Source organism: Ursus arctos, chromosome X (assembly GCF_023065955.2).
Source record: "Ursus arctos isolate Adak ecotype North America chromosome X, UrsArc2.0, whole genome shotgun sequence".
NCBI classification, from domain to species: domain Eukaryota; kingdom Metazoa; phylum Chordata; class Mammalia; order Carnivora; family Ursidae; genus Ursus; species Ursus arctos.
The window spans coordinates 60,801,354-60,945,532 of record NC_079873.1 but is presented as its reverse complement, the minus strand read 5'-3'; the positions used below and the strand labels follow the sequence as shown (position 1 = coordinate 60,945,532).

The following is a 144,179-nucleotide window of genomic DNA, read 5'->3' as shown; positions in this document are numbered from 1 at the left end:
ATAATAGCTCATTGAGCTCTTAATACTGCCTTATAACAATGGTTCTCAAAGTGCGGTCCCCAGATAAGCAGCATCAGCATCCCCTGGGAACTTGTTGGAAATGCAATTTCTCAGGCTCACACTAGACTTACTGAATCAATAACTCTGGGGATGGTGCCCAGAAATCTGCATTTATTAAACATTTATTAAAGTCCTTCACATGATTCTGATGTATACACAGATTCAGGAATCATGGGCTTAGTGGAGGATTAAACCCAATAATAATGCCCTTATACCAACTCAAAACCTGTTATAGAAATAGCTCAAAAGAGTCAGAGGACCTATACTCAAATCCAGTTTCTTCCTATTAGCTGAGAAACTCTGGACCATCCTTTTACATTTTTGGGTCTCCATTTCTTCTTCTATTAAAAGGGACTAATGGAACTACCTACCGTAAAGGGTTATTGTGATGATTAGATGAGACAATGTATGTGAATGTTCTTTGTCGATTACATAGTAGACTGTACAAATACTTTATATTTACTTTTCTCAGCTCTAGGCCTAGTACCTCTATGAAGTTAATCCCAACCCAGAGTGACCTTGCCCTTATAGAATAAGAGTGCCTCATACCACATCTTAGAGTCTTCAACACCTTTTCAGAAATCTGAAAGAAATCTAGCTGCTCTGGAAGCAGAAGAAAAAGAAAGACTGGTGTGGGTTGAAAGCAATGTTTCATTCTTTGAAATATCTGTGGTGGTAGTCATCTTGAGCCTAAACCATTATTCATGCAAGGCTGGTTTTCACTGTCGGGCCAGGCCTTCAGGGAATTTGTTTTATTTTGCTGTTGAGGGAAGAATGAGGAGACAGCTTTATGCTGACACATAGGATTGGGAAGAAAACCAGATAGCTCCATGGAATCTAATATACAGGTAGAAGGGTAAGATTAATTATGGGAGTCTGAGAGGCACTGGATCATAAAGTACAGGTGTTTCAGAGATGAAATAATATGTGGCAATAAGTACAGTTGTTTTCCCTATAACTGTGTGTAATAAAATGTGATTTTGGTGCCCTGAGAATTCTAGAGAATCCAGAAATGCTTTGGAAAAAAAGAAAGTTTACAGCTTTGGAACACCTGCAAACAACTTCAACTCACAGTGGGCCCTGGACCAGTGACAGTGGGCAGGTGCTGCTTGCAAATACCTTTAAGAGCAGTGGGCATTGTTTGTGGGTAGGGACATTTACAAATCTTTATAGGCCCTAGGGTTTGATGTTTCCACCCATCATCATATCAAACGTAATAAAATGCACTCATAATACACATGAAATAACTTTTTCGTAATAAAAAATTAGAAAATATTTTTTTAAATGTTGCTTTTGAAATTATTTGGCTACAACAAACTCCTTTAATTTACAATTGGCTATGATTTCTAAGTAATCATCATGTATACTTGGGAATTCTTGTGAAGTGAGAAAATATAACCCACAAATTGTTTTCAAATGTAGTGCAACTTTTTATGAATATTAAAAGTAATGGTGATTGAAGTTTGCATATACATTAAGCATTTATTTCCACATTGCAGTTTTTTTCATATTTCAGAGCCAGCAAGGATAAAATGACTCTAATTACGGAATTGGATACCTAAAATGTGTGAGCACTGGTGGTGAACACATGTGAGAGATCCCCAAGGACTTCCAGAAATACGTGGGAGAAGTTTTCAAGGGCCTGAAGTCTTGCATTATGCAGGTATGAGCCGGAGCTGATGAAATGTGGGTTATTACTGTCAGGTGACCCCTATTATTACCTGTAAGCAGGTGAGATTTAGAGAAAAGTTATAGAACTAAAAATTGTGACAATGGTTTGGTCTAGGTGTAGGCAGTTACTAATCTTCTCAAAAGGAATCTGGATAGTGAATAAAATACAAAATAAAACAATTGGGATAGGCTGGTGATGGGTATTAAGGAGGGCACATATTGCATGGTGCACTGGGTGTTATATGTAAGTAATGAATCATGGAACATTGCATCAAAAACTGGGGATGTGCTGTATGGTGACTAATATAATGTAATAAAAAATTATTAAAAAAATAAAAATAAATAAAACTGAGCCTTAAAAAATACAAAATAAAACAAATAAAAAAAGATTGTAGCCTCTTATTGAGGACTATGGTAAATTCTTGCTCTTTCTCTTGGTCAGATTGGCTGTCTCAAGGGGAAATCTGTGTTAAAGTTTCTCAAACCAGAAACCTGGGAGTCATCCTTGACTCCTTCTCCCCTTAATCCCTATGTCTGATCCCTCATTTAAATTTTCTGGATTTTACCTCTGAAATATGCTGAATCCATTACCTTTTTCCTACCGCCAATACTCTGGTCTAAGATACCATCATTTCTCTCCTGGACTATTGCAACAGCTTCCTAAACTGTATCCCTGCTTCCACACTTACTTATCTACTTATATTTGCATACAGAAATCCATATACATTGTACCTACTGCCCAGCTTCCACATTTATCATTTAAAAATGTAAGCCAGGTCATGTTTTTTTTTTTTTTTGTCTTAAAACCTCCCAGTGGCTTTCCATCTCAATTGGAATAAAGTCCAAAAACCCCCCATGTAATCTGGCCCTTGCCTATCTCATTAGCTTTATGCTCCATCACTCTCCTTGGGACCCACTATGCTCCAGCCACACTAGTCTTATCTCAAACCATCAAGCTACTTCCTACCACAGGGCCTTTGCTCATGAGTTTCTCTCTGCCTGAACTAGTCAACCTCCCATTTTACCCATGCCTGAGTCTTTCTTATACTTTGGGTCATAGTACAACTGTCACCTCCTTCAGAGTCCTTTAATGTAGCTCCCATATTATTCTCTTAGTACCTTATTTACCTCGTAGAATATATAATTTACAAATATTTTATTCATATGTTGGTTTTCTTTCTTTTTTTTAGTTAGTCACTGAAGTAAACTCCATAACAGGGACTATGATTTTTTTGTTCACTCTTGATCATATACTAGGTGCTCAATAAATTCTTGTTGAATGAATTAATACAACATATTATATTGAGCTTATTTACTAATTATTTTCATATATATGTCTTAGCTCCATCCCAATATTTCCAAAGGTGTCCTGTTACAAGGAGAACAGATTATTATTGAACTTATACAAATAATTATAATTGCCATGAAAGAAAGAATACTCAATGAGAGTTTCTGAGTTCTGGAGAGTTCAGGTAGGGAGAAAAGATAAATACTTCAATGTAATCATTAGAGAGATTTTTTTAGAGAGATATTTTATCAAGAGAAAAAGTTTCCTTAAATATAGAAGAGCAAACATTAGAGAACCAGAGATATTTCAAACAAGAGTCATAAAAAAACTATTCTACTGGGTATTTACCCCAAAGATACTAATGTAATGATCCGAAGGGGCACCTGCACCCCAATGTTTATAGTAGTAATTTCCACAATAGCCAAACTATGGAAAAAGCCCAGATGTCCATCAACAGATGAATAGATAAAGAAGATGTGGTGTGTATACACACCCAGACACACATACACACTAGAGTATTACACAGCCATCAAAAATGAAATCTTGCCATTTGCAAAGACGTGGATGGAACTAGAGTGTATTGTGCTAAGCGAAATAAGTCAATCAGAGAAAGACAATTATTGTATGATCTCACCAATATATGGAATTTCAAAAACAAGCCAGAGGATCATAGGGGAAGAGAGGAAAAAATGAAGGTGAAACCAGAGAGGGAGACAAACCATAAGAGACTCTTAATCATAGGAAACAAACTGAGGGTTGCTGGAGGGGAGGGGAGTGGAGGGATGGGGTAACTGAGTGATGGACACTGGGGAGGGTATGTGTTGTAACGAATACTGGGTATTATATAAGACTGACGAATCACAGACCTGTACCCCTGAAACCAATAATACATTATGTTAATTTTAAAAAGAGAAATAAAGAGGAAGAAAACAAAAACAAAACAAGAACAACAAAAAAACTATAGTCATCTTTCTTAATTCATTTAGAATTCATTAATCCCATGTTATTAATTCATGCTATATTTGAAGGCAGCTTTTCCATTAGCTCTGAAAATTCTGTTTAGTTTTATGATCTTAAGGATATCAGGAGAGCGTATTTGTCAAAATACACTTCATAAAACTTCTTGAAGCTGAAACATATTTTGCAAGAGCATCAGAACAATAACTCTAAATGACAAAAGACTCAAAAGTGGATATGTTAAACATCTGATGAGAGTTCATTATAATGCAGTTGACAAAATTTGGTTATTTTTATGACACATAACATTTTAATAATAAGAGTTTTTAAATGATGACATTATACCAGGATATATTAACACTTTAGGAATTTTGTATAATTTCTGGAACAGTTACAGCATTTACCACATAATATAACCTGAAAAGGTTTATCATTATTTGTTTGACATGCTTTCCATGTAATTTAATGTACCAAATTAATAAGCCTAATTAGTCAAAAATACTTCATTCTGAATTTTTCTGGAAGTCTGTTTTCCGGAAAGTCTTAAAAAATATCAGAAAGTTTCAAGGCACATGCCTAAATAGGATCACAGACCATTGCAAAACTTAACTTGGTGGCCATAAGAGATTCTACAGAAGGATATATAGTTTGTTAGCAAACCTTAGCTCCTTTAATATTGAATATTTAGTTTTTTTAAGTAATTAAAGACCTGATGAAGACAAAACATTGAAACTTTGTTTTTCCTGGATAAGAAAAGAAAAAAACTTTATTTACAATTTCTAATCAAGAGCAGACCAACTATCCAAGAAAACATTGTATTCTTTTTTATTTTTTTAAAGTTTTTCTTTTGATTCCAGTTAACACTAATCGTTATATTAGTTTTAGGTGCACAATATAGTGATGCAACAATTTCACACATCACCCAGTGCTCATCATGACAACTGGCCTCCCCAATCCCTATCACCTATTTTACCCATCCCCCCACCCCCATCCCATCTGGCAACCATCAGATAGTTCTCTATATCTAGGATCTGTTTCTTGGTTTTTCTCTCTCTTTTTTTCCCTTTGCCATTTGTCTTGTTTCTAAAATTCCACATAGAGTGAAATCATATGGTATTTATCTTTCCCTGACTGACTTATTCTGCTTAGCATTATACTTTCTAGCTCCATCCATGTTATTGCAAATGGCAAGATTACATTCTTTTTGATGGCTGAATAACATTCCACTGTATGTATGTATACACACACACACACACACACACACACACACACACACACACAAACCATCTCTTCTTTGTTCATCATTTGAGGGACACTTGGGCTCTTTCCATACTTTGTCTATTGCTGACAATGCTGCTATAAACATCAAGGTTCATGTGTCCCTTAGAATCTATATTTCTGTATCCTAGGGCAAATACCTAGTAATGCAATTGGTTGATAATTGGGTAGTTTGATTTTTCACTTTTTGAGGAACCTCCATACTGTTCTCAGTGGCTGCACTAGTTTGCATTCCCATCAACAGTGCAGGAGTGTTCCCTTTACTCTGCAGCTCCATCAATATCTGTTGTTTCCTGTGTTGTTTGTTTTAGCCATTCTGAGAGGTGTGAGGAGATATCTCATCATGGTTTTGATTTGTATTTCCCCAATGATGAGTGATGTTGAGCATCTTTTCATGTGTCTGTTAGCCATCTGGATTGGATTGGATTGGATTGGATTGGATTGGATTGGATTGGATTGGAAAAATGTCTATTCATGTCTTCTGCCCATTTCTTGACTGGTTTATTTGATTTTGAGTGTTGAATTTGATAAGTACTTTATAGATTTTGGGTACTAACCCTTCATCAATATGTCATTTGCAAATATCTTCTCCTATTCTGTAGGCTGACTTTTAGTTTTGTTTTTTGTTTCCTTTGCTGTGCAAAGCTTTTTATCTTGATGAAGTCCTAATAGTTTATTTTTGCTTTTGTTTCCATTGTTTCTGGTGAAGAATCTAATAAGAAGTTGCTATGGCTGACGTCAAAGAGGTTGCTGCCTGTGTTCTCTAGGATTTTGATGGTTTCCTTTCTCACATTTAAGTCTTCCACCCATTCTGATTTTATTTTTATGTATAGTGGAAGAAAGCGGTCCAGTTCCTTCCTTCCTTCCTTCCTTCCTTCCTTCCTTCCTTCCTTCCTTCCTTCCTTCCTTCCTTCCTTCCTTCCCTCCTTCTTTCCTTCCTTCCTTCCTTCAAGATACGTTAGTCACCATACAGTACATCATTAGTTTTTGATGTAGTGTTCCATGATTCACTGTTTGCATATAACACCCAGTGCTCCATGCAATATGTGCCCTCCTTAATACCCTTCACCAGGCTAACCCATTCCCCTCCCCTCCCCACTAAAACCCTCAATTTGTTTCCTGGAGTCCATAGTCTGTCATGGTTCATTTCCCCCTCTGTTCATCCCCCTATTTTTCCCTTCCTTTTCCTACTGATCTCCGTGCTATTCCTTATGTTCCACAAATGAGTGAAACCATATGGTAATTGTCTTTCTCTGTTTGACTTATTTCACTTAGCATAATCTCCTCCAGTCCCGTCCATGTTGCTGCAAATGTTGGGTAATCGTTCTTTCTGATGGCTGAGTAATACTCCATTGTATATATGGACGAAATCTTCTTAATCCAGTCATCTGTTGAAGGGCATCTCAGTTCCTTCCACAGTTTGGCTGTTGTGGACAATGCTGCTATGAACATTGAGGTGCATATGGCCCTTCTCTTCACTACGTCTGTATCTTTGAGGTAAATACCCAGTAGTGCAATTGCTGGATTATAGGGTAGCTCTATTTTTAACTTGTTGAGGAGCCTCCACACTGTTTTCCAAAGTGGCTGTACCAACTTGCATTCCCACCAAGAGTGTAAGAGGGTTCCCCTTTCTCCACATCCTCTCCAACATTTGTTGTTTCTTGCCTTGTCAATTTTTGCCATTCTAACTGGTGTAAGGTGGTATCTCAATGTGGTTTTGATTTGAATTTCCCTGATGGCTAATGATTTTGAACATTTTTTCATGTGTCTCTTAGCCATTTGTATGTCATCATTGGAAAAGTGTCTGTTCATATCTTCTGCCCATTTTTTGATTTGATTATTTGTTTTTTGGGTATTGAGTTTGAGAAGTTCTTTATAGATCTTGGATACTAGTCTTTAATCTGTAGCATCATTTGCAAATATCTTCTCTCATTCTGAAGGTTGCTGCTTTAGTTTTGTTGACTGTTTCCTTTGCTGTGCAGAAGCTTTTTAACTTGATGAAGTCCCAAAAGTTCATTTTTTCTTCTGTTTCCCTTGCCTTTGGAGACGTGTCATGAAAGAAGTTGCTCTGACCGATGTCAAAGAGGTTACAGCCTATGTTCTCCTCTATGATTTTGATGGATTCCTGTCTCACATCGAGGTCTTTCATCCATTTGGAGTTTATTGTTGTGTATGGTGTGAGAGAGTGGTCAAGTTTCATTCTTTTGCATGTAGCTGTCCAATTTTCCCACCACCATTTATTGAAGAGACTGTCTTTTTTCAATTGGCTGTTTTTTCCTTCTTTGTCAAAGACTAGTTGTCCATAGAGCCGAGGGTCCATTTCTGAGTTCTCTATTCTGTTCCATTGGTCTATGTGTCTGTTTTTGTGCCAGTATCATGCTGTCTTTCTGATCACAGCTTTGTAGTATAGCTTGAAATCTGGCAATGTGATGCCCCCAGCTTTGTTTTTCCTTTTCAACATTTCCTTGGCCATTCGGGGCCTTGTCTGGTTCCACACAAATTTAAGAGCTGTTTGTTCCAGTTCTTTGAAAAATGTCATTGGTATTTTGATCAGGTTGGCATTGAAAGTGTAGATTGCTCTGGGTAGCATAGACATTTTAACTAGGTTTATTCTTCCAATCCATGAGCATGGAATGTTTTTCCATCTTTTTGTGTCTCCTTCAATGTTTTCCATCAGTGTTCTGTGGTTTCTAGAGTATAGATCATTAACCTCTCTGGTTAAGTTTATTCCAAGATATCTTATGGTTTTTGATTCTATTGTAAATGGAATCGATGCCCTAATTTCTCTTTCTTTAGTCTCATTGTTCGTGTATAGAAATGCAACTGATTTTTTTTATTGACATTGAGGTTTTTATTTTTTTATTTTAATGTTTCTTTTATTATGTTAGTCACCATACAGTACATCCCTGGTTTCTGATGTAAAGTTCGATGATGCATTAGTTGCGTTTATCACCCAGGGCACCATGCAATACGTGCCCTCCTTACTACCCATCACCAGCCTATCCCATTCCCCCCCCTCCCCTCTGAAGCCCTTAGTTTGTTTCTCAGAGTCCATAGTCTCTCATGCTTCATTCCCCTTCTGATTACCCCCCTTTCTTTATCCCTTTCTTCCCCTACAGATCTTCCTAGTTCTTATGTTCCATAGATGAGAGAAATCATATGATAATTGTCTTTCTCTGCTTGACTTATTTCACTTAGCATTATCTACTCCAGTGCCATCCATGTTGCAGCAAATGTTGAGAACTCGTTCCTTCTGATAGCTGAGTAATATTCCATTGTATATATGGACCACAACTTCTTAATCCATTCATCTGTTGAAGGGCATCTCAGCTCCTTCCACAATTTGGCTATTGTGGATAAAGCTGCTATGAACATTGGGGTGCATATGGCCCTTCTCTTCACTACGACTGTATCTCTGGGGTAAATACCCAGTAGTGCAATGGCTGGGTCATAGGGTAACTCAAATTTTAACTCTTTAAGGGACCTTCACACTGTTTTCCAGAGTGGCTGTACCAACTTGCATTCCCACCAACAATGTAGGAGGGATCCCCTTTTTCCACATCTTCTCCAGTAATTGTTGTTTATTGCCTTGTCAATTTTTGCCATTCTAACTGGTGTAAGGTGGTATCTCACTATGGTTTTGATTTGAATTTCCCTGATGGCTAATGATTTTGAACATTTTTTCATGTGTCTGTTAGCCATTTGTATGTCATCATTGGAAAAGTGTCTATTCATATCTTCTGCCCATTTTACGATTTGTTTATTTGTTTCTTTTGTATTGAGTTTGAGGAGTTCTTTGTAGATCTTGGATACCAGTCTTTTATCTGTAGCATCATTTGCATATATATTCTCCCATTCCGTGGGCTGTCTCTTAGTTTTTTTTTTTTTACTGTTTCCCTGGCTGTGCAGAAGCTTTTTATCTTGATGAAGTCCCACAAGTTCACTTTTTCTTTTGTTTCTCTTGCCTTTGGAGATGTGTCATGAAAAAGTTGCTTTGGCCGATGTCGTAGAGGTTGCTGCCTATGTTCTCCTCTAGGATTTTAATGGATTCCTGTCTCACATCGAGGTCTTTCATCCATTTGGAGTTTATGTTTGTGTATGGTGTGAGAGAGTGGTCAAGTTTCATTCTTTTGCATGTAGCTGTCCAATTTTCCCAGCACATTTATTGAAGAGACTATCTTTTTTCCACTGGATGTGTTTTCCTGCTTTATCAAAGATTAGTTGCCCAAAGAGCCGAGCGTCCATTTCTGGGTTCTCTATTCTGTTCCATTGGTCTATGTGTCTGTTTTTGTGCCAGTACCATGCTGTCTTTGTGATCACAGCTTTGTAGTACAGCTCAAAATCCGGCATTGTGATGCCCCCAGCATTGTTTTCCCTTTCAACAGTTCCTTGGCGATTCGGGGCCTTTTCTGGTTCCATACAAATTTAAGGACTATTTGTTCCAGTTCTTTGAAAAATGTCATTGGTATTTTGATCGGGATAGCACCGAAAGTGTAGATTGCTCTGGGTAGCATGGACATTTTAACCATGTTATTTCTTCCAATCCATGAGCATGGAATATTTCTCCATCTTTTTGTGTCTTCCTCAATGTCTTTCAAGAGTGATTTATAGTTTCTAGGATATAGATCCTTTACATCTCCGGTTAAGTTAATTCCAAGGTAACGTATGGTTTTTGGTGCTATTGTAAATGGGATGGATTCCCTAATTTCTCTTTCTTCAGTCTCATTATTCGTGTATAGAAATGCAACTGATTTCTGAGCATTGATTGTATCCTGCCACATTACTGAATTGTTGTATGAGTTCTAGCAATTTGAGGGTGGAATCTTTTGGGGTTTCCACATAAAGTATCATGTCATCTCCTAGAAAGAGAGTTTGACTTCTTCTTTGCCAATTTGAATACCTTTTATTCCTTTTTGTTGTCTGATTGCTGTTGGTTGCTTATATTTGAACACATTCTGAAAACATTGTTTACTGTTTCCCCCACATTTTATGTATATATTGTCATATTTACATCCTTTTATCTTGTGAATCCTTTTACTGATTATTATAGCTATAATAGCTTTACTACTTTGTGCTTTAACCTCTGTATTGGTTTCATAAGTAATTAGTCTACTACTTTTATTATGTTTCTATTTAACTGAAATTTTTTCCTTTCCTTAATTTTCTTACTTCTTATTTTGGCCTTTTTATCCACTCAAGGAATTTCCTTTAACATTTCTTGTCAGGGTGATTTCGTGCTGATGAACTCCTGTAACTTTTGTTTGGGGAACTCTTTACATCTCCTTCTATTCTGAATGATAGTCTTGCTGGATAGGGTATTCTTGGTTGCTGTTTCTTTCCTCTCAGCACTTTGAATTTATCATGCCCGTCCTGTATGGCAAAGTTTCTGCTAAAAAGAAAAAATCAGCTTATTGCCTTATGTGGTTTCCCTTGTATGTAACTGTTTTCTTTTCTCTTCCTGCTTTAAATTTAAATTCTCTATCACTACATTTTTTGCCATTTTATTTGTATGTCTTGGTGTGGACCTGTTTGGGTTGATCTTGTTGTGGATTCTCTCTGCCTTCTGTATCTGGATGTCTGTTCCCTTTCCCAGATTAGGGACGTTTTTAACTATTATTTCTTCAAATAAATTTACTCCACCTTCTCTCTCTTCTTTTTCTGAGATCCCTGTAATGGGAAGGTTATTATGTTCTATGATGTTTCTGATTTCCCTTAACCTGTTGTTATTTTTTATTATTCTTTTTTCTTTTTTTGGTTCAGCTTGGTTACTTTCCAGCACTGTTTTCCAGCTCACTGTTTCATTCTTGTACTTCCTTTAATCTACTACTGATTCCCTCCAGAATATTTTTAATTTCATCTATTGAGTTCATCATCTCTGATTGATTGTTTTTTATATTTTCTGTCTCTTTTTTGAAGTTCTCACTGAGATTTTACACTCTTTTTTCAAGTCCAGTAAGTATATTATGACGAGTAGTTTGAATTCTCTATTGGTCATAATGCTTATCTCTGTTTCATTTAGCTATTTTGCTATGATTTTGTTCTGTTCCCTCATTTAAGACATAGTCCTCTGTGTCCCCATTTTGTCTGACTCTCTGTGTTTGTTTATATATATTAAGAAATTGAGCTACAACTCCTGCTTTTGAAAGTGGTTGCCTTCTTGTGATGAGCACTAGCACTGGGTGTTACATGGAAGCGATGAATTACTAAATTTTACATCTGGAACCAATTTTACTAGAATTAACTAGAATTTAAATAAAAACTTGAAGTCAAAAGAAAATCTTTGACTTATAATTCCAAAAATAATAAATAATAAATAATAAAAAATAAAAAAGAAAGTGATTACCTTATGAAGAAAAGATCCTGAAATGCCCTGTAGCATAATGTCCCCTGTTTTCCAAAACCAGGTGCTGCAGGGGTGCCCTGTATATGGGTTGTGAGCATTCTACTGTTGTTGCTGAACCATGTTTCCTTTCAGTCCAGTCAGCTGCAGTGGCCCACTTTGCCTGTTGTTGGCAGGGTTTGATCTGTTAAGGCACCAGTCTGGGGCCACCTTGGGCTTGTACTTGGGTCAGACCAGATGCCCACCCTCAGCTCATTTGCTGGGGCTGTGGTGACACCAAACTGCAGAGTGCTCTCCCTGCATTGCTCCTCAGGGCTTTTGTTGGTGAGCATGGCCTGCAGTCAGAGCAGAGGTCTGTCCCCTACCCCATTTGTCTGTTGGAGTTGCAGTGACCCTAACTATAGGTCTCTCTCTTTGTGCTTCCTCTGGTGGGGTTTTTGTTGTTGGGTGGGGCTAGCAGTCAGATCAAATGTTTGCCCCTAACACAATGCTGGGGCTGCAGTTGACTTTGTGTATATGTTTTTATCCTCTTCCCTGGGCAGGAGTCACTTTGGAGTGGCAATGATCATTCTTGTGGCTATTTGAAGAATGAGACATGTCAAGAATCACTTTGGATGGACTACTACTAAGAGGGTGGGGTGGATTGGTAGAATCCATAGGAAAATGCAGTGTCTGGGGTGTGTGTTGTCAGCAAGTTAGGTGGAAAATGTTCATGCTAGTTCCCACAGGTGTCTGGGCATCTAGGCTGGAAGGGAAATGGTCCCTCCTAGCTCGTTTTTTTTTTTGGAAAAGTCTCCTAAAGATCCCTCCCCCTCTGGCACACCCTCTGAGATGAGTACATAAATCTCATATACCCCAGGTGCTTTCCAAACTACTGATTTTATGCTGTATTTTGAGAGGTTGTTTATTATACTGTCTCTTTAAAGGCATGTACTCAGTTTCCTATTGCCCTCTGGCTTTCCCAGAACTAAGCCTTCTGGTTTTTAAAATACCCAGAGTGAAGCCCTGTTGGTTGCACAAACTTGTAAAGTTAAGCCCCACTGGTTTTCAAAGCCAAATGTTATGGGGGTTCACCTTCCCATTGCAGGTCCCCCATGTCTGGGGTTCCTGATGTGGGGTCTGTTCCTTTCCCTTCTCAAAGCTTCTGGTGTCCCTCCTGTTTGTGTTTAGTCTCACCAGGAGTTTGGTTCCCAACCATGTCTCCACCTCTCCTACCCTTTTTGATGTGGCCCTTCTACAATTAACTGTGGAGAGTCTGTTCTGCCACTTTTGGGGTCATTTTCTGGGTTAGTTACCCTGATGTGGCTCTTATCTAGGTGTATCCATGGGACAAAGTGAGTTAGGGTCCTCCTACTATGCCACCTTCCCAGGCTCCTCAGCTTTACATCCAGATTCTTCTGTCTTGGTTTCCTCTCTTATTTTAGTGGAGTTCATCTGTTAGTAGCTTCCTGAGAAAGGGTACATGGAAAATGTTTATGTAATTATTTTCATTCATTAGTGTCTGAAAAATTTTAAATTCTGCATTTATACTTAATTAGGCCTTTATCTGGAGGTAGAGTTTCAAGTTGGATATAATTGTCCCTCAGAATTTTTAAGGCATTGCTCAACTGTTTTTCAGCCTTTGGTGTTATTATTGATGAGTTCAATACCATACTGATTCTAGATAAAGTTTTTTTCCCCTTTGTAGAAGTCTGTGGTCTATTTGTACCCAGTATTATCGAATTTCATGATGATATTCCTATGTGGGTTTATTTTTACCCATTGTACCAGGACTTTGTGGGCCTCTAATCTAGTAACTCACGTTCTTTAGTTCTGAAAAATTTTAAAAATTTCACCAATTATTTAATCCCCATTTTTTCTCTTATTTTTCTGTAAGTCATACTATGTGGATATTGGACTTTCACAAGTCCTCTAATTTTTTTATCTTTTCTGTCCTATTTTCCTTTTCTTCCTTTCTCTAGCATCTGGAAAATTTCCTTCATTTTGTCATCCAACGATTTTTGTTGAACTTTAAATTCCTGTTTTCTTAGTTTTAGTTACCAAGGGTCTTTTTTAATTTTCTTTTTTTTTATAGCAGCTTGTTATTGTTTGATGGATTCAAAATCTTATCATTTCTTTGAGAACATTTATTGTAGTTTTTAATTGATGCTTTAGTCTCCCTGCATTATTTCTGTTTTTTTACAAGTTGATTTTCCTGTTTATTTTATTCTTTGCTTATTTATTAGAAGCTTTTCTTTTTTTTATTATTTTTTATGTTATGTTGGTCACCATACAGTACACCATTAGTTTTTGATGTAGTGTTCCATGATTCATTGTTTACATATAAAACCCAGTACTCCATGCAATATGTGCCCTCCTTAATACCCATCACTGGGCTTACCCATCCTCCCACCCCCCTCCCCTCTGAAACCCTCAGTTTGTTTCCCAGGGTCCATAATCTCTCATGGTTCATCTCCCCCACTGATTCCCCTCTTCGTTTTTCCCTTCCTTCTCCTAATGTCCTCCATTCTATTCCTTATGTTCCACGTATAAGTGAAACCATATGATAATTGTCTTTCTCTGCTTGACTTATTTCACTTAGTATAATCCCCTCCAGTTCCATCCATGTTGATGTAAATGGTGAGTATTCATCCTTTCTGATGGCTGAATAATATTCCACTGTATATATGGACCACATCTTTATCCATTTGTTTGTCAAAGGGCATCTCAGCTCTTTCCACAGTTTGGTCATTATGGACATTGCTGCTATGAACACTGGGGTGCATGTGCCCCTTCTTTTCATTACCTCTGTATCGTTGGGGTAAATACCCAGTAGTACAATTGCTGGGTCATAGGGTAGCTCAATTTTTAACTTTTTAAGGGACCTCCACGCTGTTTTCCAGAGTGGCTGTACCAACTTGCATTCCCACCAACAGTGTAAGAGGGATCCCCTTTCTTCACATCCTCTCCAACATTTGTTGTTTCCTGCGTTGTCAATTTTTGCCATTCTAACTGGTGTAAGGTGGTATCTCAATGTGGTTTTGATTTGAATTTCCCTGATGGCTAATGATTTGGAACATTTTTTCATGTGTCTGTTAGCCATTCATATGTCTTCTTTGGAGAAGTGTCTGTTCGTGTCTTCTGCCCATTTTTTTTTTTGACTTGATTATTTGTTTTTTTGGGTGTTGAGTTTGAAAAGTTCTTTATAGATCTTGGATAACAGCCCTTTATCTGTAGTGTTATTTGCAAATATCTTCTCCCATTCCATAGGTTGCCTCTTTGTTTTGTTGACTGTTTCCTTTGTTGTGCAGAAGCTTTTTATCCTGATGAAGTCCCAAAAGTTCATTTTTGCTTTTGTTTCTCTTGTCTTTGGAGCCAAGCAGAAGAAGAAAAATAATTAAGATTGGAGCAGAGATCAATGAATTAGAAACCAGAAATACGGTAGAGCAGATCAATGAAACTAGAAGCTGGTTCTTTGAAAGAATTAATAAGATTGATAAACCACTGACCCGACTTACCCAAAAGAAAAGAGAAAGGACCTAAATTAATAAAATTATGAATGAAAGGGGAGAGATCATGACTAGCACCAAGGAAATAGAAGTATTAGAAATGACTATCAACAACTATATGCCAATAAATAAAGCAACCTGGAAGAAATGGATGCCTTCTTGGAAACCTATAAACTACCAAGACTGAAACAGGAAGAAATTGACAATCTGAATAAACCAATAACCAGTAACAAAATTGAAGCAGTGATCAAAAACCTCCCAAAAAACAAAAATCCAGGTCTTGATGGATTTCCAGGGGGAATTCTACCGGACATTAAAAGAAGAAATAATACCTATTCTTCTGAAGCTGTTTTAAAAAAATAGAAATAGAAGGAAAACTTCCAAACTCATTCTATGAGGCCAGCTTCATTACCTTGCTCCCAAAACCAGGCAAAGACCCCATCAAAAGGAGAATTACAGACCAATATCCCTGATGAATATGGACGCCAAAATTCTCAACAAGATCCTAGCCAATAGGATCCAACAGTACATCAAAAGTTTTATCCATCATGACCAGGTGGGATTTATTCCTGGGATGCAAGGGTGGTTCAACATTTGCAAATCGATCAGTGTGACAGAACACATTAATAAGAGAAGAGACAAGAACCATATGGTCCTCTCAATTGATGCAGAAAAGCATTTGACAAAATACAGCACCCTTTCTTGATTAAAACTCTTCAGAGTGCAGGGATAGAGGGAACATTTCTCAATTTCATAAAAACCATCTATGAAAAGCCCACAGCAAGTATCATTCCCAATGGGGAAGAGCTGAGAGCTTTTCCCTTAAGGTCAGGAACATGACAGGGATGCCCACTCTCACCACTATTGTTCAACATAGTACTAGAAGTCCTAGCATCAGCAATCAGACAACACAAAGAAATAAAAGGCATTCAAACTGGCAGAGAAGAAGTCAAACTCTCTCTCTCTTCGCAGATGACATGATACTTTATGTGGAAAACCCAAAAGACTCCACCCCCAAATAACTAGAGCTCATACAGCAATTCAGTAATATGGCAGGATAACAAAATATCAGTGCACAGAAATCAGTTGCTTTCTTATTAGAGGCCTTTCTTAAATATCTGGCAATCTACGGATTTCTGCACATTTTTAAGAGTGAGACATTAAAAATTTTATTAGATGTTTTGTGCAGGAGGTTATGGCTTGAAATCTGTGGGCTTCATCACAGAATAATCTAACTTGAGGTGTTTAGTTGGGAAATTCCCAATGTCAATATCTGAGGTCGTTCTTTATGGATGAATCAGATTCTCCAGGTAAATCTCTTATAGTCTTTTGCCCTATAAAAAATATCCCATACTATTGTTTAAGTGGGTTTTTGAAAAGAGGAAAAGGTAAATGCATGTGTTTAATCCTCCATTTTTACTCAGAAATGGGAGAAGGCAGGGCATATCATTGGCATATTCATAAGGGTGATTATGGCAATGTATCATCCTCCTTAGCATCACACACATTCTGAAAATATCAACACTTCTAGGGACAAGATATACTGATTCTTCTGTAATGGTCGGTGATCATGTTCAGGGGTGAGGTTAGGAAATTTGGTGTACCTCAGGTGGTAATAAATGAATGTGAAAGCTAGTTAGTAATAGAGTTTAAACATGGGAGTTATCCTTATTGAGATGGTCTGTAAGAGTTGTACAGGTGGGTAACATTTTTTAGGGAGAAAGTGTGGATGGAAAAGAGAGCTGTTATTAGAGAGAAACTAAAACGTGTGTCTCTAAACAGGAGACTGATTATGAAAGCAAGGAATGAGTGAAGTCTACAGGATTACTTTCTCTTTGCATCTTATGAATATTTTCAAGGCTCACACTTTGTGCAGTGTTGAGCCTAAGACAGACAGTTGGTCTAAATTAAAATTTGGCTAACCTAACTTAGACTGGGATTACTTCTGAAAATATTTATTGCATTCCTACTATTTATTTCTTTACTCAACAAATATTACACATCAGGCACTCTTCTAAGCCATGAAGATATAGTAATAAACATACCAAAATTCCACCTTCATGGACCTTATTAAGTGCTAGATACTGTTCTAGTGGTAGAGAAGACAGTGTTGAACATGATTAGCAGAGTCCTTATTCTTGTATAGCTTATATTATGGTTTGATATGGGAGTAGACAGGTAGTAAACAAGGAAGATAAAGTTAGATAATGATTAGTGTTAAGGTAAAAGAAAACAAGGTGATATGATATAGAGTAGGTGATGGTAAGCTGAAATTTGAATGATAAGAAGAAAGCATATGAAATCTGAGAGGAAAACCTTTATAGACAGAGGAACAACTAGGAATGTTAAATGTCAGTGGGACAGAAAGGCTAGTATAACTGAGGCATAGTGATAAAGAGCTAGTTGTATGACATGAAATGAGTAGAGACAAATAAAATAGCATCTAGTTGTTTGTATTAAAATATTTTGATTTTTTATGATAGCAATAGAGAGCTATTGGAGGTCTTTACATAGGGTAACTAAATGATCGAACTTATGCTTGAAAAGGATAACCCTGACTGCTCTTGAAGAATAGACTATACTGGGACAAGAATATAAGTAGGCAGACCTGTTAGGCGGCTGTTGTGGCAATCTAGGCAAGAGAAATGATTGGACTAAACCATGGATATGGAGGGAGGTGGATAGATTTGGGGTATTCTTTCAAGGAAAAATTTGTAGGAAAGTCTAGTAGATTCAGTGTAAGGCTATAGGAAAAGAAGACAATCAAGGATTATTCTCTTTTTTGTTTGAGTGACAGGATGGAGAGTGGTACCATTTCCTGAGATGGGAAAAGCTGGAGGAGGATCAAGTTTTGTGTGTTTGTGAGATCAAGATTTCGGTTTAGGTACAGTAAGTTTGAGATGTCGATTGAACATACAAATGATGAGCTAAATTAAGTAGTTGGATATACAAGTCTGGAGTTCAGGAATATAACTAAAAGATGGGACATATAAAACATCATTGGTTTGGGATGCCTGGGTGGCTCAGTCGTTAAGCGTCTGCCTTTGGCTCAGAGCATGATCCCAGAGTCCTGGGATTGAGCCCTGCATCAGGATCCTCCGCTGGGAGCCTCCTTCTTCCTCTCCCACTCCCCCTGTTTGTGTTCCCTCTCTCACTGGCTGTCTCTCTCTCTCTCTGTCAAATAAATAAATAAATAAATAAATAAATAAATAAATAAATAATAAATAAATAAAATCTTTAAAAAATCATTGGTTTGTGTAAAGTTGTGCAGCTGGATAAATTTTTCTCAGGAGAAGTGTGGATTAGAGAGGTTTCAAGCACTGAGACATGCCAACATTTAGAGATGGAACAGAGGAAGAAAAAACAGTAAGGGAAAATGAAAAGGAGAGGCCAGTGAAGTAAGAGGAGAACCAGGTAAATATGGTGTTAAGAAGATAAAAGAAAAAAGTATTTCAAGAACAGGAGAGAGTGATTGCTTCCTAGTGCTTGAATAAGATGAGGACAAAGAGGTTTCTCTCCATTAGTAATGTAGATGCCATCTGGCGACCTTGGAAAGAATAATTTCAGTGGAATTTTAATTTTTAATTCCAATTGGAGTTTAGAAACAAAGATAAGGTAGTGGATACAATGACTCTAGATGATAGTTTAAACAAGTCTCTCTGTAGTAAAGAGCAGAGAATTTGGGCAGTAACAGAAAGGGAGTGTTGGGGTCATAAGAGGGTTGGTTTTTTTCCTCATTTTTATGCTGATAGGAATGATCACTAGAACAGGATAAGTTGGTAATGTCGAAGAGAGTGAGTCCAGATTTCAGAAAATCCTGAACTAGAAAAAACTTAAGGACTTAAGAGAAACCATGGACATATGAAAAACCCACAGCTAACATTCTACTCAATGGTGAAAACCTGAGAGCTTTTCCTCTAATATCAGGAACAAGAAAAAGATGTCTATTCCAGCAGGTTTTATTCAACATAGTACTGAAAGTCCTAGCCACAGCAATCATACAAGAAAAAAGAAATAAGAGTCACCCATATTGTTAAAGAAGTTAAACTGTCACTATTTGCAGATGACAGTACATTATACATAGAAAATCCTGGAATCCACCAAAAAATTACTAGAAGTAATAAATGAATTCAGTAAAGTTGCATGATACAAAATGAATACCCAGAAATCCACTGTTTCTATACACTAATAATGAAGTAGCAGAAAGAAAAATTAAGAAAACAACTTTATTTGTACTTTTCCCCCAAAGAATAAAATACCTAGAAATAAACAACCAAAAATGTGAAAGTCCTGTACTCTGAAATCTATAAAACACTGATGAAAGAAATTAAAGATGACACAAATAAATGGAAAGATATTCCATGTTTATGGATTAGAGGAATTAATATCATTAAAATGTCCACACTACCCAAAACAATCTACACATTCAATGAAATCCTTATTGTTTCTCTCTCTTTCTGCTGCCATCTTGGTTCTGCCTTTCCTTCACAAAATGCATGGTGAAGCCACAGAAACCATCCCTACTACAGAGTAGGAGTTGCCACAGTTCCAGGCTGAGACAGGATTTGGACCAGAATATGACAGTGATGAATCATACCAGAGCTCAAGGAACAGGATTCCACACAGGCAACCACACAACAAGCCCAGCTGGCAGCAGCAGTGAAATCGATGAAGAACCAGTCAGAAAAGCAAAAACAGAGCTGGAATGAAAAGAAGGCATGGAAGGTATGTTCAAACTGGGTCCTCAACAGGTTATGAGAGTCACTATGTAGAAATTAAAGAATATCCTCTTTGTCATCACAAAACCAGATGTCTACAAGATCCCAGTTTCTGATACCCACATAGTTTTGGGGGAACCCAAGATGGAGGATTTATCTCAGCAGGCACAACTAGCAGCTGCTGAGAAATTTGAAGTTAAAGGTGAAGCTGTCTCAAATATTCAAGAAAACACACAGACTCTCTTCAGTCATATTATTAGCTATAGAAATGCAACTGATTTCTATGCATTGATTTTGTATCCTGCCATGTTGCTGAATTGCTGTATGAGTTCTAGCAGTTTTGGGGGGGAGTCTTTTGGGTTTTCCACATAAGGTATCATGTCATCTGCAAAAACTGAGAGTTTGACTTCTTTGCCAATTTGAATGCCTTCTACTTCTTTTCTATACACTAACAATGTCACTGAAGAAAGAGAAATTAAGGAATTGATCCCATTTACAATTGCACCCCAAGCCATAAGATACCAGGAATAAACCTAACCCAAGAGTTAAAGGACTCGTACTCTGAAAATTATAGAACACTTATGAAAGAAATTGAGGAAGACACAAAGAGATGGAAAAATATTCTATGCTTATGGATTGTAAGAATAAACATTGTTAAAATGTCTATGTTACCCAGAGCAATCTACACATTCAATGCAATCCTTATCAAAATACCATCAGCATTTTTCACAGAGCTGGAACAAACAACGCTACAATTTGTATGGAACAAGAAAAGACCCCAAATTGCCAGGGGAATGTTGAAAAAGAACACCAAAGCTGGGGACATCACAATGCCTGACTTCACACTATACTACAAAGCTGTGATCATCAAGACGGCATGGTATTGGCACAAAAACAGACACATAGATCACTGGAACAGAATAGAGACCCCAGGAATGGACCCTCCATTCTATGGTCGACTAATCTTTGACAAAGGAGGAAAGAATATCCAATGGAAAAAAGACAGTCTCTTCAACAAACAGTGCTGGGAAAATTGGACAGCCACATGCAGAAGAATGAAACTGGACCATTCTCTTACACCATACATAAAGATAAACTCAAAATGGATGAAAGACCTAAATGTGAGACAGGAATCCATCAAAATCCTAGAGGAGAACTCAGGAAGTAATCTTTTTGACATTGGCCACAGCAACTTGTTTCAAAGACACATCTCTAAAGGCAAGGGAACCAAAACCAAAATGAACTATTGGGACTTCATCAAGATAAAAAGTTTTTGCACAACAAAGGAAATAGTCAACAAAACTAAAAGGCAACCTATAGAATGGGAGAAGATATTTACAAATGATATTACAGAGAAAGGGCTGGTATCCAAGATCTGTAAAGAACTTCTCAAACTCAACACCCAAACAACAAATAATCCTGTCAAGAAATGGGCAGAAGACGTGAACAGACACTTCTCCAAAGAAGACATACAACAGACACATGAAAAAATGTTCCACATCACTTGGCATCAGGGAAATTCAAATCAAAACCACCTTACACCAGTCAGAATGGCAAAAATTGTCAAGGCAGGAAACAACAAATGTTGGTGAAGATGTGGAGAAAGAGGAACCCTCTTACACTGTTGGTGGGAATGGAAGCTGGTACAGCCACTCATGAAAACAGTATGGAGGTTCCTCAAGAAATTAAAAATAGAGCTACCCTACAGCCCATCAATTGCACTACTGGATATTTACCCCAAAGATACAGATGTAGTGAAAAGAAGGGGCATCTTCTTCCCAGTGTTCATAACAGCGATGTCCACAATAGCCAAACTGTGGAAGGAGCTGAGATGTCCTTCAAGGGATGAATGGATAAAGAAGATGTGGTTCATATATACAATGGAATATAACTCAGCCATCAGAAAGGATGAATACCCACCATGTGCATCAACATGGATGGAACTGTAGGGTATTATGCTAAGGGAAATAAGTCAATCAGAAAAAGACAATTATCATATGGTTTCATTCATATGTGGAATATAAGAAATAGTGCAGAGGGTCATAGAGGAAGGGATGGAATACTGAATGGGAAGAAATCAGAGAGACAAATCATTAGAGACTCTTGACTCTGGGAAACAAACTGAGGGTCACAGAAGGGGAAGTGGGTGGGGGGATGAGGTAACTGGGTGATGGGCATTAAGGAGGGCACATGTTGTTATGAGCACTGGGTGGTATATGCAACTGATGAATCATTGAACACTACATCTAAAACTAGTGATGTACTATGTGTTGGGTAATTGGATTTATTTGTGTGTGTGTGTGTGTGTACTATGATTGATTTTATTTTATTATTTTATTACTTTATTTTTTCAAAATAATTTTTAATTATGTTATGTTAGTCACCATACAGTATATCCTTAGTTTTTATGTAATGTTCCATGATTCATTATTTATGTATAACACTCAGTGCACCATGCAATATGTGCCCTCCTTAATACCCATCACCGGCCTATCCCAGTCCCCACCCCCTTCTCTTCTGAAGCCCTCAGTTTGTTTCCCAGAGTCCGGGGCGGGGGGGTAAACAGAAGGGGGAATGAACCATGAGAGAATCTGGACTCTGGGTAATTGGATTTAAATTAAAATAAGAAAAGACACATTGTACAAGAGGAGTGTTAAGAGGAAGAGGTTGATGAAACAGGTGTAGAAATTAAGGACATAGAATTGATCATGTCACAAACAAATATGTCAAGAGCAAAAGCATTCCAACCCCTGAAGAACCACAGTAATTATATTGTAAATGCTATTATGGAACTAACAATGTAACCATCTGAAAACGAGGCCTGTCTTTTGGTGTTTCAAAAGAATAACTGCAGCTAGGTTTGAAATTTATACTATTTCTGTCATTAATAAATTTATGGCTTCCTGTTGGATGAAAAAAAAGGAATCCCAATCAAAATGCCAACAGCATTTTTCACAAAACTAGAACAAATATTAAAATTTGGTGGAACCACAAAAGACCTCAAATAGCCAAATCAACCTTGAGAAAGAAAAACAAAGCTGGAGGTATCACAATCCTAGATTTTTTTAATGATTTTTTATTATATTATGTTAGTTACCATACAGTACATCCCCGGTTTCTGATGTAAAGATCGATGATTCATTAGTTGCGTATAACACCCAGTGCACCATGCAATATGTGCCCTCCTTACTACCCATCACCGGCCTATCCCATTCCCCCACCCCCCTCCCCTCTGTAGCCCTCAGTTTGTTTCTCATAGTCCATAGTCTCTCATGTTTCATTCCCCCTTCTGATTACCCCCCCTTTCTTTATCCCTTTCTTCCCCTACTGATCATCCTAGTTCTTATGTTCCATAGATGAGAGAAATCATATGATAATTGTCTTTCTCTGCTTGACTTATTTCACAATCCTAGATTTTAAGGTATACTACAAATCTGTAGCAATCAAAAAAGTATGGTACCGGCACAAAAATAGACACATAAATCAGTGGGACAGAGCAGAAAGCCTAGAAATAAACCCACAATTATATGGTTAATTAATCTTCAAAAAATGAGGCAAGCTTATGCAATGGGAAAAAGACAGTCTCTTCAACAAATGGTGTTGGGAAAACTAGTCAGCAAAACGATGAAACTGGACCACTTTCTTTTTTGGGGGGGACCACTTTCTAACACCATATACAAACATAAACTCAAAATGGATTAAAGACCTAAATGTGAGACCTGAAAACATAAAAGTCCTAGAAGAGAATACAAGCAGTGATTTCTCTGACACCAGCAGTAGCAAAATTTTTCTAGATATGTCTTCTCTGGCAAGGGAAATAAAAACAGAAATAAATTACTGGGAATACATCAACCAACAGAAAAAGCTTCTGCGCAGCAAAGGAAACCACCAACAAACCAAAAAGGAAACCTACCAAATGCATGAAGATATTTGCAAATGATATATCTAATAAGGAGTTAATATCCAAAATATAAAACGAACTTATACAACTAACAAAACAAAACAATTTGATTAAAAAATGGGCAAAGTACCTGAATAGACATTTTCCCCAAGAAGATATACAGATGGCCAGCAGACACATGAAAAGATGTTTAAGATCACTAATCATCAGCGAAATGCAAATCAAAACCATAGGAGATATTACCTTACACCTGTAAGAATGGCTAAAATAAAAGAGAAGAAATAACAAGTGTTGTCAGGAAGTGGAGAAAAAGGAACCCTCATATACAAAACAGTATGGTACTGTTGGTGGAAACGTCAATTGGTACAACCACTATGGAAAACAATATGGAGGTTCCTCAAAAAATTTAAATAGAAATACTGTATGATCTACTAATCCCACTGTTGTTTTTATCAAAGTAAAACCCAAAGTAAACAAAAGCACTCATTAAAAAAAGATATATGCACCACAATGTTTATTGCAGCATTATTTACAATAACCAAGATAAGAAAGCAACTAAGTGTCCATCAATAGATGGATGGAGGGGAGCCTGGGTGGCTCAGTTGGTTAAGCAGGATAATAGATGAATGGCTAAGGCTGATTTTATATATATATACACACACACAGGCACACACACATACATATACACACACATATACACACACACACATATATATACATATATACACACACATATATATACATAGGTATAAATATGTGCACTTGATTTATATATATATATAAAATATATTTTTTTCTATATATATTTTATATATATATAGAGAGAGAGAGAGAACAGGTTGAGATCATGCTATTTGACACACATGGATGGATCTAGAGAGTATTATGTTAAGTGAAATAAGTCAGACTGAGAAAGACAAATGCAATATGATTTTACTCTTAAGTGGAATTAAAAAAAAACACAAACAAATGAATAAACAAGAAGCAGAATCAGATCTATGAATATAGAGAACAAACTGATGGTTGCCAGAGGGGAGGGTGGTAGGGGCCTAGTGAAAATAAGTGGGGGATACCAGCTTTCAGTTATTGAATGAGTAAGTCACAGGAATAAAAGGCACAACATAGGGTGGAAAAAAAGAGACCATGGCCAAGTTGTTGGCACTTCCTTGCATTTAACCTTTGCTAAGATTCCTTTTATTCTTCTACTTCCCTTACTTAGGCAACTGCAATTTTCGTCATAAAGACTAGGGAAGTCCTGCTCTGTAATGACTACTAGATGTGCAGTGTAATCTGTGTCTTTGACTTGCTTGACCCACTTTTTACTACTTCTAGTTTTAGAAACCTGGTTCTTTTGGGGCTAACGGTGTTGTTTGTGGACTTGTAAGATAACATGCTAAATCAGATACAGGCATTGTGGACATAGATTCATGACATCTGGTATCTATAATGTTCTACTTGTGTGTCTGTGACTTAAACTTTATGTATCTTGTGACCTAATAAAGAGATAATCATCTAGATGATCATTATAGTTACCATTTACTGGTTGCTTACTATGTGCCAAGCGCTGCATGAAGTGGGGTGTGTGTGTGTGTGTATTTTTATTAATCCTTACAACAAATTTATTAAGTTGGTACTACCATTATTTCCATAATACACATTAGGAAGCTGGGGTATAGAGAGATTAAGCACCTTACACTGTGTCATACATTGAAGAAGTTTATGCCCAGGTTTGAGAATATGAAATTCATGCACTTAATCCCTGATATACGTTGCTTGATTTATTCAAAGAGACTAAGCCCAGAACACTCATGACAATTCCAACACTTAACTAAATCTGTAAAATGCAATTTGGATCAGGCCATATTTGAAGTTCTTGTACCTGCTATTTCCCCATGGATTATTTTGATGTGCTCCGGACAGTCAATACATGTTAGAGCAGGTATGCTAGCAAGGCCCAAGGACTTCCAACATTTGTTTGGATTCTCATATAATTTTGGAAGGATCACCTTATACTTCTATAACATGGATAACATCTTCATCAACATTCTGTAAAAAAATATATGGTCTTTTAGGTTGTCTCTTGAATCCCAGGATTGTGAAGAACTGGCCCCAGCTTAATTTCACCTGTTTTTGGTTTTGAATCCATCACTGATGTAGACACTTAGCTGGCATTTCTTGGCTCTCTGACTCCTGATTGCAGGTGCATGTGTCCTTAAGTAAAAATTCACTCCAGTCTTATACCACAGAGACTTCTATTTTGGCATCTGTGTTGCCACCCCTTGGAATGAGGAAGATCTCTCTCAGCTAGGTAACTAGTTGAACATAACCAGTAGCTGGAGGGCAAAATCATTTTAGCAGCATAGAAGGCTATTCACATAAGGTGTGGATGAGTAAGTAGCCCATTCTATTCTAGGTAAATTAGAAAACTCTCCTCACCTGAGTAGATAGAAACATTTTGGACTTTAGTTCTCTTTATAGCCCCAACTATAAAGCTCACACTGAAAGGCTGTTGTCCATGATACAACTAGACCTGAGCTATGTAGCTGGGTGGGATCTCCAAGGCTCTGTCATACTAGGAAGGCTGATGAGGCAAGTGGTTGGTGGAGAGGAAACAAAGAGAACAGTCCAGGTAGTGAAGGAGTAAGTCATTCATCATTTCCAGAATTTAGATGAATGCTATGGCTCAAGAAGAAAGGCAGATTAAGTAAGGAGATGAGAATGAGGGGATAGAGGTTGTGGGCAAATACTGAACAATGAATATTGCTTTTCCCTCATTGTTAGACTTTAGGGTGACCTCTGGGTAAGCCTGAACAATAATGGGCCAGTCAGAAAGCTGGGCTTCCCTGATGTTTCTGTCCTCCTTCTTTTGCCTTGGTTGATTCTGTTCTCAGCCACCATGGGCTGGATGACCTCCAGTCCTCTGCCCTCAGGCTTAAGAGTCTCTGGGCAGACCAAATGGAACATTCATGTGCAAAGTTGGTGAAATAAATCAAGTAGGGAAAAAATCCATTTTGGTGTGGTCATTGTGTCAACTTCTATTATTTCAGTTCAGCATGGCTGCATATATAAATCTCCTGTAAGGAACCAGAAAAGGGATACGTGAAATAACATTTCTAAGAGGCATGGTCACTTGCTTCTAATAATAATTACTACTTGCAAAGCCTGGAAGTGCTTAAGATGTTCATATTTTTTGAACAATTGACTGGTTCCCTTATTTATACATATAAGAAAAAAAGCAAGTAGGGAGAGGAAATTGTCTGTTGCTGCAGAAACGTGAAAGTCACATTTTTGGCACTGTTCCCTGGTTGATGTCATTCTAGGGAATGTGCTAAAGGCCATGATTTTCCAGAGGGAAAAGTTTTTTTTCCAGAGCAGGCTGTTTGTGGGCACTTATTGCCCCCTCTGAAGTCAGGCCAAAACCAAATGAGGCCTTTTCTTGCATTGTTTGGCAGTACCAGGTCAAGCCCACCTGAAACAGGAGTCCAAAATTTTTGCTGGTCACTGTGCCCAGCCATTCCCTGAACCCTTTTATACTTTCTTATTCTTCTCTTTAGGGACTTCTCAGATGCTTGACCTTTGCACAGGCTGCTGGGAAGGTTGGTTTTCCCCTGCTGTGTGGAAGCTCTAAGGGTTGCCAGGGGTGTGTGTGTGTAAGGGCCATCCCTGAGCTGACTCCTGAGGTAGACCACAGTACATGTGGGTTGAGGCTTGGACTCAACTCTTCTCATTCCTTCTTACCTCCTAAATGGTCCCAAAGCAAAATGGGATATAGACCCTACTGCCATCTGATTGTACTCCTATCCCTACTCCTGATTCTCTTGCCCAGCCTGATCTTCATGCTCTTATATGAAGCTGCTTTGAGACCCTTTAAAAATCACTTGTCATGGTTTAGAAGACTTCACTTGGTTTCACTCATTTATGGAACATAAGAAGTAGGAAAATTGGTAGGAAAAGAAAGGGAAGAAGGAAGGGGGGGTAAAAAGAAGGGGGAATGAACCATGAGAGACTATGGACTCTGAGAAACAAACTGAGGGCTTTAGAGGGGAGGGGGTGGGGGATCAGGATAGGCTGGTGGTGGGTATAAAGGAGGGCACGTATTACATGGTGCACTGGCTGTTATATGCAAGTAATGAATCATGGAACTTTACATCAAAAACTTGGGATGTACCATATGGTAATTAACATAACATAATAAAAAATTTTATATAAAAAATAAATGGATATATTTAATGTAAAAAAAAAAGAAGACTTTACTTGGGTCCATCTAGCATAAAAGACAGAGATCTTTGTATCATGAAATTGGCCAGTAGTTTGGTGTGGGCCACAAAAAGTCAGGTCTGCGTTCTCACTATTTCCCCCACTCCCTCAGCACACAGGCAGACACTTGAACTTCAGGATCATTCCCACCTCCACACATTTATTCTCACCTTAATGAATACCTATTTCACCACATGCCTTGCACAAAACTAGTCTCATCACTGGCTCACCATTTTACCCTCATTTGGTTCAGGCCTCTGCTAGCCTTTAAATCCTCTAACTCTTAACTCCAGCTTTGATCTCCTATTCCCCAACTTTCATTCTTTACCATATTTATAGTCATTTCATTAATTTCATAAATGAAAGGCTAAGTCAGAAAGATTAGTGCTCTAATGGAGGCATTTATACAAAGCATAGTAATAGCCCCAAAGAAGCTGTGATTAATTCTACTTTGGGGACTCCTGGAAGGCCTTGCAGATAAAACAATATTTAAAGCTGGGTCTTTAAGGTTCAGAATGAGTCCACGAGGAAAATATGTGAGAAGGAAAAGATGATGCCTAGAGACACCTTCAGGTGTCTATAAGGCCTTATCATCTTCGTATCCTGCTGTAAATTTCCTTGGGAACAACCACATCAGGAGCTCAAGCTTAGAGAAAGGAGCTCAGCTCAGAATCATATCTAACAGAGTATCAACAGTAGGGAATAGATTCTTAGATATTGACTACCTCAATTCATTTATCTTACTGATAAGGAATCTGAAATCCTAAAAGGTGAAGGGACCTACCCAAGGCCACACAGCTAGTTAGTGGCAGAGGTAGAAGTAGAAGGATTCCTGCATTCATTTTTCCTGGGCTAATTCTGGGTTGCTTTATGGCCTTACCATGTCCCAGTTGCCCCTTTGATCTTTTCCTGTGAGAGCTCCCATCAACCACCCTTCACTTACAGATGGTTCCCTTTCATGTCTGGGAAGCAATGTTGGTTGCCACTAGCTCCCTATGTGACTTTAGAAAAATCACATTTCTTCTCTGGGCCTTAGTTTCTTGTTTCCCATCTAAAAATGGGTGAAGGTTAACTAATAAGTTTCTATATCTAAACCTTAGGGACAGGGGTACACAGCTAGTAGTTTGTACACGAGTTTCACTCTTTTGTATATTTGCTGGAGTGTAGTACAGAGATATGAATGGGTTGACTGAAAGTAGTAAAAAATTGTAGTGGGGACTGAGACCTTGAAGACTACTTACAGGTTTGGAAGAAGATATATTACTTCAAGTGTAGTCCTCTTATTTTTATTGATATAACTGAGACCCAGGTTTGGGGTTGGGTAAGTTCTCATAGATGGTTAGTGAGGATCTGGGCCTCAAACCCTGGCCTTCTTTTTTCTTTTATGTTTTTTTATTATATTATGTTAGTCACCATACAGTACATCCCTGGTTTCTGATGTAAAGTTCGATGATTCATTAGTTGTGTATAACACCCAGTGCACCATGCAATACATGCCCTCCTTACTACCCATCACCAGCCTATCCCATTCCCCCACACCCTCCCCTCTGAAGCCCTCAGTTTGTTTCTCAGAGTCCATAGTCTCTCATGCTTCATTCCCCCTTCTGATTATCCCCCCTTTCTTTATCCCTTTCTTCCCCTACTGATCTTCCTATTTCTTACGTTCCATAGATGAGAGAAACCATATGATAATTGTCTTTCTCTGCTTGACTTATTTCACTTAGCATTATCTCCTCCAGTGCCATCCATGTTGCAGCAAATGTTGAGAACTCGTTCTTTCTGATAGCTGAGTAATATTCCATTGTATATATGGACCACATCTTCTTAATCCAGTCATCTGTTGAAGGGCATCTCGGTTCCTTCCACGATTTAGCTATTGTGGACAATGCAGCTATGAACATTGAGGTGCATATGGCCCTTCTCTTCACTACGTCGGTATCTTTGGGGTAAATACCCAGTAGTGCAATTGCTGCATCATAGGGTAGCTCAATTTTTAACTTTTGAAGGGACCTCCACACTGTTTTCCAGAGTGGATGTACCAAGTTGCATTCCCACCAACAATGTAGGAGGGATCCCCTTTCTCCACATCCTCTCCGACAATTGTTGTTTCTTGCCTTGTCTATTTTTGCCATTCTAACTGGTGTAAGGTGGTATCTCAGTGTGGTTTTGATTTGAATTTCCCTGATGGCTAATGATTTTGAACATTTTTTCATGTGTCTGTTAGCCATTTGTATGTCATCATTGGAAAAGTGTCTGTTCATACCTTCTGCCCATTTTATGATTTGTTTATTTCTTTCTCGTGTATTGAGTTTGAGAAGTTCTTTGTAGATCTTGGATACCAGTCTTTTTTCTGTAGTGTCATTTGCAAATATATTCTCCCATTCCGTGGGCTGCCTCTTAGCTTTGTTGACTGTTTCCTTGGCTGTGCAGAAGCTTTTTACCTTGATGAAGTCGCACAAGTTCATTTTTTCTTTTGTTTCTCTTGCCTTTGGAGATGTGTCATGAAAAGCTTGCTTTGGCCGATGTCGTAGAGGTTGCTGCCTATGTTCTCCTCTAGGATTTTGATGGATTCCTGTCTCACATCGAGGTCTTTCATCCATTTGGAGTTTATGTTTGTGTATGGTGTGAGAGAGTGGTCAAGTTTCATTCTTTTGCATGTAGCTGTCCAATTTTCCCAGCACCATTTATTGAAGAGATGGTCTTTTTTTCCACTGGATGTTTTTTCCTGCTTTATCAAAGATTAGTTGCCCAAAGAGCCGAGGGTCCATATTCTGTTCCATTGGGTCTGTGTGTCTGTTTTTGTGCCAGTACCATGCTGTCTTTGTGATCACAGCTTTGTAGTACAGCTTGAAATCCGGCATTGTGATGCCCCCAGCTTTGTTTTTCCTTTTCAACAGTTCCTTGGCGATTCGGGGCCTTTTCTGGTTCCATACAAATTTAAGGACTATTTGTTTCAGTTCTTTGTAAAATATCCTCGGTATTTTGATTGGGATAGCATTGAAAGTGTAGATTGCTCTGGGTAGCATGGACATTTTAACTATGTTAATTCTTCCGATCCATGAGCATGGAATATTTTTCCATCTTTTTGTGTCTTCTTCAATATCTTTCAAGAGTGATTTATAGTTTCTAGAATATAGGTCCTTTACGTCTCTGGTTAAGTTAATTCCAAGGTAACGTATGGGTTTTGGTGCTATTGTAAATGGGATGGATTCCCTAATTTCTCTTTCTTCAGTCTCATTATTCAAACCCTGGTCTTCTGATTTGAAGTGAAGTACTTTCTAAATACCCATACTGCCTCATTGTGCTGGTTATGTCCTGTACAGGGCAATGCTAAAAAGACTAAGAGTTCAGGAGTCTGTTATAAATAGAGTTCAGTTGCATTGTGGGCCAGAGTATTTGCAGCTGGCCTTTATGAAGGGAGGGAGTTCAGAGCTCTGAGAGCAGGGAGCGGGGTACAGTTGCCTCCTCAGACCCCATTTGGAAATTTTGGAGATTTCCTTGGGGCTGAGCCTGAGCCTCAAGATGTATGGCAGTTAAGGGTTTGGTTATCCCCACTTTCCTCCCTTCTAATTGCTTCTTGTTCATACTGTCTTTCCTCTTACCTCCATATGACTAGCCCACCCTCTTAAAGTCATAAACAGAGATGATCAACCTCTGCGTTACCTTACCTCAAAGGAACAAAACATCTCACAAAACACTTTTGCATTTTCATTTGCTTTTAATTTCATGCTGTTTGAGATTGTTTTTGTGTTATCCCAGAATGCTCTGGTGGAAAATAAAAGAGATAGTCAAAGTCCAGCTTATTCCTCTTTGGAAAAGAACTTGGCTTATACCATATAGGCAGTGTCTCACTCATTATTATACTTTCTAACACTTTTTATTCTTTGGATTGGTTCAAGTGGTCTCTAAGCCATTGGTACTTCTTCCCTGTGGGTGGGGCAAGTGCTTTGTTTTGGAAGATGGGAGAGATGAGTTTAGTTCTGGACATGTTGAATTTGAGAGGTTTATTCTACATCCAAATGGAGATGTTGAATAGGCAATTGGATATCTAAGTCTGGAATCTGAGAAACACTTTTGGCTGGAGATGTAAATTTGGAGTTGTCAACAAACAGATACCATTTTAAGGCATCAGAACTGATGAGATATATTAGGGACTAAATGCGAAGAGAAAATAGGTTCTATGAAAGTTCTCAGGCCACAGTTTATTAATGAGTTGGGAAGCTGTGGAAACTCATCTCCTGGGAGGAGACAGCTTTGTTCCTTTTCCCAGATTGGTATTATAGGATTTCTAATTGTGGTGCAGTAGAAAAAGTGATGCCACTGGTTTATTGTGTTCCTTGGTTAAGTCATCCACATGTTCTGGATCTTGGTTTTCTCACCTGTGTAATGAGAGGGTTGGATGAGATGACGTGATGCTCTAGAATGGTTTATCACTTCTACTAGTGGAATCAACAAAGTCCTGCTAATGTGTTATCTGTTGGGGTGACAAATCCTATGTAAATGATAATTGCCATGATTATGGTTATGTTCTGCTTTATTTGTGGGATGTAGGTATGTAAAGATTATTGACCTGGGGAGTCAAGCACACCTAGGTTTCTCTTCTGGCTCTGGCTCTGGCTCTGAGTTGTTATGTGAATATGTCCCTTTGAATATGACCCTTTCCTTCTCTGGTTCTGTTTTCACATTGGTAAGATGAGGGGTGTTGTTTTATGCCAGCAATTTTCAGTATTTTTAAAAGCAGAGAATCTCATTTTAAAAATGAAATCAGTGTAGGGGAACATGGGTGGCTCAGTTGGTTAAGCATCCAACTCTTGATTTTGGCTCAGGTTATGATCTCTGGGTCATGGAATTGAGCCCTGACTTGGGCTCTATGCTCAGCATGGAGTCTGCTTGAGATTCTCTCTTCCTCTGCCACCCCCCCCCACTTTTTTCCTCTAAAAAAAATGAAAAATGATATCAGTGTAGCTTCTCTGGTTGAAAAAGCAGGTTAAATAGGGCCTAGAGGCTCTGGTCACCTCAGAGGCATACCTGGAGCTACTTCTAGAACCCCAGGACACCCAGGAATGCAGTCTGATCCTCAACTAACTGAGCTCACAAGGCCCTTTCAGTTCTGACATTCTGTAGCTTGAGGGTTCCCTTGGTATCCTACAAAGTTCAGAGGTCAGCAAAATTTTTCTGTAAAGGGTTAGATAGTAAGTATTTTAGGCTTTGTGTATCACTATGGTTTCTGTCTTCTCCTCTTCTTCCTCCCTCCCCCTCCTTGCCCCTCCTTCCTCTTCCTTTCTCCTCCTCCTCTTCTCCCCTCCTCCTCCTCTTCCTCCTCCTAGGACCTGTGTACAGCCTGCAATTTCCAGAATGTTCTTGGCTGGGCCTAGGGAGAGTGAGAGAAGGTACAAGTCATAGATGGAATGTAAGCCTTAGGCTCATTTGGAACCCTGCTTGAAGCAAACCAGCTCCACTCCCCCACAGTCCCCTTGGCTGAGCTGAGCCATTCCATGTGCACACAGCTTCAGAGAAGGCACAGCTAGTAATAGTGGCCCAAGGTGGCTCTGGACCAAAAAGTGGGGCTATTTGTTGCAGACACAGCTGGGAGGGGGTGGGGGCAAAGGGGATCATTCAAACATGAGTCCAGGCAGAGAGGAGGAGAAGCCTAATTGGGATCAGATGTCTCTGCAGAGTAATAACACTGCCACCTGGTTATGAGCATCTTAGCTTTGCAGAATCCAAAGGGCTTTTCCAGACAGCATTTAATTCATCTTCACTGCACCCTTGGGAAGGAGAAAAGTAGGGGAGGAGGTGTAGCTGTGGTGGTAAGGAAAGAGTTATGACTTAGGAGTCAGGAGCCACAGCTTGGTCACTGACTTGTGAGGTAACCTTGGACAAGTCTCTTCTGCTCTCATTTGTAAAGTGGTAGCATTGGATCAGATCAGTGGTTATCCCCAGACCAGCGCAGGAATATCACCTGGGAATTTTTTAGAAATTCCATTTTTAAAGCTTCATCCCAGACCTAGTGAATCAGACACTCTGGAATTGGGGCCCAGAAATGCATGTTTTAACAAGACTTCCAGGCATGGACTAGAATAATCTAAGGCCTTTCCAACTTTGATTCTCTGATTATATGAGATAATGGATGTAAAAATACATTTTAAACTGTGCCTTACACATTTCGGGGATGATGATGGTGACAATGATAATGATGATGATAATGATGATGCTCCTGTTGACTTTAAGCCATACTTCAGCAGCCAGGTTCATTCCCTAAGCCAGGAACTTGCTACCCCACCCCTATGGAGTTTCTCCCAAGGCCTGTAAGACAGAGATATGCCCTCAGAAGCTTATATACTATGAGAATAGGTAAGTTAGGTAAGGTAATCTGTTCCAGATGGTTGACAGAGAAGAAATCACAGGACAACTATTTTGAAGATCCAGAGAATAGGCATAGCCAATATTAAAGATTGGTGTGTGTGTGTGTGGGGGGATAGATCACTGTGGGCTGGTGGGTTGTGGCATTGGAAAGAACTCCTAGTATCCTAGTATTAGTGGTATTATGATCTTGAAGGATGGAGAGGATTTAAACACTTTCCAGGAAGGTGGGAGGACATTATAAGGTATGAATGTGAACAAGAGGCACAAATTAAAAATAAAAGCATATGACTTCAGCTTGTTATAGCATTAAGACTAGAAAGATTCTTATATTTATCCAGGGTTCTGGGTTATTTCCTGGGTGTTGGCTGTAACACCGGTCATTTCCTTCCCGTTCTGGAAAACATACTGGAAAAAAAAGTGGATATGGATCACAGTATATGGAAGACTTGGGCTCTGTTCTAGAATATAAAAATAAAGTCATTCACAAACATTTATATCTCAGTAACAAATTTACTTTAACACACTTTCAAGTGATCTCAATATTCCATACATTCTGGTTGAATAAATGACTTTTCCAAGGTCATCCAGAAAGTTGAAGGGACTGGAACCTGGTGCTCCTGACTTCTAGTCTGGTGTGTTTCTTTTGTAATCTGTGTTTTCTCAGAGGCTTCTGGAATGGGGAAATTTGACCAAAATAAAGTTTAAAAGGCATGTTTTTGAGGTATGGCTGGAAGGAGGCTAGGACACAACTATAGACAACTTGGAATGCCAGGCTGAAGCTTTTGAATTTTCTCCTGCAGGTAATGTGAAACTGCTAGAGGTTCTACAACTGTGGTATGGCATCATTTGCAATTTAGGAACGTTACTCAAATGGTTTAGGACAGCACTACCTGGTAGATTGGAGTGGGAAAGAACTGGGAGGGAGCAAAACAAATAAGTAGCCCCGAATGTAGGCTGGAAATGCCATAGACCTGCCCAATCTTCCATGCCATGAGTACATTTGCATTTTTAACAGAAGAAACAATATAAGTGCAAAACCATAGGTTCTTCTCCTGGGATTTCAACCACTAGTGATAGGGATATTTGGAAGCTGGAGGCTTCCTGGCCCTGGAACATAATACTGTGGAGATGTGCCTGGATTGCACTCTGACCAGCCCTTGCTAAAGCTCAGCGCTGCTCTCTGCTCTCCGGTTTCATTTTGTACTCAGATTTCTATGTATTATGAGCCAGGGGCCCAGAGTTTAGGGGGCATTTCACTGTTCCTTTCATTCCTTTCACAAAGCTCCAGGCTCAGGACTGTTACTTATACATGTTACTATGCCAGTTGCATCACCCAATCCCTTCCAGAGACCCTGGCTACAAGCTTCATAGTTTGTAGCTTCTAAAGCTCATTCATACCCATTATCTCATTTTGTTCTCATTAGAGCCTTGTGAGGTGGGCAGGCTTATTATAATTTAATGGGATGAAACTAAAGACCAGATTGAGTCTTGTCATTCAGCTAGCGTGTGGTACAGCTTACTTATTCTGACTTCTAGGCAATATTCCATGCTTTCACTTGCATTGTTGGGGTTCTGGTGGTCATTTTTATGAGTGTACTAAAAGCCCTCTCAGATCTCAGACAAGGCCCAGGCTGGGGCAGAGAAGGAAACAGAAGGCCAGGAAACCAAATTCTCTTCATTTCTAGTCCAGGGCCCCTCCCTCAATACCATTCTGCTCCCCTGAATGTACCGACAGACCTCAGTAGGAAAATCCTTGGCTCTGCCTGCTCATAGCCCTGTACCCTCTCCTTGTCTGATGCCAGTGATACTCTGCATGACAATGTATCACCTTTGCCTGAAGCCTGCCACGTTTCCTTTTTGCCATTCTCTTTCTTCACCCTGGCAGCTGGAATAAAGATGCAACCTAGGGACTCTCCTTCCCTGAGCTATCCCAAGTGGTGAGGCTCACAATTTGAGATCTTCCTTGGACAGTACAAAAAGCCAATCATTGAGAGACCAGGTCACCACTACACATAGACAGCCTTTAAAATAGAGAGGGCACAGGGTCTTTAGCTGAAGCTGCTTTGGACAGACCTTTCCAGGACTCTGACTGGGTCTTCAGTGTGAGCCAAAGGCAACACCAACCAGAGTAGCATTAGCCCAGCTTTCAGAGTTCATACAATGTCATGCTGTCTAGATTTTCATCATGAATGTTCCCGAGACTCAAACGCAAAGGGAATTGGGTTGATTTCAACTGGAAAATATTCCTGCCATCTCAATGTTCTCTGGAATAACCTGCTTGCAGCTGTCATGGGGCGGCCCCCTCCCTGTAATGCGTGGCTTTTCCAAGGCTCAAGCTCCAGGGATCTGGAGGGGAAGAGAAGGAGGGGACCAGGATTATGTACACCCCCCCCCCAAGCCTGGCCAGTGCTTGCATTTTTCAGGCCTGAAATTGGGTCTCTGGGGTTGGGGTTGGGGGCGAGGTAGAAGGGTTCATGGAACAGGTCCCTGCTGGGTGGATCCCTGCTTGCAGCGGGTTGCATTTCTTTGACTGGCTTCCAACAGGAAGAATTCATCTCCTGTTGAAGAAGCATATTTCCCTGGATAGAGAATCTAATTGGCTGGGAGGCAGGAGACCTGGGTTTATGTCTTAACTCTGTCATCAGCTTGCATTGTGGCTTTAAGCAAGTTAGTCATCATATCTCTGTCTCAACTTCTTCCATTTAAAGTGGAGCTACTAATACCTGCTGCTCACATATATAGAGTAAGAACAAGGTGTAGGAGACATTGTTGAATGTTCTAGGGGAAATGAAGGGATGGTAAGACTTTATTCTTACCTCCCTCAGACTGAGGAAACTAAACAAATTGCTCTTATTTCCTTTTCCCCTTGTCCTATGATGTTGGTAAAATGGCAGGGTATGGGAAAGTCTCCAAGGATTTAGATGGTCATGGGGCAAAAGGAAGAATGGTTGTATAAGCAGTAGCATAACCTAATATACAAGTGGGTATACCCTAACACCTTCTCAAGGAGATGTTGACAGCCAACTGGAAGCAAAGTCCTGTGATAATGGGAAATAAGATGTTGGGATCAGGGGTGACACATAAGGTGCCAGGAAGGAGGAGAGTGCCAAAGACAAATTCTATTGCCTTTTACCATTGTCTTGGACTGGTGTAATGCTATCCAGAAACTGCCTTCATTGGCTGCCTGGATTGTCAGAGCCTTGGCCTAGCTTTGGTGTCTCCAAGCCTCTTTTCCCCTTTGGACCAGGGTTGTACTTGGGCTGCATACCTGGAAGGGGGTATCACAGAATACAGAGAAGAAATAGCCTCTGCCTTGGCATCAGAGGTCACTTTGGTCTTACCTGTGCTCTGGCACTCTTATCTCTGACTCACCATCCTCTTGAGATCTAGACATGGGCTGTCCAGTATGGTAGCCACTAGCCAGATGAATAGCATTGCATTGCTCATGAGAAGGCCTGGATACCAGTATGGTTGCTCTGGCAGCAGCCCAGCAATGCTGTGAGACCTCAGGGCTCATATCCTCCTGAGAACAGAGTACGATGCTTTTTTTTCTTTTTCTTTTTTCTTTTCTTTTCTTTTTCTTTCTTCTTTCTTTCTTCTTTCCTTCTTTCTTTCTTTCTTTCTTCTTTTTTTTACAAGGGCTCTTGTATGAGGCATTTTAAATAAAAAAAAAAAAGAAAATCTGGGAAAGTAATTGGACTTGGAATTTTATTACCTGTTGATCATATACTTGCATTTTCAGTGAGTCTAAACCCATAAGTCATCCTTAGGCTTCCTGTTTCATAGCTCTTTGTAGCCTGGAAAGGGTATTCACAACCATTATTTCATTTGAATCTCCTTAATAAGGTGGAGGCAGATACACCAGGAGTTATTATATTCATCTGATACACAAAGACTCTGAGGCTCAGCAGACTGAAGTGATAGCCAAGGGCCTCTAGTTATTAAGTGATAGTGCCAAGCTGAGAATGGAAAAAACTTGGGTAGCATCCTTGACTCTTTTCTTTCTATTTCTAGTCAACTGCCAATTTTATACAACTTTCTTTACCTAGTGTTCGATCAGTCCATTTTCTCTCCATTGTCATTGTCACCACTGTAGCCCAAGCCCTCCAGTCCATTTTCCAGATAGCAGTCAGAGTGGTCTTTCTAATGTGTTAAGCTGATCATGACACTCTCTTGTATAAAACCCTTTCTAATTGCTCTTAGGAAAAGAACAAACTCCTGAATCTGGCCTACATAATGCCATATGGTCTCTATCACTTAGCTGTCCATTATCTCTCTCTCTCTTGCCATTCCTTCCTTGCGTTCTATTCTTTAATAACTTTGAAATTTTTCAGGTCTTTGAAGATTCTGTCTCCAGTCTGTGCACATGCTATTTCCTCTGCCTGCCATACTCAATTACCCCACTCCTCTTCACTTGGTAAACTCCTGCTTATTTTTCAAGCCCTAAGTTTGATATTGCTTTCTCTAGAAACCCTCCCTTCACCTCTCTCCATACTCAGGATGGGTTAAGTGCTTCTTCTCTGAACTCCCATGGGACCCTGGACTTGCTTGTTAATATAACTGTTATTATGCTATATTGTAATTGTCTGTTTACTTGTCTTTCTCTTTTGGTAGATTTTGAGTGCCACAAGATCAAGAACTATGCCAATTTTAACTCTCCACTATGTCCCTAGCATGTAGCAGATGGCATGGCACATAATGGCTGCTTACAGATATTTCTTGATTAATTGAATGCATGAAGGTAAGAATAAATGAATGATGGATCCCAGGTAATCCACCCTGCAACACAGTGTTCTTTCTACTTGAAAGCAACATATTTTAATACAAAGTTGGTCATTTAACCTTCAGACCACTATTTTCAGTGAATATTTAAGACAAGTTTACTAGTCATCAGACCTTAATATTGGAGGAAGGGGCGTGGTATATGCTGTGTACCGAACACATTGCTAAGTGATCTATATTCAGTGCATGCATCCATTCATTTATCAGTTGGAAGGAGGGATAGACAAATATGATAAGTTAGTAAAACATATAGTGTATTAGATGTTATTAGATGCCAAGGAGAAAAGTAAAACAGGGATGGGGAATAGGTTATGTGTGTGAGGATTATAATTTTAGATAGGGTTTGAGAATCAAAGTGACATGATAAAAGCAGGAAAAATTGAGTGGATAAGGGAGAGGCAGAAAAAACTCCAGGGTTTTGAGCCTGGCAATATAGTGATTCATATAGAAAGATAGAGTAACTTGCTGTCTCAGATGAGTTTTCTCAGCATGGAAACATTCCTTAAAAAGTACCTAAGTTGAAATATGATGGGAGAGTCCAATTGATGTCTTTGAATTGTGGGCACATCTAGGGCTCATAGGTGCAAACGATGATCATCTAAGAAAAGTGAATGAGCAAACCTAGATGAAACAAGGCAGCTTCATTTTAGCAGAAAGGGCCTGGGGCAAAGAGTTAGGAAACCTGGGTTTAGGTTACCGCTGCTGTGAACTCGGTTTGTGACTGGACATTTTTCGTCTCTCTGGACCCTAGTACCATCTATAATGAGGATACGTGGTTGGGTAGATGAGTGGCTTTTAAACTCTGCACTATGGTACACCATGGGTGTGGAGAGCCCTGTCAGGGCTCACTGAAGTGGAGACGGAGTGGATAAAAACAGTCAGGGCTATTGGTCATCTTTCTGCTTCAGCAGACTCAATCACTAAACTAGATGGTATCTGAGGCATCTGCTAGATCAAATACTCTGTGACTCTGCTTGCCTGGCAACATCACTGGAAACCTACGCTCACCCCAGCTTATTCAAGAATTTGTGGAAGTTTCCTGAGTAATGTGGGTATTACAGGGATGAGGGAGGAGCAAAGGGAAAGAACTGTATGTAGTATATGGCATTGACAGTTTTCTCTCAGTGATTACACAGAACAGGAAAGAGGAATCCTCAGGCTTGGGGGTTGGAGCAGCTTCTGTGGTGCTGGTTATCAAACACTAGACTTTTCCAACTGGGCCGACCTTGACTATGGATGATATTTTCCATTAGTGCAGCCTCAGCTCTCAGATTCAAATGCTGTAGAAGTGCTGGGCTTTAGTTAACAACACAGGGCTTCTCTACCAATGGGAATAGGGCAGCTCATAAAGACTGCCATATATGGACATCTTTTGACTTGATGGTCAATTTCTTAGTGGAATTTGTGTGTTCCTGGCTGCAGGAATTACACAGTTACCAGTCTCCTTTCTTTGGTTATTCATGAGAAGCAGGGGTAGTCAGGTCAAGGTGCAGGGGCACTAATTCCTTACCTCTGTAGGCTACATCTTATTTTACATACTTCTCTTCGTCAAGGCTCTCAATTGAGTTTCATATGAATTCTGTGGGGTTGATAGTGCTTAGATTCTTATTCTCATTTGATAGATTCCACCTTTTCATCTTTGAAGACCTAGCTTGAACTTTACCTCCTCTATAGTAATTCCATTCTCACACTGTCCCTCCACTGCCCATCCACCATAGTACTTAAACTCTATATTCACTTCTGTGTAGTCATTTTATTATTTTTGTTTAAGTCTTTGATTGTTTCATGTGTAGATGTTTATGTTCCTTCGACAAGCCATTATCACTTATAAGAAAGCCTTCTGACTTGTCCCTGCTTCAAATTTATTACCTTCCTTATAATCTACTCTCAATATATAAGCTAGAATGTTCCTTTTTTTTATTTTTTTTATTTTTATGATTTTTTATTATATTATGTTAGTCACCATACAGTACATCCCCGATTTCCGATGTAAGGCTCGATGATTCATTAGTTGTGTATAACACCCAGTGCACCATGCAATAAGTGCCCTCCTTACTACCCACCACCGGTCTATCCCATTCCCCCACCCCCCCCTCTGAAGTCCTCAGTTTGTTTCTCATAGTCCATAGTCTCTCATGTTTCATAGAATGTTTCTTTTAAGATACAAGTCAGATCATAACACTCCCTGTAATCAAAGCTTGGCAGTGGTTCCCAATCTCGCTCAGAGTAAAACCCAAAGTCTGAACAATGGCCCACAAGGTCCCTCCAGGCCCTTCATACTGCCTCTCACCTCTCTGACTTCCTCTCTTATTATTCTCCCTTTGTTTGCTCTGCTTCAGCCCACGTGAGCTTCCTTGCAGTTCCTTTCATGCATCCAGTACATTTTTTTTCTCAGAGAAAAATGTATTTTACTGCTTTTTATTTTCTGTTCCCTATGCCTGGAATTATCTTCCCCCAGATACATGGTTGGTTTCGTCACTTCCTTCATGTCTCTAAACGAACATTACTTTATAAAAGAGGACTTTATTATCCTGTGTGAACTATTGATACACTCTTGCACTCTCCTTCTTGCTCTGCTTTATTTTTTATTGCATTCATTGACATATTATGATTTTGCTTACTTGATAATGATCTACCTTTCCTCCCTAGGATATTAGTTGCATGAGAACAAGGATTTTTGTTCTGTCCAATGCTATATTTCTAGTCTCTAGAATGGTGTGTGGCACATAGTAGATATTTTATAAATTCTGTTGGATTTTTAAAAAGGTGTTATTTATTTATTTGAGAGGGAGAGAAAGAGAAGGAGCGGGGGGGGGGAGGCAGAGGAAGAAGGAGAAACAGACTGCCTGCTGAGCAAGGAGGCAGACGTGGAGGGCTCCATCCTGGGACTCTTGGATCATGACTGGAGCTGAAGGCAGATGCTTAACTGACTGAGCCACCCTGGCACCCCCCAAACTCTGTTGGACTAAGGAATAAATAAAACCTAAAAAGCCCAAGGGCAGATACTTTTCAATTCCCTCATTCATGTTCCTCATTGTAATCACACTTGTCTTAATAGAACAATGGAAGTTAAAGCAGAAAAGGCATTGGAGACCTGCTTGTCTATCTCCCTCATTTAATAGATGGTAAGACTGAGGGGAAAAATCTTGCACAGGACCACACAGCAACTTGTTGACAAAGTCTGAAGAAGAGTTCAAGACATCTCAGCCTATATCCACAACTTTTCCTACTATATACCATGCTAGGCACTCAAATTAGTCTTATTCTCCAACTACAGGGTAAAGGTAAGGCATTGTCAGTATGGAGAAGCAAACTCTGGGCAGGTTAATGGAGAGGTAGAAGAATTTGGCTTTTACATGAGTAGGAGTATGCCTGAACATTTTCCTCTCTGGTTTTGGAGGGCAATAACAACTGGGGCAAGTATTACACAAACACCTGACCCACTAAACCACAAATAATAGTCATTCAATAAATCAAGTAGCAAGCCTTTTTTGAACGTGTAACATGTGCCTAGACTTGTGCTAGAGATACGAAAACATTCAGCCCTGATTCTTGCTTTCTAGGAGTGAGGTAAAGGCAAGACTCACTTGTCTGAGAAAAGCAGATACCAAATTGTAAGATATGACAATAAGCACTGTAGAGAATAGCAGGAGACCACTGAGGGCTAAATTAGTCCAAGAAGGCATTATGGAGGAAAGGAGACATCTTTGAACCTATTTCATGTTGCATTCCTTTTGTTTTGTTTTTATTTTTTTATTATGTTATGTTAGTCACCATACAGCACTTCATTAGTTTTTGATGCAGTGTTCCATGATTCATTGTTTGCATATAACACCTAGTGCTCATTGCAATACATACCCTCCTTAATATCCATAGCATTCCTGTCAGTGCTTTATCTTCCTTTATTTATATATTTTTTTAATAATAATTTTTATTATGTTATGTTAGTCACCATACAGTACATCCCACGTTTTTGATGTAAAGTTCCATGATTCATTACTTGCGTATAACACCCAGTGCTCCATGCAATACATGCCCTCCTTACTACCCATCACCAGCCTATCCCATTCCTCCACCCCTCTCCCCTGTGAAGCCCCCAGTTTGTTTCTCAGAGTCCATAGTCTCTCATGCTTCATTCCCCCTTCTGTTTACCCCCCTTTCTTCTTCCCTTTCTTCTCCTACCAATCTTCCTACTTCTTATATTCCATAAATGAGTGAAACCATATGATAATTGTCTTTCTCTGCTTGACTTATTTCACTTCATTTAGAAGTGTTTACTTGCCCCCATGGACCCGACCCTATGCTTTTCAGGGAAGATGATGCATTTGATGTAGTTACCAGGTCTCTTGTTTCCTCCTCTTCTCACTCCTCCCAAATAGAATCTGCTTTAGTTCAATCCATGTTTACTGAGTACCCTGTGGGTACCAGGTACTGAGCCAGGAGCTTGGAATAAAAAAGATAAATAATCTATGGTCATTTACTTGTAGTAGGCCAAAAGTCTAATAGGTCAGATAGATATGTGCAGAGGTTTACAAAATAATTCAATATTGAAAAAATTAGTTTATTTATATTCTCCTTCATTAAAAAAAAGGAATTTGAGGTGGCAAACATGGTAAGTTCTGCTTATGAACAAATTGTAATGAAAGCCCAGATGAGAGAAGAAATGATATATAAGTGAATGAGCCAAAGCTTCCCAAACTAGGTGATATTTGAATTGAACTCAGACAATGATTAGTTTTCTAGGGAATAAGGAATGGGAGGTGTGGGTAGGGGGACACTTTCTCGACAAATGGAATATTGCACAAAGGTGGGCATTGCCTGGCTTGTGGCTCTGTGTGTCTACAGCAAGCATGACCAGTGTCTGGCATGATCATCACCACCAGCTCCTCCCATGGCCATGGCAGAAAGTTTTAATCAGACGTAATGTTCTTTCCCAGAAAACCTGGATAAGGCTTAGAATCCTTCTGAACACAGTATTCTAAATGGCCACTTGCAGTCAATTTGAATAGATTTATGAGATGAAACATATTTGCCATCCTTGGCTGACTTCAATGCCTTTAAAGTTACAGATTTTCAGGAAACACAATCTCGTTGGGAATCTAAACTTTTAACAGTCTACTCCCCCTCCCCTCCACTCTGCCATGATTCTGATGTAATGAGTTCATGGATCTGTATTTCGTAGCTATTATGTTATAATATGTTAGTAAATTTGGATTTTTCTCCTGCCATCAGAAATTTTAAATCAGAAAAATAAATTTTAAATCATAGAAGTGGTCTGTATTTCAGAAAGCTGCCTTTGGTAGTAGTGTATAGACTGAAGAAAAAACCAGTGACAAGGAGACTGCTTACCATGCAACTGTAATATTTCAGGCAAGAGATGATGAATGCAGTGTCTAGGAGGAGAGGATAAATTCAGTACTAAGCCAGACAGACAATAGGAAAGTAATAAGTGCCAGACGCCAGGTGCTTTGGGGAAATATCCAAGAGGGAGAAGCAATTTGCAGATGAAAGGAGGAGGTGGTATATGGGGAAAGATTCATAAAGATAGGATTTGAGCCAGGCCTTGAAGGATAGCACTTGACATTGAGAAAGGGGTGGAAGTAGGCCATTTCAAACCTCTGTACCACAGGAACAAAGGTGCAAAGGTAGAAAAATCACAAGGCATGTATAAGGAGCAGTATGTAGTTCAATTTGGTAGGCTTCAGTTTGGCATTCAGAGCAGACATTATCCTCATCACCATCCCTGTTCTTAGATGGCTTCTCTCACCATCCAGCCTGCAGGTGCTCAGGAAACATAAATTAGTGTTAATATTACAAACGGCTAACAGACACATGAAAAAATGTTCAAAATCATTAGCCATCAGGGAAATTCAAATCAAAACCACACTGAGATACCACCTTACGCCAGTTAGAATGGCAAAAATTGACAAGGCAAAAAACAACAATTTTTGGAGAGAATGTGGAGAAAGGGGATCCCTCCTACATTGTTGGTGGGAATGCAAGTTGGTACAGCCACTCTGGAAAACAGTGTGGAGGTCCCTTCAAAAGTTAAAAATTGAGCTACCCTATGATCCAGTCATTGCACTACTGGGGATTTACCCCAAAGATACAGACGTAGTGAAGAGAAGGGCCATTTGCACCCCAATGTTCATAGCAGCATTGTCCACAATAGCTAAATCGTGGAAGGAGCCGAGATGCCCTTCAACAGATGACTGGATTGAGAAGATGTGGTCCATATATACAATGGAATAGTACTCAGCCAACAAAAAGAACAATTTCTCAACATTTGCTGCAACATGGATGGCACTAGAGGAGATAATGCTAAGTGAAATAAGTCAAGCAGAGAAAGACAATTATCATATGGTTTCTCTCATCTATGAAACATAAGAACTAGGAAGATTGGTAGGAGAAGAAAGGGATAAAGAAAGGGGGTAATCAGAAGGAGGAATGAAGCATGAGAGACTATGGACTCTGAGAAACAAACTGAGGGCTTCAGAGGGGAGGGGAATGGGGGAGTGGGATAGGCTGATGATGGGTAGTAAGGAGGGCACGTATTGCATGGTGCACTGGGTATTATACGCAAGTAATGAATCATGGAACTTTACATCAAAAACCAGGGATGTACTGTATGGTGACTAACATAATATAATAAAAATATTATAATAATAATAAAAAAACGAAAAACAAAAAAAATATTAACTGAAGTGCGGTTGAATGCGGAAGTCCTCTCATCTGCAAGAATATCATTCTAAAGTTGATTCTAAGAGCCAGATCTGGGTTGTCCCCACTGTCATTTGCTAGCCTTGAACACCACTGAGGAAGGATGGCTGAGGAAGGATGAAAGCTGTTGATTACCTAATGGGTAGTGGGGAGAAGAGGCCTATAACCATGAAAGGCTACTCAGAACACATCCAGCACACATAGTGGAAATCTCTGAAGCTCTCTGGAGGAACCCCCATCTATCACTATGCAAAAAGAATTATGAAAAATATCCTCTTAATTAAATTACATTATATAATAACTCAACTTTTTCATAAGATATCACATTCACAAAGTGCTGCCTCAGATAGTATATTTTCTCTTTACTATAACCTTGGAAGGCATGTTTAAGATTGCCCTAATTGTGAGGGTAAAAAAAACTAAGGTTCAGAGAGGTTACAGGACTTGAACAAGGATATAGGGATATAGGATATAAGGATATAGGGCTAGTAATTGGCCACGCCAGGCTCCAATCCATGTTTTCTGTCACCATCTCCAATTCCTAAACTTTTCCACTACACGAGGAGGTATCGAGGATCAAAATGGCATTAAATCTAAGAAACAAAAAATATTGGAGAGGATGTGGAGAAAAGGGATCCCTCTTACATTGTTGGTGGGAATGCAAGTTGGTACAGCCACTTTGGAAATCAGTGTGGAGGTCCCTCAAAAAGTTAAAAATAGAGCTACCCTATGATCCAGCAATTGCACTATGAGTATTTACCCCAAAGTTACAGATGTGAAGAGAAGGGCTATATGCACCCCAATCTTCATAGCAGCATTGTCCACAATAGCTAAATTGTGGAAGGAGCCGAGATGCCCCTCAACAGATGACTGGATTAAGAAAATGTGGTCCATATATACAATGGAATATTACTCAGCCATCAGAAAGAAAGATTTCACAACATTTGCAGCAACATGGATGGGACTGGAGGAGATTATGCTAAGTGAAATAAGTTAAACAGAGAAAGACAATTGTCATATGGTTTCACTCATTTGTGGAACATAAGAAATAGCAAGAAGATCAGTAGGAGAAGGAAGGGAAGAATGAAGGGGGGTTAAACAGAAGGGGGAATGAGCCATGAGAGACTATGAACTCTGGGAAACAAACTGAGGGCTTCATAGGGGAGTGGGGGGGATTGGGATAGGCCGGTGGTGGGTATTAAGGAGGGCACATATTGCATGGTGCACTGGGTGTTATACGCAAATAATGAATCATGGAACACTACATCAAAAACTAAAGATATATTGTATGGTGACTAACATAACATAATAAAAAATTATTAAAAAAAAACAAAATAACCCCAAAAAACAAAAAAACAAAAATGGCATCAAATCTAACCCATTAATCTAACCCATTCTTTTGAGATAATAATAATAATAATAATAATTCATTTCAATCAATACTTTCTGAGCACCTACTCTGTTTTAGACACTATGCAAGGTCCACAGGATGCAGACTGAGAAAACACAGTTCTTACCCTCAAGGAGCTCACAGTCTAGTGGGAAAGACAGACACATATATAGATAATCAGAAGCTGATAAGTGAAGTGATACTGGAAGAATGTGGAAAGCACTCTGGGAGTTCAGAAAATGGTGAACTACCATACAGAGAGGAATTGGCAGTTGGAAAAAGCCAAAGCCCCCGGTCAACACGATTAACTTCCTATGTAGAATTGCAGGCTTGGAGATGGGACAGAGAGGAGAGAATTAGATGAGTGTATTTTTGAGGCCTTCCTGAAAATGTCTTTGTGCTTCCCTGTTTGAAAAGTTGGTTGCTTTTGTGGTGGCCATTATTGTTGCTGCTAATGTCTGGGCTGGGTTCAGTGGGCCCATGTCTTGTCCCAGCAACCTCTTGATTGACTTCTGCCAGGTTTGGTGCAAGGTGTTGGGTGCTGGGACATCAGACGGAATATTGCCATTTGTAGTTGTTCTGCATGTGTCCGGGACTGGAGTGGTCAGGTCCATGAATCCTCAGAGTTTACAATAAGAATAGGGCCTGTCAGGCATCATTCTGCCTACCAGAGGAAGGATAATTGAATTAACATTGATTGAATGCTTAATATTTCATTTCAGTTCAGATCAAAACATGCCTATGGAGTTATCCCTACGTGCTTGGCATTTTATAAGGCACCACAGATTCATCTCGCAATAGAAAAGACAATAGGTAAAGAAGTAACTGTAAATAAATAATCCAAGGTGATATGTTATACAGTAAAATTCTGTATAGTGAGCTATAAGTGCAAACAGGAAAGAACAATAAATTTTGTTTGGAGGTTCAGAACGAGTTTCATTGAGGAATTGACATTGGACTGAGCTCTTACGGATGAATATACTAAGCACTGTACTCAGTGCTTTGGGAGAGTAATTATTACTCAGGATGATTTTGGTTACAAAGTACAGAAAACCCAACTTAAACTGGCTGAAACAAACCAGGGACTTATTGGCTCATGTAATGAGAAAGGATAGAAGTAGGACAGGCTTTAAGCATGGTTTAGTTGCGACTTTGCTTTTTTCTTTATGATTCTCTTGACTCTGCCCTCTTCTGTATGTTGGCTTTGTCCTCAAGCTGGTTTCCCTTATGGTTACAAAAGGGAAACCAGTGGCAATGAGGGCTGATGCTTCTTTTATATCCAGTGAAGTAGTGAGCATTGTTTCTCACACTATAACAAAAAAGTGGACCTTAGTGGTTCAGGACAGGTAAAATTTAGGGTAAGATTATAGTAAGCATGGAAGATCTCCCAAAAATTAGTTAAAAGCAGTTGAACAGTTCAAACGGCTTAAGGGCAGCCCCATTTTCAGGTTGTGTTTCTTATTTGTTTAATTCTTGCTTTTTAAATGATGTCCCTTGGGGTGCCTAGGTGGCTCAGTCAGTTGTGCATCTGAGTCAATTTCGGCTCAGGTCATGATCTCAGGGTCGTGAGACTGAGCCCTGCATTGGGCTCTGCTCTGGATTTGGAACTTGCTTAAGATTCTCACTCTCCCCGCACCCCCTGCTTATGTGCACACACATGCCCATGCATGCTCTCTCTTCTTCTCTCTCAAAAAAGAAAAATCTTTAAAAAAATTTTAAAAATTATGTTAGTCACCATAGAGTACATCATTAGTCTTTGATGTTGTGTTCCATGATTCATTGTTTGCATATAACACCCAGTGCTCCATGCAATATGTGCCCTCCTTAATACCCATCACCTGGCTAACACATCCCCCCACCCCCCTCCCCTCTAAAAAAGAAAAATCTTCAAAAAATAAATAAATGACGTCCCTTTTCCTATGCCTCTTACATGTCTTGATTTACAGACTACATTCTGGACTTCAGAATAGTAATATTATTTCTGTAACACAAAGGTCACTTGTCCTATCAAGGCACTCTTCATGGCTTGCATATGCAATGAGAGTAGTGGACAAAGTTAATTATGGGAAGGAAGTGTTGCAAATGGTTTACGAACAATCTCTGATGGCTGCCACATATAGGTTCTCAACTCTGCTTTGCCATCACTTAGCTGGGTGCCTTGGACAAATTAATTCATGTCTTGGAGCCTTAATATCTTTATCTATAAAATGGGAACAATATTAAGACCTACCTCATAAGGTTTGAGAATTGCTTGAGATAATCCATGTAATGTATATAGCAGAAGTTCCTCAAGTTTCTTGGTTCACCATGCCTTTCTTGTGTCAGTAATTGTTTTCACAGCATCCTTAAGCCAAAAGAAGTATTTAACACTTCTGTTTATTAAGTAATTAAGTACAAAAACCTTAATAGTAGTAGTTCATGCTCTGCCCAACAGATGTCACTGTGTTTCCCTCAAAAAGGTAAAATATAGTACCCCTGTGAGTTGGCTATGGTACCCTGGTGTGCCTTGGTGCAGTCTGGGAATAGAACATTCCCAGGCACACAGTTGGTGCTAAGTACATGGCATTTATTATTATTATTATAAAATGTCTGTGATTATTATTAGGAAGGACCTGGGTACTAAACTAGTAGTTTGACTCAGGTGTTGAATATCCCTGAGGAAGGATGCTTCCCTTTTTGGTACTAATCTCTTCTAGTGTCAGGTTTTTTCTAAGTCAGCACCAACTCACCCTAGCTTGAGAGGGGAGAGTAATTTCTATGTGCATAGAGAAGAAAACTTCATTCTCAAAGGAAGTGCCATTTTCTAGCTTCTAGTGATACCTAGTCAAAAATCACTCTTTCAGAAGGGGCTTCTGTATGTTAGATTAAAAAAAAAATACTTTTTTCTGTTTCTGCCTGGCCTTTCCTACTCTCCTTTTCCTTTTCCTTCCTCCTTTACCTCTCTTCATATTCCTTTCAGCCAGTGCCTGAGACTTGGCCCCATCCCCATCATGATGAAGGGAGGCTGGATACTTAATTCAGGAAAAAATGATTGGTTGAACTCTGTTTTGAATCTCAGCTTGTCCTGTGAGCCACTAAGAATAGTGGGTACTGATAGTTCATTCTCGTATACCTCTTTCCTTTCCCCCAAGGGAGCATAGGAAAACAAATTAAACAGAGAGCTTCCAGAAGGTGGCCTGTGGGCTCAGATACCCTTGAAAAGCTGAGGGGGAGTAAATAAAGGTAAGGGCTGTGCTGAATTTCCAGCTCTCAGCAATTGAGGCCCATGAGGGATTTTTGACATTTTCCTAGAGGCTAGAGCTGACTTCAGTTCTATTTGGTTGTTTAGATTCACTGAAGGGAATCTAGTGTCGGAGGTATAAGAAGGAATAGAATAGCAGACCTGTCCATGCACTGTTGACTCTGGGCCTCCTTGGTGCTGGCCAGCAGAGGTCGGGAGCGGCTGGCTGGCTTTTAGCCCCGGCCAGCCGGCGGCGTTTGCTTTGGCCGTTGGGGGAAAGAGCACTTTGTGGAAAGCCAGCCTTCCCAGCCAAGGGCCTATTTTCGTCTTGAATCTGTTGAGTCCAGCCTGAAGTCTAGGTCCAGGATCAACAGAGGCCATGGAAAATGGGATGGGATGCCTGGCAGTCAGAACTGTGGGCTTTGTCTTCCTGACCAGGGCATTCTGCCCTGAGCCTATGAAGGTGGGAATGATGGGGACTGGGGGTCCTTGTGGTATCAGGGCCAGAAAGAGCTAACTGCTTTTTGCATGATCACTGAAGCCCAGGATTGGCTGAAATATATCACTAGGCTCATCTCTTCCCAGGTCATCTAGTCTAGGAAGGTGGATGTGTGGCTAGAGCTGACATAGCTCCCAAAGTGTCTTAGCTCCCCTGAATAGGGGCCTCCACACACTGAGGGACCACTACACTACTGGGTCAATATCCTCACCAACCAATCATATACCACAGGAACACAGAGACATATTAGTTAGTTCCTTTTTTTTCTGAGATCTCAAGGTCTTTCTGGGGAAACAAATCATTTTCATGAAGAGGTACCTTTAGTACAAGACATGGTAGAGTGAGGCTTATGTGAGTAGCACAAAGAAGTGCTAAAGGAGTTCGGAGGAGGACAAGAGTGCTAAGAGAGACATGGGTTTAATTGGGTCCTGAAAAGTGAGTAAGAATGAGATAAAGATGTGATGAGAGTTTTCTTATGCTCTTAAGGCAGAAATCCTTTGAAACTGACTCAAAATATATCTTTGATTTACTGTAGAATCCTGGTCTCCAGCCAGAATATATTCGGACTAGGATACCTGTATTGAGATGGTTCTGAACCTGAGTGACCAAAATGATGTGAACTTTTCAGACACTACAACTTGTCTAGAGCTGGAAGAGAATTAGAGTAATGTCCGGAGGCATGAATCATATTTCTCAAGTTCTTCCTTTACCCAGCTGTTCAACTGTATCCCAATCTGAAACCCAATACTAGCTCTTCCATTGCTTTCAGGATGGCCACGCAACTGTATTTGACATTCAAGGCCTTTCACACTCTGATCCCAACCTTCCCTTCTACCTGTTCTCTCATTCTTTTTGGAGATTCTCAGCAATTTCACATAGGCTAAATCTCCTTCTTATCTCCTGAACCCATGAGAAATAGCTTAAAGTTATTTGTGGGCTCAGAAGACTTTGGTACCAGTCCCCTTCATCTCTTTGAGAATTTGGGACTCTTTGTGAGGTCTCTTCATTCTCTTTCATATTTAACATTATCATTACATTTTTACTTAAGCAGAGTCCTATTAAGAACTGATTCTTTGTTGCTGTAGATCAGGAATCAGCACACTTATTCTGTAAAAGGCCAGATAGTAAATATTTTAGGCTCTGAGAACCATAGTGTCTTGGATGCAGCTACTCAACTCTGCCATGGTAGCAGGAAAGCAGCCATGGATAATATGTAAATAAATGAACATGGCTGTGTTCCAACAAAACTTTATGGTATGAAATTTGAGTTTCAAAAAAAAAAAAGAAATTTGAATTTCATATACTTTTTCACATGTCACAAAATAGTTTTCTTTTGATTTTTTCAATCATTTAAAAATGTAAAAACCATTCTTAGTTCACACTCTTCACAAAATAGGTGATGGTTGGATATGGCCTGCAAGCCCTAGTTTGCTAACCTCCACTCTAGAAGCCAGAACTTAGAATACTGGGTGGATATTATGGGGGAGGCAGTGAGTTTGGCTCAAAATTTTAAAAAAGGATCAGAATTATAGGAAAATGTAATAAACTCCCTAGAAAGTTAAACTTACTCATTTTCACTGACGATATTAAAGCACCACTGGTTAGGGATGTCATAGGAGGACTCAAAGATTTTGTGGGGGCTTGGAATTGATGTTTTCTAAGTCTACAGGACTGTGCTTCTGTGAGTTTTTCTTCCTCCACATAACCATCATTTCCCAACTACCTACTGTCTTCCTTTAATTTTTGAAAGTCTGTGTGGTTGTCTCCCACTTTTCCCCATCTAGCATTTGATGATACTGTTTTAATTTGCTCTCTATCTTTTTCATATGTGTGCATATTTTTTCCCTTCCAGAAACCCAGGAGTTAATGTCAAAAGGGCAGAGTTCATTAGGCAACAGCTGTACTGTTGCCTAGAAACCATCAAGGGCAGCTGCAAATTACTGCAGGGGCCTTCTGGGGACGATGGTCTGACCCAACCATCAAGGCAAAGTAAAGAGCAAAAAAGATAATACATGTAAATGCCCTTTATTTATTACAAAAACAGAGTCTGACTCTGTTTTACAGAATATCATATCCTTTTTTTTTACTCTACTAAAAGGAATCTAAATTTGCTTCAAGAAATTTCAGCTTCTTTTTTGCTCCCCTCCCTTCCACAGTGGTTTGATCCTGCTTCTTAGAATAGCATCCCCTTTCTGCCACTTCACAGTAGTCTGATCCTGTCTCACAGACTACTAGGCCCTTTATGTTCTTACTTTCCCTTCTCCTTTTTTCTATCCCTATCCCGGAGTGGTTTGATCACACCTTATAGAAAAGCATCCCTGTTTTGCTCCCTATAGATCTCAGTGGTTTGATCCTGGCTGGAGAGCATCAGCATCTTTTCCCCTTCTGTCTTACACCAATAATGCGATCCTACGTCATTGAGCATCAGTTTCTTTTAGCTCCTCCCCCGGGGTCTACAGTGGTTTGATCCTACCTCACAGACTATTAGGTCCTCTCTGATTCCCCCTCTAGCATCGCCACCACAAATGGTATGGTCCTTAGCATCAGGTCCTTTTTGTATCCCACACTGGCCTTAGAAGCAGATTGAAGCTGCTTCATCTCATTCCTGATTCAAATTGATCCCTTCAGTGGCTCGTTCTTGCATTAGCAACTTAAAACTGGCCCAAATGGGTTTACAGTGGTTAGAACTTGCTTATGACCAGTTCAAATCTTTTCTTGCAAGGAAAAATCAGTTCTGACCAGTTCAAATCTATTTTGACCAGTTTAAACTAATTCTGCAGAGCTGGAGCCTGAGGTCGGTAAACTCAGGAAGATGGCTGAAGACGATGCTGATTCGAGCCAAAGCAAGGAATCAGGTACTTACAGAAGTTGAAACTGGGCTGAAAACTAGGAAAGAAAATAGATCAAATGAGAGAGGAAAATATAGGAGCCAGGGTTGGTTGAGGAAGGCTCAAAAGAGATTAGTTGCACCCAAACCTATTTTTTTGAAAGGTAGAGGCCATTTTGAAGAGATAATGCAGGATTTTGGGCTCTGCCTTTGTATGTCTGGGAAGCAGTATGGAAGCTGATACCATCTAGCAGCCCCATCCCGCTGGAGCTGAGACTGGGTTATATGTGGCCCCAGTGATACCTGGTTCTGCTATTCTTTGTGTTTGGCCTCATCTCATGTTGCAATTATTAGAGTCCCAAACCACAAATGACAACATTCCCACCCTTTTAATTGTGGATGGTCATGATGCTTTTTAGCTGTTCAGGGATGCTATTTAGGTTAGAAGAAGGGATTGGTAAACCTTGAAGAAAAAAGCTAATTACAGTAGGTAAATCATTAAGTGAATAACTCAGTTAATTAGAATTGAGTTGAGGACTATACCTTGCAATTTTTCAGAGAGATGTTTAAGAGAAGGTGGTAGGTTGAGAACAGTATCTAATCTGTCGCCTGTGGGACTGGTTTTCTATCTCCTTATTATTGAATAAAGTAAAAATTGGCCTTCATTTTCTGGATTTCTCCCAGGTGGTTGTTTTTGCAAGGATTGTTGTAGGTATTGAAAGAAATGGAGGCTGGAAAATGGAATTTTTATAGATTGTAGCATTTCTAATTTGTGAAAATTTCTGCAGTGGGACAGTGGGCAGAGGTCAGATGCTTTGAGGATGAGTGACAGAATGCTGCAAGATTGAGGGTGGAGCTGAGGCTCTGGTTTGGTGCAGGATATCTCAACACCTTTTTTGCAGATGGATGAGGCTTTAAGGCTGCTTACCTGTACGGTTAGAAAAGAAAGGATTCTTAGAATGGCATAGTAACTTAGCTGACTGGGAAGGAAATTGATCCTTTTGTGAAAGAATTTGGTTTAGGATCCTGTAATTTGAAAGATGTCTTTCAGGAAGATGGATTCAATTACCCACTGCCTATTTTTTGACATAAAAGAAAGGCGGCCATTTTAGTCAAGGCAGTTGAATGGCACTTTCAAATGTCAAGGTAGAAAAAAAAATCAAAAGATTTGGAGTCAGATAACCCAGGCTTTGAATTCTATTTCTGCTATTTGCTATATGGGCCTTGAGCAAATTATTTAACCTCCAAAAGACTTACTTTCCTCATTTGTGAAGTAAAGTTAATATCATCTACCCTAAAAGAAAAAGAACCTTAGAGTTTAATGCCTTTTGGAGCAAAGTAGCTGCCATTCAACATTTTTGTATGATTAAGCTAAATTGTATGACAGGGGTTATTTTTGTGTATGCATGGGGAAATAATACATAATTTAGCTTGATAAAGACAGTTTTTAAAAAAATCTTTCAACAATGTTAAACCCAAATGAAGCTAAACTGCAAAGTACAACATAAATGTCAGAAATTGTTATTTTTATAATAATATGTTGATGATCATTAAAGTGACACTCAGAAAATTCACAGCATAAAATGGCTTCCAGTGTTTCAGACTCATAGATATCTCTGGACCCAGATTCAGTTCCTACTTCACCCTGGACCTGTGGCCACTAGAAACCCTGAGATGTGGTATACGCCATCATAAACTGTGGTGACACAAGGTGGAGTATAAGAGATGGAGGAATCATGTAAGAGATATAGGTGATAGGTGTGGCCTGGTGTAAACAGGGTGGGGTGTAACAAACTGTCTTTCAGCCACAAACATCCTGAAATTATTTATTGCAAGGCAAACCTGGATTACTTCACCTGGATTCTTTCACCGTCCCTGAAAACAGCAGAATCAGGTAAAGCAGCAACAGGAAGGGCAATAATGTGGAACTTCACGAATGTGGAAATCCTGATTCTGCCATTCATAGGTGATGGGGATGGGAGCCAGGTCAGGCATTAGAGCTTGAGCTGGAAAAACATTAAATTTCAGTATATTTTTGGCTATAATGGCTCCATTAGGGAGCTGTGTCCTGTATTCAGATTTATGGGCTTGGAAATGTGGCCTTTTTTGTTAAGGTCTTTTGACTAATACATGCAAGTATGTGATAGTTATATCAGTGTACCTGTATTACTGCAAGATGCATGATAAAGAATTTATTTTTATGACATCCTGGTTAACAAGGTGGAGGAAACATGAGCTGTGACATTGTTCCTTTAGTTGGAATCTGAAAGGTTTTTTTTAAGTATATTATTTACTGAGCGCTTACTATATACCAAGCATTTTGCTAAGTACTTTATGCATTAATCATTTAATCCTGACAATAGCCTTCTGATCTATGTGTAATTAGCTCCATCCATACAAATGGGAAAACCATTTACAAAGGGCACTAACAATTAATTCTGTGTTTCTCTGGAGCAGAAATTCTTGAGAAGTGTGTGTGGAGTGAAAGGGAGGATGAGGGCACATTTTTTGAGGGGTTTAGTAGAATCACCTGGATGAAAGTTTTTCCAAACCACATAGGCCTTTTCCCCATTATAGTACTTCCCTTAGAAGGCCTGCCTCTCCTTGGATATTTCAGATGTTTTTTGAGTTACTGTGATTAATGTGAATGGGCGACAGGAAGGGCCTTAAGATGTGTTGAAGGCAGGAAAAAGGTTGAGCTTCAATATTGCAAAAAGAGATCCTTGGTGGTAAGCTGTAGGGCTTTGTACCTGGTTCTGTCTTGGTTTTGGCATTTTAATTAATGATTGGATGGAGATGTAGAAAAGTATGTTCATCAAATTTTAAGAGAGAACTGGAGTGGGAGGGGAAGTGTATATACTGGATACCAGAACCAGGAGTCCAAGAAAATTTACTAGACTGTAAGGATGGTTCAAAAGCAATAAAATTAATTTGATAAGAATAAATGTAACATCTTGCATAAGTTAAATAAAATTTAAAAAATAGTAATTCTATAAGATGCATATATGTTTAATATGGCTGCCAGAAAAGTTAATGCGAACTCAGTCTACATTAATAGTAGTAGGGAGTCTACAATGAAGGAGGTAATTATTCCACTCTTTTCTAGGTTTGTATGAACTACACCTCAAGTACTGTGCTTAGTAATGGAGGCTATCTTTTAAAGAGGGACAAAGACAAAATAGAGGTTAAAAAAGAAGCTTGAAGGGTAAAGCGGGACATGATTGCTGTCTTCCAGTATGTGCAAGGCTGTAATAAGAAAGAGGATTTTATCTGTACAATGTGACTCTAAGGGACAGAATTAGGATTGTTAGGTGGAAGTTATGGCAGAGCTGACTAAAGATGAAATGGGCTGTGTTGGAAGGGAATGAGTTCCCTATCACAGGGAATGTTTAAGCAGAGACTAGCTGACTACTTGTTAGGGATTTAAGTTTTGTTGCAAAACCTCAAATGCAACCTTAATTGTTGCGGTTCAGTGGATTGAGAGAATTGCCATGAGCATTTCTTGAATGTTGTCTGGTTGATGGAGGGGGTGGTGATCAGAAAGGGGAGCTATAGGGTAACCCTGATAATAACCATTTAATCCAAAGAAACCCTGGGGTTACCTGGTGTGGCTCAGCCAGGGATGATACTGAAGGAATAAAAGCACTTACTAAGCACCCTGTACAAGGTGGTGCTTTTACACACATTATTTCTTAATTTTCACAACAATCGGATGAATTACATATAATTAGCATTTCTTTTACAGATGAGAAAAAGGAGGCTCAGAAAGGTTAAGTGACTTGCCCAAGTTCATGCAGCTAGTAAGTGACTTTAGGGGAGCATATCAGAGCATTTCTGTGCAGGGAAAGATGTGACAGAATTTCTACTTGTTACCTGATCACTTCTCCAGTTGAATAAAAAGTTGTATTGCCAGAGGCAAGTCAGAACTATGTGAACAAGTGCGTCATGCTGGGCTGGATGCCTGGAGTAGATGAGAATATCATAAAGATATATGATCAGCCTCTAGTCCAGCAGGTCCTGGAGGATGGTGTTGGAATGCAATTGAGCTATTACACAGGCTAAATGGCATGACCGTTTATTCATAATGTCTGTACCTTATACGGAACAGAATGGCACAGCTGTCAAAGGACATAAAGATCTTCAAAGTCCAGACAAGCCTATCTAGTTTGAAGAACAGAGAACTGTGGTCCTGAGAGGGGAAGGACTTTTCAAACCTATTCCACTTAATGATTTTTCTCCTGATATTGCCAAGGAACTTATTTTTAAAAATGTAGTTAAGGGGGGGTAAACAGAAGGGGGAATGAACCATGAGAGACTGTGGACTCTGGGAAACAAACTGAGGGCTTCAGAGGGGAGGGGGGTGGAGGAATGGGATAGGCTGGTGATGGGTATTAAGGAGGGCACGTATTGCATGGTGCACTGGGTGTTATACGCAAGTAATGAATCATCGAACTTTACATCAAAAACTTGGGATGTACTGTATGGTGAATAACATAATATAATAAAAATATTGTTATGAAAAAAACCCAAAAACTTGGGATGTACTGTATGGTGACTAACATAACATAATAAAAATTATTATTAAAAAATGTAGTTTAGCAAAATTAGGATTAGTGCTTCTTAAAGCAGATTTGTTTTTCAGAAAGGACCAACTCCCCTGTGAAATGTGCTACTCTGTTTCAGAGCTACAATATAGATATGTAATGTTCTGGTTTCTACAATCCCCCCCCCCCCCGGATTATAGAAATCAACATCATAGAAGTTAAAAGAGCACAAGCTTTAGAATCAGGTTGGATTTAATTCCTTTTTTGGAACCCGTGGGAAATTCTTTAGTTTGGGACTTAGATTCATTATCTATGAAAGTGGGAACAATAATAGTTTGATGTTTAACCATGTGGAGTCTGAGGTGCTTGTGAAAAATCCACGTGGAGAAATTAAGGAAAGGCTGAAGCTCAGGAGAATGACTGGATCTAATGATACAGATCTGAGAATCAACAGCCAAAGGGAAGCTACATAAAGCCACATGCATGGATGGCATTGCCCAGCAGAGGGATTGCTTCCACATGATGGCTCTTTAGCTATTTGAAGTTGATGATCATGTAATCCCAATTATTCAATTCTCTAGGCATGACATCCCTAGATCAAAGATATTTCTGAATGTCTTGAATTCCAGCCTCTTCATCAGCCAAATTCTCCTCTTGAGGACATATCATATTTTGGTTTTATCAGTCTTGAAGTTTAGTATTCTAAAACTAAACATATTACTCCTGGTATGGTGTGGAGTAAGAACAAGACCCTTAACTTCTTCATTTTATATGCTATACATTTTTGGTGACTCTGATGCAGGTTGTCCTTGACAATACCCTGAGAAATACTGTCGTATGGCAAAGAAAGTACTGCATTTGACCATTCTAGTCCTTGGCATTGACTTGGTTTCTAGCTCCCTGCCTGGTCTTGCTTCACTGCAGAATGCAGGCATGAAGTGATTGTGGGATATCACTAGCCTCCTCTTGTTTCTTGATATCCAACACTTGGTTTTAGTGGAAAAGGTAAAACTTTTTTCCCTTGCATTTTTTTTTGATGCTTCTTAGGCACTCTGGAACTTGCTTACTTGTATTTAGAAGTGCACTTCATTGGGAGCCACAATGACAGAGGGCTCAAAAGGTAAGGTTCATTGGTTGGTGATTAGTGGCTTCTTACCTCCCCTCCTCCAAATTTAATACACAATCGACCAAACTGAATTTCAGGTATATTAAACAGTTTTATGCAAAATACTAAAGACTTAAAAAATAGAATAAAATGTAGGTGAATAGGGGCGCCTGGGTGGCACAGCGGTTAAGCGTCTGCCTTCGGCTCAGGGCGTGATCCCGGCGTTATGGGATCGAGCCCCACATCAGGCTCCTCCGCTATGAGCCTGCTTCTTCCTCTCCCACTCCCCCTGCTTGTGTTCCCTCTCTCGTTGGCTGTCTCTATCTCTGTCAAATAAATAAATAAAATCTTTAAAAAAAATGTAGGTGAATAAATTAAACATGTAAATCTAAAACATGAAAGCCTTGAAATACAAATGATAAACTGGAAAACTGCAACAAATATGACAATTGCAGTTGATACTCATTTGTGGATTCAATTGATCTACTCACTAAAATTTATTTGTAATCCTGAAGTCAATACCTGCAGTGCTTTTGTGGTCATTTGTGAATATGCCTAGTGGCAACATTTGAATTGCCTGATGTGCACATTCCCAGCTGAGGTCCAACAAGGTGATTCTCTTTTTGTTTTAGCTCTCATACTGTAAATAAGTGTAATTTTCAGTCTACTTGGTGCCATGTTTTTCACATTTTTGTGCTTTTTCTTGGTGATTCTTTTTCAAAGAATTTATTTATTTATTTATTTATTTAAGAAAGAGAGAGAGAGAGAGAGAGCATGGGGTGGGGGTAGGGAGAAGCAGACCCCTCGCCAAGCAGGAAGCCAGACATGGGGCTCCATCCCAGGACCCTGGAATCATGGCCTGAGCTGAAGGCAAATGCTTAACCGACTGAACCACCCAGGCCCCCCTTTTCTTGGTGATTTTGCTGTTTAAAATGTCCCCCAACTGTGATGCTGAAGTGCTATATAGTGTTCTTGAGCACAAGAAGGCTGTGATGTGCCTTATAGAGAAAATACATATGTTAGATTAACTTAGTTCAGGCATGAGTTACAGTGCTATTGGCTGTGAGTTCAATGCTAGTGAATCAACAATGTGTGTTAAATAAAGTGTCTCTAAACAGAAGCACATATCAACAATGTATGTATTGATTTGTTGACAAAAATGTTGTGACCGAGTCTCACAGGAACCTAATTCTGTATTTCCCCAGGAACAATGGTTCAGGATTTACTATTTTAGTGTTTGTAGTGATTTTTATAAAACATAACTACTGTGAATAATGAGAAATGACTGTACATAATTATGATTACTGTACAGCATGCTAAGTATATCAAAATGAATGTAAATTGATTAAAAAAGAGCAAGATCTCAGTCCAAAAAATAGGCAAAGGAAAAATATGTAAGTAATTTGCAGAGCAGGAAAAATAAACCATGTATATTAACATTATTGAAAAAATTCTTCATTTTACTAGTAGTAACCAAGGAAATCAAATAGAAGCAATGATGGCATGTCATTTTTTTGTTGCCTATCAAACTAGAAAAAATAGGAAAGATAATACTCTATGCTGGTGAGAGTGCAGTGATATAGTCATTCTTGTATATTGCCAGGGATTAAATTGGTATGTCATTTGGGGAAGTAGTTTGATGATACATTTCAACAGATCTAAAATTCTTAATATCTTACAACTCAGAAATTAAACTTTGAAGAGTTTTCCTGAAGCAATAGAAATTCAGATAAAGATTTATGTACCTTCACTATAACATTTGTGAAAATGAGAATGGGAATGAGAATCGAAATGTCCAAGAATAGGGGAATGGTTATATTGTGGATGGAAACAGGATAGAAAACTTACAAAACTATTAAAAATATTTTTAAAGAAAAGTTAATGAAATGGGAAAATGTTCATGGTTTAATTGATATAAACATATTATGAAATATATGATAAAATTAAATTATGCTGAAATTATATATACAAAAGCCAAATCAACCTGGAAATAATTAAGTTTATTTAAGAGTAAAATAGATTTTATTGTATGTGTCTTTAATTTTTAACTACAAACTAGGGGTGGAGGGAATCACCTTACCTGCTGCCTGGTAATTAGCATTTGAACCTTATTTAGTTGGGCACATTTTAGGAGGTGGGACAATTTTTTTTTTTTTGTGAAAAAGGGAACTGGGAACCACTGGGCTGGACCAGACCAGGGAAGGACAGAAGTTGGGCACCTTCTCTCCCCCTTCCCCCATCTTCCACTCTTCTCCTTCCCTTCCCCCTCTCCCTCTTCTCTTTCTCTCTCCCTCTTTCTCTCTTTCACACCTTCTTTCCCTCCCTCCACTTTAGGTAATGCAGAGAAAAGAAAGATTAATTCAGATTTGGGTAAAGAGGTAATGTGAACATGATCTTGGAAGGCTTCAAGAAGGTGACATTTGAACTGAGTAATAAAGGATTTGCAGGATTTTTCTAGGTAGAAAATGCAGAGCAGATCTTGACCTTCTTAGCTTCTAAATGTCAACGATGCTACCATAGACTGTAAAAGCAATGCCTTTGAGAGTCACTGAGAATGATTTTCCTTTGGTATGACTGCACCCAGAATTTTCTAGTGCTTTTCCTCAGATTTCAGGTGAGTTGTCATATTCTGATGCCCTGATGTTGGGATCAATAGAGGATGGACACAGAAAAAAATCAAGAATTCTACATCATTTTGATGAATCAGGTATGTAGTATGGAGAATGGATTAAAGATGGGGAGATATTGGGGAGAAAAGGAGAAAAGAACAGATACTTGTTGAGAACAAAAATTTGTTGTAGTGTTACCATTTTTGTTTAATGTTAATGAGTGTACTTAACAACCCCATGAAGTAGGCAATTATTCCAATTTTACAAATGACAAGAATGAAGGCCTAAAGGAGGGTAAGATAGTGGAGGTGGTGAGAAATGGATGTATGCAATTTACATTTTGGAAATAAAATTGAATGTAGCAGTTGCAAGGGTAGAAGAATTATTAATCAGCTTAACTGTAATGTGCAGATAACTATTAGGGCTCTGCTTAGTTCACAGGGTTGTGCCAAAAAGTTGGATGAAATAAGGGCTGTGACAATGCTCTGTCAACTGCAGACCGTTGTACCAATGGGAGATGCTCAGAAGCTTTGAGCTTTGGCAACTTGGCAGGATGCAAAGGCTGTTAATGGAGGTGGGGACTGAAGAGGACGAGTATTTTGGAGGGAAGATGATATTCCCTAATTCTTCAACATCTCCTGTACTTGCCAGTTCACCTGTCTCATGGCAATTCCTATTGTTTTTTATCAGTGTATAGAGACTCCATCTATGTAAATATCTGTAAATGCATAGATTATCTCTGGAATGGTACACAAGAAACTTTTGACAGTGATTGCCTGCAAAGAGGGGACCTGGGCAGGAGTGGGAAAAACACCTTTCACTCTGTATCCTTTGTACCTTTTGAACTGTATACCATATACACGTGTTATCTGCTTAAAAAAGGAAAATTATGAAACAGATTAAAGATAAAACAGAAAAAATGTCATACTGCCCCAATACATTTACATCTCCTGTACATTAACCTCAGAGTTTCCCCTGTGTCCTATGGTCTTACCTGTCCATGAAGCTTTGCTCTGACAAACCCATATCCTATCCTTTCTGCCCACTTGATGTGGAAGCCAGTGGGAAAAAGGAAATTTGAGTTAGCAAGTATTGACTACTTTTGTAAAAGATTAGTGGAGAAAGGAAGGGTATTAGGTAAGGTGGGACTTTGGGGTTAAGAGACGGTTTCTAGTTTAGATATTTATTTGGGGCTAGGAGTGACTTTTGTACCTGTTTATAGGTGGAGTGGAAGAAGCTTAGAGAGAAGGGAGAAAAGTTGAAGATAAAGGAAAGGAAGGGTTTGTAAACAGGCTATTAGCTTACTCAAAATATCAGCAATATTGAGGTAGAGTTGCAAATGAATGTGTTTCTAGGGAACTGCTTAGAAATGGCTCTTAAAAAAACAAAAAGCTCTCTGTAAGGAACCAGATCCCAGACAGGCCCCTCTGTGGCCATTTACAATAGCAGCTCTTCGGTCCACTGAGATCTATCAGGAATTCCTTCAACAAATGTTAAATGATTACTATGAGTAAGGCACAGCATTCAGCAAGGGTTGTGTGACTTAATTAAATGTACTGACTTGATATTCACTAAGGGAAGAAAGTTTCTGTAAGAATAGGATGCTTGAATATAATTCTGATGCTGGATTATGAGAGTCCAAATGCTGTGGATTCTAACAGAACCGCTACAGTGCTTGGTTCCTAGTAGGTGTTCAGTAAGTGTTTGTGACATAATTCGTTTATTGAGCACCTCCTATCAATCAAGCACTGTGCTAGGCTCTGGGACCACATAGATAAGTTAGACTAGGCCTTGCTTTTTCAGGTGCTTAGGTTTAGTGGTGGTTACAATAAACTGATGAGTTTTATGACAGAGGTACAAACAAGGGTAGGAGGTGACCTACCCCAGAAACATCCAGATTACAGTGTGTTGAAGAGCGAATATGGACAGAAGAAGTGAAGACACTGAATGTAGACTGTTCTTTTGAGAAACTTGGTAAAGAAGAAAAGGAGATAATGTATGATTTTTGGTGCTATCGTAAATGGAATGGATTCCGTAATTTCTCTTTCTTCAGTCTCATTCTTCATGTATAGAAATGCAACTGATTTCTGAGCATTGATTTTGTATCCTGCCACATTACTGAATTGCTCAATAAGTTCTAGTAGTTTGGGGGTGGATTCTTTTGGGTTTTCCATATAGAGTATCATGTCATCTATGAAGGGAGATAGTTTGACTTCTTCTTTGCCGATTTGGATACCTTTTATCCCTTTTTGTAGTCTGATTGCTGTTGCAAGGACTTCTAGTACTATGTTGAATAATAGTGGTGAGAGTGGGCATCCTTGTCATGTTCCTGATCTTAAGGGAAAGGCTTCCAGCTTTTCCCCATTGAGAATAATATTTGCAGTAGGCTTTTCATAGATGGCTTTTATGAGATTGAGAAATGTACCCTCTATTCCTACACTCGGAAGGGTTTTAATCAGGAAAGGACGCTGTATTTTGTCAAATGCTTTTTTGGCATCGATTGAGAGGATCATATGGTTCCTGAGTCTTTTCTTGTTGATATGATGTATCACGCTGATCGATTTGTGAATGTTGAACCACGCTTGCATCCCAGGTATGAATCCCACTTGATCGTGATGGATAATCCTTTTAATGTACTGTTGGATTCTATTAGCAAGTATCTTGTTGAGGATTTTGGCGTCCATATTCATTAGGGAAATCGGTCTGTAATTCTCCTTTTTGAGGGGGTCTTTGCCTGGTTTGGGGATCAAGTTATATTGGCCTCATAGAATGAGTTTGGTAGCTTTCCTTCTGTTTCTATTTTTTGAAATAGCTTTAGGAGAATAGGTATTATTTCTTCTTTGAATGTTTGGTAGAATTCCCCAGGAAAACTGTCCGGGCCTGGAGTTTTGTTGTTTGGAAGGTTGTTTATCACTGACTCCATTTCTTCATAATTAATTGGCCTGTTTAAGAAATCAATTTCTTCCTGTTTCAATCTTGGTAGTTTATAGGTTTCCAGGAAGGATTCCATGTCTTCCAGATTGCTTAGTTTATTGGCATATAGCTGTTGATAAAATTTTCTAATAATTCTTCCAATTTCAATGGTGTTCGTTGTGACCTCTCCTTTTTCATTCATAATTTTAATAATCTGGGTCCTTTCTCTTTTCCTTTGGATAAGTGTTTCCAGTGGTCTGTCAATTTTATTGATTCTCTCAAAGAACCAGCTTCTAGTCCTGTTGATCTGCTCTACTATACTTCTGGTTTCTGCTTGATTGATTTCAGCTCTAATTTTGGTCAACTGTTTCCTCGTACGAGGATTAGGCCTGTCCCTCTGTTGCTGTTCCAGCTTCTTGAGGTGAGAATATAAAAACTGCATTTTAGATTTTTCTGTTCTTTTGAGTGAGGCTTGGATGGCTATGTATTTCCCCCTTAGGACTGCCTTTGCAGTATCCCATAGGTTTTGGACTGTTGTATTTTCATTCTCATTGGTCTCCATAAATTGTTTAAATTGATTTTTGATTTCCTGGTTTATCGAGTCATTCCTGAGCAGGATGGTTCTTAGTCTCCAAGTGTTTGAGTTTCTTCCAAATTTTTCCTTGTGGTTGAGTTCCAATTTCAGAGTGTTGTGGTCTGAGAATATGCAGGGGATAATTTCAATCTTTTGGTATCAGTTGAGACCTGTTTTGTGTCCCAGAACATGGTCTATTCTTGAGAATGTTCCATGGGCATTAGAATAGAATGAGTATTCTTTGGTTCTGGAGTGTAGTGTTCTATATATATCTATGAGGTCCAACTCGTCGAGTATGGCATTCAATGCCTTTGATTCTTTGCTTAGTTTTTGCCAGGGTGTTCTGTCTATTTCTGAGAGTGGAGTGTTGAGGTCCCCTACTATTAATGTATTTTTATCTATATGTCTCTTTATTCTGATTAAGAGTTGGCTTGTGTATCTTGCTGCTCCCCTGTTGGGGGCATATATATTTATAATTGTCATATCCACTTGTTGAATACTTCCTTTAAGAATAATATAGTGCCCTTCTGCGTCTCTAACTATAGTCTGTAGTTTAAAATCCAATTTATTTGATATGAGAATTGCTACCCCAGCTTTCTTTTGAGGTCCATTTGCGTGAAATGTCTGAATGCATCTTTGGGTTCGAAATGAGTCTCTTGTAGACAGCAAATGGATGGGTCATTTCTTTTTATCCAATCTGCAACCCTGTGGCTTCTTATGGGAGCGTTCAAACCATTCACATTAAGACTGAGTACTGATAGATATGATTTTAATGATGCCATGTTGCCAGTAAAGTCTTTGTTTGTATTGGCTGTGACTTTCTGTTCTGTATCACTCTTGGGGCCTTTTTACTTTTATAGACCCCCCCGTAATATCTCCTGTAGGGCTGGTTTCGTGGTTACGAAATTGGTTAATGACTGGCGATTCTGAAATGTCTTTATTTCTCCATGAATTCTGAATGACAGCCTTGCTGGATAAAGGGTCCTTGGCTGCATGTTTTTCTCTGAAAGAGCTTTAAAAATGCTCCCCCAACCCTTTCTCTCATTCCAGGTCTGTGTAGACAGGTCTGACGTAATTCTGATGCCTTTGCCTTGGTACGTGAGAAATTTCTTTGCCCTGGCCGCTTTCAGTACTGTATCCTTAGATCTAATATTTGCGAAATGCACTATGAAGTGACGTGGCGTAGGTTTGTCATGGTTGAGCTTGGGAGGGGTCCTCTCTGCCTCTTGGACATGAATGTTTGTTTCCCTCGCTAGATTAGGGAAGTTTTCAGCTACAATTTGTTCAAATATCTCTTCTAGACCTCTGTTTTTCTCCACCCCCTCGGGGATGCCGATGATTCTAACATTGGATCGTTTCATTGAGTCAGTAATCTCCCGTAAGCTACATTCGTGGGCTTGGATTTTTTAAGAGCAGCTTCTATTTTAGTTTTTTCCTCTATTAATCCATCCTCCAATTCACTAACCTGTTCCTCTGCTTCTGTGACCCTGGCCATCAGAGCCTCTAGTTTTGCCTGCATTTGGCTCATAGAATTTTTAATTTCTGTCAGATTTGCTCTCATTTCTGTCCTTAGGGATTCTATATTCTCAGTAACCTTTTCGTTAATACTTTTTTCAATTCTATTCATCATTTTGAGCATCGTAACTCTGAATTCTATTTCTGATAATTTGGTTACATAGATATCCATTATTTCTGTGGCAGAGGCCACAGACTCACTGTCTTTTCTTTGCTGGGGGGGGGCTTCTTCTTCTTGTCATTCTGATGAGGAGAGGTTGCGGGGTTGTCCAGAGCCCAAATTATTGACTGGGTCCCAGGCCGTGCCCCTTGTTTTATAGGGATCTTAAGGATGTGGGGTTCTTCTTTAAAGATTTTATTTATTTATTTATCTGAGAGAGAGAGAGACAGTCAGCAAGAACGGGAACAAAAGCAGGGGAGTGGGAGAGGAAGAAGCAGGCTCCCAGCGGAGGAGCCCTATGAGGGACTCCTTTCCGGAACGCCGGGATCACGCCCTAAGCCGGAGACAGGCGCTCAATGACTGCGCCACCCAGGTGCCCCGGGTTGTGCGCTTCTTGATTTTTCAGCCTGCCTTCTGTGTTCTGGGGGAGGGGCCTGCCACGCTGATACTCAGGCAACCCTGTTTGGTTAGAGTCTCCGTGTCCCCTGCGAGGGAGGATGGGGATGGGCACGCTGTGAGCTGGTATTTCCAGGCTTTTGTTCTCTGGCGGCTTTCCCTGGTGGTCTGTTATGCCTCTTCTGAGAGTCAGAGCAGCAGAGGCTGAATTGTCACAGAACAGAGGGATTGCGGCCCGTTCTCCACTGATGTTCTGGCCACTTTAACTCTGTTTCTGTTGGTGCTGCTCAACCCTGCAGCATCCTGGGATGTGCGCCCCACACCCCGTGTCCCTTCCCTCACTTCCAGGGCCGGCGCGTCTCTGTCCTTTGTGTTTCTAACGCCGCCAGCTGCCCCGTGCGCTCCCGGGTCTCCCGGTCTCAGTCTATGCCCGGTGAGCACACCGGGATTCCTGAGTTCCGTGAGAAGCCTGGCGGTGCGTGCACCCGGTTCAGGGTCTCAGTCTGCTGTTTCGCCGGTGCGGACCGTGAATCTGCCAGCTCTCCCGTGCAGGTGGCCCGCCAGCCGCCAGCCGCCCGGTGCGCACTCCAGGAGCTCCCGGTCTCAGTCTGGATCCCATGAGCACACCGGGATTCCGGTGTTCCGTGAGATGCCTGGTGGCGTGCGCTCCCGGCTCACCGTCTCAGTCCCTCAGTCCACTCTCTCGCGGGTGCCGTCCATGAGTCCGCCCGCTCCCCCGTGCAGGTGGCTACTGCTTCCCGGTGCCCAAACGCGGCGGCTCCCTCCCCCTTCCGTTTATCTTCCGATATCTGTGCGCGGTTTCACGGCTCCCCGCTTCGTACCTCAATACTCAGCGCTGGAGATGTTCATTTGTAGAGATCCAGATGTATCTTCCTGCGTCTCAGTCTGATTCCGTGGTTATTTAGGCTGGTCTGGTACCTATCCAGCTCGACTCAGGGGACCGGCTGAAAAAGGGGTCCCCTACTCCTCCGCCATCTTAACTCTTCTCTCCATTCATAATTTTATTAATTGGGTCCTTTCTCTCTTCTTTTGAATAACTCTTTCCAGTGGCTTATCGATCTTATTTATTCTTTCAAAGAACCAGCTTCTAGTTCTGTTGATCTGCTCTACTGTGCTCCTGGTTTCTAATTCATTGATCTCTGCTCTAATCTTGATCACCTGCTTTCTCGTGCGTGGGTTAGGCTTGTTTTTCTGTTAGCTCCAGCTTCTTGAGGTGAGAATATAAAAACTGCATTTTAGATTTTTCTATTCTTTTGAGTGAGGCTTGGATGGCTATGTATTTTCCCCTTAGGACTGCCTTTGCAGTGTCCCATAGGTTTTGGACCATTGAGTTTTCAGTCTCGTTGGTCTCCATAAATTGTTTAAATTTATTTTATAATTTCCTGGTTTATCCGATCATTCTTGAGCAGGATGGTTTTTAGGTTCCAGGTGTTTGAGTTCCTTCCAAATTTTTCCTTGTGATTGAGTTCCCATTTCAAAGCATTGTGGTCTGAGAATATGCAGGAATACTTCCAGTCTTTTAGTATCGGTTGAGACCTGTTTTGTGACCCAATATATGATCTATTCTGGAGAAGGTTCCATGTGCATTTGAAAAGAATGAGTATTCTGTTGTTCTGGGGTGTAGTGCTCTGTATATATCTATGAGGTCCATCTGGTCTAGTATGTCATTCAAAGCTCTTGTTTCTTTGTTGATTTTCTGCTTAGGTGATCTGTCTATTGCTGGGAGTGGAGTGTTGAGGTCCCCTACTAATAACGTATTTTTATCTATATGTCTTTTTATTCTGGTTAAGAGTTGGCTTGTGTATTTAGCTGCTCCACTGTTGGGGGCATAGATATTTATAATTGTCATATCCACTTGTTGGATACATCCTTTAAGAATAATATAGTGTCCTTCTGTATTTCTAACTACAGTCTTTAGTTTAAGATATAATCTGTCTGATATGAGAATTGCCACCCCAGCTTTATTACCCTAACCAGAGATGTAAAGGGTCTATATTCTAGAAACTAACAATCACTCTTGAAAGACACAAAAAGATGGAAAAACATTCCATGCTCATGGATTGGAAGAATAAACATAGTTCAAATGTCTATGCTACCCAGAGCAATCTACACTTTCAATGCCATCCCAATCAAAATACCAATGACAGTTTTCAAAGAATTGGCACAAACAGCCCTTAAATTTTTGTGGAACCAGAAAAGGCCCTGAATCACCAAGGAATTGTTGAAAAGGAAAAACAAAGCTGGGGGCATCACATTGCTGGATTTCAAGCCATACTACAAAGCTGTGATCAGAAAGCCAGCTTGGTACTGGCACAAAAACAGACACATAGACCAATGGAACAGAATAGAGAACCCAGAAATGGACCCTCGGCTCTTTGGGCAACTAATTTTGACAAAGCAAGAAAACACATCCAGTGGAAAAAAAGACAGTCTCTTCAATAAATGGTGCTGGGAAAATTGGACAGCTACATGCAAAAGAATGAAACTTTGACCACTGTCTCACACCATACACAAAGATAAACTCCAAATGGATGAAAGACCTCGATGTGAGACAGGAATCCATCAAAATCCTAGAGGAGAATATAGCTGCAACCTCTTTGACATCAGCCACAGCAACTTTTTTCATGACACATCTCCAAAGGCAAGAGAAACAAAAGAAAAAATGAACTTGTGGGACTTCATCAAGGTAAAAAGCTTCTGCACAGCCAAGGAAAGCATCAAAAAAATGAAGAGACAGCCCACAGAATGGGAGAAGATATTTGCAAATGACACTACAGATAAAAGACTGGTATCCATAATCTACAAAGAACTTCTCAAACTCAGTACACATGAAACAAATAATCAAATTTAAAAAATGGGCAGAAGATATGAGCGGACATTTTTCCAATAAAGACATACAAATGGCTAACAGACACATGAAAAAATGTTCAAAATCATTAGCCATCAGGGAAATTCAAATCAAAACCACACTGAGATACCACCTTACGCCAGTTAGAATGGCAAAAATTGACAGGGCAGGAAACAACAATTACTGGACAGCATGTGGAGAAAGGGGATCCCTCCTACATTGTTGGTGGGAATGCAAGTTGGTAGAGCCACTTTGGAGAAGAGTGTGGAAGTCCCTTAAAAAATTAAAAATTGAGCCACCCTTTGATCCAGCAATTGCACTACTGGGTATTTACACCAAAGATACAGATGTAGTGAAGAGAAGGGCCATAGGCACCCCAATGTTCATAGCTGCATTGTCCACAATAGCCAAATTGTGGAAGGAGCTGAGATGCCCTTCAACAGAAGACTGGATTAAGAAGATGTGGTCCATATATACAATGGAATATTCCTAGCCATCAAAAAGAACAATTTCACAACATTTGCAGCAACATGGACAGGACTGGAGGAGATAGCGCTAAGCGAATTAAGTCAAGCAGGGAAAGACAATTATCCTGTGGTTTCTCTCATATATGGAACATAAGAAGTAGGAAGATTGATAGGAGAAGAAAGGGAATAAGGAAGGGAGGGTAAAAAGAAGGGCGAATGAAGCATGAGAGAGTATGGACTCTGGGAAAGAAACTGAGGGCTTCAGGGGGAGGGGATGGGGCAACGGGATAGGCTGGTGATGGGTATCAAGGAGGGCACGTATTGCATGGTGCACTGTGTGTTATACACAAGTAATGAATCATGGAACTTTACATCAAAAACTTGGGATGTATTATATGGTGACTAACATAACATAATAAAAAGTTTTTATAAGAAAAAGAAGAAAAGGAGAGAGGGGGCAGCAAACAGAGAGGCAGGCTTCAGGGAGTGTTTCTTAAACAATGAGAGGTTTGAACGTATTGTTGTATAGAGAAAAAAGAAACAGCAGAGAGGGAAGGGGTAAAGATTATGAAAGAAGGAGAGTCATTGATAAAAAGAGGTCACTAAGGGTATAGAAGTTATGGGAGAGAAAGCTGACCAGGAATTCTTGGAAAAATCATTGTGTGGCACTGAGAATTTTTCTGAAGCAGGAGAATTTTTGGGTGGTACTAGGTCAAAATATGGTAAGTTAAGAGTATGGAAAATATAGTGGATAAAATAATGGCCTTTGGGCCCATGCTATTTAGGGAAGAAAAATAGGTGGCAGGGGACCGGTAAATTGAGAGGAAAGAGGAGACCAAAGAATAGAAGTAGTAGGAATAAGGAAGTAAAAAGTCCTTAATGGGAAAAATGTACCTAGAGGAATATACAAATTGAAGATTTTAAATGTGGGGCAGTTCTGAATGGTAAAAAGATCCTGGATGTGGCCATGGTTGTGGACAACTGAAGTGCAAGGAAAGGTCACTAGAATTGAGCTGAGAAAGTGGTATTCTATGGTTTATCTTCATGGATGTTAATGTTCCTCCATAATGATACAAAGACTTGCATCAGGAGCCAAACCTTCAATTTATGTTTGGAAGAAACCAGAATGTAAGCAGATGCCAGTGAGGAGGCAAACTAATAGGAGAAAGCTAGTGCTTCACTTGTCATTTACCTACACTTCCAGATAAGGAGATATGTGAGAGAAGATGTGCTAAGCATTATGAGCTTGGTTTCCCCTCCTCAAAGAGCTCCTAAGGGAATGAGATGGTAGACTCCGATGTTTGACCTGTGACTGTGGATTCCAACCCATCCCAGCAGCACCAGCTTCAAAAAGGTCTAGTCTGCAGGGTAAAACATTGTAGTGTTTGTGGCTAGCCAGTAGCATGCAAATCCTCAGAAACAGTAGAGGTGTAGGGATGAGGAGGAACTGAATCACATAAAGGAGACAGAAACAATATGTTCTGGGCTGAGTAATTCCCCAGAAAGTGTGGTGAGCTGCCCGTCTGTCCATGGTCTTTATAAGAACAGTAGTGAAATGTAACATATAAAAGTTTATCTCCTTGATGCCATGAAGAGAACATCAGGTAGTGAGACTAAGTTTTCCTTGTGTCCAGGACAGCGTTTGAGGTATAGTTTTGTTTACCAATTGGCTCCAGAGTTTAGATCCTGGTGGGAGAGGTATCCCAGAGGAAGAATAGTAAGAATATAGAGGCCCCCAACTTGGAGGTACCTGAGAGGAAAACTCAGAGAAAATAGGGAAGAGCTTCAAGAAGCCCCAAGCTATCCTCTCCAGGTAACAATGGCAAACAGTAATACAAATGATGACAACAGCTAACACTTACATAGCACTTACTCTATACCAGGCAATGCTTTAAGCACTTTGTGTATATATATATTTTTAGGAATTATAACGATCCTGTGAGATAGGTATTAATACCCCCATTTTCCTAAAAGAAGTACACATATTTTCCCAGGATTTATTCTCACTCTACCGCTTTACTGTGGGTCCTGGGTATGTACATTAAAGTAGAGACTGTTGCTTGGCTGAATCTTTGGAGACAGTTTTGGCTTTATCGTTTAGACCATGCTGTGGAAATTAGGTGTTGCTCTGAAGCAAACCTGACAGATAGAAGCCTTCACAGAAGTTTTCATAACATCTGAAGTTATAATTATAATAGTATGCATATATATGTTTAAAAATATATGGGCTATTTCTGGAAAGCAACACAGGAACTTTTAACAGTGTTTCCCTCTAGTGAGGTTAACTGTGTGCATATATTACTGTGTACATGTTTACCATGTGCATAGATTATCCTTTTAAAACTAAAACTAAAAGTGCAGATTGTAAAAGGGAATAACTTCCCAAATACTCTTCTGGAAAATTCCATTTCCCCCTTTCCATTTTCTCCTAAATAATGCTCTAAAACTGCATAATAAGACTTAGGGTAGGAGAAGTAAATTTAACAGGAGTAGAGCTTGCTGCTGCAATTTTTGCTATTTTTTCCTGAGAGGGCTTATCGTATCTTATAACATTCAAAATAGTTCCATAACAAACCTCAAATGTATACATTCTATATTTTATATTCCAAATAGAGAAAAATGTAGATATTTGCCACCATTTCCACCTATACCTTTATTTGAATGGGGTATAGCTAGGTCTGAGGTCTACTGGGTGTTTCCTTTAATAGAAACATTCGATTTCAATTAGCCTGAGAGACCTAAAGAAAACCGTCATGTAGCTGTCTGGCCATTCAAAAGAGTTCTCTGCACCCTTGAAATTCATTAAAAATTCTTTTTAAATATTAGACCTCAACACACTGTTGCCCCATATACACTGGCCTAGTTTGGCCTGTACCTCTTCATTTTTCTTGGTGCTATCTTGTCTCTTCCCTTCAAGGTTTTATTCCAAAACCCCTAAAAATGAAAATATTTTTCTGATTTAACCTACCATACAACATAGAGCCTCTCTCTCTTTCCAGTCCAAACCCTCAACCTCACTTTAATTGTTATCCTGAAGGAACTATTTATTATAGTTAAGTTTCAGGGTGAATTAAATGATCTTTAAGGTCACATCCACTCTAAGTCTTTGGTTCACTTAAAGCAAGTATTCCAAAGGACAATCTTCCCTCTTGGCCCCCCTTTTCCACCTTTCTTAGGATTTATGGTATCAGAGATTGAATGTACTTTTTTATTTTCCATAGGCATCTCAGGGAACTCACATTGTTTAAACAAAAGGAATAAATTGTTAACATTAAAAGTGAAATATCTGGTCCTAAAGAGGCTGATGTTTGAGTGGAAGCCTTTCTATTGTTCCCCTTTGCCCTTGTAAACAGTGATTCTGCATCAGCTGTAGGCAAGGAAAGGACCAACAAAACAGAAAGTCCATTATTCTTCTGGAGCTTCCCTTTATACCCTTGAACAACCCCAAACCCCAACATTACTTTTGCCTTCTTGAGGTTACCAGCCAGAGCTGGTTTGCTCAATCTGGTCACTATGTAGATTACAGCCACACTGTTGAAAAGGCCTCCAACATACATATCACTTAAAGCCCCTGTGTTGTTGAACTAGTGGATTTTTCTGGCTCCAGGTCCCAGCTTAAAGGCTTCACCTCATGTACTTGTATTGCCCCCAAACTAGTTGCTGCTGACCCCAGAATCAGGTTGAGAATTCTGGGAAAATCAAACCCTTATGCTTTACCTTAAGGCAAAACCGTCTTTTTTTACCTTAAGTGCCTGATTTATATTAGCCATTTTCTTTTTTCCCCGCCCTGAGGAAAATTAGTACCATATTTAAAGAAGATAAAGTCACGCAGTCTCAAGTCCAAAAGCCAATATCAGACTTTGGCTGTATATGGTGAATGTAGAAGACAAGAAGAGCAGCTCTCCGGCACTGTAGAATGGATGTACACTAGTCAGCAAACTGCTCCAGGTTAGGGCCCTAGACTGGGAACACCATTCCAAATCAGGCTGGGTTGGAAGGAATCCCTTGTTCAAAAGAATGTGACATGATTTTTAATGAAATTGTTTCTGGCTTCTGTTCTGAATAGATGGCATATGGAACAGTAGAAGGCTCTGGTAAGATCTATAATGACGTTCTCTCCTCTCCCTAGCCCCAAAGTGATCCAGCTTTAGCCTAACTCTCAGAGTTTGCTTGACCCCTGGTGTCAACCTCAATTGACGGCAACTACAAAGGCCCTCAGATGACTGAGTTACATCATTAGAAGGAGGTTCTAAAGGTCACCTAATTCACCTCATTCTTCTCTCCTTCACCCTTAGCTCCCATGCAGGATTATGCCTGAAATAAGCTCTTAACTGCTTAACTTGTCAGGACTTTGTCAGGAAAGGTGGACTGTTATTTCCATTTCAACCCAGAGAAACTGGAGTGCAAAAAAGCAAAGGAATTTGGGTACCCAGCTTTACCTGCTAATTTGGCTGCACATGGGTTTAGGCTTGGAATCTAAACAGAGAGGAAACATTTAAGATGAGAGCATGAAGACAGAATGGGGCCTTTAAGTAGGCCACTTCTGTTCTTGGTCCTGAGTTGTGTAGCTTTCAGTGTCTTTCTGGTACCTTCTATCTACATAAATATCTCCTTTCTAAAAGGCCTTTCTCCCTAAGCTCCCTAGGCTTCCACTCACTTCTTATTCCTGGTTCCCAATAACTCCCTGAGTTTGGGGGCAGAGAGCATGGGAATACATGCATGTACATATACACACTCTCCTGATGCTAGGAACTAGAAGGTCCTAGATAAGGACTTTATAGAACACTTCTCTAGTCATAGCCAGCCAAAGTAATTTCAATGTGGATGTTTCTATATAAGAAAGACATTAAATGTCTGATTACTGTTTTAGTATTTCAACTAATCTTCAGTTTAATGAAAATGACTTTTTTTAAAAGATTTTATTTATTTATTTGACAGAAAGAGAGACAGACAGTGAGAGAGGGAACACAGGCAGGGAGAGTGGGAGAAGAAGAAGCAGGCTCATAGCAGAGGAGCCTGACGTGGGGCTCTATCCCAGAACGCTGGGATCACGCCCTGAGCCGAAGGCAGACACTTAACCACTGTGCCACCCAGGCGCCCCTGAAAATGACTTTTGGAGGAATAAAATTCTCAAGGAAACTAGCAGACCTTCTGGAATTACCACACAGGGTCTTCTGGTCATTCTTGTGAGGGAGCACAGAGCTTTACAGGGGTGTTGTAATCTCTAGTAGATGACCAAGGATATTAGCAGTGAGGCTGAGAGGGTGGAAATGAGGGTATATTTTTCTTTTTGCACCTTATATTGTTTTGCTAGTTACAGAGAACTCATCATCATGCAGAATGTATTTAAAAATTTTAATTAACAAAATGGTATGTGAAAAGGAAAAAAAGATAAAAAGAATATTGGAAAGGAGAAAATTGTTTTAAAAACACAAGTGGAAAAGAAAAAAGGAGGAAAGGAGAAAATGTTAAAAGCCTATAGAGGAGAGAAAAGAGGGGAGGGAAAATGGAAGTAGAAGGACAATAGAAATGAAAAAGGAAACTGAAGCAAATGTAAAAGAAAAAAAGGAGGAAATAATTTTTAAAAAGTTTAATAAGTGAAAAAATTAAAAGAGGTCATGTCAAGAAAATGTACAAGGGCAATCCTGAAAGAACATCCAATAGCTAAAGCTGAAACAATTGGAGCAACAAAATAGATAATGCAGTACTCAATTCCAAATAATTTATTTAGATACCCACCCCCCACCCCCCACCCCCAGGAGGTGAAGCTTAATCGCTTCCATTCTAAATATAGACGAGGCTTAATGACTTGATTTCAAAAAGTACAGTATGGAAGGGGGGGAAAACCTAATTTTATAGTGCAGAAACTTGGCAAACATATCTTGGCCAGGTAATCAAGATTAACATCAATAGTGATAAGTCCTGTACTGCTATATACTTCCCTCTCATGACAGCATTTGCTGCATCCCAAAAGTTTTGAACTGTCCTGTTTTCATTATTTGCTTCCATGTATTTTTTATTTCTTCTTTAATTTCCTGGTTGATCCATTCATTCTTTAGTAGGACGTTCTTTAGCTTCTATGTATTTGTGGTCTTTCTGATTTTTGTCTTTTTTTCTTGTGATTGACTTCAAGTCTCATAACATTGTGATTGGAAACTGTGCCTGGTATGATCTCAATCTTTTTGAACTGGTTGAGGCCTGATTTCTGACCAAGTATGTAATCTGCTCCAGAAAATGTCACATGTTCACTCAAAAAGTATATGTTGACTGATTGAATGTAATTGAAGAAGAAGGAGGAGGAGGAGGAGGAGGAGGGGAAGAGTATTTTGCTGCTTTAATATGAAATGTTCTGAATATATCTGTTAAGTCCATCTGCTCCAGTGTGTCATTCAAAGACATTGTTTCCTTGTTGATTTTCTGCTTAAATGATGGGGTGTTAAAATCCTCTACTATTATTGTATTATTATCAATGACTTCCTTTATGTTTGTTATTAATTGTTTTTTAAATTTGGGTGCTCCCAAGTTGGGAGCATAAATATTTACAATTGTTAGATCTTCTTGTTGGATAGACCCTTTTATTATGATATAGGATCCTTCTTCATCTCTTGTTACAGTATTTGGTTTAAAATCTTGTTTGTGTGATATAAGTATGGCTACTCCAGCTTTTTGTTTTGGTTTTTTTTGTGTTTTTTTTTGTTTTTTTATAATAATATTTTTTATTATATTATGTTAGTCACCATACAGTACATCCCTGGTTTTTGATGTAAAGTTGGGTGATTCATTAGTTGCGTACTCCAGCTTTCTTTTGACATCCATTTACATGGTAAATATTGCTCCATTCCCTCACTTTCAACCTGCAGGTGTTTTTTTTTAAGATTTTATTTATTTATTTGACACAGAGAGAGAGACAGCCAGTGAGAGAGGGAACACAGGCAGGGGGAGTGGGAGAGGAAGAAGCAGGCTCCCAGCGGAGGAGCCTGATGTGGGGCTCGATCCCAGGACTCTGGGATCACGCCCTTAGCCAAAGGTAGATGCTTAATGACTGAGCCACCCAGGCGCCCCAACCTACAGGTGTCTTTAGGTCCAAAATGAGTCTCTTGTAGGCAGCATATAGATGTAGTTGGGTTGTTGTTGTTGTTGTTGTTGTTGTTGTTGTTGTTGTTGTTTTAATCCATCCTGACACCCTGTGTCTTCTGATTGGAGCATTTAGTCCATTTACATTCAGAGTAGTTATTGATAGATATGAATTTAGTGCCATTTTATTAATTGTTTTGTTGTTGTTTCTGGATATTTTTGGTGTTCCTTTCTAGTCTTTGTCACTCTTGGTCTTTCTTTCCCACTCAAAGAGTCCCCTTTAATATTTCTTGCAGGACTAGTTTAGTGGTCATACTTTCTGTTTGTGTGGGAAACTTTATATCTCTTTCTATTTTGAATGACAGCCTTGCTGGATAGAGTATCCTTGGGTGCATATTTTTTCCAAGCAGGAGATTGAATATATCATTCCACTTTCTTCTTGTGTATCAAGTTTCTGTGAAGAAATCTGCTGCCAACCTTATTTGTCTTCCCTTGTAATTTAAGGGCTTCTTTTGTCTTTCTGCTTTTAGGATTTTTTTCTTTAGCTCTATATTTTGCTGAGCAGAGAGCCAGATGTGGGGCTCGATCCCAGGATCCTGGGATCATGACCTGAGCCAAAGACAGCCATTTAACCGACTGAGCCACCCAGGCGCCCTTATATTTTGCAAAGTTAACTATGATATGACATCGTGTTGGCCTGCTTTTGTTGATTTCTATCAGAGTTCTCTGTGCCTCCTAGATTTGGATGTGTGTTTCTTTCTCCAGATTAGGGAAGTTTTCAGCTCTAATTTTCTCAAATAAACCTTCTGCAAGAAAAATCTCAAAGATACAAACTAACCTTACACCTAAAGCTGTTAGAAAAAGAAGAGCAAATGAAGCCTAAAGCCAGCAGAAGATGGGAAATAATGAAGAGGAGAGGAGAAATAAGTGATATAGAAACAAACAAACAAACAAACAAAAACCCCAGTAAGGCTGACCAAAGAAACCAGGAGCTAGCTCATTGAAAGAATTAATGAAATTGATAAACATCAAGCCAGACTTATCAAAAAGAAAACAGAAAAGACCCAAATAAATAAAATCACGTATAAAAGAGGATAGATTACAACCAAAACCAAAAAATAAAACAAACATAAGAGAATATGATGAAAAATTATATGCCCATAAGTTGGACAAAGTACAAGAAATGGATAAATTCCTAGAAACATACAAACTACCAAAACTGAAATAGGAAGAAATAGAAAATTTTAACAGACCCATATCCAGCAAAGAAATTGAATCAGTAATCAAAAATCTCCCAACGAACAAAAGTCCAGAGCCAGATGGCTTGCAAGGGAATTCTACCACACATTTAAAGAGGAGTTAATACCTATTATTTTCAAACTGTTCCAAAAAATAGAAATGGAAGGAAAGCTCCCAAACTCATTCTATGAAGCTAACATTACCTTGATTCCAAAACCAGACAAAGACCCTACTAAAACAGAGAACTACAGGCCAAATCTCTGATGGACACAGGTGCAAAAATTCTCAACAAAATACCAGCAAATCAAATCCAACAGTACATTAAAAGAATCATTCACCATGATCAAGTGAGCTTTATTCCTGGGTTGCAAGGGTGGTTTAATAGTCACAAAACAATCAACATGATACACCACATTAGTAAAAGAAAGGATAATAACTATATGATCCTCTTAATAGATTCAGAAATAACATTTGACAAAGTGCAGCATCCGTTCTTGATAAAAAACACTCAACAAAGTAGGGATAGAGAGAACATACCTCAACATCATAAAGGCCACATATAAAAAAAAGCCCACAAATAATTTAGTCTCAATGGGGAAAAGATGAGAGCTTTTCCTCTATGGTCAGGAATAAGACAGGGATGTCCAGTCTTACCACTGTTATTTAACATAGTACATAAAGTCCTGACATCAGCAATTAGACAACAACAACAACAAAAATAAAAGGCATCTAAATTGGCAAGGAAGAAGTCAGGTTTTCACTATTCACAGATGATATGATACTCTATGTAGAAAATCTGAAAGACTCCACCAGAAAAAAAATCTAGAACTGATACACGAGTTTGGTAAAGTCATAGGATACAAAATCAACATACACAAATCTGTGGCATTTCTATACACCAATAATGAAGCAGCAGAAAGAGAAATCAAGGAATTGATCCCATTTATAATTACACCAAAACCCATAAGATACCTAGGAATAAACCTAACCAAAGAAAAAACCCATACTCTGAAAACTTTAAAACACTGAAGAAAGAAATTGAAGATGACACAAAGAAATGGAAAAACATTCCACGCTCAAGGATTGGAAGAAAAAATATTTTTAAAATGTCTATATTACCCAATGCAATCTACACATTTAATGCAATTTTTTTTTTAAGATTTTATTTATTTATTTGACAGAGATAGAGACAGCCAGCGAGAGAGGGAACACAAGCAGGGGGAGTGGGAGAGGAAGAAGCAGGCTCATAGCGGAGGAGCCTGACGTGGGGCTCGATCCCGTAACGCCGGTATCACGCCCTGAGCCGGAGGCAGACGCTTAACCGCTGTGCCACCCAGGCGCCCCCACATTTAATGCAATTTTTATGAAAATACCACCAGCATTTTTCACAGAGCTAGAAAAAACAATCCTAAAATTTATATGGAACCACAAAAGACCCCAAATAGGCAAAGCAATCTTGAAAAAGAAAAACAAACCTGGAAGCATCACAATTCCGGGCTTCAAGCTATATGACAAAGCTGTAGTCATCAAGACAGTATGGTACTGGTATTAAAACTGACACATAGATCAATGGATGAGAATAGAAAACCCAGAAATGGACCCACAACTATATGGTCCATTGATCTTCTACAAACCATGAAAGAATATCCAATGGGATAAAAAGACAGTCTCTTCAACAAATGGTCTTGGGAAAACTGGACAGCCACATGAAGAAGAATGAAACTAGACCACTTTCTTCCACCATACACAAAAATAAATTCAAAATGAATAGAAGACTTAAATGTGATCAGGAAACCATCAAAATCCTAGAGGAGAACATAGATAGTAACCTCTTTGGTATCAGCTGTAGCAACTTCTTACTAGATATTTCCTGAGGAAAAGGAAACAAAAGTAAAAATGAACTACTGGGACTTCATCAAGATAAAAACCTTCTGCACATGAAGGGAACAGTTAATAAAACTAATAGGCAAACTATGGAATTGGAGAAGATATTTGCAAATAGCATATCTGATAAAGGGTTAGTATCCAAAATATATAAAGAACTCATAAAACTTGACCCCCCCCCAAAGAATCCAGTTAAGAAATGGGCAGAAGACATGAGTAGACATTTTCCCAAAGAAGACATCCAGATGGCTAACAGACATATGAAAAGATACTCAATATCACTCATCATCAGAGTAATACAAGTCATAACTACAATGAGATAACACTTCACACCTGTTAGAATGGTTAAAATTAACAAAACAAGAAACAGTAGATGTTGGCAAGGATGCTGAGAAAGGGGTGCCCATTTACACTCTTGGTGGGAATGCAAACTGGTGCAACCACTCTGGAAAACAGTATGAAGGGTCCTCAAAAAGTGAAAAATAGAATATCCTATGATCCAGCAATTGCACTGGTAGGTATTTACCCAAAGGATACAGAAATACTCATTTAAAGACACACATGGACCCCAATATTTATAGCAGCATTGTCAACAATAGCCAAGTTATGGAAAGAGCCCAAATGTCCATTGACTGATGAATAAAGAAATGTTGTATGTATATATATAATATATGTATCACGTATATATAATGGAATATTATGCAGCCATCAAAAAGAATGAAATCTTGTCATTTGCAATCACATGGATGGTGCTAGAAAGTATTATGTTAAGCAAAATAACTCAGTCAGAAAAGGACAAATACCACATGATTTCACTCATATGTGGAATTTAAGAAACAAAACAAATGAACAAAATGCAGAAAAAAAGAGACAAGCAAGCCATAAAACAGACTCTTAACTATAGAGAACAAACTGAGGGCTGTTGGAGGGAAGGTGGGCAGGGGGATGGGTTAAATAGGTGATAGGTATTAAGGAGGGCACTTGTTGTTATGAGCACTAGCTGTTGTAAGTAGCAATGAATCACTAAATTCTACACTTGAAACTAATATTACACTGCATGTTAACTAATTGAAATTTAAATAAAAATGTGAAATTAAAAAAATTTTAAAAGTAAAAATAAAAAATATGAAAAAAATCAAAGCTATTACTGACAAAAAACAGTGATAAATCATGTTGATAGTGTGTACCCTTGTTTGATGGATGAGAAGAGCACTTCACCTCTGTGGTCTTCCTCTCCAACACATTACCCAATTCTAATTATGAAAAAATCATTGGGGAAATCCCAATTGAGGAGCAGTCTATGAAATACCTGACCAGTACCTCAGAACCATCAAGATCATCTAAAACAAGGAAAATCGGAGAAACTGTCTAATCAAGAGGAGCCTAAGAAGATATGACAACTAAGTGTAATATGGTACCCTGGATGGAATGCTGAAATAGGAAAAGGACATTAGGTAAAAACTAAGGAAATCTGAATAAAGTATGGACTTGAGTTAACAATAACATTTTAGAATTGGTTCATTAATTGTAGCAAATGTACTATACTAAGGAAAGATGTTAATATAGGGAAAACTGTGTGCATATATAGGAACTCTTTGTATTATCTTTGCAGGTTTTCCGTAAATATAAAATGATTCCAAACTAAAAATATTACAAAATTTTTAAAAAATCAAGAGACAAAAAGTAAAAAAAAACCCAAAAAACCAAAAAACAAAAAAACACACACTTAAATAAGAACGGAGATAAAAGTTTTTAAATTAAAGAGACAGAAAAAAAGGGAAAACTTTAATAGAAAAAGAGAAATCTTAAATTCTAAAAAGAAATTTTATAAGCCCCAAAATATAAAGAAAAACATAACAAAACCCAAAACCCAAAGAAAGGGGACAAAGCATAGAAAAGTAAAATACAGAAAAGAAAAAAATCCCAAGCAAACAACAACAACAAAAAATACAAAACACCCAGGGAAAAAAAGTTAAAACTCCAAGGAAGGGAAGAATGAAGGGGGGGTAAACAGAAGGGGGACTGAACCATGAAAGACTGTGGACTCTGTGAAACAAACTGAGGGCTTCAGAGGTGAGGGGGGTGGGGGATTGGGATAGGCCGGTGATGGGTATTAAGGAGGGCACGTAGTGCATGGTGCACTGGGTGTTATACGCAAATAATGAAACATGGAACATTGCATCAAAAACTGGGGTTGTACTGTATGGTGACTAATATAACAAAATAAAAGTTATTTTAAAAAAAGGAAAAAAATAAGTATAGCAAATGTATAAATTTCCATTAAAAAAAAACTCCAAACAAAAAAGAAGCAAATAAACCAGAGGGGAAAAAAAAAAACCTGTAAAACAACAAAAGAAACAAAACGAAACAAAAACCCCATAAAACAAAAATCTGAAAACACATAAAAGTAAAATAAATCCCCCAAGCAAAGAAAGATATTCCCCAAATCACAATGAAAAAAAATGGAAAAGAAAAGGACAGAGAGCATCATCAGCAACAGCAGCAACAAAAGCAACAAAGGGAAATAAAATACACAAGCACTAAAAAGGATAAAGATTAAAAATCCCAAAGGACAAAAGCACGAAAGAAAGAAAAAGAAAACAAAAAGAAAAAACTTAGAGGAAAGGGGAAACCCCAATAACTATAAAATCAAGTTTGGGAGAGATAGAAGTGATTTGCTTTCTGTGGGTAGGTGTGCAGAGTGGAAGAAGTACCCACAAAATGCAGCTGTCCACAGCACCCTTGGGGGGCCATTGGAAGGAATGAAAAGGGCATGTTATTGTAACACACGCAGACAGGCATTTAAGTGGCTCATTACCACCATATTAACTTTTTTCCCAAGTGAGTCTGGGAACCTGACTATTTTACCCAAAGCTCCTGAGCCCTGTTTTATTTTACCAGGGTCTGAGAGATAAACATTTATTGATGGGCCAGGTGTGAGATCTGTATTGGGAGTGTGCCTGTCCAGATAGAGATATTGGCTTCTCTTTCAAGAGTTAGTTATTATGATTGAATGCAGTTGCTGGCTGGGCCACAGCTAAGTGAGTACTATGTAGTTCCTCCTGATACTCTGCTGAGTCAGGGCCCTGAAAGTTGCTAACTACTAACCTAACCATGAGCCAGAAGGCAGTCTTGTTTAAAAAAAAAAAAGTGTGATTCCAGCCCATGTAAATGGGTACATAGATAGGAATTGTCTTAAAGAGCTGGAATCCTAAATAGCCACAATCCCAAAAGTGACCTTGGGTTTGGCTTTGGAGTATATAATGTGGTAGTTTTGGTTAGTATTACCTGCTCTACCTTTAAAATTCTGTTTGGCTTAAGGTGGTGTTAAAATCTGTTTGGATTATCAGATTGGGTCTTGATTGAGTGGTATCAGGTAATAGCTAGGATGAAACATTGAATTTAGATAATTCATAAGTCAAGTTATTTCAATGAGAATCATTGAAAATTTGATAATAATGATAATGATGATGATGCTTGTGTGTGCATTTTTATACCCCAGTTCTCTCCTCTGGCCTTTATCTGGCTAGAAGTGGTAGCAACAGGTGCCTACAATGATAGGACTGTTGGGCCACCTCTCACAAATCATACCAGTGAGTAACCAGGAACCATAGGCCCTTATATTCTCAATAACTGTAATCTTTCTGGGTCCTGGAGTCTGGTGTTACTTGGGCCTGCCACCTAGAGTGGTGATGTTGGGCACTTTGGGGACAGATCATACATACCACAATGTCATTGGCCAGCTGAAGGGTCATACCTAGAAACTGAGTTAAGATGTACAATGGATAGAAACGTGGATAAGAGGAAGGATTATGAGATGTAGAATGAAGTTCTAGGCTTTAGTCTTGGCTCAATCCCATGTGAACCAAGTTGTCTTGGGCAAGTCACTTAACCTTTCTTAGCTTCTTCTATACAATATGCCTACCTCATACAAATTGAGCATCTGTGTCTTTTTTTCTCATGATGAAAATTTGAATTGAATCACAAATGAAAAGTATAAATATATAGTGGAAAATCTATTACCTATTAAATCAGGGTAGTATGGTAACTTGAAGTTACCATAACAAATGCAGGATGATGCATTGATTGCAAACCAGTTTGTTTCTCCATGTTCTGCCATGTACATTTTTTTTCTCTTTTGTCTTCCACCCCACATCCCAGTCAAACCAGTCTCTTTCTGATACTTCTTCAGTATATGACATTTCAGTGGCATATTCAGTGGGTACAAAACCTTTTGTGGTCAGAAGAGATCTTGAATTAAGTGATGATATCTTTCCTGACACCAGGGGATTTGACTAGGCTAGTGGTAGAAGACTTAGAGTTTTCACACACCAAATGTTTTCCAAAAAATGTTAATGCTTCACATGAGGCTGACGATTTATTGTTTTTGCCAATTAAAGACATTATAAAATAACAAGTATTCTCTGTGTTTATCATCATTTCATAAAAGATGGGATATTTTATATCAAAAAACAATGGACATAATCTCAAAATCAAAAATAGTTTAAAATTTTTAACTTTATAAAACAATCACTACATAATTCTTGTATTTCTCATATTTCCCTTGGACCAGTGATATTTATTATCAACTGATATTTAGGAACTACCCCACTGGAACTTGGCTCTAGTTTTGACTAATTTATTGTGTGATGTTTGGCCAAGTTTTTTCTCCATTTTCCTCAGTTTCTTCATTACTAGAATGGAGATAGAGTAGATGAGATCCAAGTTCCTTTCTAGCTCTAATGTTCAGTATACTGTAATTTGTAGAGGTTCTTTCTAGTCCTTGGAATTTGAGTTTGTGCTGAAAATAAAAAGACTTGTAATTACAGAACCCCAAACCAAGTAGTAAGCAATTCACATTCCTGGCATGCACATAACAAAACATCTGTACCAGGCATGATGCAAGACATCAGGCCTTTCTCTTTTATTTTTTTTTTATTTGGGGGGGTGGTAAAAGTTCTTTCTTTGATATCAAACTGTTGCTTCTCTAACATTTCCTATAATCACTGCATTCTCCTGTTTTGCTTTACCTCTTCCTAAAAATAATAGAAACTCTAAGCCTTTGGGCCCTCCTCTGGCATGCATTTCTGTTTGGCGTTGGTTGATATATAAAGATTTTTTACCTCTTATCTCTTTTTTCTACCTTCTGCTCCGATCCCCTAATATGTACTTTCCATGAATCCTTCCATATTTATTCTTTTCTTTCTTTTTTCCTCTTAAGACAGAAAGTGTGGCCTCAGCTGTTGGCTTGGTCCATAAATGGCATTATCTGAATTCTTGGCCAAATCCCAATTGAAGAATGTTGGGCTACAGTTGGTTCTAGGTAGCTAGAGGAACTATAAAATTAATTAGCAACATAATTTTGAGCTTTACCTGCCTTGTAAAATTGTACTAGTGTTTGTACTAGAAAGCACTTTCTGGCCCAAATCCTACTCTGCTGTTTTAAGAATACTTGGATTTTAAATGCAACATTTTGAACAAAGTGGTCATTTTATTGGCAACCTCAACTTCACTAGTCCTGGGCAAGAAATACAAGCGCAAACTCAGGACTTCAAGGCTACTACTGTCTTGGAGTTTAAGGAGAGTTCAGTCTGCACTTGTCTTAAAAGATCCTAGGTCTCCAAAGATGAAATTCTGTTTTTTTGCCCCCCCCCGCCCCCGCCTCCAGTGCCTCTCTTCATAGTATGTTTTCTTGGCATTTATTTGTGTAACATCTGAAGGGTAAGTCACTGAAAAAAGAAAAAAAAAACCATGGCATTTAAAAGGCAGCCCAAATCACAGTGGTTTCTTTTTATCAAATTTATTTAAAAATAAGCCCAAATAATATAATCCAAAATTCAATTTGGATTCAATTTCTTTAGTTGCTCACTACTGAGAGTGATGCATTGTTTTGTTTCTGGCAAGGCCTGAGAGGAAGGCCATTTCTCTGTGATCCACAACCTGCATCACTCCCGCCCCCCCCCCCCCCACCTGCATTCCCACCCCAGCCTTCTTTGCCCTAGAGCTGGGCCTTCACAGCCTGGGGTAGTGGGATTGTGGCACTGCGCACTTCTGGATTCTTCCAGCTGTACTCTCACTGGGGAAAATCAACTTTGAAGTGAAGCTGGGGGCCTGCCAGGAAACTGAAAAGGGGTTATTAAAAATGGTATTTTTCAAACCACAAGTGATGTTTTGCTAACAGAGGGTAACAGGTTACTTGGAATCTGAACTGCTTTGGGTTTTGGATTAAATTGCAAAGTTGGCTGAGATTTCAGACCCCCAGGGTCTTGAGGGCTGAGGACACAATTGAAAGCATATTAAATGCTGGCTGCATCTACACAATACCAACCAACTTGTTAAAAAGGGAGAATTCACTAAAATCTGTTTATTTAGTGTCATGAACACAGAAACATAAGTTTGAATTTAGCCTTGTTCTTTTTTTAACTTGGTTTTATTTTAGATTTGTTTATTTAGTTTTATTTTAATAAATTCAGACTTAAATATTTTGAGCATGGAATAGCCTGTTTTTCTACTATAAGCATCATATTGTTTAGAATTCAGCTATATTCTCCCTCACATTCCTACCCCCAACAGCTTTCAGTTGTGACAGTTCTATCTTAAAAACAAAAAAGGGGTTCTATGGGATTCTTTACAACATCACTATCCCATTCCACACTCCGAACTGTTTTCCCTAACAAACTATGACAATATCTGAAATTTGATTATTAGCTTTAAATTTTTGTTCATTTAGGTCCTTAAAGAAGTTTTAGTTTCCAAGAGTCCTCATTTCAGTATTTGTCTGTGGCTTATCCAGGCCTTTGGCATCATCTCCTCTGGCACATAGTTGATAACCGCTGCAGCATGAAAGGGCTTTCTGTCCTTGTGTCCTTCTGTTGGACTCTTAGAGGTATTCCCTTCTATAGTTCTGCCTTCCAAAACTTTCCCAGCCTCACGTTCTCTGATTCCCCTTCACTGGCCCACTTGCTCTTCCTTTAACATTATTGGGATGTATTAGCTGCAGCCTCCATGTGAGCCTTGACTATGGCACTTTTAAGCCATATTCTCCAGGGTACCCCTCAGTCACCTGACAAGCTTTGCTTGGTAAAATTCTTAGGGAAAAGTTGCTATTACCTTATTATCAGCTCATAAACTGGTATTTCTGGCCTGGAAACCTGCAGTTTTGAGCTACTCTTACTTTGAGCATGGCCAGCTGGACTTTTGTTGTGAAGTTTGCCAACTCTTGCTCTCCATTCTTAGGCCCAGTAGGCCCCCCAAGAAAAATGGATTGAAGAACTATGGCCAAAACCCATTGAAGTTAGTGGAGGTTGTGGATGGGGTAGACAATAAATTCCAAGTGTCTAATCCTACTTGGATGTTTTCCAAATTCGGGATCCCAGAAGTAACTAACTATTAGGATTGAAGAGGCCCTTAGAGATCTTTTAGGGCAGCCTCCTCATTTGTAGTATGAGGTGACCAGGGTTGGTGTAGAGATTTGGCCAACATCATAGAGCTAGTCAGTGGGAGAAGTGAAATGAGAGCCTTGGTCTGTAAAATAAGTTGTCTAATGTTACAGTTATTAAGGTATTGATGTTGAGATTCAGTCCGTAGCCATTTCAACTCCCAAGCAACTCTTTCCAGTTTTCCTCCCAGTCTACTTAATAAGAGAAAATAATAGTAACAAAATAATAAGTACACAGAAAATGCCAAATCAAGTGTTAGAACTTTTTAGGCCTTGATGTCCCAGCTATCATCTTAGGTCCTGCCCTGACCTCCACAGTGACCCCTCTCCATGAAATATCTGAGGTGTAGGTTCTCTTTTGGTTTCTGACAGTCCGTGGAAGGAAGGGAAGGCAAGTTTTCTGCCTCTACAGAAGGCCAGTGCTGGCTGGAGGCCAACTTTCCTGTTTCTCCCAGGCGGATTCCACAGTAAATGGGGGTAGGAGGAGGCACAATTGGCCCAGACTGTTTTTATTTGGTCTGCAGTGTGGGAGATCAGACGTTCTGAAGAGAATTGAAAACACTTCTTTCTTTGGATTCCTGGGGCTGTGTAGGGGGAGATTGGGCCCCACTTGGCACAGAGTTGATTACAACATTCAAAAAAGCTCCAATATTGTTGCCCAAGGCTAAATGGAAAGTTTTCCTTCCAGTCAGAGCTGACTCCTAAACCCCACACCTTCTTAAGCCTTTGATTAAAAGACACCTGCCGCCTGGGAGACCAGCAAACAATAAAGCTGTGAAGGGCTGCTCAGAAAACCCCTGAGGGTGGATCAGCAGTAGTGGAGCCTGGGTGTGAGGAGCACAATGATTTGGCACCTCTTCTGGGTCCCTGAACACCCAAAACCCAGCTTTTTTCCCTGAGATTAAAAAAGAAAAACTTTCTTTGAATCTGCTGGAAGTAAAGTTTTTCTGTTTTTAACTCATTTGTATGTACTGAACTTATCAAAAACATCAATTTGTCAAATGGCACTGTGTCCAAAGAGTTAACCTATCTCCTTTATTTTTCATTTAAGGTAAGAATGCCAACCATCTCACCTTTTATCATCTCTTCTTATTCGAAATGTTTTAAAGAGAACAGACTAAGACTGAAGATTAATAAATTACTGATGACCACTTCGGGGGAATTTGTGGCTTAGAAGAAGGTGTTAGAAGAAAGTTATAATTAATGCAAAGGAAAAAAAATAATGTCTCACAAATAGAAGAACTTCATACTTACTGGGGAGGAGAGGGCTTTTTTAGATCTCTTGAGTGAACTTGCCTTCATGTGAGACTATTTCTGGAAATAGCTTCCTGTTAATCAGCATAAAGAATTATTTTTAAATGTTAATGATTATTTATACCCCATGTACTTTCAAAAAATATTTTCAATTGCTAAGAGTAAGGATTTTGATCTGATGGGAAGTCATTGCAAAGAGACTCCTTCTGCAACTGGCCCTGATGAAGTATTTACTCAGAGCAAAGCACATTGGCCTAGTTGTCTTGGTGATAGACAGCTTGGCAGCAAGAGCTGTCTGCGGAGTTCTGAGGTGGGGTTGAACTGTCTGTAAAGTCTCCATTCAAGTTTGGCTAATTGAAATTAGGAAGAAAATTAATGTAGAAAGAAGGCAAAAGAATTATACCTCCAGTCAGGTTTTGCATGTCTGTCAATGTACTGGGTAAAAACAAGTTTTGAGGAGTACCTGTTCTGTTATTTTTACTATGTTATTGTTATACATGAACTGGCACATTAGCTTATAGACGGGGTTACCAGTATTGGCAACATGTATTTCCTGAGGACCCCAAGTGAAGCTGAGCTGTGTCACTATTCACACTTCATCATAGTACCCGAGGCGCAGAGGAAGAAAGGAGCATGTCACTGGAAAATGACCTCACTAACATCCAGGTAAAAATGATATATCTTTTGCCAGGAAAGGAAGCACTGTGCTGAGGGCCAAAAGAAAACAAGAGAGATGGCTTTAACCTCAAGTCTATGAAACTCCAGAAATTGTATGCAAAAAAATTCATGTTTATATGTATATGTGCATTTTTCTGGAGTCTTTACTTTTGAACAGATTCTCTCAGGATCTGAAATCCTCCAGAAGTTAATAGCTACTGCTGCATAGATTCAGATTTATAGACTTGGCCTGTAGTTAGTTTCTTTTCCTGTTATTTAAATATTGGGTGGCAGGGGAATGGTGGAATCTTATGTGTTCACCATGCAGACCCACTAGCTACACATGCTCTAGTTCAGAATAGTTGGATGTGGAAATCACTTAGCCTATTATTCTTTGGACAAAACAAAAGCATAAATATTATTCTTTATTTTTCCTTAGATATGCCATAATTCATAATGTAGAATAAGGTTTTCAGAAATACAATCACACATATGCAAATTAAAAACTTTCTTATCTATTTTTGTGTCATTATTTAATTTCATCCTACCTTCATTGCTTTAACTATTTCTTACTTCCATGGAGTATTGAAACACCCCTACTTCTTCATTTTATAAAGTCACTATGCATCTCTCTGTATGATGTTGGAATTAGTAGGGTCTCATTTGGTGACAGTTTTCCTTACTCTGGTGAATGTTCTTAGTTATCATTAACTAAGTAGTCACTTTTATTCTTGTTCCCCATCTTTTCCAAATCAGCTACCATCTCTACTGTCAAAAATCCAAAGCAGAACATTTTGATCTGGTCATTTTGATGAAACTGTTTCAACTATGAATGGTTATTACTGTTTTAAACTTATCACTTGATATTTAGAGCACACATCTCTACCTAACTCCAATCCTAGTTATCTGGGTCTCTCACTTTCTCCTTTATTAATTTTTTTATTTTAAAAATTTTGATAAGTATATTACCTTTATATTTTTAAAAAAGGAATTAAAGATATATATAACTGTTAGAGCTAGCCAGGTTAATTTCTAAGGAGGTGTCAATCATGTTTTTTTGAAATCCTTAATTAAAGGAACATTATGATATTAAATACATGTATATTACTGAGATGTCTGAGATTACTGTTAAAGATTCAACTAAAGATTTTCTGTATAGCCTGGATCTCAGAATGAGAGATCATAATGTGCTAAAATAACTTCTCTCCCCAATGTCTTTGACTTTTAGGGAAAAATCAGGTTATTTGAAGTGTCCTATCAAGATATAATTAAATTCTTGAAAAGTACGAAGATTATTGAGTATAATTGCTGGCCCTTTATGAGATGACCACAGGTGGTCAACACGCCATTCTTGGTATATGAAAAACATAAATATGCCAAATTCCCACTCCATTTTGAACCTCACTCTTTCCAGGGGTAGAGGCTGGCATTAGGGTGAGTGTCAGAATGGGGTAAGGTAATTTGTTTTACACACTACCTGGTAATTTATGAAACAGATGGAAGTGTAATGGTGTGCTGTTTTAGGCCACACCAAAATGGCTGGGTTAAATTAGCTGGGTCAAAAAGTTCCTGGTGTCAAAATGGCTGAATAAAAATCTGAATTGAGGCTCAGCTGAAGTGCTACTTCTTTTGAGGGCTTTCTCACAGTGAAGCTGAAAACTCTGAATCAATATGTCAAGGTGTGAATAATCCATCCAAAATGTTTTCACAATTATGGAATGGTCTATTAAGGATAAAACTGATAAAATTATTTCTCACAGTGACTGAAAACTCTGAACCAATATTTTAAGGTGTAAATAATACATCTAAAAATGTTTCTTCCACTCTATTTTGAATATATAATATTAATAATAAGCTATTACTTATAATTTTATTCTCCCACAAATTATCCCTCAGTTCAGGGTTTCTATGTTCGCTGTGGCTAAGCACATTCAATACATAGCAGGAAAGAGCATCCTCTTACTTTGGATGTGGGAATCTTTCAGGAACTCTGTGTCCCCTCTCTCCAGCACCTTATGCCTAGCATTTCTGTCTATTCTCTTCAGCTTATCAAGTGGGGTGAATAGAATCAGTTAAATCTGGTTGTTTGATATGCTGAATAAATTGACAGAGCTGATAAATGGTTATGCTGAATTAATTAGTTGTGAGGCAGAACTGACTTATTGTTAGACTGAGTTATCTATTTGGCTGAAGTAATCGCTTAATTGAATTGACTGGCAGAATGTTTTCTTGACCAAATTGACAATTTTTTTAAAAGATTGACTTGAAAAATGGATTTGATTGTTCTTATGACTGAATCAACTCTTTCCTTGTTAGAGACAACTAACTAATAATCTCTTAAGACAAAATGATTAATTTGATAGCACCATGTTGATTATAAGCAAAGTTAGAAATGAGTTACAGAGTTGGACATTTTTGTCTCCTTGGAGTGTCGGAGTTCAAAAGGAATAACTCTGAGACTCTGATTGAGAATTTTTGGGCTAGACATCATGTGTCTTCTATTTAGAATTTAGGCCTATTAACTACCCGGAGACGGTCATTGAGCTAATGAATTGGAGGCTCGTGCTGCACTTGTCTTTTGGGAGAGTGCAGTTTTCCAAGAACAACACCATCTCTCTGCTAGGCATTGGCTTATTCTTGGAATCAGATGAAAGTTAAAATGAGTTATTGGGAATTGTGTGTGATCTGCAGAAGCAACTGAAATAGGTCATTTCAAAAGTAACATCAGAAATAAGTACATTGGAAGAGGGTAGAGAAAAACACACATATTAAAAATACACAATTCATTGCAAGCATCATAAATTCAACTTTAACAGAATTGTGGAAACCAAAGTAATACTACCCTATCTTCTGGTAGATGAGTGGCTAGGATAGAGATGAGGCAATCAGAGTTAGGCCAACATAGTGACTTCCTACCTTTGTATTTCATCTTTAGATCAGTTTTTCTAGAGGAAGACATTTGATGAACTCTTTTCCTCTTCCTTTCCAGGTCCATTCTACACCTGAAACTAATATTGCACTGTAGGACTCAAGTCTCTTTTGTCTTTTCAAAATTACCCCTAGCTTCTATCCTCCATTGTCAAATTGCATTTTTCAAATTCTGTTTTGTTTTGAGAGATAGTAAAAAACATCTTCCATCCCTTGGAGTCTGTAGCTTTAGGATCAATAAGGACTGCTTGTTCTACCTACACTGAGAATTCAAATATCTAAAATCAAGCACATTTACTTTCTGTGTGCAATCCTTCTTCCTGATTTCCCTTCCAAATCAAATTCTCTATGCTATCCTTTGAACAGATTTGGGAAACTGTCATAAGATATAATCCTAGCTAAACTGGCTCAAGGGAGTTCAATTACTCTATTTACAACTCTTAGAGGTGATAAACATAAAAAGCTCTCTCCAATCTTTCATTCTTTGGAGTTCTTGCGGACTCAAGGGGGTTCTGACAATTGACTTTCTTATCAGGGCTGAGGGAGGTGGGACAGAGAAGTTTGTCGGGATTTATTGGAAAACAGGTTAGAGGAACCCCTCATATCACACCTACTTTCAGGGAGTTGGTTCTTACATTGGAAATATGTAAACTTGGAGCTGTCTCTGGTTATTGGGGCAAATTCTCAAAGTTTCTGAGTAAACCAAAATATGCTCAATTTTGAGGACAAGATGGTATACCTTAAGTGTTTGGAAAGTTCTTAAGAGCTGACCATATATATTACACTTTGGGTAGAATTTAGAGGTGAGTCTATTTCTGAGCATGCTGAAGTTTATCTCTTAGGGCTTAGGCAGCCATCAGATGCGTATAGTTGATGTCTTTACTGGATGGATAACTTGACAGTCATTGCCACAGTCAAGTCATAGATAACTGGAAAAAATGGCTGAGACTTGTTGAGTATCTACTCCATGGTAGGTAATGTTTTAAGCATTTTACATAAATTCACTCATTTCATCTTTAACACAACCTAAGAGTAGGTGCAATTATCTCTACTTTACAGATAAAGAAAGTGATAAACAGAGAACCCTTGATCACAGGTGGCTGAGTCAAGGTTTGAATCCAGGCAATCTGACTCCAGACTCAGTCAGTCCATATAAATTGTTATAACTCTACTAGTTTACATCAGTATAATTACATATTTGCTTATTGCATTTGTGTATGTGGGTATTAATTTATACTCTATCATATTCCAGAAAGTACATCAGCTTAGAATATCAAGTAAGATAAAAAGTACAGGTGGTATTATATTTCTTATTAGAGTGAGGAAACAGGCAGAACTAAATAGCAGGCAGCCAGGAGTAGAAGCTGAGTTAGCTGATTCATAAAGAGGCATATGGAATTATTGTTTATTTAGCAAATTTTATAATGGGGCACAATTAAACGAAAGAGAATGTGAAGATAAATGAATATGTGGTAACATTCCAGTGCCACTGGAAGGATCTGGTACATAGTGAATGTTTAGTAGGTATTAAGACACACTGCTTTAGGCAGTGGCACTATACAGATAAATGAGACAAGATTCTTATCCTCAAGGAATGTACAGTCTAGTTGGAGAGTCAGCCATGGATACAATAGTGTGACCCATGCTATGGTGAGAGGTGACAGGCAGAGGGCACATCTTTGATGGACTTGTACATGGCACTTAGAGGGTTCAGGTTTTATCCCCAAGGCAATGCAGACCCATTCAGCTATGGAGGTAATCTGATCAAATTTATGGGAAACTTCACACTGATAGAAGTATAGAGAGTATATTGGAGAAAGATGAGGTTAGAAGCTTTCAACCTTGACCTGTACCTAGTTTCGTATTGTGTGGTTCATACCTGTCTTATTTGTTAATTTCTTGATTCATTAAAATGTTTTTCAATGGCTGTCCACTATCTTTGCTGGATATAAAACTGAAAAGAACTCAAGGACCTCACAGCCCAGCAGGGGAGACATTCATTATGAACATAAAGATGACAAAAGAATTTTAATTGTTCTATGGACACAATGATTATCAGGAAGCACAAACTGGAGTGTCTGGAGAGAGTCTACCCTGTTAGATTTTAAGAGCTCCTTGAGGACATGTAACTGTCTTTTATATATATTTTCATGAATTCATTGAAACAGTGCAGATACATAGTAAAAGCTCAGTAAAAATATTGCTTTCATTTTTGTTGTTGCTGTTGTTATTGTTATTTAATGTCTAGCATTTCCACTGACAATGAACCCCATGATGGCAGCTCAGATCTTAGGTCTGCTCTTGTCTCCTTTTCATCTCAGCTATCTTCTCACTCCTTGGCAAAGTTAATGCATGAAATCATTGATAAAAATACTTCATTCTTTCTTGGCTCATTCTTCTCTTCCTAACACAGTATATACATAGTAGTTGGAAACATTCCCTCACTCATTAGATAAGATCCCATAATAGATGCCCAAAGCTGTGATATTATTCCTTTTGGTTTTAAGAACATAACTAGGTAAGATTTTATGTTGCATAAACTCAGAACCATTAAGAATCAAAAGAACAGGCTGTAAGAGTCAAGTTCATTTTTTTCCTGATATCAAGATGATATCCAGTCGAGGAATTACAGCTGGACAGAAAGAGAACTGAGTTCACGGTCTTAGACTTAGCAATAGCCTTTTGGGAAATCTTTGGAAGACTGACTCCTCAAAGAAATTGCTCAAAATCTGTTCTGGAAGATTTTCAGTCAGTATCAGTTCTGGAAAAAGACCATTGGATATAGACAACTGCTTTCGTTTTGCCCTGATTTTGAGGCTTTCACCACAGGCTGCAACTTGTAACTCCAGCTTGTTTCTAATTTATGGCCAACTGGTAATTTCTGACCCCAGATTTTTTTCCCAATTCTTCAGATATGGCAGTTGTGTTATAACCTTGGTTTCTTCGCAAGAGAATGGGGTTGGTAGAAATGCAGTGAAGGTGAACATAAGTGGCACAGACCTAGTTTGCTGTTTTTTTAAAAATTACTATTATATTAAGGCTCATTACTAACAGGGGACTCTCGAGTTGTCAAACTGTGGTTGGTCTTTTCTGAATTAATTTGTGTTCAAGTAGGGGAGAGGTATTCCCCATCTTTCGTGTGTAATTATAAAAGGAAGTTTGGTTGACTGACCTGAACAGTGGTTATTCTTATAATTTTAGTTGGGGGAAAGAGAGACAGAGACAGGGGAGAGAGAGAGGGAGAGAGGAGGGGTGGGGTGATGGGAAAGGGAGGGAAAGAGACACTGGGAGGGAGGGAGCTTTGCACAACTCATTCAAAAGCAAAAGAAGTAAAAACAAAAAGAAATTATTGAGAAGATCTGAATAGGATAATCCAATTCGGTTATGCTAAGCAATCTAAATTTTGTTGTCATTTTCAAAAAGCATTATAAATTCTCGTCTTGTCTGAACTAAAGATTTGCTCCTGACATTTATCCCAGTTCCAGGTGATAGACCTAAACCCAGAGGGTGGAAGGGAAGAGAGATGAAACAAGATATTTTTCTTGACAGCTATTCGGGCCTGATTCAAGCTATCTTTCTCCATCTAACTGTTTAAATCAGAAGATCCATTTTATTAAAGTTTGTTTGATCAATATACATATAGTTATGAAATTGCAATTTGTCCTACAGCCAGGATGGGGACTCAGAGAGGAAATCAGAGGCTCTATCACCAAAGATATTTCCCACAGCTGCTTTCATAACCAGAGTACAATGATTACCATGTGCTGTAAATGTTTATTTTTCTTTGGCCGTGCTCAATGGAACACACTAATAGTGTTAAGTAAACACAACAGCATTGTAAGATTTTAATAGCTCCCAAACTGCTGCAGTGACACCCTTGATATCTTTGATTTTACTTCAAGCAATGGAGGCCCATTTTTTCTATGATGTTTCTAAATTACTGCAGTGATAGGTTTAGCTATTTTGTGTACATCCAGGGCACACACCAGAGAGCCATTTAGCCTTTCAGTAACTACGACAACCTGAATTTTGTGAGCAGAATCAACATTCCGAGGGTCCAAGGATTTGTTTCAGAATAAAAGAAGCCTTCTAAGAACTGACATTTGCCAGTAAGAAAACCTAATATATGAAAACTTTGGGAAGTTGAAATATAAGTTCCAAGGAAGGATACTTGCAGGGGATTTTGCTGAGAAGGAAAAGTCATTTATTGTATAATGTGCGTGCGTGTGTGTGTGTGTGTGCGTGTGTGTGTGTGTCTGTGCATCTACTCTGAAAGTATATGAGTAAAAAGTGCCTTTAAGACATTTAGACTAGATCAGAGATTCTCTGAGTTGGAAGGGATCTTTTTTTTAAATTTTATTTATGTTTTTGTCAGGGAGAGGGAGAGAGAACACAAGCAGGAGGAGCGGCAGGCAGAGGGAGAAGCAGACTCCCCGCTGAGCAAGGAGCTCAATGTGGGACTGGATCCCAGGACCCTGGGATCGTAACCTGAGCTGAAGGCAGACGCTTAACTGACCGAACTACCCAGGCATGCTGGAGGAGATCTTTATATTTTTTACTTTTCAAATTTTTATTTCAATTCTAGTTAGTTAACACATACTGTAATATTTGTTTCAGGAGTAGAATTTAGGGATTCATCACTTAATAACACCCAGTGCTCATCATAACAAGTGCCCTCCTTAATACACATCACCCACTTAGCCCATCCCCCACCCATCTCCCTCCATCAAACCTCAGTTTGTTTTCTACACTTAAGGGTCTCTTCTGGTTTGTTTCCCTTTCTCTTTTTTTTTCCCTTCCCATATGTTCATCTGTTTTGTTCCTTAAATTCCACATATGAGTGAAATCGTATGGTATTTATCTTTCTCTGACTGACTTAATTCCCTTAGGATAATACACTCTACCTCCATCTATGTCATTGCAAATAGCAAGATTTTGTTCTTTTTGATGGCTGAGTAATATTCCACTGTGTCTGTGTGTATGTGTGTGTGTGCATGTGTGTGTGTGTGTATCACATCTTTTTTATCCATTCATCAGTCAATGGACATTTGGCCTCTCTCCATAGTTCGGCTATTGTTGATAATGGTACTAAAAACATCAGGGTTCATGTATGCCTTTGAATCTGTACTTTTGTATCCTTTGGGTAAATACCTACTAGTGCAACTGCTGGGTCATAGGGTGGTTATATTTTAACCTTTTTGAAGAACCTCCATACTGTTTCCTAGAGTGGCTGCACCAGTTTGCATTCCCACCATCTGTTGTTTCCTGTGTTGTTAATTTTAGCCATTCTGACAGGTGTGGGGTGGTTTCTCATCTTGGTTTTGATTCATATATTCCTGAAGATGAGTGATGATGAGCATCTTTTCATGTGTCCATTAGCTATCTGGATGTATTCTTCAGAAAAATGTCTATTCATGTCTTCTGCCCATTTCTTAACTGGATTATTTGTGGTTTTTTGGGGTGTTGAGTTTGATAAGTTCTTTATAGATTTTGGATACTAACACTTTATCAGATATGTAATTTACAAATATCTTCTCCCATTCTGTAGATTGCCTTTTAGTTTTGTTTATTGTTTCTTTTGCTGTGCAAAAGCTTTTTATCTTGATGAAGTCCCAATAGTTCATTTTTGCTTTTGTTTCTCTTGCCTTAGGAGATGTGTCTAGGCAAGAAGTTGCTGTGGCTGAGGTCAAAGAGGTTGCTGCCTGTGTTCTTCTCTAGGATTTTGATGGTTTGGTGATCATGTTTAGGTCTTTCATCCATTTTGAATTTATTTTTGTGTATGGTGTAGGAAAGTGGTCCAGTTTCATTCTTCTTCATGCAGCTGTCCAGTTTTCCTAACACCGTTTGTTGAAGAGACTGTCTTTTTTCCATTGGATATTCTTTCATGCTCTGTCAAAGATCAGTTGACCATACAGTTGTGGACCCATTTCTGGGTTTTCTATTCTGTTCCACTGATGAATGTGTCTGTTTTTGTGCCAGTACCATACTGTCTTGATGACTACAGCTTTGTCATATTGCCTGAAGTCTGGAATCGTGATGCCTCCAGCACTGATTTTTCCTTTTCAGGATTATCTTGGCTATTTGGGTCTTTTGTGATTCCATACAAATTTTAGGATTGTTTGTTCCAGCTCTGTGAAAAATGCTGGTCATATTGGTAGGGATTGCATTAGATGTGTTGATTGCTTTGGGAGGCATAAACATTTAAAAAATATTTTTTAAAATTTTATTTTAATTAATTTTTTAAAAAAGATTTTATTTGAGAGAGAAAGAGTGAGAGACAGAGAGATCACGAGCAGGGGGGAGGGGTAGAAGGAGAAGCAGATTCCCTGCTGAACAGGGAGCCCAATGCGGGACTCTATCCCAGGACCCTAGGATCATGACCTGAGCTGAAGGCAGATGTTTAACAGACTGAGCCACCCAGGCTCGCTATTTTAACAATATTTGTTCCTCTTATCCATGAGCATTTTATGTTTTTCCATTTCTTTGTATCCCCTTCAATTTCTTTCATGAGTGTTCTATAGTTTTCAGAGTACAGATCTTTCACCTCTTTGGTTAGGTTTATTGCTAGGTATCTTATGGTTTTTGGTACAATTGTAAATGGGATTGATTCTTTGATATCTCTTTTTGCTGCTTCATTATTAGTATACAGAAATGCAATAGATTTCTGTACATTGTTTTTATATCCTGTGACTTTGCTGACTTCATGTATTAGTTCCAGCAATTTTAGGGGGGAGTCTTTCAGGTTTTCTACATAGAGTATCATGCCTCTGCAAATAGTGAGAGTTTTATTTTTTCCTTGCTGATTTGGATGCTTTTTTTTTCCTTTTTATTGTCTGAGAGCTGAGGCTAAGACTTCCAGTACTATGTTAAATATAATGGTGAGAGTGGACATCCCTGTCTTGTTCCTGACCATAGAGGAAAGTCTCTTGGTTTCTCCCCATTGAGGATGATATTAGCTGTGGGTCTTTCATATATGGCCTTTATGATGTTGAGGTATGTTCCATCCATCCCTACTTTGTTGAGGGTTTTTATCAAGCATAAATGCTGTATTTTGTCAAATGCTTTTTCTGCACCTATTGAGAGGATCATATGGTTCTTATCTTTTCTTTTATTAATGTGGTGTGTTATGTTGATTGAACCACCCCTGCAGCCCAGGAATAAATCCCACTTGATCATGGTGAATACTTCTTTTAATGTACTGTTGGATTCTGTTGGCTAGTATCTTGGTGAGAAGTTTTGCATCCATGTTAATCAGGATATTGGCTTGTAATTCTCTTTTTAGTGGTGTCTTTGATTTTGGAATCAAGGTAATGCTGGCCTCATAGAAGGAGCTTGGAAGTTTTCCTTCCATTTCTATTTTTTGGAACAGTTTGAGAAGAATAGGTATTAACTCTTCTTTAAATGTCTGGTAGAATTCCTCTCTGTAGCCATCTGGCCCTGGAGTCTTGTTTGTTGGGAAATTTTTGATTACTGATTCATTTTTTTTGCTGGTTATAGGTTTGTTCAAATTTTCTATTTTTTTTTCTATTTCAGCTTGGTAGTTTGTATGTTTCTAGGAATTTCTCCATTTCTTCCAAATTACCCAGTTTGTTGACATGTAATTTTTCATAATATTCTCTCATAATTGTTTGTATTTCTGTGGTATTGGTTGTGATATCTCCTCTTTTATTTTTGGTTTTATTTATTTGGGTTCTTTCTCTTTTCTTTTTGTTAAGTCTGGCTAGAGGTTTATCAATTTCATTCATTCTTTCAAAGAACCAGCTCTTAGTTTTGTTGGTCTGTTCTGTTGCTTTTTGTTGTTGTTGTTGTTTGTATATCATTTATTTCTCCTCTAATCTTTATTATTTCCTCTCTTTTGCTGGCGTTAGGCATTTTTTCTTTCTTTCTTTCTTTCTTTCTTTCTTTCTTTCTTTCTTTCTTTCTTTCTTTCTTTCTTTCTTTCTTCCTTCCTTCCTTCCTTCCTTCCTTCCTTCCTTCCTTCCTTTCTTTCTTTCTTTCTTTCTTTCTTTCTTTCTTTCTTTCTTTCTTTCTTTCTTTCTTCTGTTCCCCTTCTAGCTCCTTTAGGTGTAAAGTGTAAGGTTAGGTTTTGTATTTGAGACTTTTCTTGCTTACTTCTTGAGGTAGGCCTGTATTGCAATACTTCCCTCTTAGGACTGCCTTTGATATATCCCAAAGGTTTTTGACTATCATGTTTTCATTTGCTTCCATGTATTTTTTTTTAAATTTATTTCCTGGTTAACCCATTCACTCTTCAGTAGGATGTTCTTTAACCTCCATGTATTTGTTGTCTTTCCAAATTTTTCTTGTGTTTAGTTCAAGTTTCATAACTTTGTGGTCTGAAAATATGTATTGTATGATCTTGATCTTTTTGTACTTTTTGAGGGCTGATTTGTGGCCTAGTATGTAATCTATTGTGGAGAATGTTCTGTTTGCTCTTGAAAAGAATATGTATTCTGCTGCTTTGGAGGATGAAATGTTCTGAATATATCTGTTAAGTTCATCTCGTCCAGTGTGTCTCTCAAAGCCATTTTTTCTTGATTTTCTGCTTAGATATCTGTCCATTGCTGTAAGTGGTATTTTAAAATCCCCTGCGTCTATTGTATTGTTATTAATGATTTTCTTTATGTTTGTTATTGTTTTATATATTTGGGTGCTCCCTTGTTGGGGGCATAAATATTTACAATTGTTAGATCTTCTTGATGGATAAACCCCTTGACTATGATGTAATGCCCTTCTTCATCTCTTGTACAGTCTTTGCTTTAAAATCTAGTTTGTCTGATATAAGCACGGCTACTCCACCTTCCTTTTGATGTCCATTAGCATGGTTCTTCATCTCCTCACTTTCAATCTGCAGGTGTCTTTATTTCTAAAATGAATCTCTTGTGGGCAGCATATAGATGAGTCTTGTTTTTTTTAATCCATTCTGATACCTATGTCTTTTGATTGGAGCCTTTAGTCCATTCTCAGAGTGATTTTTGAAAGACATGGATTTAGTGTCATTGTGTTATCTGTAAATTTGGTGTTCTCGTGATGTTCTCTCTTCCTTTCTAGTCTTTGCTGCTTTTGGTCTTTTTCCCCACTCAAAGAATATCCTGTAATATTTCGTGCAGTGCTGATTTAGTGGTCATGAACTCCTTTAGTGTTTGTTTGGGAAACTTTTTATCTCACCTATTCTGAATGATAGACTTGTTAGAAAGAGTATTCTTGGTTGCATATTTTCCCCATTCAACACATTGAATATATCATGCCTCTTTATTTTGGTCCAAGTTTCTTGGACAGATCTGCTATTAACCTGATCTGTCTTCCCTTGTGGGTTAAACATTTTTTTCCTTGTTGCTTTCAGAATTCTTTCCTTGTCTGTGTATTTTGTGTATCTGACTATGATATGTCTTGGTGGTGGTTGGCTTTTGTTGAATATAATGGAAGTCCTCTGTCCCTTTTGGATTTCAGTGCTGTGTCCTACCCATATTAGTGAAGTTTTTAGCTATAATTTGCTCACATAAACCTTCTGCCTCTTTTTCTCTCTCTTCTTCTTCTGGGACTCCTATAATAAAAATGTTATTACGCTTTAAGGAGTTGCTGAGTTCCCTAAGTCTTCATTCTTTCCTTCTTCTTTTCAGCTTCATTATTTTCCATAACTTTATCTTCTATGTCACTGATTAGTTCCTTTGCTTCTTCTATCCTTATTGTTATGTCATCCAGTTGGATTTGTATTTCCGTTATAGCATTTTTAATTTTTCTTGGTTGGTTTTTAGCTCTTTTATCTCTGTAGTAAGGGTTTCTTTAGTGTTCACTATGCTTTTCCAAGCCCAGATAGTATCCTTTTAACTGTTCTATAATCTGTTTCAGACATCTTACTTATATCTGTATTGATTAAATCCCTGGCCATGACTTCCTCCTGTTCTTTCTTTTAGGGTTTGTTTCTCCAGCTTGTCATTTGTACCAGGTCACTGTTTTTTGTGTGATTGTTAAGAAAGCCTGTTATATTCCTGCTCCTGAGAGTAATGGTTATATTAAGAAGAGGTTAGAAAAATGAGGGTGGGGGTCCTATATACACTCTGCTGCTGTTTTTTGGCTGCTCCTACCCTCAGGTCAGTCCTCTGCAAAGTTTCTTCTTGCCTGCAGCAGGGAGTGTTTGGACCTTGTGCACTGTGTGGCAAGTTTTAACTAGGTGTGTTTTGGTCTGCTTGTAAAAGAAGGTAGATCAAAAAGAAAAAACGAGAGATGCTAATTTCATTTCCCATAGAGCTGAAGCTTTGCAGCATTCTATAATGGGTAGACTTGGTGTGTGTGAGGGTTTGTGTTGGTCTTCTGGGGGAGGGGTCTGTTGCACTGATTCTCAGGAAGACTTGCCCTAGTGGAGATGCACTTGCAGGGCACAGGGAGAGAGGCTTGTTGTAAATGGCTCCGGTCTCCACTGGGGGTTGCTGTGTTGCTTGCTGAGTTTGGTCAGTGCTGATGGGCAGAGGGAAAAGTGGCATTGCTTAGCTCTCTCATTCCTGGAGTAGGGAGTTCAGGCACAACACTCTTCAGGAAGCCCTCACAGAATAGCAAACAATCACCTCTCATGTGTACCTGGTTTCTGTCAAGTCCCTGCCTTCACCTTGTCTATGTCCAAGCTGTCTGCCTGCTAGGTGGCCCAGTATTATGTTTTATCTCAGGTGCGGCTGTATTTCAAAACCAGATTTTAAGGACCAATGCAGCATGGACCAGTCCTGATCCTCTGGATGAAGGTCTTACCGTTTTTGCCACTTGACGGTTTGTCCAAGAAAAACAGTCACATGACTGCACGGTGGTTCAGAGTTTAAAGTACAGCAAAAAGCCGGCACCGAGGTTTGCTGCCCTCAGCTGGTGTCTTTGTTCCTATGCTAGGGAACAGGTAGCATGTTGGCACTTCCAGTTCTTTTGTCCCCAGAGATGCTGTGCCACCACTCACAAATGTATTCCAAGAAGGGAAACTGTTTCTCCCTGTGAAACCCAGGAGATCCTCAGACCATGCTGCCCACTCCCAGGTCTCTGCCTTTCTTCCTTGCAGGAGTACTGCTAAGCCTGCCAGGGATGACCCCAGCGACAGTATGGACTTCTAAAACTTCAGACTTTGTGCTCTGTTGCTTATAATAACTTGCAGTAGTCAGCCCCTCTCCTTTTCTCAGTCAATGGTTTTGAGGAAGAGTTTTTCTTGTGCACTCTCTTGCCTGCTGCTTCACTCTTTCTCTCTCTCTTTGTCTCTCACTCCTCTCTCCATGATCATGACTCTCTCACCTTCACAACACCTGCAATTCTTTTCTCCCCCAAATTAACTCTCTGCAGCTCCTACCTTCCACAGTCATTTTTCTACTTGTAGATGGGCAGTTTTGTTCTCTCAGTCCTCAGATTGATTTCTTGGATGTTCTGAATGATTTGACATTTATCTAGCCGTGTTTGAGGGATGAGGAAAGCTAAGGGTCCCCCTACTCCTGCACCATCTTAACTCCTCCCAGATCTTTAATAGTTAAGCAGAAAGTACTCCCCATTCCTTAACTTCCAAGTTTTAATTACCTCTGTGAATTTCTTTTCTGATAGTTATTCAGCCTCTGGTTACACACTGGGAGTTCAAGGTAGTCACTCCTTACAAGGCAGCGCATTCCATTTTTTGCACTTCTCTTATTTAGACATAGCACAGTGTTATTTAAACAATACGATATTTTAAAAGTTAGATCTGGGTTTGAATCCTGGCTCTACACCTTACTGGGGGATACTGAAGAAGTTGCTTTAGCTATTTGAAATTCAGTTAGCAAATTCTCCTGCATATATGCCTCTACCTGGACCCACCTAGGAACTTGAGATCTTCTCAACATTACAAAAATATTTTAAATCAGAGCAGCAATGTTTAACCAGTAAGTATTTTGCAATAAGATTTTGATCATTGCTTATTATTGACTCAGTCAGTATCTTCCAAGCTGGGTGTAATTTCTCCATGTAACCATACTTAATCAACTCTGAAGAATGTTAATATTTTCAAAACTTTCAAGTCACCCAAGCTATTCCAATAATAGCTCTTCTTAACAGCAGACAGAATATGTCCCTCAGAAGCAGATGTTTTTTCTTATCCTGTCTCTACACTTTTGCCCATGCTGCGCTCAAAATTTGAAATGCCATTTCATTCTCCTCTCAATCAATATAAATCCTATTCATTCTTCAGGGCAAGATTTAATTTCAGTCTCCATCATGAAGCTTTTCTTTATCATTCCCAAACATAAGGCTCTCTCCAAACACATGGAATTTATCATACACGTTATAGCATTTTCCCTAGTCATTAAAAAAAATCCTTTTAAAGAAATTTCCTATTTGTGGCATACCTACTATGTGCCAAAATTTATAAGGAATACAAAAATATACATAAACAAAGTCTTTGAACTAGTACACAGAAATAACTAGTGAACTTGAAACAAAACCAGTAATGGAGCAACACAATTTTTTAATTAGTTTCAGGTGTACAATATAATGATATAACACTTCTTTTTTAAATGTTTTTTTATTATATTATGTTAGTCACCATAGTACATCCCTGGTTTCTGATGCAAAGATCAATGATTCATTAGTTGCATATAACACCCAGTGCACCATGTAATACGTGCCCTCCTTACTACCCATCACCAGTCTATCCCATTCCCCCACCCGCCTCCCCTCTGAGGCCCTCAGTTTGTTTCCCAGAGTCCATAGTCTCTCATGCTTCATTCCCCCTTCTGATTACCCCCCTTTTCTTTATCTCTTTCTTCCCCTACCGATCTTCCTAGTTCTTATGTTCCATAGATGAGAGAAACCATATGATAGTTGTCTTTCTCTGCTTGACTTATTTCACTTAGCATTATCTCCTCCAGTGCCATCCATGTTGCAGCAAATGTTGAGAACTCGTTCTTTCTGATAGCTGAGTAATATTCCATAGTATATATGGACCACAGCTTCTTAATCCAGTCATCTGTTGAAGGGCATCTCGGTTCCTTCCACGATTTAGCTATTATGGACAATGCTGCTATGAACATTGGGATGCATATGGCCCTTCTCTTCACTACGTCTGTATCTTTGGGGTACATACCCAGTAGTGCAATGGCTGGATCATAGGGTAGCTCAATTTTTAACTTTTTAAGGGACCGCCACACTGTTTTCCAGAGTGGCTGTACAAACCTGCATTCCCACCAACAATGTAGGAAGGATCCCCTTTCTCCACATCCTCTCCAGCAGTTGCTGCTTCCTGCCTTGTTCATTTTTGCCATTCTAACTGACATAAGGTGGTATCTTAGTGTGGTTTTGATTTGAATTTCCCTGATGGCTAATGATTTTGAACATTTTTTCATGTGTCTGTTGGACATTTGTATGTCATCATTGGAAAAGTGTCTGTTCATATCTTCTGCCCATTTTTTGATTTGTTTATTTGTTTCTCGTGTATTGAGTTTGAGAAGTTCTTTGTAGATCTTGGATACCAGTCCTTTATCTGTAGTGTCATTTGCAAATATATTCTCCCATTCCGTGGGCTGCCTCTTAGTTTTTTTGATTGTTTCCTTGGCTGTGCAGAAGCTTTTTATCTTGATGTAGTCCCACGTGTTCATTTTATCTTTTGTTTCTCTTGCCTTTGGAGATGTGTCATGAAAAAGGTTGCTTTGGCCGATGTCGTAGAGGTTGCTGCCTATGTTCTCCTCTAGGATTTTGACGGATTCCTGTCTCACATCGAGGTCTTTCATCCATTTGGAGTTTATCTTTGTGTATGGTGTGAGAGAGTGGTCAAGTTTCATTCTTTTGCATGTAGCTGTCCAATTTTCCCAGCACCATTTATTGAAGAGACTGTCTTTTTTCCACTGGATGTTTTTTTCCAATGATATAACACTTCTATACATTTCTTAGTGCTCATAAAGTTAAGTGTACTCTTAATCACCTTTATCTGTTTCACCCATCCCCACCCACCTCCACTCTGGCAACCACCAATTTATTCTGTATTTTGAAGAGTCTTTGTTTGTTTGTTTGTTTGTTTTTTAATTTGTTCATTTTTTACTTAAGTTCCCCATATGAGTGAAATCATATGGTATTTGTCTTTCTTTAACTTATTTCATTTAGCATTATACCATCTAGGTACATCCATGTTGTTGCAAATGGCAAGATTTCATTCTTTTTTATGGCTAATATTCCATCATATATATACACACACACACAGACACACACACCACATCTTCTTTATCCTTTCATCTATCAGAGGATACTTGTGTTGCTTCCATAATTTGGATATTGTAAATCATGCTGCAATAAGCACAGGGCTGCATATATCTTTTTGAATTAGTGTTTTCATTTTCTTTGGGTAAATGCCCAGTAAAGCAACAGAAGTGTTTTAATTATAGCTTCTAGTAAGAGGTAGATATTGACGGTAAAGCCTGGGCAGTTTTGATCTGAATAAAGATGAGATACAGAGTGAAGGGGGTTTGAAACTGAGCAGGATAGGCTTGAGGGTTTCCTGGGACTAGGGATTCCAAGAAAAAAATGAAAGAGCTCAGAGTTAAAAGTGGCTGGAACTGGAAAAATAGGATCTTTATTGTTGAAACAACACGAAAATTTTGGTGTGTCCCCTGGCTTGGAAGTTATCACTCTTGTTTTCATAACAAGAAAACAGGAACAAACCAAACATTAATAACACTTCTTACACGCACTGGAGAATTGGGATCTCAGAGAAAACTGCTACCCCCCTAATAGGATAGTCAGACAGGGGAATACAGAGAATCACAACTTATTAGAGCAGAAGCCCAAGAGCAGAAACTGCCACTGGAAGTGATACTGAGTTAGGAAAACAAACTGTAATTGACACATTGCTGGAGGCTCAGTGTGGACAAGCTTGTTAGCTAAAACCTCCAGAGGGACCAGTTTTAGGGGAGTCCCCACATTTTCACGAGTTTGATCTCTAGGAGCCCTACCAAATTTTCACAGTGAAGATCAAAAAACAAAAATCCCCTTGTGCTTCCAGCAGAGGAAGGGGGGAAATAACCATTTTGAACTATGCCCAGAAAATTCTGCTCTTTTTAACAAGGCCCACCTTCAAGGGAAACTAATCTAAGAGAGCCCAACTGACTGGGATTTTACCAGAGCCAAAGTGACCCAGGGGAAAGGAAATAACAAATTCCAGCCCCCTGTAGGCTTTCTGTCTCACCTATGGGGGTAAAAACTCAGAAGCACTTGTGAAGATCATGGCCTGGTAATGGAGGTTCATTAAAAGACTGAGCCTTAATCATAGGACTATAAAATGCTTCCCTTCTCCCCCCACCTCACCATTACATCGAGTGTTTCTGTATAATAACAGGAACACAGCTGAAAGAACTGTGTGTCTCAGATATTATTTAAGAATTCTCAGGGCACCTGGGTGACTCAATCAGTTAAGCATCTGCCTTTGGCTCAGGTCATGATCCCAGGGTCCTGGGGTCGCGCCCCATGTCAAGTTCTCCCCTTTCCTCTGCCTGCTTCTCCCTCTCCCCAGCTCTCCCTGTCAAATAAACAAATTTTAAAAATCTTTATTAAAAAAAAAGAAGTCTCAACAGAGAGAGAGGGAAAAAAAGTGCACCAGGAGAAATTTTAGTCTCTGACATCTACAGCTAAAGCAAATGATAAACACAGTCAAATACCCAGCAGATAAATATAAAACCTCACAATAAGGGCCTATTTACCTCAGTTCCTTTTACTTAGTAAATCATGTTTGGCTATTAGTGAAAAATTAAAAGACATACTAAAAGACAGAAAAAAAATCCCACAGTTTGAAGAAACAGAGCAAGCACCAGAACCAGACTCAAATATAGCAGAGATGTTGGAATTATCAGACTGAAAATATAAAACAACTATATTAATATGATAAGAGCTCTAACAGAAAAAAATAGGTAGCATGCAAGAACAGATGGGTTATTTGAGCAAATATATAGAAACTTTTTCTTCAAGAATCAAAATAAAATGCTAGAAATCAAAAACGTTGTAAGAAATAAAGAATAACATTTGATAGACACATCAAAAGCATTAGACTGGACACAGCTGAAGAAAGAATCAATGAACTTGAAGGACTGTCAATAAGAACTTCTAAGAATAAAATTCAAACAGAAAAAAGAATGAAAAAGAAGAGAATATGCAACCTGTGGGACAATTACAAAAGGTGTAACATATACATAATGCAAATACTAGAAGAGAGAAAAGGGCAGAAGAAATACTCAAAGTAATAATGACTGCAAATTTTCTAAAACTAATGAAAGACGTCAATCTAGAGATGCAGGAATCTCACAGAAGAACAAACAGGGTAAATACCAAAAAATACATTCCTAGCCATATCAGAATCAAACTGGAGAAAATCAAAGACAAAGGAAGATCTTGAAAGAAGCCAGATGAACAAAACACCTTATCTATAGAGGAGCAAGGGTAAGAATTACATCAGATTTCTTTTCAAAACTGTGCTAACAAGAAGAGTGGAATGAAATATTTCAAGAATTGAAATATAAAGCCCATGAACCTAGAATTCTGTATCCAGAGAAATTATACTTCAAAATTTAAAGAGAAATAAAGTCTTCCTTAGACAAAAGTTGAGAGAATTTATCACCAGTAGATATGATCAAAAGTTCTTCAGAAATAAGGAAAATGATATAGGTCAAGAACTTGGATCTACATTAAGAAAGACCATTAGAGAAGGAACAAATGGAGATAAAATACAATATATTATTTTTCATTCTTATTTTATCTGATATATAACTGTTCAAAATAATAGAGTAACAACGTATTTGGTAATTATAGCTTATACATAAGTGAAATGAATGACACCAATGTTATACAAGATAGGAAGTATGAATTTGGAATGCTCTGCTATAAGGTATTTGCACTACCTGTGAAGTGGTATAGTGTTATTTGTGTTTTTTTGGGAAGGTGTGTATTTAAAATTATATTCATTGTACTTGTATGTACTTAGTGTACTAGGGTTAGTTGTAAATGTAAATTGCAAATTCTAGGGCCACTACTAAAAAAAGTAAAAGAAGTACAATTGGTATGTTAAGAGCAGAGAAAATGGAATCATATGAAATATTTAAAAGGAGAGAAGGCAGAAATAGAATGACAAAAAAGGAACAAAGAACAAAGGCAACACATAGAAAACAGTAACAAATGTGGGTAGATATTAATCCACCTGTATCATAATCACTTTATATGTCAGTGGTCTAAATGCTCCGATTAAAAGACAGTGTTAACACTAATTCAAAAAGATATATTCCAACCCCTATATTTGTTGCAACATTATTTACAATAGCCAAGATATGGAAGCAACCTAAGTGTCCATTGTTAGATGAATGGATAAAAAAGAAGTGGCTATATATATATATATATATATATATATATATATATACAGCCATAAAAAAGGATGAGATCGTGCCATTTGCAACAACATGTATGTACCTAGAGGGTATTATGCTAAGTGAAATAAGTCAGACAGAAAAAGACAAATACCATATAATTTCACTCATATGTGAAATCTAAAAAATAACACAAATGAATAACCAAACAAAAAGCAGAATCAGACCTATAATTACAGAGAATAAGCTGATTGCTGTCAGAGGGAAGGAGGGCGATGGGCAAAATGGGTGAAAGGGAGTGGGAGATACAGGCTTCCAGTTATGGAATGAATAAGTCATGAAATAAAAAACACAGCATAGGGAATATAGTCAATAATGTAATAGTATTGTATAGTGACAGATGGTAGCTACACTAGTGGTAAGCATAGCATAAGGTATAGAGAAGTTAAATCACTATGTTTACACCTGAAACTAATGTAGCATTGTGTGTCAACGTTAGTCAAATAAAAAACTTTGAAGATAGAGTCTTTTAGAGTGGATTAAAAAAATACTCAACTGTATGTTGTTTACAGGAACCCACTTTAAATATAAAGACAAAGATAAATTAAAAGTAAAGGAATACAGAAAGATATACCATGCTAACACAATCAAAAGAAAGCTGGAGGAACTATAATAATAAAATATATATTTATTAAAATAATAAAAGACAAAGATGACTTCAAAGTAATGGAAATTATCAGGGATAAACATGGGCATTATGTAATGATAAGAGGGTCAATATTCCAAGAACACATAAAAATCCCTAATATATATGCAAAAAATCCCTAATATGTATGCATCTAACAAAAAAGTATCAAAATACAGGAGGCAAAACTTATAGAACTGAAAGGAAAAATAGATGAGCCCACTATTATAGTTGAAGATTTCAACTGTTGTCTATCTTACTGTGATAGATCCAACAAGCAGAAAATCAGTAAGGACACAGTTGAACTGAACAGCACCATCAATCAACTAGATTACCAAATTCTTTAAGTATTTTATAGAATACTTTATCTAACAACAGCAGAATGTACATTCTTCTCTACCTCATTATTCACCAAGATAAACCCACTTTGTGAGTCATAAGAGATACCTTAAAATTTTCCAAGACTAGAAATAAAAAAGTGTGTTTTCAGATCTCAATGGAATTAAACTAAATATCAATAACAGGAAAATGGAAAACCCCACAATACTTGGCTATTAACACACTTATTCATAACACATAGACTACAGAAAAAGTTTCATGAGAAATTTAAAAATATTTCACATTAAATGAAAAAGTATACTGAAAAACAAACTGAGGGCTTCAGAGGGGAAGGGAGTGGGGGAATGGGATAGGCTGGTGATGGGTAGTAAGGAGGGCATGTATTGCATGGTGTACTGGGTGTTATATGAAACTAATGAATCAAGGAACTTTACATCAAAAACCAGTGATGACCTGTATGGTGACTAACATAATATAAATAAAAAATATTGTTATAAAAAATAAATGAAAAAGTATAACATCAATATTTGTGGGATACAGCAAAAGCAGCACTTAGAGGAAAATTTATAGTACTGAATTCATATATTAGAAAAGAAGAAAGATCTCAAATCAATAATCTGATCTTCCACCTTAGAAAACTAGGAAAAAAGCAAATTAAATCCACAGTAAGCAGAAGAAATGAAGTAATGAAAATTAGAGCAGAAATTAATGAAATTGGAAGGGGGAATGAAGCATGAGAGACTATGGACTCTGAGAAACAAACTGAGGGCTTCAGAGGGGAGGGGAGTGGGGGAATGGGATAGGCTGGTGAATGGGTAGTAAGGAGGGCACGTATTGCATGGTGCACTGGGTGTTATACGCAACTAATGAATCATCAAACTTTACATAAAAAACCAGGGATGTACTGTATGGAGACTAACATAATATGATAAAAAATATTATAATTAAAAAATTTAAAAAGAAATCAATGAAATTGAAAATAAGAAATCAATAGAGAAAATTAACAAAACTAAAAGCTATTTCTTTGAAAAAATTAATAAATTTGATAAACCTCTACCCTGGCTAAAAAAAGAGAAGACACAAATTACTAATACTTGAAATGAGAGACAGACCATCACTACTAATCACATTAATATTTAAAAGATAAAAGACTGGTGTCCAAGATCTACAAAGAACTTCTCAAACTCAATACACAAGAAACAAATAAACAAATCATAAAATGGGCAGAAGATATGAACAGACACTTTCCCAATGATGACGTACAAATGGCTAACAGACACATGAAAAAAATGTTCAAAATCATTAGCCATCAGGGAAATTCAAATCAAAACCACACTAAGATACCACCTTATGCCAGTCAGAACGGCAAAAATTGACAAGGCAAGAAACAATTGTTGGAGAGGATGTGGAGAAAGGGGATCCCTCCTACATTGTTGGTGGGAATGCAAGTTGGTACAGCCACTCTGGAAAACAGTGTGGAGGTCCCTTAAAAAGTTAAAAATTGAGCTACCCTATGATCCAGCAATTGCACTACTGGGTATTTACCCCAAAGATACAGACGTAGTGAAGAGAAGGGCCATATGGACCCCAATGTTCATAGCAGCATTGTGCACAATAGCTAAATCCTGGAAAGAGCCAGGATGCCCGTCAACAGGTGAATGGATTAAGAAGATGTCATCCATATATACAATGGAATAGTACTCAGCCATCAAAAAGAACGATTTCTCAACATTTGCTGCAACATGGACAGCACTGGAGGAGATAATGCTAAGTGAAATAAGTCAAGCAGAGAAACACAATTACCATATGGTCTCTCTCATCTATGGAACATAAGAACTAGGAAGATTGGTAGGAGAAGAAAGAGATAAAGAAAGGGGGGGTAATCAGAAGGGGGAATGAAGCATGAGAGACTATGGACTCTGAGAAACAAACTTAGGGCTTCAGAGGGGAGGGCTGTGGGGGAATGGGATAGGCTGGTGATGGGTAATAAGGAGGGCACGTATTGCATGGTGCACTGAGTGTTATACACAACTAATGAATCATTGACGTTTACATCAAAAACCAGGGATGTACTGTATGGTGACTAACATAATATAATAAAAAATATTATTATAATAAAAAAGATAATAAAGAAATATGAACACAAAACACAAAAACTTTGTGACCACAAATCTGATAACTTAGATGAGATGGACCTAATCCTTGAAAGACGCAATCTAACAAAACTCACACAGGAAGAGATAATGTGAATAAGCCTATTTCTAGTAAAGAAATTAAATAAATAATATTCTTCCAAAACAGAAAGTACAGACACAGATTGGTATGCTGGTGAATTCTACCAAATATTTTTTTAAAAATATGCAACTAATGAATCATTGAACACTACATCAAAAATTAATGATGTGCTATGTGTTGGGTAATTGAACATAAAGAAAGAAAGAAAGAAAGAAAGAAAGAAAGAAAGAAAGAAAGAAAGAAGAAAGAAAGAAAGAAAAAGAAAGAAAGAAAGAAAGAAAGAAAGAAAGAAAGAAAGAAAGAAAGAAAGAAAGAACATATACCAATTCTGTATAATATCTCCAGAAAATAGAAGGTGAAAGAACATTTATTAGTGAATTCCATAATGCAACATGATATAGTAGAAAGAACACAAGACTAGAGTTCTAGTCTTGGCTTATATTACTTATTAGCATGTATAAATCACTAAACTTCTTTGAGCCTCAGTTTCTTCATTAGTTAAGTATGGTTAATAATACTGTTATGCAGAGTTGTATCACTCCAAAATTCACATGTTGGTGTCCTAACCCCTACCATGTGATTGTACTTGAAGACAGAACCTTTAGGGAGGTAATTAAGGTTAAATGAGGCATAAATGCCCCCTAATCTACTAGAGGATTGGTGACCTCATAAGAAGAGATACTGTAGACTGCTCTTTCAGCACAGGCACAGAGGAAAGGCCAAGTGAGAGAGAGAGAAGGCAACCATCTACAAGCTAGGAAGAGAGATATCACCAGAAACCACCCCTGGCACCTTCTGCTGGACCTCTATCTTTAACAACTGTGAAAATAAATTTGTGTTATTTAAGCCACCCAGTCTGTGGTATTTTGTTATGGCAGCTCCAGCAGATTAATACAAATATCTACCTCTTAGTGTTGTGAAAGCTAATTCAAAAGAAATGACCTTTGAGTATGGTAACAGTTTATGTAAATGCTGAATATTCTTATTAATAATACTCCTTTTCCTACAACTAGGGCATTTAAAACTGTAATAGTTAATAGTTAACTATGCTATATGCCACAGCTTATTTACTTTTAACCTTCACTGTTTAATTTCTAACACTGTAGTAAATCATTTCTGTTTGACAGATACTGTCTTGATAATACACTACAGACGATTCGAGTTGTAGAAAAAGATAAGGGGAAAGGACATAGTCTAATATTTCAGTCTAAAGAGCAGATATTCTTTTTAAAAAGTTTTTAGTTAAATTCCAGTTGGTTAACATACAGTGTTATATTACTTTCAGGTGTACAATATAGTAATTGGATACTTCCATACATTACACTGTGCTCATCACAAGTGCACTCCTTAATCTCCATCACATATTTAACCCATCCCCTCACCCACCTCCCTTCTGGTAACCATCAGATTGTTCTCTATAATTAAGAGTCTTTCTTGCTTTGACTCATCCTCTTATTTTTTTCCCTTTATCTTGTTTCTTAAATTCAATACATGAGTGAAATCATATGGTATTTGTCTTTCTCTGACTGACTTATTTGGCTTAGCATTATACTCTCTAGCTCCATTCGTGTCATAACACATGAAAAGATTTCATTTTTTACGGCTGAATAATATTCCATTATATATGTGCCACATCTTTTATCCACACATCAATCCATTGACACTTGGTCTGCTTCCATATCTTGGCTATTCTAAATGATGCTGCTATAAACATAGGGGTGCATATATCCCTTTGAATTGGTGTTCTTGTATTCTTTGGGTAAATACCCAGTAGCACAATTGCTGGGTTGTAAGGTAGTTTTGTTTTTAACTTTTTGAGGTACTTCCATAGCATTATCCAGAGTGGCTGCACCCATTGGCACTCCCACCAACAGTGCATGAGTGCTCCTTTTTCTCCACATCCTCACTAATGCCTGTTGTTTCTTGTGTTTTTGGTTTTAGCCATTCTGACAGGTGTGAAGTGATAACTCATTGAAGATGTGATTTGCATTTCCCTGATAATAAGTGATGATGAGCATCTTTTTCTGTGTCTGTTTGCCATCTGGATGTCTTCTTTGGAGAATGTCTGCTCATGTCTTCTGCCCATTTCTTAATTGGATTATTTGGGTTTGGGGTGTTGAGTTTTAAATGTGCTTTATGTATTTTGGATCTTAGACCTTTAGCAGATACGTCATTTGCAAATATCTTCTCCCATTCTGTAGGTTGTGTTTTAGTTTTGTTGACTGTTTCCTTTGCTGTGCTGTTTCCCTTGCCTAAGGAGACATATCTATTAAGAAGTTGCTATGGCTGATGTCAAAGAGGTTACTGCCTGTACTCTGCTCTAGGGATTTTTATGATTTCAGATATCATATTTAGGTCTTTCATCCCTTTTGAACTTATTTTTGTGTATGGTATATGAAAATGATCCAGTTACATTCTTTTGTATGATGCTGTCCAGTTTTTCCAACACCATTTGCTGAAGAGACTGTCTTTCTCCCATTGGATGTTCTTTCCTGCTTTGTCAAAGATTAATTGACCATAAAATTGTGAGCTTACTTCTAGGTTTTCTATTCTGTTCTGTTGATCTTTGTCTATTTTTGTGCCTGTACCATACTTTCTTGATCACTGCAGCTTTGTAATATAACTTGAAGTCCAGAATTGTGATCCCTTCAGGTTTGCTTTTCATTTTCAAGATTGCTTTGGCTCTTTGGGGTCTTTTTGGTTCCATACAAATTTTAGGATTGTTTGTTCTAGTTCTATGAAAAGTACTGTTGGTATTTTGATAGGGATTGCATTAAATGTGTAGATTGCTTTGGGTAGTATAGGCATTTTAACAATATTTGTTCTTCCAATCCATGAACACGGAATGTCTTCCCATTTATTTGTGTCATATTCAATTTCTTTCATCAGGGTTGGAGTTTTCAGAATACAGGTCTTTCACCTCTTTGGTAAGGTTTATTCCTAGCTATCTTATTATTTTTGGTGCAATTATAAATGCACCAAATTTAATTTAATGCACTTAATTTCTCTTCCTGCTGCTTCATTATTGTGTATAGAAATGCAACATATTTCTGTATATTGATTTTATATTCTACAACTTTACTGAATTTGTTTATCAGTTCTAGCAGCTTTTTGGTGGAGTGTTTTGGCTTTTCTATAAATAGGATCATATCATCTGCAGATAGCAAGAGTTTTACTTCTTTCTTACCGATTTTGATTCCTTTGGTTTCTTTTTGTTGTCTGATCGCTTATGACTAGGACTTCTAGTCCTATGATGAATAGAAGTGGTGAGTAGCCATCCTTGTCTTGTTGCTGACCTTAGGGGTAAAGCTGTCAGTTTTTTCCCGTAAAGAATAATGTTAGCTGTGAATTTTTCAGAGACAGTTTTTAGTATCTTGAGGTATATTCCCCCTAAGCCTATTTTGTTGATGGTTTTTATCATGAATAGATATTGAACTTTATAAAATACTTTTTTCTCCATCTATGGAAATGATCGTATTGTTCTTATCCCTTCTCTTAATGACGTGACATATCACATTGATTGATTTGCAAATATGTTTTATTATGTTAGTCACCATACAATACATCATTAGCTTTGATGTAGTGATTTGCAAATATTGAACCACTTTTGCAACCCGGGAATAAATCCCACTCAATTGTGGGGAATGACTTTTTAAATATATTGTTGAATTCAGCTAGCTAGTGATTTATTAAGACCTTTTGAATATCTATGTTTATCAGGGATATTGAACTATGGTTCTCTTTTTCAGTGGTGTCTTTATCTGGTTTTGGTATCAGGGTAATGCTGGCCTCATAGAATGAATTTGGATGTTTTTCTTCCCTTTCTTATTTTTTGAAACAGTTTGAGAAGAATAGGTATTAAAATTTCTTTAAGTGTTTGGTAGAATTCACCTGTGAAGCTATCTGGCCCTGGACTTTTGTTTGTTGGGAGTTTTTTGATTACGGGCTCAATTTCTTTGCTGGTTACCAGTCTGTTCAAGTTTTCTATTTCTTCTTGTTTCATTTTTGGTAGTTTTTATGTTTCTAGGAATTTATCCTTTTCTTCTAGGTGTTCCAGTTTGTTAGCATGTTGTTTTTCATAAAATTCTCTTATGATCATTTGTTTTTCTGTGGTGTTGACTGTTATTTCTCCTCCCTCATTTGTGATTTTATTTGAGTCCTTTCTCTTTTTTTCTTGGTAAGTCTAACTAGAATTTTATCAGTTTTAATGATTTAACAAAAACAACTCCTGGTTTCATTGATCTGTTTTATCATTTAAAAAAAATTTCTATATCATTTATGTCTGCTCTAATCTTTATTATTTCCTTCTTTCTGCTGGCTTTAGGTTTTGTTTGTTCTTTTTCTAGCTCCTTACGGTGTAACATTAGGTTATTTGCTTGGGATTTTTCTTGCTTCTTGAAGTCCGTATTGCTATAAACTTCCCTCTTAGAACCACTTTTCCTGCATCCTAGAGGTTTTGGGGTGTTGTGTTTTCATTTTTATTTGTTTCCATGTACTTTTTAATTTCTTCTTTGATTATCTGTTGACCTATTCATTATTTAGTAGTATGTTATTTAACCTCCATGTATTTGTCATCTTTTCAGATTTTTTCTTGTGGTTGACTTCTAGTTTCATAGTGATGTGGTCAGAAAATACACATGGTATGATTTTGATCTTCTTAAATTTGTTGAGGTTTGTTTTGTAGGCTAATATGTGCTCTGTTCTGGAGAATGATCCATCTGAACTTGAAAAGAATGTGTATTCTGCTGTTTTAGGATGAAATGTTCTGAATCCATCTCTTAAATCTATCTTTTCCATTGTGTCATTCAAAGTCATTGTTTCCTTGATGCTCTGTTTAAATGATCTGTCTATTGATGTGAGGTGTTAAAGTCCCCTACTTTTATTGTATTATTATTATTAAGTTCTTTATGTTTGTTATTAGCTGTATATGTATTTGCATGCTCCTATGTTGAGTGCATGAATATTTACAATTGTTATATCTTCTTCTCAGAGTGTCCCCTTTATTATTGCATCGTGTCCTTCTTTGTCTCTTGTTAAATTATTTGTTTTAAAGTCTATTTTGTTCAGTATAAGTGCTGCTACTCTAGCTTTTATTTTTCATTCAAGATTTTATTTAAATTCAGGTTAGTTCACATATAGCGTAGTGTTAGTTTCAGGGGTAAATTTATTGATCCATCAGTTGCATATAACACCCAGTGCTCATTACATCAAGTGCCCTCCTAATGCCCATAACCCAATTACCCCATCCCCCACCCACCTTCCCTCCAGCAACCCTCAGTTTGTTCCCTATAGTTAGGAGTCACTTACGGTTTGCTTCCCTCTCTGTCTTTATCTTAATTTATTTCTCCTTCCCTTCCCTAATGTTCATCTGTTCTGTTTCTTAAATTCCACATATGAGTGAAATCATATGGTATTTGTCTTTCTCTGACTGACCTATTTTGCTTAGCATAATATACTCTAGTTCCATCCATGTCATTGCAAATGGCAGGATTTCATTCTTTTTGATGGCTAATATTCCTGTGTGTGTGTGTAATATATATATATATATATATCACGTTTTCTTTATCCATTCATCAGTTGACAGACATTTGGGCTCTTTCCATGTTTCGACTATTGCGTATAGTGCTGTTATAAACATTTATATCCATTTGCGTAATAGATGTTTCTCCATCCTCTCATTTTTAATCTTCAGGTGTCTTTAGTTCTAAAATAGGTCTCTTGTAGGCAGCATATACATGGATCTTGTTTTTTAAATCTATCTTGTCACATTATGTCTTTTGATTGGAGCAATTAGTTTATTTACCTTCAAAGTAGTTATTGATAGATATGTGTTTATTGACATTTTATTACTTGTTTTGTGCTTCCTTCTGAAGATTTTCTCTGGTCCTTTCTTGTCTTTCTCTACAAAGCAGAGAAGCTTGGGTTGTGACAACAGAACATACTCCCCCTAATTTTTTTTTAAAGATTTTATTTATTTATTTGACAGAGATAGAGACAGCCAGCGAGAGAGGGAACACAAGCACGGGGAGTGGGAGAGGAAGAAGCAGGCTCCCAATGGAGGAGCCTGATGTGGGGCTTGATCCCAGAATGCTGGGATCACGCCCTGAGCTGAAGACAGGCGCTTAACCACTGTGCCACCCAGGCGCCCCCATACTCCCCCTAATTTGAAAGTGTTCCTTGTATGTTACTTTTAAGATCTCAGTTGGGACCTGCATTAAAGACTAGAACATAACTCCATATCATCTTTATTTTATCTTTCTTCCTTCTTTAACCCCAAAGTATTAAAGCTACATGCTCTTTGTTTTTTCCTTCAAAGGCATTATTCAGGCACCAGAAACAGATGGAGACAGGTTTAGTCCAAAGCACTAGTTTCCATTACCTTAAGTGCCTGCCTCAGTGGTTTTTCTTAGGGGTAGAATTTCTTACACTTGGTCTCAGGCCCACAGTATATGCAATACTTCAATCAAATTGTTTGCGACATATTGGAGTGAGTGCTTAGGAACTATGAGTTCCTCATATATCAAAAGAAGGCTGAATACTTGTTACACAGGCACCGAAGTAAAGAGGGGAAGAGTTTTCAAAATTCCTACTTGTCATGGAGTTATACTCTAACGTTGAAAATGTTCTGATTTAGATAACATACAAAGATGCACAGTCACAGACCATGTTGGAAACTGTAGATTCCAGGAGTATTATTGAAAGTCCTCCACGCTCTGGTCCTGGCCTGTTTTTCTGTTCTAATTTCCTATTATGCTTACTCTTTCAGTTTAGTTCCATATATATTTATTTGAGTGTTTGTGATATACTTACTGGCCACATTCTAGGCCTTGTAGAAAAACAAACCAATCTATCTGCAGTCCCTTCTTCAAGAATCTCAAAAGTTCATAGTCTCAGAGGGGAAAATTCCAAAATGTCTTGCATGGTTAATGGGATTATCGGCTCCTGCTCCATGTAAAGAAGTCATGCATGAGGGAGTGTGAGCCACCCCTATTCTATTCTTGGCCACTGGTTTTTCTGACAGCCTTAGGAGGCCATAGGGAATAGAGAAGAGAACTTAGATACGTGAAGTGTAAGGCATGGGTTCCAGCCCTGTTGTGTTGATTTTGGGCAAGTCACTTCTTGCAAGATATACAAAGTAATATTATTTTCCTGCATAACCATAGGGAGGAGTTGAACAAACTTCAAGGAATGAGGTATAACCATCAATGAATTTTTTCCTTATGGTGAATATTTGTTCCTGAATAGGAGATTTGGCCCTTCCAACAATTTTGAGAGAAGCTTGGAAAGCATGAAATGTACTGACATTCCAGCAGTCTTGGTGTGTGCAAAGTTCTCAACCTGTCATCACCTAGGAATGTAATTCTGGGAATATCAGGTATCCAAATTTCACCTGTGTTTCTCCTTGATGTCCCATTTGGGCCTAAGACATCTTCTATAACAGACATGTGTGTGTGCTTCAGCTGAGAGAGGGAAAGATGTCTGGGTGAGGGGAGGGGGTACTGCTGCTGTAGATCAAAGGCATTTGAGATAACAGACATTGCGGGTTTTGTACTCTTAGCAATGGGCTCCATTCCTTCAGGGATTTCCAAGGAAAAGGGGTAAGGATGAGACATGAAGAAAGAGTGGAAAAACTGTTGCTCAAATGGAGCCTTGGTATTTGGTAAAAAGGATGTTTGGGAGGTCAAGATACTTGAATTCTAGTCCCAGTTCTGTCATTCACTTGATATGTGACCTTGGGAAAGTAATCTCTTAGTTGTTTCTTTTCTTTTTCTCAGTTACTTTATATTTAAAAAGTGGCTGGATTAACTGATTTCCAAGGTACCTTCTCACTCTGACCTTCAATACTTTGCGTCCTCAAAGTTCTTTAGAGAGAGAGCGAATACCAAGACTGTCAGATATCATAAATAGGAAGTTAAGGAAGGTAAGATAATAAAAGAACATAATTTTACTGTATAAATACAGAAAGTATGAATTGATGTATTGTGTTATTAGCATTTTACTCTATGTACTTTCCAGATGTCCCAGGATAACTATCTTGTCCTATTTTTCCTAGAAACAATCCAAATATCTTGGTAATTGCAATGTTTCACCATTCCAATTGACTCTCCTAAGCTGCCTCATTCAATCAGAAAGGATTTCAGAACATCATTGTTTTTCATTAGAAAACAAGAGAGGGAGACAAACCATAAGAGACTCTTAAGTATAGGAAATAAACTGAGGGTTGGCAGAGGGTACGTGCGGTGTGGGGGGGGGTGGAGTAACTGGGTGATGGGCGTTAAGGAAGGCACGTGATATAATGAGCACTGGCTGTTATATGCAACTGATGAATAACTGAACTCTACCTCTGAAACTAATGATACATGATACATTAATTAATTGAATTTCAAGAAAGTAAAATTTAAAAAAGAAACCAAAGCTTTATTTTTGCTTCAGAAAATATGGTTGCCCGAACTCTGTAGCACTTACCTTATCTTTCCTTTCTAGGTTTTTTCTCATGCATATCAGTTTTTTCATTGGTATAAATAATATTCAAAGCAATTGAAACTTTCTATAAATATAATCGGCACAGATCACTTATTACTCACAAATGACATGTGTTTGGGAATATAAAGAGCCATGCTTAAAACTACATTTACTGTGGATGCTTGGAATAGACAGGCAAACGAAGCTTCTCAACTGTAAGGTTCTGGGGATAATTATAGGGCAGAAGAATCTGGGGAGTGGGGAGAAATAGCAGCAGAAACAGAGAAGAAATCTTCAAATATCCTTTATGTATAGCCTCTGCTGGTGGGAATTGGGAACCAGAAGGTTTGGGCTTAGGTGACATAGAATGTAAATGATGTCTGCCTGAATTTTTATCTCCAGCCCAAACCTCTCCTAAGTCCCAGACTAGAATTTCAAACTGCCTGTTCCATCTCTCAGTATGGCACCTCAAATTCATTCATCTTCCCTTTTATTTTCCTGAATCTATTGTTCATATAACTGGTACCATCATTTTTATTTTCCCAATCGCTAAGACTAATAAGTTTGGCAATATCTCTGATTCTTCCATTGTCTCACTAAATTCAGTCAGTTGCCATGTTGTGTGGATATTCCTCCATAATATCTCTCATGAGCAAAAACTCCTATGCATACTCATTAACACCACCTTCAATTAGGCCTTCATAACTTCTCATTTCAAATATTTTAATAACCTTTTATCTGATCCATTCCTTCTAAACCTTATCAACTTCAATCAGTAAAAACCTAGAGCAACCTTTAGCTTAGTTTCTTTTCCCACCAGTAGTTCCACCAATAGTGTTAGACCAAGTTTATGGGGCAGTGATATTCTCAGTTTTTAGTGGTACGTGTACATTTTTTTTTATTGTGAGATGTGAAGAAGGAATAGCAGTAGTTTGCAGGACTTCCTGAAATAGTTGGAGGAAATTTCAGGAGTTAAAGTGGACTAAGATGGTTGCATAATTATATTTGTGTCTAACTCTGAAGAACTCCCATTGTATGTTTTATCTCCTAATTTGGATGTTAAAACAGACCCGACATCTGTAGCTTTCCCCTTGGCCACAACAAAAAAATTTTATCTTCTTTGCTTCTTTTTTTATACACCTTTACCAGCTGAATGCTTTTCTGTTGCTTTTTGCTCTCTAGCCTCATCTGATCCATTTCACAGATGTTGGGAACTCAGGGATTCCCCTTAGGTTTTAGTGTCTCCTCCCTCATTAGCAGCCTTGGCCTCTTACTACAGTCATGTTTCCATCACTCACATGTACTTGGCCACGTGGCAGCTTTGCTGATGGGCTCTGCAGCCATCTCCCACAAACACAGGCCAAGAGGTGACATTCAATCTATCCAGAGTATACTTCCATCCTGCCAAAGCTGTAAAACTGTCTAGAATTGTAGTTCCTTCCAGTTATGTGCACCAAAGCACCTGCCAATGTCATTAATCAGTTTCCTAATGATTTCATGGTACATCAGATAGAGCTCAGGTGGCCTGTAGTAAGAAAGTAAGGCCATAGCAGCAACTAGGCTAGTTGTTTGGGCTCAGAGATCCTGAAACTCTTAAGCCACAAGGCATGAGAAGTCCATTGGGTGTTTCTGGAAACTGTCCCAAAGACTGGAAAATATCCAGGCAGAGGCAAAGGAAAGGTTAGGAGAACACAGATGTCCTAGCTATCAGGCAAAGGCTGCCTCCTCAGTGGGGGTTGTGGAGTGACCCAGCCCAGTCACCTCATGGATGCCATTTAGTCAGTGGGCCTGCTTGTCTGGATCTAGGGGCATCTTTGGAGGGCTTGCCCAGCATCCCAGGCATGTACAATGCTTCCATCTAACTCAAACCACATGCAGAAGGATCATGTCATACTTGGCATATAACCAATCAAGAAAGGCATGAGAGGGTGTCCAGACCTTAACTTGTTTGAACAAATGTTCAAAAAACATTTCTAAGGGGATATTCCAGAAAAACATACTCAAGGTCTTAAAACAGATGTTCAGTCTCTAGGAGGATTGTGTTGCTTTGCAGCCAGTATTATTGAATGCTATAAGTAGAACCAAATCAGTTCAAGGTTTGAATTATGGTGGCTTTTCAGATTTTTCTTGTAGCTTAATGTGGGCCAGGAAAAGGGTGGGTTAGATAACAGAGGATAATGCTAAGGAGGCAGCAATCTTTTGTGCTTTAGTGCCTCAGCTTCAGAGTTAGGCAGGCAAAGGCTTAGACCCCTGACTAGCTGAGTGACTCAATCTCTCAGAGACTCAGTTTCCTCATTTGTAAAATGAGGGCAATAACATTGCTTACTTGGTTTGTGAATTGGACTAAAAGTAAATATCATATATAAAGAGTTTGCATAATGCATATCATGCATTAGGCACTCAGTAGGTCCTAGACAATATTATTAATGTTACTAAAAGTACCTTTACCTTTACTGCTTCATCTACTACTATTACTATTATAACTACTACACTGTACAACAACTACAAAAACTACTACTACTGGTAATGAGGGCTTTTCCCAAATGAGTTGGGAAGTTGAATACCTCAAGCTCATGATTTCCTAGCTTATGTAGAAGATAGTAATATCAAGGAAGACTGCAGGACTGTCATTCTAGCTTGGAATAGTGTAAATACCAGAGCAGAGCAGGAACCTGGAATTGTATTTCTTTCATCTCAGACCCAAGATCTTCCACTCTTCATTAGTTTGCTATGTGATGTAGCCCAATCCACTTTAGATCTCTAGGTTTCAGTAACTACCCTTGAAAATAAAATGACACTAAAACTTATTTGCAAATCACCTGGTCTGTACCAAAGGCCTAATCTGTGAATGGAATATGATATAAACAAACTGCTCCACATGGGGCATGATACCAGCCTCTAAAGGCATACCAAGCTAACTGACTCCTAATCCAAAGACATGCTATAACCACTACCAGGATTTTTGTTAACCACTGCCAGTGGTAACTTGAGCTCATTGTCATTGGGAGCATGGTCCTACTTTCAATATAGTCATCACCTTGTTATTTCACATTTGCTCATCTATGTTCATCCATAATGACTCTTAAAGGAATTTAATTAATTCATCCATCCATCCATCCATCCAACAAATGATTATTGAGCAACTACAACATGCCAGACATTGTTCTTGGCACTGGGGATATAGGAGTGAACAAGACAGACAAAAGTCCCTGCTGTTATGAGGCTTATAGTATAGCTGCCTGGTCTGGCCAAATGTAACATACTAAGAAACATTATTGAGGTAAGTTCAGTACTTTTTTGAAACAAATTATGGTCAATACTTTTCAACTGAACATGTCTTCTGGGAGGCATGGTTGGGTGGAAAGGGAGGAGATGGTCTTGAATCCAGACTGAGAAAAGGTTCAGAGGGAGGTTTGGGAAAGGGCTTTAATAATAATCATATGACTATATTTTGATTTATCAGATAAATCTGGTTTATATAAATTATATGGCCAATATATGTTTTACAGTTAATATATATTGAATGCATCACATTTTGTAATATGTTAGAAAGTAATGTGACTTTCAATTGTGTAGTTCATAAGCTGGCTCTGAAGGCAGTTCCAAAAACAGCATTTCAAAAATATTCTGAACAATAACAGCATAATCATAATAAGTGTATAGATAGATAGATGATAGATAGATAGATAGATAGATGATAGATAGATAGATAGATAGATAGATAGATAGATCTCCAGGGGGACTACTTTGAAAAGTGCCACATGCATTTGGATGTACAAGTTCTGGTATGTTCTTAAAATAAATATTAAATTAGCAGTTAATTTGTTTAAAAAACAGTGAAGTAAGAAAATCAGTTAGATTTTTTTATGTATTTATTATGTTTGAACTTTGAGTCATACAATTCAGTAAGCAGTTAGAAAATTAGCTTACTTTCAAAAACACGGAATCAAATTTTTCTTTGCACTTAGGTTCTTTCAGTTGATTTATACAGTTTTCTGCATATGGGTCTAAAAAGTACAGTATAGTTATTTGGCCATTACCTATGCTGTGTTACAATTTCAATATGCAAATCAACCTTCTGATTATGTGACAGGTCTGAAGAAGTACTGCCTTCTGATTTGATGCCAGTGTATAATCAAGTTCCTTGTAATTTAACTGGTATTTATGTTACAGGCAGAATGTTAAATCAGGAATTGTAAACAATTCCTAGGCAATGTGTATAATGTTTGTAAGTCATTCCTAGAAATTGTTCACAATGCCTGTAACATATATGCAACTAGCAACATGCCTGAAATATATAAGAAAACTTCAAGATGCAAACTGGCCATCCCTGTGGCATCCCTGGATTATAACACATTTGCTTTAATAATTCTACTTATTTATATGTTTATATATTTAGATATTAATAATAAGTCTAGTAATAATAGAGTTTATTTTGATAGCTCTCATGGGTTCTGGATTTTTACTAGTTATTGGGTGTTACAAGGCTTTGAACGTGTTCATTTTAAGAGGCACTAGGAATAAAAGAAACCAATAAATAAGAATAAAGGGAATATTGTTTGCCAGATACTCTAAGGCCTCATCCAAATATTCTTATTCCTGTTCACAAGCTATAGCCCAAGCTCCCTTGCCTTTTTTCCCAGCTCATTAGACTCTATCCAAGTAGTTTTTGATACCCTAAGGCCTTCAAACTTTCCTAGGCCACTCAAAAGAAATCTAATAACTTTGCAAATCCCATTGTGTCTAAACATGAAACTTTCTTGCCTGTCTCTGTTCACTTCCCCACTAAGGGGCTTTGTTCTATAGATGATGTAATTGTTTAATTCTACATATTTGATTCCTGCTTAAGTTTATCGTATTTTCATACAGTATTTTGAAATGATCTATATTTTTGGCTTATGTTAGCATTCCCTGCCAAGGGTTATATCTGTGTAACTACCCCAAGCCAAATTGGAGATGGAGGGAAAAAAGTTGAATTAGTCTGGCCTTTGTTTTATATTTTATTTTTATTTTATTTTATTTTTTGATTTTTTATCATATTATGTTACTCACCATACAGTACATCCCCGGTTTCCGATGTAAGGCTCGATGATTCATTAGTTGTGTATAATACCCAGTGCACCATGCAATGCGTGCCCTCCTTACTACCCATCACCAGCCTATCCCATTCCCCCACCCCCTCCCCTCTGAGGCCCTCAGTTTGTTTCTCATAGTCCATAGTCTCTCATGTTTCATTCCCCCTTCTGATTACCCCCCCTTTCTTTATCCCTTTCTTCCCCTACCGATCATCCTAGTTCTTATGTTCCACAGATGAGAGAAATCATATGATAGTTGTCTTTCTCTGCTTGACTTATTTCACTTAGCATTAGCTCCTCCAGTGCCGTCCATGTTGTGGCAAAGGTTGAGAACTCATTCTTTCTGATAGCTGAGTAATATTCCATTTTATATATGGACCACAACTTCTTAATCCAGTCATCTGTTGAAGGGCATCTCGGCTCCTTCCACAATTTAGCTTTTTGTGGACATTGCTGCTATGAACATTGGGGTGCATATGGCCGTTCTCTTCATTACGTCTGTATCTTTGGGGTAAACACCCAGTAGTGCAATGGCTAGGTCATAGGGTAGCTCAATTTTTAACTTTTTAAGGTACCTCCACACTGTTTTCCAGAGTGGCTGTACCAACTTGCATTCCCACCAACAATGTAGCAGGGATCCCCTTTCTCCACATCCTCTTCAACAATCGTTGTTTCTTGCCTTGTCTATTTTTGCCATTCTAACTGGCGTAAGGTGGTATCTCAGTGTGGTTTTGATTTGAATATCCTTGATGGCTAATGATTTTGAACATTTTTTCATGTGTCTGTTAGCCATTTGTATGTCTTCATTGGAAAAGTGTCTGTTCATATCTTCTGCCCATTTTTTGATTTGTTTATTTGTTTCTCTTGTATTGAGTTTGAGAAGTTCTTTGTAGATCTTGGATACCAGTCCTTTATCTGTAGTGTCATTTGCAAGTATATTCTCCCATTCCGTGGGCTGCCTCTTAGTTTTTCTGACTGTTTCCTTGGCTGTGCAGAAACTTTTACTCTTGATGAAGTCCCATAAATTCATTTTATCTTTTGTTTCTCTTGCCTTTGGGGATGTGTCATGAAAAAGTTTGCTTTGGCCGATGTCGTAGAGGTTGCTGCCTATGTTCTCCTCTAGGATTTTGATGGATTCCTGTCTCACATCGAGGTCTTTCATCCATTTGGAGTTTATTTTTGTGTATGGTGTGAGAGAGTGGTCAAGTTTCATTCTTTTGCATGTAGCTGTCCAATTTTCCCAGCACCATTTATTGAAGAGACTGTCTTTTTTCCACCGGATGTTTTTTCCTGCTTTATCAAATATTAGTTGCCCAAAGAGTCGAGGGTCCATTTCTCAGTTCTCTATTCTGTTCCATTGGTCTATGTGTCTGTTTTTGTGCCAGTACCATGCTGTCTTTGTGATCACAGCTTTGTAGTACAGCTCGAAATCCGGCATTGTGATGCCCCCAGCTTTGTTTTTCCTTTTCAACAGTTCCTTGGAGATTCGGGGCCTTTTCTGGTTCCATACAAATTTAAGGACTATTTGTTCCAGTTCTTTGAAAAATGTCCTCGGTCTTTTGATCGGGATAGCATTGAAAGTGTAGATTGCTCTGGGTAGCATGGACATTTTAACTATGTTAATTCTTCCGATCCATGAGCATGGAATATTTTACATCTTTTTATGTCTTCCTCAATGTCTTTCAAGAGTGATTTATAGTTTCTAGAATATAGGTCCTTTACGTCTCTGGTTAAGTTAATTCCAAGGTAACGTATGGTTTTTGGTGCTAATGTAAATGGGATGGATTCCCTAATTTCTCTTTCTTTGGTCTCATTATTCGTGTATAGAAATGCAACTGAATTCTGAACATTGATTTTGTATTCCGCCATGTTACTGAGTTGCTCTATAACTTCTCATAGTTTGGGAGTGGCTTCTTTTGGGTTTTCCATATAGAGTATCATGTCATCTGCGAAGAGAGACATTTTGACTTCTTCTTTGCTGATTTGAATACCTTTGATTCCTTTTTGTCGTCTGATTGCTGTTGCAAGGACTTCTAGTACTATGTTGAATAATAGTGGCGAGAGTGGGCATCCTTGTCGAGTTCCTGATCTTAAGGGAAAGGCTTCCAGCTTTTCCCCGTTGAGAATAATATTTGCAGTAGGCTTTTCATAGATGGCGTTTATGAGATTGAGAAATGTACCTTCTATTCCTACACTCTGAAGGGTTTTAATCAGGAAAGGATGCTGTGTTTTGTCACATGCTTTTTCGGCATCGATTGAGAGGATCATATGGTTCCTGAGTCTTTTCTTGTTGATATGATGTATCGCGCTGATTAATTTGTGAATATTGAACCACGCTTGCATCCCAGGTATGAATCCCACTTGATCGTGATGGATAATCCTTTTAATGTACTGTTGGATTCTATTAGCAGGTATCTTGTTGAGGATTTTGGCGTCCATATTCATTAGGGAGATCGGTCTGTAATTCTCCTTTTTGAGGGGGTCTTTGCCTGGTTTGGGGATCAAGGTAATATTGGCCTCATAGAATGAGTTTGGTAGCTTTCCTTCTGTTTCTATTTTTGAAATAGCTTTAGGAGAATAGGTATTATTTCTTCTTTGAATGTTTCGTAGAATTCCCCAGGAAAACCGTCCGGGCCTGGAGTTTTGTTATTTGGAAGGTTGTTTATCACTGACTCCATTTCTTCATAATTAATTGGCCTGTTTAAGAAATCAATTTCTTCCTGTTTCAATCTTGGTAGTTTATAGGTTTCCAGGAAGGATTCCATCTCTTCCAGATTGCTTAGTTTATTGGCATATAGCTGTTGATAAAAATTTCTAATAATCCTTCCAATTTCAATGGTGTTCGTAGTGACCTCTCCTTTTTCATTCATAATTTTAATAATCTGGGTCCTTTCTCTTTTCTTTTGGATAAGTCTTGCCAGTGGTCTGTCAATTTTATTGATTCTCTCAAAGAACCAGCTTCTAGTCCTGTTGATCTGCTCTACTGTACTTCTGGTTTCTGCTTGATTGATTTCAGCTCTAATTTTGGTCAACTGCTTCCTCGTGCGTGGATTAGGCCTGTCCCTCTGTTGCTGTTCCAGCTTCTTGAGGTGAGAATATAAAAACTGCATTTTAGATTTTTCTATTCTCTTGAGTGAGGCTTGGATGGCTATGTATTTCCCCCTTAGGACTGCCTTTGCAGTATCCCATAGGTTTTGGACTGTTGTATTTTCATTCTCATTGGTCTCCATAAATTGTTTAATTTGATTTTTGATTTTCTGGTTTATCGAGTCGTTCCTGAGCAGTATGGTTCTTAGTCTCCAAGTGTTTGAGTTTCTTCCAAATTTTTCCTTGTGGTTGAGTTCCAATTTCAGAGCGTCGTGGTCTGAGAATATGCAGGGGATAATTTCAATCTTTTGGTATCGGTTGAGACCTGTTTTGTGTCCCAGAACATGGTCTATTCTTGAGAATGTTCCATGGGCATTAGAATAGAATGAGTATTCTTTGGTTCTGGGGTGTAGTGTTCTATATATATCTATGAGGTCCAACTCGTCGAGTATGGCATTCAAAGCCTTTGATTCTTTGCTTAGTTTTTGCCAGGGTGTTCTGTCTATTTCTGATAGTGGAGTGTTGAGGTCCCCTACTATTAATGTATTTTTATTTATATGTCTCTTTATTCTGGTTGAGAGTTGGCTTGTGTATCTTGCTGCTCTCCTGTTGGGGGCATATATATTTATAATCGTCATATCCACTTGTTGAATACTTTCTTTAAGAATAATATAGTGCCCTTCTGCGTCTCTAACTATAGTCTGTAGTTTAAAATCCAGTTTATCTGATATGAGAATTGCTACCCCAGCTTTCTTTTGAGGTCCATTTGCGTGAAAGATGGTACTCCATCCCCTTACTCTCAGTCTGAATGCATCTTTGGGTTCGAAATGAGTCTCTTGTAGACAGCAAATGGATGGGTCATTTCTTTTTATCCAATCTGCAACCCTGTGGCTTCTTATGGGAGCGTTCAAACCATTCACATTAAGACTGAGTACTGACAGATATGATTTTAATGATGCCATGTTGCCAGTAAAGTCTTTGTTTGTATTGGCTGTGACTTTCTGTTCTGTATCACTCTTGGGGCCTTTTTACTTTTATAGACCCCCCCGTAATATCTCCTGTAGGGCTGGTTTCGTGGTTACGAAATTGGTTAGTGACTGGCGATTCTGAAATGTCTTTATTTCTCCATCAATTCTGAATGACAACCTTGCTGGATAAAGGATCCTTGGCTGCATGTTTTTCTCTGAAAGGGCTTTAATTATGCTCCCCCAACCCTTTCTCTCATTCCAGGTCTGTGTAGACAGGTCTGATGTAATTCTTATGCCTTTGCCTTGGTACATGAGAAATTTCTTTGCCCTGGCCGCTTTCAATACTGTATCCTTGGATCTAATATTTGCGAAATGCACTATGATGTGACGTGGCGTAGGTTTGTCGTGGTTGAGCTTGGGAGGGGTCCTCTCTGCCTCTTGGACAGGAATGTTTGTTTCCCTCGCTAGATTAGGGAAGTTTTCAGCTACAATTTGTTCAAATATCTCTTCTAGACCTCTGTTTTTCTCCACCCCCTCAGGGATGCCGATGATTCTAACATTGGATCATTTCATTGAGTCAGTAATCTCCCGTAACCTACATTCGTGGGCGTGGATTTTTTTAAGACCATCTTCTATTTTCATTTTTTCCTCTATTAACCCATCCTCCAATTCACTAACCCGTTCCTCTGCTTCGGTGACCCTGGCCGTCAGAGCCTCTAGTTTTGCCTGCATTTGGCTCATAGAATTTTTAATTTCTGTCAGATTCGCTCTCATTTCTCTCCTTAGGGATTCTATATTCTCAGTAACCTTTTCGTTAATAGTTTTTTCAATTCTACTCATCATTTTGACCATCGTTACTCTGAATTCCATTTCTGATACTTTGGTTACATCCATATCCATTATTTCTGTGGCAGAGGCCACAGACTCATTGTCTTTTCTTTGCTGGGGGGGGGGGGGCTTCTCCTTCTTGTCATTCTGATGAGGAGAGGTTGTGGGGTTGTCCAGAGCCCAAATTATTGACTGGGTCCCAGGCCGTGCCCCTTGTTTTATAGGGATCTTAGGGATGTGGGCTTCTTCTTTAAAGATTTTATTTATTTATTTATGTGGCAGCCAACCAGCGAGAGAGGGAACAGAAGCAGGGGAGTGGGAGAGGAAGAAGCAGGCTCCCAGCGGAGGAGCCCTATGAGGGAGTCCTTTCCGGAACGCCGGGATCACGCCCTAAGCTGAAGACAGGCGCTCAATGACTGCGCCACCCAGGCGCCCGGGTTGGGGGCTTCTTGATTTTTCAGCCTGCCTTCTGCCATCTGGGGGAGGGGCTTGCCGCGCTGATACTCAGGCAACCCTGTTTGGGTAGAGTCTCCGTGTCCCCTGCGAGGGGGGATGGTGATGGGCACACTGTGAGCCGGTATTTCCAGGCTTTTGTTCTCTGGCGGCTTTCCCTGGCGGTTTGCTGTGCCTCTTCTGAAAGTCAGAGCAGCAGCGGCCGAATTTTAGCCTCTGTCACAGAACAGAGGGATTGCGGCCCGTTCTCTACTAATGTTCTGGCCACTTTAACTCTGTTACTGTTGGTGCTGCTCAACCCTGCAGCGTCCCGGGATGTGCGCCCCACACCCGGTGTCCCAGCCCTCACTTCCAGGGCCGGCACGTCTCTGTCCTTTGTGTTTCTAACACTGCCAGCTGCCAGCCACCCCGCGCGCTCCGGAAGCTCCCGGTCTCAGTCTGGATCCAGTGAGCGCACCGGGATTCCGGTGTTCCGCGAGATGCCTGGTGGCGCGCGCACTCGGCTCACGGTCTCAGTCTGCTGTTTTGCGGGTGCTGTCCACGAGCCCCGCCCGCTCCCCCGTGCAAGTGGCTACCGCTTCCCGGCGCCCGAACGCGGCGGCTCCCTCCCCCTTCCGTTTATCTTCCGATATCTGTGCACGGTTTCATGGCTCCCCGCTTCATACCTCAATACTCAGCACTGGAGATGTTCATTTGTAGAGATCCAGATACATCTTCCTGCGTCTCAGGCTGGTTCCGTGATTGTTTAGGCTGGTCTGGTACCTATCCAGCTCGATTCAGGGGACCGGCTGAAAAAGGTGTCTCCTACTCCTCCGCCATCTTAACTGGAACTCCGAATTAGTCTGGCCTTTGAATGCTAAGGTTATATCAAATCACTGATTGGAATTCTTTCCCCTCTCTAAGCTGGAGCATTTCTAGTCCATCTAGACAACAAAACTGATTTGGTAAACTTCTGATTGACCAATGGAACTGGAGCCCAGCAAGATGAGGCCAGGAAATGAATTGGCAAGATAGGATGTAGGATCAAGAAGGAAACTTCTGAGAGACAGAGCAGGGCCTTCTGACAATTGACGCCAGAATCTAATGTAGGTGCAAAGAAATTGGTTGGTATGGTAAGATGCTGCTAACTAGGATTAGACAGCCATATACCGGGCCCCTTAATCTGCTTAGATGATGACCATCACTCCATTTCTATCACCACTGTATCCAGATATGACCCATCTGTTCTAAACCCCACTCAGTCATATCTCCTCTGTTGAAGCCCTGCTAGTTGCTTCAGGCCACACTGGTATGTCTTTTCCTTAAACCCCTCTAGCTCTTATTTAAGTTCATTTTGTCTCTAGCAACGAATTGTACTTATCTAAATATTTACTGTGTGATATTTTCATATATGTCTTATACTTATGGTGACCATAATTTCCAAACCAAAAATTAAAGCACATCATTTAAAATTTATGTAGACTATTTGAAATTAACAGTACCCTGAAAAACAGATGCTTATTCTTTTCTCTGTCACTCACTTATTAAATCTTGGCTGCTATTGATGATACAAAGATAAAGAAGAACATAAGTTGTCATCTACTAAGTTACAAATAAAAGACACTGACATCCTTTGCAGTGTTCAACACAGAGAGGCTTTGCACAAATGCCTTATCACTGTATGTGAAGAATGATGTGATAATCCTGAAAAAGGACAAAAAACAAAAACAAAAAAAAAGTGTGGGAAAGGAAGAAGGGCAACAAAATTACCAGTAGCAAAGTATGTTATATAAGGATCATATCATATAATACATCATAAAAGGGTAGTCTAAAAACTGGGAACTTGTTATCCAGAAAGACAGAAATTAAAAAGGTTTCACTGAAGTCTGTAAGGATGTGGATTATGTGAACTTGGATTTGTTTACCAAATTCTAGAATCCTTCACTGGGCTGCCTATATTCTTGCATACCAAAATTTCAAGTAAATTAAGAAAATAGAAAGGGTGATAAGCACATGGAACTTGCTATTTTAAAAGGTGGTATAGGGTAAGAACATAGCTTAGAAATGAGTTTAGGTTCATTTAAGGCTTGCAGATCCATAAGGGATATTGAACTATTTTTATTCATTAATTTTTATCTCAATTAGTTAATGAGATAACTAGTTAATCTTTTGTGGAGCAGAAAGCAGCCATTCATCTAGAGTCAGACATGCTACAAGAAGGGGTAGCTTACAGTGAGGAGGAGAGAAAAGTGGAGAGAATTTTTTAAGACTAGTAATCTGGAATCAGTTAGCTTGGGGGCTAATTTACCTACACACCTTAATTTCACCTGAGAGTAACAAAGCATAGTACAACAATTCATGCTTTTAATGGCAACCTTGAGTCATTAAGACAAACTTAAATTATATTCCATCTACCTTGTTTATGTGGAATTCATCGCTCTTACAAGTAAGGCTCTAAGATACTTATTCTAATCAAATTGGAAAGCCTCAGCACAGCACCCTGGATTTTTCTCATACTGAGAAAAAAGTTATAAGATATAAATGATTCCAAATACAAGAAGCAGTTCTTGTTCCATGATTCATTATTTGCATATAACACCCAGTGCTCATTGCAATATGTGCCCTCCTTAATACCCATCACTGGGCTAACCCATCCCCCCATCAAAAACTAATGAAGTACTGTATGGTAACTAACATAACATAATAATTTTTAAAAAAAGAAAAGAAATTGACCCCCAAAATGGATCTATTTAAAAAACAGAGAGAGAGAAGCATTTATTGGGGGAAGTAACAGTCCAGATAATGAAAGGAAAGAGAGGGTACTCTTGCTAAAAAGTTTATTGGCCTTTTAAAGGTCACAAACTGAAACATGGTGATATAGTGCTCTTTTGTCCCTTCTGCCAAATGCTAATAGCATTTCTTGGCAATTCGGTGAAACTAGAGAGCTTTGAGGTCCCAGCACAAAAAGAATAATGGCTTTAGATATTCTGTAGGTTGGAATTCATCAATAAATACTGGAATCCTTAAGGAAGCTTTTTAAAATCTAGTTTCTTTATGGGACAATACACATTATTAAGGGCCAAAGAGAGAGTGGCATTTGGAGAGTGGCATCATTTACTATGATAGTCTGCAAGCCAGCCACAGAGTAAGTGGTAGTATGACAACAAAAACCAAAATCAGGTGATAAACACTTTTCATCATGTGGCAAGCCACTGAGTAAATTTAGATTTATTAGAGAAGTTGGTTTGGTCCTTTCTCAAGAGGCTAAGCCATGTTCCTAATCATACCTAACTTGGTAAATGATCTTGCACCATGGCTTATGTTGTATTTGGCACCAGTGATCTGCTCTTAGTAGATGTTAAGCTCATTGAGGGTAATGTCTATATCTAATTTCCCTCTCTATCCCCATTTTGTCACATTTCCCTCTCCTTGCCCAACTGCAGCAGTGCCCTGCACATAGTAAGAGTTCAGTAAGTATTGCTAAAAGAATTAATACTTTCAATATGGTTGTTTTTTGCTATTAACATATAAACAGTTTGCTATTAAAGTGGAAAGTTGGGGGTTAAGAAGTGCCAGGAACAAACTTTGCATGCTCAAAATAGTTGCTTTGGCTTTGGAAAATTAGTACATGGTCATAAAATAAGCAAGTCCTCTGCCCTTAGGTCCTCAATCTAGTTTGCTTTGGGAAGTAGTGGGTATTCCATCCTTGGGGAATTTTAGCAGCAGGTGCTGGGCTGGATAACACTTGTCAGGGATATTATGGAGGGGGTCCTGGTATTAGGCTGGAATGGGGAGTAGTTAAATAAACTTTAAGTCATAGTTTTTCCACAAGGTTTTATTTAAGTTCTATCTTGTTAACATATGGTGCAATATTAGTTTCAGGTGTAGAATTTAGTGATTCATCACTTACATATGACACCCTGTGTTCATCACAAGTGCCCTTCTTAATATCCATCACCCCTTTAACCCATCCCCGTACCCACTTCCCTCCAGTAACCATTAGTTTGTTCTCTATAGTTAAGAGTCTGTTTCTTGGTTTGCCTCTCTTTTTTCCCCCTATGTTCATTTGTTTTGTCTCTTAAATTCCACATATGAGCAAAATCTTATGGTATTTGTTTGTCTCTGACTGACTTATTTTGTTTAGCATAATACTCTCTAGCTCCATCCATATCATTGCAAATGGCAAGATTTCATTCTTTTTGATGGCTGAGTAATATTCCATTATAGATATATATCACATCTTCTTTATCCATTCATTAGTAGATGGACATTTGAGCTCTTTCCATAATTTGGCTATTGCTTGATAATGCTGTTATAAACATTGGGTGCATGTATTCTTTCAAATTAGTATTTTTGTATCCTTTGGGTAAATAGCTAGTAGTACAATTGCTGGATCATAAAGTAGTTTTATTTTTAACTTTTTTAGGAACCTCCATACTGTTTTCTAAAGTGGCTGCACCAATTTGCATTCCCAGCAACAGTGTAAGAGGGTTCCCCTTTCTCTGTATCCTCATTTAAGGCACAATTTTTGATAAATGATGCAACAGGTAATATGGTCCAAGAAAGAAGTTTTCTAGTTGAAAGATGTACAGTAAACTTCCAAGGCCTTGCAAGCCTTTTTGCTAAAGCCAGTCCTGCCTTGTTGGTAGAGACCACTAAATTAATCCTTTATCAAGAAAACAAGAGCTTAAAGTTATCCAAACCAGACTTCTTGGGCAAGGAGAGGGAAATGTGACCACTTGGAGCATCTCTGTGTGGAATCCTCCATGTTCAATTCTGTGTTACCTAAAGTGAAATCTAGCTTAGAAAGCTTACTAGAGCCATAACTTCCTGCATCTTCAACTTTTGGAGATTAGTGTATCGTATGTCTGTTGTGAGCCCAGCAGAGAACTAGGAGTTGTGGGAGATGGAAAGAAATGTAAAGCTTTATCTTTTTTTTCTTTTATTCCCCCCTGGGTGACCTGTATGGTTAATTTGATATACTTTCTCCAGAAGTACCACCCATCTTTTTCTGCCCCATAAACTTTCTCACTCTCTCCTAGAATGAGAGATTCAGGTTCTCATCACCTTCCGTTTAAAATTTTCCAGCACTTTGAAAAATGACATTGATATTTTGATCAGGATGACATTGAGCGTATAGATTTCTCTGAGCAGCATAGACATTTTAACAATGTTTATTCTTCCAATCCATGAGCATGGAATGTTTTAACATTTTTGTGTCTTCTTCAATTTCTTTCACAAGTGTTCTGCAGTTTTCTTTACCTCTTTGGTTAGGTTTTTTCCAAGGTATCTTAAGGTTTTCGGTGCTATTGTAAATGGAATCAATTTCCTAATTTCTCTTTCTACAGTTACATTGTTAGTTTTAGTTAGGAACTAAAATTTGTATGGAAACAGAAAAGATCCCGAATCACCAAGGAAATGTTGAAAAAGAAAAACAAAGCTGGGGGCATCAGGTTGCCTGATTTCAAGCTATATTACAATGAGGGCCTCAGAGGGGAGGGGGGGTGGGGGAATGGGATAGACTGGTGATGGGTAGTAAGGAGGGCACATATTGCATGGTGCGCTGGGTGTTATACGCAACTAATGAATCATCGAGCCTTACATCGGAAACCAGGGATGTACTGTATGGTGACTAACATAATATAATAAAAAATCATAAAAAAAATACAAAGCTGTGATCTCCAAGACAGTATGGTACTGAAAAAAAGCAGACACATAGATCAGTGGAACAGAATAGAGAGCCCAGATATGGACCCTCAACTCTATGGTCAACTAATCTTCGACAAAGCAGGAACAAATATCCAGTGGAAAAAAAGACAGTCTCTTCAATAAAAGGTGCTGGGAAAACTGGACAGCTATATGCAGAAGAGTGAAACTCCACCATTCTCTTACACCGTACACAAAGATAAACTCTAAATGGATGAAAGACCTCAATGTGAGACAGGAATCCATCAGAATCCTAGAAGAGAATATAGGCAGTAACCTCTTCAACATCGGCTGAGCAACTTCTTTCAAGACACGACTCCCAAGACAAGGGAAACAAAAGTGAAAATGAACTTTGCTTCTGCATAGCAAAGGAAATAGTCAACAAAACAAAGAGGCAACCTCCCAAATGGCAGAAGATATTTGCAAATGACACTACAGATAAAGGGATGATATTCAAGATCTATAAAGAAATTCTCAAGCTCAACACCCCAAAAAACAAATAATCAAGTCAAAAAATGGGCAGAAGACATGAACAGACATTTCTCCAAAGACATAGGAATGGCTAACAGACACATGAAAAAATGTTCAACATCACTAGCCATCAGGGAAATTCAAATCAAAACCACATTGAGATACCACCTTACGCCAGTCAGAATGGCAAAAATTGACAAGGCAGGAAACAACTGTTAGAGAGGATGTGGAGAAAGGGAGACCCTCTTACACTGTTGGTGGAAATGCAAGTTGGTACAGCCAGTTTGGAAAGCAGTATGGAGGTTCCTCAAAAAGTTAAAAATAGAGCTACCCTATGACCCAGCAATTGCACTACTGGGTATTTACCCCAATGATACAGATGTAGTGAAAAGAAGGGGCACATGCACCCCAATGTTCATAGCAGCTATGTCCACAATGGCCACACTGTAGAAGGAGCCAAGGTGTCCTTCAACAGATGATTGGATAAGGAAGATGTGGTCCATATATATACAATGGACTATTACTCAGCCATCAGAAATGATGAATGCTCACCATTTGCATCGACATGGATGGAACTGGGGGGAATTATGCTAAGTGAAATATGTCAAGCAGAAAAAGACAATTATCATGTGGTTTCACTTGTATGTGGAACATACGGAATAGCATGGACGATTAGGAGAAGAAAGGGAAAAATGAAGGAGGGGAATCAGAGGGGGAGACGAACCATGAGAGACTATGGACTACGGGAAACAAACTGAGGGCCTCAGACGGGAGGGAGATGGGGGAATGGCTTAGCCCAGTGATGGGTATTAAGGAGGGCATGTATTGCAGGGAACACTGGGTGTTATATGCAAACAATGAATCATGGAAGACTACATCAAAAACTAATGATGTACTGTATGGTGACTGACATTATCATAATTTTAAAAAGGAAAAAAAATAAAATTTTCCAAAAACAATCCTCTCTGTTTTCAAGCTGTTCCCCTCAAATCCAAGTTGTTCCCCTCAAATCCAAACATTATAGTATAGCCAGAGGTTTTGTCTTAAAGCACAAATGCAATCCTGCCACTCCCTAGTTTGCAAATCCTCACTGGCTACCCATTGAGATTAACCCTGTAGGATTAATTTCTAACACTACCACATTAACTCCTAACACTTGCATTTTAGGCCCTTCACAATCTGTTCCTAATTTTCCTTAGGTCTGACTCCCACCATTATTCCCATATATCCTATTCTCCTGCTTCACCCAACCACTTCCTATTTCTTGAATACAGCAAACTCTTACATACTGGATATTAGTTCATATTCTTTACATGGAATCTCTTTATCCATAATTTGCCACCTGAGAAAAATCCTACTGTTCTTCATGTATTACCTTCTTTGTGATGTTTATTCTGAAGGTCTCAGGCAGAATTAATTCTTTTTCTCTGCATTCTTATAGCCGGGGAAGACAAGAACTCATATTCATGACCATAAGTGCTCATAAACAATTGAAATAGCCTTCATGGCACAATTTGAGGCCTTTGGGGAAGGTCTCTATCTTTGCCAATTCATAGAATTTAGGTGCGGGAAGAAATCTTAATGTCAACATGTCCAAATCCTTTCATACCAATAAGTGTCTTCCAAGTTCCAGAAAGGTGAAATGATTTGTTCAAGTTCACTCTCAGTGCTAAGCCTTTAAGGGGTGATAGACCAAAGTTCTTTTCCAGAATTGCCAGTTTAGTCATACGTCCTACCTTTTGCATTTGTCATTGCCTTGTCCTGGCTTCTTTCAAAATGCAATATCGTGGGGCGCCTGGGTGGCGCAGTCGTTAAGCGTCTCTCTTCAGCTCAGGGCGTGATCCCAGCGTTAAGGGATCGAGCCCCACATCAGGCTCCTCTGCTATGAGCCTGCTTCTTCCTCTCCCACTCCCCCTGCTTGTGTTCCCTCTCTTGCTGGCTATCTCTATCTCTGTTGAATAAATAAATAAATAAATAAATAAATAAATAAATAAATAAATAATCTTTTTTAAAAAATGTAATATCCTATGAAAGGATATCATCTTGAGACTTCAGCACTTCAATATAAATACATTTATCAGATCAATTTTCTCTTCAACAGGAGACACTCACAGCAGCATTATAGTATATAGGATGACATGGGAATGAAAAGCAAATTGGATCAACTTCCCAATTTGATCCTAAATCACATTTTTTTGAGAAACTGAGGAATGAATAGAGACACAGAAAGATTATAGGAACTTAAGAGATCAAATATGACATTTTTCATCAGTTCCTTAATTCTACTGTCATGGAAATACAGTATTGTGCTAGCACAGAGAAGCCCAGGGAGGGCCCAGGTGCATCTTGCCTTTAAACAGATTTCAGAAAATTGGAAAAAATTTAAGGGAATTATTAAAAGATAACTGGGATCAGCCAAATAGAGTCAAGAGTTTCCTGATGGATGGAAGCAGCTTGAAGGCTCTAGGAATAGGGAGACTGGCTTACTGCCTGCTGAGGTTTGTGAGAAAGGAGGGAACCATGATAATAGCCCACAAATATTAGAAATCGGGAACAATTATTTGGACTGGTATCAGGAGAAAAAGTAATATTAATGATATATAATTAATAAGGGGATGTAGAATATATGCTGACAAGGTGAAAGATATGTTAGCAGGCAAAATTAACAAACGATGTCATCATCTTCTCAGGAGAGGAGGTAGAAGCTCTGGAACTTGAAAGGTGCTCTAGGACATAAAGCATAGAATAGGATAGCATTGGGAACAAATATGAAGAATTTAGCTTGGGTGACAGGACAAACGTTTTCTAGGGTAGATCTTCAGGTCTCAGGAAGTCTGAACACATTTGCTTTACACCCTTTTGGATGTTATGGAAATAACAACTAAAATGGGAGGCAAAAGATGAATATGAGGTGAGGGATACAATTATTGGTAAACATCATTTTTAGGCAAAATTTTCCATACATGAGGTACAGAAGCTAGCAATGGTGACTGTGTTAGTATAGAATTGTCCATATCTTGATGCATTCCCTCTTTACTTTTTTATTTCAAATTTTTTCTTTGCATTTTGTTTGGAGAAATTTAATTATGATGAGCATTGTCATGGATTTCTTTGGTTTTATTCTATTTTTGGTTTACTTAGCTTCTTGAATATGTGCATTTATATTTTCAACAAATTTTTTTTTAAAGATTTATTTATTTATTTATTTATTTGACAGAGATAGAGACAGCCAGCGAGAGAGGGGAACACAAGCAGGGGGAGTGGGAGAGGAAGAAGCAGGCTCATAGCGGAGGAGCCTGATGTGGGGCTTGATCCCATAACGCCGGGATCACGCCCTGAGCCGAAGGCAGATGCTTAACCGCTGTGCCACCCAGGCGCCCCTATATTTTCAACAAATTTGAGAAGTTTTCAACTCTCAAATGGGACTCAATGATATGAATGTTGGATATTTTGCTATTGCCCCACACGTTCCTGAGACTGTTCATTTCTTTCCAGTCTATTTCTTCTGCTGTCCAGGTTGGGTAAATTCTATTGAAATGTTCTTAAATTCACTGATTTTATCTTTTGTCATCTACACTTGACTATTGAGCCCATTAGTGAGTTTAATTTTTTTTGTTATTGTAATTTTTAGTTCTATAATTTTTATTTGTCTATTATAACTGTTCTTTCCTTGGTGAGATCTTCTGTCTTCATGTGTTTCAAAAGAATTTGTAATTCTTACTGAATCCTTTGGTAAAAATTTAAAATCCTTGTTGCTTTAAAATCCTCATCACATAATTCCAACGTCTGATTCATTTTGATGCTGTCATCAATTGATTGTCTTTTCTTATCTGGGTTGTGATTTTCATTGTTCTTGATATGACAGGTAATTTTTTATTGTTTCCTGGATATTTTTTCCTAATACTTTAGCAAATTCTGGGTCCTATTTTATTTTATTTTTTATTTTAGAAGATAGTCACCCTATTTAGATTTATCATGCAGATCCTGGACTACTTTTGTGAGCTGCTGTTTCAAAGTGTTATTTTCAGAATCTTTCTAGTGCTATTCTCATCTGCTTGGTTTAACTTGTGCTACTGGGACTCCCACTGGTCTCAACTGGTGCTGATTGGAGGGGCAGAAGAGGTTCCCCCAAAGAAGGCCATCTGGTGCTTTTAAGTGGAGGAAGGGAGTCTCTAGCCTGTGGGGATGAGGAGTACTTCCTGGTCAGGTGGTTGCTGTGGTGGGATCTCTTTGTCAGTGCCGCCCAACCACCCAGTGTCTTTTGGTGGGGAAGGGGAGATTCATGCCCTACAAGAAAGGGGAGAACTTTTCCTAGCCATTTATTGTCAGTGGGGAGATCAGTCTCCCTTGCCTATGGTGCTAGGCTGGCCTGGTGTTGTAGGCAGAACTCCAAGTGATCTGGGGAAAGAATGAGCTTACTTGCACCACTTTCTATTGTTAAGCTAGGGGTCAGGAAATGCCAAGCCTGGGTTACTTTCTTCTTTCTGTTGAGTGGCATGATATAAGGCATGCTGCTGCTGTTTTTCTTGCAATCTTGAGGGTCCCTAACCAGATCTACCTTTTATAGTTTTTTTGTTACTTATAATTATATCTTGTGGAGGAAAAGGGTGGAGATATGAATCTATACTATCTTGAATAGACAGGAAGTCCTACATATATATCCTTCTTTTACCTATACAAAAAATGGTATTTTTGATGGTGACTAGAGTGTGGGACTGACTTTGGCTGAGGAACAGTGGAAGATGGAATAGATCTTGAGAATATGTGACCAGAAGGCTGTGGAATTTACAACACAAGGAACAAGAATTGGCTGAACAGCTACATGTTATTTCTATAGTAGTAGGATCCCTGAGGAGTATTATTTCCATCTGCTCATTTATATAAGTCCTTGAGCTACTGAAGGAAAAATTGAAGGTCAGCCTATACTGATCTGAGTACCAAAGGTAATTGTACATAGGGTAGAAAGTTGTGGAAAGAGACAAGGTGCAGGAAGTCCTGGGGATTTGGCCTTCAGTTGGCATGCAAAATAGTGTTTATTTTTTTATTTTAATAATATTTTTATTATATTATGTTAATCACCATACAGTACATCCCTGGTTTTCTGTTTTGTTTTGTGTTTTTTTAAGATTTTATTTATTTGTTTGACAGAGAGAGAGAGACAGCCAGCGAGAGAGG

The 144,179-nt window shown here is 38.6% G+C and overlaps 1 pseudogene; it reads left to right on the top strand.

Annotated features, from left to right (window-relative positions):
* Nucleotides 1-19,574: 19,574 nt before the first annotated feature.
* LOC113246577 (nascent polypeptide-associated complex subunit alpha-like) lies at nt 19,575-22,604 on the top strand (annotated as a pseudogene).
* The last annotated feature ends 121,575 nt before the right edge of the window (nt 22,605-144,179 follow it).